Source organism: Candoia aspera, chromosome 5 (genome assembly GCF_035149785.1).
Source record: "Candoia aspera isolate rCanAsp1 chromosome 5, rCanAsp1.hap2, whole genome shotgun sequence".
Lineage (NCBI taxonomy): Eukaryota > Metazoa > Chordata > Lepidosauria > Squamata > Boidae > Candoia > Candoia aspera.
The window spans coordinates 59,099,964-59,211,911 of NC_086157.1; the positions used below are offsets into that span (position 1 = coordinate 59,099,964).

Consider the following 111,948-nt stretch of genomic DNA (forward strand, 5'->3'; position numbering starts at 1 on the left):
CGATCAGAGAGGTCACTGCCAGCCAGGAAATTCGGAAGCTCAAGCAAGGCAACAAGAGAGTGGGAATCTACATTGCTGATTTCAAGCTGTTAGCAGGAGATCTGGACTGGAATGAGAGTGCCTTGAAAGACCAATTCAAACAGGGGCTGGATGAAGAAATTAAAAATGAATTAGTGCTCCAGGGAATACCAGCTACCCTAGAAGGTTTATATCAGTTGTCTGTGGTCATAGATGCCAGGCTAGAAGAGCTCAGACAGATGCAGCTGGGGAGAGGCAGGGGCCTCAGGGCACTTCCAGGATTTCCAGCTCTCTCCGCAGCATCTCCTTACTCAGGACCAGAGGAGCTGATGCAGATCGGGGCAAGCAGGAGGCTTATTTCCGAGGCTGAGAGACAGAGAAGGAGAGAGAGAGAGCCCTCTGTTTCTACTGCGGAGTCCAGGGGCACATGGTGAGAGCTTGCCCAGAGAGAAGCCAAGCAAATTCCGTAAGAGCCCCAGGGCAAGCAGCTGAACCAAGAGCCACCTCTGCCTCTACTTCCAACCAGGGAAACACCATCAGTCTCCCTCCACAGAGCTCAGCAGGGAGACCATCAATCAATTAAGAAGGGCTCATTCCAAGGATTCCAGGCAATCCTTTTACTACTTACCAGTCATAATGCACGTAAACCCAGAGCACCAGGTCAAGCTAGAGGCCCTCGTGGATTCCGGAGCTTCCACCAATTTTATTGATGTACAGACTGTACAAGACTTCAACATCCTGACCATAGAATTGCCACATCCCATAGAAGTGGAGACCATTGACGGCCAGCCCCTCAAGGCAGGGCCGATTAGAAGGTTCACAGAACCTTTGCAACTAACAACAGGAGATCACACTGAGTGGATCCAACTTTATGTCACAGCATCACTTAATGTACCTATAGTCCTGGGCACACCTTGGCTGAAGATCCACAACCCATTGTTGAACTGGACTACGGGAGCAATCTCCTTCCCAGCTAAGGAATGCCAGCACCACAAGATTCAAGCCACTCTCCCTCTCTCCAGCAACCAACGAAGCCACGGAAGCAGGGGGGGGGTCCAGTTGCCAGCCAAGTATGCAGATTTTGCAGACATTTTCAGTGAACAAGAGGCCACAGCACTACCCCCCCATAGAGACTGTGATTGCACCATTGAGTTGATACCAGGAGCCAAGATTCCAGCAAGGAAACAATACCCCATGTCTCCCAAGGAATTAGCCACCTTAAAGGATTACTTGGATTCTAATCTCCAAAAGGGTTTCATCCGACCATCTACTTCCCCAGCATCTGCTCCTACCTTCTTTGTACCAAAGAAGCCTGACCCATTGGCACCGGCAAACCAGGAGACACCCATGAGAGTGGTACACAATTTCAGTTCCCTCAATAAACTCACAATAAATGAAAATTATCCCCTCCTGCTAATATCTGATCTGCTGGATCGCTTACAGAAAGCACACATTTTTACTAGGTTGGACCTCAGGAATGCGTACAATCTGACCCGGATGAAAGAGGGGCATGAATATCTGACTGCCTTCGATACCAGGTTTGGTAAATTTGAGTACCTTGTTTTGCCCTTTGGCTTGTCTAATGCAGGAGCAATATTTTCCCGATTTATGAATCAAATTTTCTCTGATTTACTAGATAAGTATCTAGTCATTTATCTAGATGACATATTAATATTCTCTGATGATGCTACAACTCATGTAACCCATGTACGTAATGTCTTACAAAAATTGAGAGAGAGCAAGCTGTTCGCCAAGCTAGAGAAGTGTCCCTTCGATTTAACTGAATTACATTTCCTGGGCTATAAAATATCAACAGAAGGCATATCCATGGATCCTTCTAAGGTCCAGGCAATTCTCTCTTGGCAACCCCCCCAAAATGTGAAAGAGGTACAAAGATTTCTAGGGTTTTGCAATTTTTACATGAGATTCATAAATAAATTTAGTGACAGGGCTAAACCCCTCACACAGCTTTTGAAGAAAGGATCAAAATTCATTTGGGAGGAGAGGGAGCAAGCAGCCTTCCAAGAATTTTAGCAACTCTTTGCATCCCAGCTGCTGTTAAGACACCCTGATCCCATGAAGCAATTCATAATGCATTCAGATGCTTCAGATATTGCCATTGGTGTGGTTTTATTGCAATATACAAACAAAACCGAGAATACATTGCTCCCTTGTGCATTTTTCTCCCGTATGCTCTCACCAGCAGAGAGAAACTATGATGTTTTTAACAAGGAGTTGCTAGCAATTAAAGCAGCATTTCAAGAGTGGAGGCACTGGCTAGAAGGTGCAACCTTTCCTGTGAAAGTTTGCACCGATCACAAGAATTTACAGCTTCTACAAAACACCAGATCCCTCATCCCATGCCAAATCAGATGGAGCCAGTTTTTCTCCCGTTTCAATTTTGTTATTTCTTATGTTCCCGGGGCGCAGAACTGTTTGGCAGATCTCCTGTCTCAATCCATTCAGGCAACCCCCGCTACTCACCAGGAGGTACAGGCTACTATATTACAACCTCACAACTTTCAGCAGTCTATGAGGGGGAACCAGACAGAGATTTTAGCAGCAGGCAGACAAGCAGCAGACCTATTTACAAGAGTCAGAGCTCAGCAGCAACAGGACCTGTATGCCAGGGCCAGGATGGATGACCTCCAGAGGGGCCAGGAAGACACTGCCTCCCCCTTTAATGTGGAGGCAGGAATCCTCTGGCATAGCGGGCGATTATACTTTCCCCCCTCATTGAGGGAAGAAGTACTGAGACTGTGCCATGACCATCAAACGGCAGGCCACAGAGGTGTTTTCAAAACACTCCATAGAGCTCTGAGAGACTACTGGTGGCCTAAGATGACTGCAGATGTAAAGGGTTACGTTGCTTCTTGTTATACCTGTAGACGAGCCAAGCCTCTCCCAGGGAAGCCCACAGGACTTTTGCAACCCCTACCCACCCCCAGTAGGCCTTGGGATACAATCTGCATGGATTTCATCACTGATTTACCCCCGGTCCAGGGGCTGACTTCCATACTAGTGTGGTGGACCTTTTCACTAAAATGGCACATTTTATTCCTTGCAAGGGCCTCCCATCTGCGCAAGCCACAGCGCAGTTGTTCATGGACCATGTTTTTAGGTATAGAGGCATGGTAAATCACTTGGTGAGTGACAGAGGCCCTCAGTTCACTTCCAGGTTCTGGAGGGCCCTTTTCCAGTCAGTAGGGGTCCAGATCCACCTATCATCATCGCATCATCCAGCTAGTAACGGGCTAGCTGGGAAAATTAACCAATGGTTACAGCAGTATCTCAGGTGTTACACCACTTATCAGCAAGACAATTGGCCAGCCCTGCTCCCCATGGCAGAATTTACTTATAACAACTCTGTGCAATCCTTGACCAAGATGTCTCCTTTCCAAGCACTCTACGGGGTTAACCCTTGGGTGTTGCCCACCTCCTCCCAGCAGGGAACTGTTCCAGCCGTGGCTGATTTTCTTAAAGAGCAACAAGCCACACAGGAGTTGTTAAAGGAGCAGCTGAACAGGGCAAAGAGTGCTTACAAGAGAGCTGCAGATGCTCACAGACAAGAGGGGCCAGCGATTGCGGTAGGAGACAAAGTGTGGCTCTCTACCAAGTTTTTGACCTCTACCAGGCCCTCCAAGAAGTTGGACTCTAAGTTTGTGGGCCCTTTCACTGTGGTACAGCAGATAAATCCAGTGGCTTATCACTTAAAGCTGCCAGCATCCATGAAAATCCATCCAGTCTTTCACAGAGTCTTGCTAGCCAAGGACCCTCCCCCAAGTACCTTACGATCGCAAATGCCCCCCCCCCACCTCCAGTAATTGTGGAGGGGGAGGAGGAATACGAAGTCGAGGAAATTCTGGACTCTAGGAGGAGGGGAAGGGGCATCCAATATTTAATACACTGGAAAGGGTACCCTGAGGAAGAGCGCACATGGGAGAATGCCAGAGATGTGCATGCACCAACGCTGGTTCATCGATTCCATCAGCTTTTTCCTCACAAACCCAAGCCTCGCACTCTACCAGAGATTCCTCACTTGGCTGAGCAAGCAGAGGAATCCCAAGCAGAGGAGTTCATAAGTTTGCACCCTCCACCCCCGCCTGAAGCCTTGAGACCAGAAACAGAGGAGGAGGAAGAGCCGCAGCCCTCCACCTCGGGCTTCCATTTCCCAAGGGGGAGGGGGGAAGAATCTTCTAATTATCTAGCTATTTTCCAGCAGCAGCCACCTGGGCCAGAAGCGTTATCAGACCTGGAGAGCAGCACTGATTCATCCTTGGAGTTTTCCTTTGAAGAATTTCCATCGTTGCCCAGTTCCCATGGGAGCTTAGAGGGGGAGATGCTCTTATGAGACCTCTGGAAGGGAGGGGGCTGAAATGGAATGTGAATCTGGAGGGGAGGGTGATGTCATGAGTACTGATGGCGAGCAGGAGGGGGGCCCTATCCAGGGGGGAAAACGCATGCATAGTACTGAGGAATTAAGCAGCCATTCAAAGAGACACAGATCAGACCCGCCTTAACTTTTGGGGTTTATCTGTCTGGGTTTTTCCCACGCTTCTTCAGTTTGTTAGGATTTTCTGTCTTATATAGCAGTAATAAACACTAGAGACCTATTCCTCATCTCAGCATGATTCCTGACTGTTAGGACAGTGACTGGCCCAAGGTCACCCACCCGGCTTTCATGCCTAAGGCAGGACTAGAACTCACAATCTCCTGGTTTCTAGCCTGTAGCCTTAACCACTAGATCAAACTGGCTAGTTAGTGTTAGTATAATATGGGGAACTCTATAATTCTCTCCTTCTATGTTGAATGTCTGAAATTTACTACTTGGAGTCAAAAAGGGTGTTTTATATTTTGACCTTTTTAAAATAATGTTTAGTTTTGTTTATTTCCTGTGAGACTAATCATCTATAACTCGAAAGAAAGAAAGAAAGAAAGAAAGAAAGAGGGAGGGAGGGAGGGAGGGAGGGAGGGTTGAATCCTCTAGTCACCATGCCTGTACATGATATATCCAGAAGTAGTAATATCAAAATTATTTCAACTTTTGCATTTTGATATTTTAGTTGTGAGAATGGTAGCATGTGAGACACACTGTAGAAGATTGATGGCAGCAGGAACTACTAAGTCGCTACTAAGTGCAGAGGTATGACCAGGGTGTGAAGACCCAGAGATCTTCTGGAAGATGAGGTTTAACTTGACATTTAACTTGTGGTTCTTAACACTGCTGCAGTGTGTTAGTTCAAAATACAATATATTAATTGAGAATCAGCCATGTTGTGAACCAAATCACCCTGGTTCTGAACTAAAGAGCTGTTGGCTAGAATTTTAACAGTGCAAGAGGTCAAAATGTTTACTTTCTATATTCTAAGAACTGTACTTTGTTTTCCTTCCACTTCTCCATAATGGAGACTTATAAAAAATTGAAAATGTAAATAACAGAGTTTTCCTGAAAAAAAAATTAAATTCCTTTCTATAACTAAGCTCTTCTTTAAATAATATTCACAAAATACAGAGATCTCATTTATTCTTATAGCAAAGAATAAGCATCTTCAGATATACAACACATATGGCTGAAAAAGCAGGTTATGTTTCAAGAATCCCGTCTCTTGCTTTAAATTATCTGAATCATAGTTTTGCTCCTATGCTAATTTAATGTGGTGAGCTGCACAGGAAAAATATGCCACTAAGTGTACGTGTTTTTGCTTTTTGGTGCTATTCCCACTTGTTACTCCCAGACTTCTATGACTTCTAGAGTCATCCAACCATAACTGTGTTGATACAACAGTAATGGGGGCCAAGCTTCATATTTCTTTGTACTTAGCACTTCAAATTCATTTTAGTTTTGAAACCTATTTTTTAAAATCTGCAGTATAGTATCCTATAGATAGAAAGCATAGAACCAAGAACAAATTAACTATCTTAATTGAAGACATTTATGAATGGCATGCCATTGCTTACATTCAGGGATGTGGTGTGACGTAGGCAGATATTAAGAAAGAATCTGTTACTCAACTCACTAATATAAGCATATCTGTATTATGTTCTCTTTTGTTAATGGTTACCATTAATGTGTAATTACCATGCTATGCCTAGAGAGCAAAGGTTTCAGTATCCACAGCAGAGGGTTGACAATTGTTTCATGCACTTTTCCCATTTCTCAGAATCAGTCTTGTCACACAGCAGGGGTGGCTAACTTATTATTCCTTTTGTGGCTGTCAGGTTTTCCTTGGATTATGATTGCTGAAAACTAATGCTATAGGTTCATGCCATTTTGAATTGGTAAATAGGTGGAAAACCCAGAATATGGTAGGCAAAAACTCTGATTTTGGCCCCAACCCCAGCCCCATCACATGTCCCAAGTCTTAGCCAGGAAAATCTTGTTTCTTCTACTCTGAATGTAACAGGTAGAAAATATAAAAAATGTAGAAGCAAGGCTCATCTCATGGAAGAAAGCTGCAGTGTCAGAACTCTGGATATTCAGAAGAGCGACAGAGGGAGGTGGAAGGACAGGAAAAAAAAGCCTACCAAAAAGAAGGGGTGAATGCACAGGTGTACAAAACATGTCCATGCATGCTCCCAACAAATGGGATATGCGGAGGAGTGACAGAGGGAGGTGGGAGGATGGAAATGTGATGGCTGGCTTCAAAACCATTCCAGCAAAGCAGCAGAAGCTTTAAGAGTTATAGGTAATCCACACCTTCAGTATCTTGTGGGTCATTCTGTCTACATAGAATTTATTTATTTATTAAACAAATTTATAAGGCCACCCAACTAACACACAGTGACTCCAGGAAGCTTATATACCACTTATAGTAGATCCACAGGGCTTCAGGCTTACAGATGATTCTTAATTAGTGGCTTGCTGGCTAGTGAGGACTTTTAAGTATTCTATAAACACAGCACTATTTTCTTACAATAAGAGGCAGGAAGTATAATTCAAGGGGAGAAGAAATGAGAGGTTTTGTTGTCCCTCAGCTGGTTTGGTGGGAGTTCTTAGCCAAGGACTTTAAGAAATAGATTCAAGCCCAGCATCCCAAAAGACCTAGAAGAACTGCAGCTAGTAAAATAAAATGAATAGGGAACATACAAATGTGAGGACTCTTTTATTTCTTTTTAGTGCTGCATTGCTCAGTTTGGTGTGATCTTATACCTGGTGCCATCCTCTGTCTAGCTCTTGCATAGAGATGGGGGGTACAGGAAGCAAATGACAAAATATGTCTCCTGATGCAAAACCTACAAATTTATGTACCTGTGTCAGAAGTTAAGAGGCAAGTATGTATGACAGTTTGTGTCATGCCTTCTCAACGGACATGTATCATTATTTTGACACAATCTCAGTCCGCTGCAGATAAATGTTTACTCAAAACATATGTTGAAATTACCTAAAAATAGGTTGACAACTGCCAGCTTTGATATGCAGATCTCAGCCTCAAGTAACCTTAGTGTAGTGGAAAACTGGAGTCACTGATTCAAAAACCTATGGGGGGAGAGGTGATTGCTTGTTGTGCCCCCTTCCCCAGTTTCCAAGAGAGAGGAGTATCACTCCATTCAAGAACAAGTGGTAGCAGCTCAAAACTCAGGTGGCTGGGGGCGGGGTTGAAATGAGATCCCTGGGAGGGTTCAGGCAGGCTGGTGTTGATACAGACAAACATAACTTCCACCCCTTCATTGTTTATATCCCTATTAAAGAAAAAGAAAGGGATGAAAGGGCGAGAAAACACCAGCTCTTCACTAAAGGCTGAGGGCAATGTCTGGCTTACCCATGATATTTCCATAATGCACATTGAATGTTAAAGGGTCCACTTTACCTGGAAATTGCCCAAAATTGAGTATATCAACATTGCATTTCTTATCTTCAGGTGCCCTCTAGTGTATATATAGAAACATGTAGAAATAGCAGAAATGATAATTCCTGAATCAAGATATGGCTACAACTGAATAAAGAAGCAACAATAACTTACAATTTAACAGAATAGTTACAGTGCAACACTATGCTTCCACAAGATCATATTAACACATTTGGCACTGAAATGCATTGGAATGAATTGAACATTTTGTTCTCAGATCTCTAAGATTCATAATAAAGATATATTAATTCACGTGCTTCCAATTATTTTGAAATGTATTGAAATATTTTGATTTCATCTAGTGTCCTCATTCTGTGCTTTTTAATAAATCCCTTTGGGTTGTTTCCCCATTAGCTTTGTTCCATGTCAGAACTTGTTACCTGGACATTATATACACACACACGTACACACACACACACACACAGACTATATACTGTATACTGTGTGTGTGTGTATATATATAAAACTTTTAAACAAGATAAAAACTAAAACAGACTAGTATAAAATCTATAGCTCCTGTAGAAGGAAATAGGAGGAGTCAATACTCTGATTTTTTTTTTTAAAGACATGTGTGGTACTAAATTTATGGCTTGCAGTCTATCTCTGCCAAATGATCCATTTCTAATGTCACCACTGGATGGAGGGAACGCTTAAAGTAAGGAAATGTCATAAAGAAGCATTAATCTTACATTTTAATAAATGACCCATTTGCCATGTTAAGCAATAATATGCATGCACATGGACACACACACAAATATATAAGACACTGTTATGGCCCAGGTCTGTCTCCAGCCTTAAGCAAAACACATGCTTCTTGTAGAAAGACATTTTTCATGTAAGCAAACCTGGGAACTAAATTTTGGGTGAGCTACTTAGGGATTAAGGAAAAAGAACCTGGGATGAATAAAATTATCATGTGAATGAAGCAACCCTAAGAAAGACAAGAAGAAACAAAGAAATGTAACTTTATATTACTAAAATTGGTAGCGTCCAACACAAAATGGCAGGTACAGCCCAAAGGTTTTCGTATAAATGATACTGAAAGTGAAGGTAGTTGGCTAGATGGTTCTTCAGATATTGCCCTCTAGTAGTTAATAAACTAAATGAGAGGTTAATCAATTACAGATAGTCCTCACTTACTGACCACTCATTCAGCTACTTTGAACTTATGACAGTGCTGTGAAAATAGAAACTTATGACCCATTCTCAACGTTGCAGCCCTTGTAGCATCTCCATGATCACATGATCACAATTTGGGTGCTTGGCAATTGGTGTACATTTACGATGTTGCAGCATCCTGCAGTCATGTGATCATATTTGTGACCTTCACTACCAGCTTCCAACAAGCAAACTCATTGGGGAAGCCAGCAGGAAGTTGCAAGTCATGGTCACATGACATTGCACTTAATGACCTGTGATGATTCATTTAATGACCACAACTGGAACTGATGGAAGTGACATTGTAATCAGCACGGTCACAGGATATCACGCTTAATGCCTGTGTTGTTTAGAGATGGCGTTGCCAGTCCCTATTGTGGTCAGTAAGTGAGGACTACCTGTAAATAGTTTAGATGACCCCAAGAGAAGAATGCACCGTGTCCATCCTCACACAACAGTTGTCTTTGCCAAAGAATACTTAGGCTACGTGTGTGTGTGTGTGTGTGTGTGTGTGTGTAGTATGATGAGTACATGACAAGAGAAAAGGCAAATATATGCACACAGTCCACACAATTATATACAATTTGCAGGGATACAGCAGTAGCCTCATAGCTGCATGTCCAGTTCAGCTAGCCAGGTGATCGCTTCTGGTGTTGCTTCGGGCAGATCTTTTAAGGAGCCAGGGAACGCACGTCATGGGCAGTCTTGCACAATGTGTTTAACAGTTTGCATATCGGCACCACAGTCACAACAAGGAGAATCTTTCCAGCCCCACTGATACAGAGCAGAAGCACTCTTTCCAGTATTGCATCTGATTCTATTCAATTTCATCCAGACAGAGCGAGGCAGGTAAAGCCAGGAGGTTTGGAAGAGGGATCACTAATGACCAAGCCGTTATGTGACAACTTGGACCATTCCTGTCTCCAGGCATTCTTAGGGTTGAACTGGATAGATGTTAGATGTACGGCTGTTTTCCAAGCTGGCCCAGGGCCGCAACTAGGGTCTGTGTCACCTGGGTCAAATATGGATTCTGCCCCCATTTTGGCACCCCCACAGCACTCATTTTGGCTCCCCCACAGCACTTATTTTGGCACCCCACCAGCGCGGCGCCTGGGGGACATGCCCCAGTTGCCCACTCCTAGTTGCGGCCCTGAGCTGGCCTACGAGATTTCAGTCTTGTGGTGGTCTGTTCAATATCCATTCAATATCAATTAGGCTAGGTATTACAGAATATTACACAATAGAGAAGAGGGTGCATGCACTCCCCAGTTCAGACTTTAAAAATTCCTTCAGGTTGCTAAATGTGTGGAGATAGATATAGATATAGATATAGATATAGATGTAGATGTAGATGTAGATGTAGATGTAGATGTAGATGTAGATGTAGATGTAGATGTAGATATAGATAGTGAAGCTATATCAATATTCAGTAACATGAAATAATTCAAACACAGCTGCATTTTAGGAAGCTTCAACTGTGAAATCACTTAAAAAACACTAGAATTAAATCTCTGCTATACAGGAACAGAATAGCAGGTTTTCTATGATTTAGTATGTCAATCAAGCCCCACATTTTGGAACAATAGTATAATTGCAATCATATCCATGTCTATTCATAAATTAGCTTCACTGATGTCAAAGAAACATGTGCCCTAAATGTCCAGAACTGGACAGATTTTAGGAACTAGTGAGGAGGTTGGTCCCAAGGATATGCTTACTTATCAGTAAAATTTACATAAAAGATGAACATTTACAAATCAGCTGTATAAGTCTATTGTCTTATAGAAGTATGATTCCCAGGTCACACTTCAACTTCCAGAAATTTCTACTAGCTTGGCCAAGTATTTAATCCCATTACAAATCTGGAAAATTAAGCTTGATAGGCTGGTTAATAATATATCTGTCAGCCCTTCAGCGAAGGGCAAGTCCAGAAACAGATCTGCAGGGATTCCAGGAATGTGACTTGACTGTTGCAGGATTTATTAACAGAATCTTGAAAGCCTGCCCAAAACCTTCACTGGTCCCCTTTTTAAGGACAAGAAGATCAAGGTGGGGTTCTTCTGAGTTTCTTTCTCACACTTTCTACTTTCCCAGGACTGACTGTTTTCTTCCATTTTCTTCTCAAGGCCAGGGCTAAATTCCTCTACAACATTCCAGCTATATCTCAAAGTAGGCTCATATGAGACACAAGCAGACTTCTAATCAATTTCTTATTCCATGTGACCAATATAAAATTTAAAACATTGGTCTACAACCTTTATAAACCTGTGGTCACCTTTGAAAATTTGAGAAATTGTCATGGGCACCACAGAAGTCATGTCACTTGTCCAAGAAGTTCTGTACAAATCAGAGATTAATCTGAGCCTCAAATATTACAATGCAGTTATCACAGAGCATAACTCATTACTACTTTTGAGGGCTGTGTCACAGATTTAAAGGTAAAAATATGCTTCAATCTGCACCTTAAATCTAACAAGTATTTTCCTGGAATTAGTGGCAGTACAATATGGATATTATGATATAAACAAGCTTAAGGAGGAAACATCAAGTCCTTACCTTACAAAGCAGAGAGGATTCACTGGTCATTAATTATGCCAAACAAAAAAAAAGAGATCTTTTCTGAAAAGTCTGTAAATTACAGTCACTGTTAAAAGATAAATTTAATTACCTGGGAGTTACTTTTCAATAATTTGCAATGTGAAAGGAACAAATTAAGGCATTAATAACTGGCCCACAAGACTGTAAATGTAATTTTGTGTTTTGTCAACAACACAGGTAATGCTCATGTATCTTCTGCCATAAATATATTTAAAGCTAAATCATTAGCTTCTTGCTTTACTGCTTGGAGATTTGTAATTCTAGAAGAGATACAATTTAAGGACAATGCTTTGTGTTCCCAGTCGGTCTCCAATTACCTTTTGCACTTGATGTCTGGCTTTACCTCCTTGGAGGTCTGTATGAAACTGTGCCATTGAAGATTCTGCTTAAATTGAGGGATCTCTTCTCCCTCTGATTCTTATAGGCAATTTTTCATTCTCCAGGAGTAAAGGCATAGAGTTGAATCTTAGATATTGTTTTCTCTGCTCAATTTTTGATCCCCCTTGGGATTAAGAGAGCCATTTGAGGGCTAATGCAATATGTTCTTGACTCTAGCCTCCAGAAAGATTGGTGTAAAAGCCCCAGTTATTATAACAGCGGTTTGCTCAATCTTTTATCCCAACCAATTACCTAACTAACATTATGTCTGTGTCATCCCAAGAGACAAATTCAATGCCTTATTATCCAGCATAGAGAAAAAAGATACAAACATTTGCCACTTCAAGATTGCCTATACCCATGTCCAGTTGGGAAAATCGAGTCAGATACACATATTTTATTGTGTTGATCATTTTATCTGACTTAGCACACTGATTTAATAATGCCCTTACTATCCAACAATTTTGTCAGGTCAAGCAAGAAAAACATACTCTTTCGATTAACTGACTCATTCCTGGAAATCTCTAGAAGGTGACTAACTTCTCTCTACCGCTATTGCTTTCAGCTTTCCGCATCGTTTAGCAATGCTACTTTTATACATACACACACCTGTATATATGCACAGATACATACACTGTGCTTCACAGAAAGGATAATTTAACCTAGTTGTTGTGAATAGCCAGTGGATATTCACCAGTCTGCCAGTCGACATGCCAGGCACCATATCTTTCAATATATAACTTCTCTTAGGCATGGACTTTAGCATGTATGGTCAGGAATTGCCCTCAACTGCTTCTCCCCTAAAAAGAGAAAAATATTTGTTCCTTTAAAAGACATAGGAAGAACTCTGGGGGAACAGAGCATGAATCTGCAGAACCTGCACTGGAAAAACAGATAGTGCATGCTATTTCCCCAGAAGCTCTGTTAAATGGCTGGAATGACCCCAAGAAGTTGGTGAAAATCCATGGAAAGAAAGCAAGGACACTGCTTCAAAATGCAGGTTATCTCTAACAAATGGGTTATCATTTTTTTCACAAGCTGCTTTAAGTTTCAAACACTTCTGTCATTTAGTTAAGACAAATGTGGATTAGTTCAGTCTTGCTGTCTCTTGTTCCTATTAGTCTACACAACTAGGGGATTTAGTGTAATTTTAAAATGCTTCATAAAATCTTTATTTTCTCTTTAGGAACTTTTTGCAAGCTGAAATCTAATCTGGAATCAGAGATCCTGTCTAGCTCACTTATTATAGCATGGAATACTGCATGTATTTTTGCACATCAGGTTTCATATAGTTTATCCTTGAAGGTTTCTTTTTAAATAAAGTTTGATTTTGTGTATCTCTTGCAAGATTAATTTATTTCCAAAAAAAGAAAGGAAGGGCTGAAACATCTAGCTGTACAACTCCATGCTACAGGACCAGAAGATTGCATTAAATTAATTATTTCATTTTTTCTTCATTCTTATTGTCAGTAGGCAACAGAGGTGGTAAAAGCCCAATCCCTTTCACACACTGGATTATGGGGACGACTCAAAGTTAGGTGACCCCTGAAATAAGGTAATGGCAGCAATAACTAACAAGCAATTACACCAAAGCAGAAAGGCAAGGTCTGAGGGTATAGACCTAGAGGTTTTCTTGGAGAATGGGCTCCACTCTCCACTCTCACTTCATGGGCCTACCCATGCTGTTGCAATAGCATATTGTCTTTGTAGTTCCACACAATCTTTTTCTTTTAATTGTGTGTAATGTAATGTGTTTGTTACTGTTCATTTTTATTTAGAAATCCAAGATATGGTGGAGCTTAGTCACAGGCATATGGATAGGATGACCATCATATTGTATTCATTTTATAAGACAATATCATGCAATTTTTCATCTTCCTTTAAGGAGAGTACATTGCTTGCCATAAAAATGTGACCTGTCACTTATTGTTGAGGAGTACTTGCTAAACAAGTAGTCATTGAAAAATATTAATAGTTAAAATATGTGACAGGCTTATAGCCGTATGACGAAACGGAAATATTGCTCAAAGTTTTGATCTATTCACCTTTCAAGTTCAGTCAACAAGGTCAACTTTCCATTTTCATATCAGAACAAAACAAAAAAAAACCTTTGTAAACTTTAAACCTATTTTTCTCTTGTGGCACTCCTGAAGGAACCAGGAAAGTAATGCTTCCTTGTTTATATGTGGCTAAGAAATTAATTAACTTTAAACCCCCCTGCAGAGTGAAAACAATTCTGGCTACTATAAACTTGGGCAGCAAAGATGTAATGCTTTGTTTTCTAATAAGAATGCATTTTGAAAGGTGGATCAGCACATATTATTTTGGCCTTTGGTTTTCAAGTTCACATTTTTTTCAGATAGCATGGGGATAAAGGGCTTTACAAGGGGAAAAAAACAGTAGAAGGAAGTAGTTGGTGCTTAATCCTCAGCCTATGTACCTTTGGACTATTCTTAACTCACTCAGATATACTTTAAAGTCCGTAGTCCACCAGGTAGGAAACAGAGGAAGGAAAATGGTTTAGGATACATTTGCAGTCACTTTTTGGCAAGTTTTAGTGGCAGGTGGTAGCTAATGATAGCAATGAGCTGTTTCTGTACAGTGCTACTTTATGTGACTTCCTTCATATTTTATTGGCTTTAGATGGTTGCAGATTGCTTGTTTTAAAGAAAAATTCTATATGTAGAGAGCCTAGAGCCTTTGAAATTGGCAGTATAGAAATTACTGTATAAATAAACAGATGTCTTTGAATTGTAGTGTCGGAGAACATTATTAAGAATATCTTGGACTGCAAGAACAACCTATATGTTCAATATGTGATAAAGTAAAGCCAGATGGCTCACTGGAAGGACTTTCAATGAAGCTACAGCTTAGATATTTTGGACACAAAACAGAAAGGCATGAGTCATTGAGGAAGACCCTGATCCTTGGAAAAATACGCCAACGGAAGATAAGAAGGCTAGATAATATCATCAATGACACAAGCAAGAGTTGCAAGAATTCAAAGCAGTTATTGACAGAAGTACTGGCAAAAAGATGTCCATCAGGTCATCAAGGTCAGATGTGACTGATTAGCAATAACCATAAATAAATGTATAAAAGGTGAAGTATATGGGGGTTGAGCTTGACACCTGTGGACCTGTGCATATTGAACTTTTTGGGCAGCAATACCAAAATAGTTTAAGGTTGTTTTCAGCCAGAATGTTGGTTTTCAATTGTGTCTCACATTTATACCTTGCTTCAGTCATACACAGACCCTCAGCAACTGACGACATTAAACAATAATAAAACATTGAAAATAAAGACCAACAGCCAAAAATAGACAAATCTACACCCCAAAAGGCATCTAACCCACAAATACCTTCTGGAAAAGCTCCATTTTAATAAGCTTCTGAAAGGCAACCAGAGTGGGGCCAAGCACACTTCTCACAAGAGGCCATTCCAGAAGGCCAGGCTAATGAAGGAAAAGCAATGCCGTGAGCCCCCAAGCTCCCCCACATGGGGAACAACCAGCTGCTCCCCCCAGCATGATCAAAGTGGTCAGGCTAATTCCAGTGGAGAGAATTTTGGGCTTGCTTCACCTTCTGGAATCCCATCAACATGCTGGCATTGTTAGGAACTTGTCTGTATGTATGCGGGCACATATGCATCATGTGTGCATGGGAGAGAGGGAGAGAGAGAGAACAGTTTATTCTTTTATATTTTTATGAAGAGGAAGAAGGATGTGTGTTTAGACAGGGATCTGAGATTATAAAATACAATGCCAATTGGCAAAGAGTACCTGTTAGCTGATAGTTCTCTGGGCTCAGCTATTAGCCAGGAGCACTAATTTCCTTGTGGCATTCTTTGAGCTCTGTTGTGTCACAAATATTTAAACGAGCTCATTCTCATGCTCTGATTTACAAACAGAACTTAATATAATCAAAACAGACCAGATCATCTCATATTTAGATTGAATTCAGAAGTTGGAAGGCAGAGAAGCTGGTCATGTGGAAATTCTGTGTGTCTTCAAACACATCCATTGGACTTACAAAAATAATAATAAAAACATAGAAATGAATGGAAGTCTTTAGTTTTCTGAAACAAATTTATTTATTTATTTATTTATTCAATTTTATTCAGATGACTTCTATGGCCTGTAATGACTCTAAGCAGCTCACCACAATCCATAAAGCACAGCACAAAAAGAAAACAAGCTCCAGGGTCTAATTTTTTTTTTTTCATTTCAAATCACGTTGTAATAAATTATTAGTGTTTCACCTTTGCCATTTCCAGCTTTTTGCTTATTAAGAGCATCAGACTGCCTTTTATTAGTTGATGACACATATAAACGTCAGTTTAATTTACCTTAAAATGTGCTTATTAATTATCTCAAATGCTTAAAACAGCTAAAGTAGCCACAGGAAAAAAGGTATGCTAAAACTATGTAACGAATTATTAAGGGTTTCGTTTTGAAGAGTTTACACTAGTACTTATTTCCCTTCTTAGCCACTAGCTCCTTAACATTTTGAACAGGCAGAGAGGAGTGTTTGCGCTACCACTCCCTGCTAGCATCAGAATGTTGGGAACAGCCATCCTAACACCCATAGTACAGCATGTTGGAGAGATCAACTTCAGCTCCTTTCTAAGTTTTCTATTTTGAAGGATATGGAAGGTTAGTTGTAGATGCCATTCCTTCTTGTCCTGGCCGGGTAGAGAAAAGAACAGCACACGCAATTCTCTCTTCACATGTAATTGTATGGAAAATACTTATTATGAGGAAGGTGGAAAGCCAGACCGCTTAGGAGAGGCATTCAGCACAACTTGTTGTACAGTTGTGCTGAAACTATGTATATCAGGAGTGAGAGCAGGCAATAAATTAAATGAGGGCATGCCATAGTTTTGGCAGTGGCTCATATATTTTACTCTGGCTTGTCTTGCCTTTACAGGAACATGAGTCCCTTGTGGAGATCCATTGTAAACCTATGATTCAGGTTCTCTGTATGAAGAAACTAGGATATGAAACACTCTTCCACCCTTTACTTCCTCAGTTGCACCTCTTCAGCTCTGATGTTAAATGCTATTTAGTATACGTGTCCACTTTCCTTTGTATCCTTTGATTTATATCAGCCTGGGGGAATGCTAACATTTCAGCTCTGCTTACACTGTAAATAAGGACACGTAGGAACTTGCTATCATTTTTATGTAACTGTAGCTCAAAAAGCAGGCCATGAAATGCAAACAGAACAACTGTTGATTTATTTTTGATGACGTCAACACTGTCCATTTACCCAACTGGTAAAAAGTTAAAGATGCTGGGTTTTCTTTGGAAGCAGAGATTACTGAACACATAGGTTAAATAAATATTACAATTAAAACTGTGTTTCATTCAATGTTGCTTGGGTTGCTAATAATACTAAGATCTAATGAGTTGCCTCACATATTCAGTAAGCCAAAAACTGACCTAAAACATAAACAACTGTCCTACATTATAGGTTATTATTATGTGTGAACCATTCGTTTTCATGGTTTCCTAATAGCTGCAGTTATTTGCAAGCATACAAGTTGAGTATAAGTGATATATAACTTAAGCATTTATAAAGACTGCCTATCTGTTTACCCACATTAGATGAACAAAGAGAGGTACAGTATGCCTTCATCCCAGATATGGCAGATAAAGTAATCCTCCCACTTCGCAATGTTTTATTGTCCTTCAGAGAAGTGAATGAAAGCCAGCACAATCAGGACCCCACTAGAGTGGGAGCAGAATTTACCAACATCCCAAATAAGTATGGTGCTGGGTGAGATTATTAACACTGGAACAAGGCGTGGGACAGCCAAAGAAGCTACAAAAGAGTGTCTTAATTGAAATGTTAATGAGAATTGACAATGAAGATATTGAAGTGGTGGATAGCTTCTGCCTTTTAGGATTAGCCATCAACAATAAAGGAACAAGCACTCAAGAAATATGCCACGGACTAGCACTTGAAAGAGCAACCATCAAGACCTAGGAAAAGATATTCAAATGCCAGGACATATCTATACCTACAAAGATCAGAATTCTGCAAGCCATGGTATACCATGTGCCACAGTATGAAAGCAAAAGTTGGACTTTAAAGAAGTCAGATAGGAAAAATATTGACACCTTTGAACTTTGGTGTTGGAGAAGAATCCTGAGAATACCTTGGACAGCCAAGAAACAAACTGATGGATCATTGAACAAATCAACACGGAGTTCTCACTTGAGGCACAGATGACCAGGCTTAAGTTATCCTGCTTTGAACACATTATAGAAAGACCTAGATCTCTGGAAAAGGCTCTAATGATGGGCAAGGTGGAAGGAAAGAGAATAAGAGGATAACCAGCAGCAAGAATTATAGTGGCAATGAATGCACCATTGGGGGACCTGAAAGACCAAGTTAGGAACAGATCATTATGGAGAAAATCTATCCATATGGTCACTAGGTGTCAAGAAATGACTTGATAATAATCAAGGACATACTGTAATCAATCAATTGAAATGTAGATATATGTTACAAAAAAAAGAAGTTGTACCTGCATTACTGTAATGTTTAATCCCTAAATTGTGTTCTTATGCAAGATTTTGACAGAAGGTACCAAACAGGAAATCTCTCAATGTTATGTTGATGTAGTTTGGCATTAACAATGCAGATCAGCACAGGAAAAAATCAAGCACAATGTAAATCTTTGAGAAAGACCCTTTTAAAACAATTGTGCTTTCAGCAATGATTTTAAAATATTGGCTGTCATGTCAAACCTAGTTAGATTTTATGTCTGTGTGGAGTCCTTGGTGCTTGGTGTTGTTTTTTTGCACACATTTCATTGCCAGGCTAGACAACATCCATGTCCATGCCATGCCATTGTGCTGAGGTTGTGCTGAGGCAGGGTTAAATTCAGAAACTTTTATCTTTCTATCCTTCCTATGTTTGCACCCTATTACTTATACACCGGGAAATCTAATTGTAGAAACAAATTTGTTCTTATATTCATAGTCCCACTCTATGATTCAGAAGAGCTTTTCCTAACCTGGAGCCTTCTAGATGGCCCCCATTGCTAGGAGGCCCTAGTCATTGTCTTAGCTGTTGTTTAAGACTTATATACTTCAGGGATTGCCATGGGTAAAAAAAAATCAAGAAAATATATATGGAAAAAGCATAATTGAAATTAAAGGGATCAGAAAGGGGTGCAGAAATGCATAAGTATAAAGACATTAATAAAGATCAACCTATCTTTGGGAATGGTCTTTGGAAATGTAATTGTTATTTTGGAATTTTTGCACTGCATTTTTTTCTCTGGCCTCACTATTTGCAATCCCACTCCAAATCATCTGATTAATATATAAAATCATCTAATAATGTTGACTGTTGCCCATGAAAGCTTTTGCCATATTAAAGCTAGTAAATGCTGAAAAGGTCTCACCTGATGTTTTATTAGTTTTATACCAGGGATGCATTGACTATTACTTGTCCATTTTGTTCTTAAATCTCTGGTGAATATAAACCCCTCCATAATTATTATGAGTTGCTGAGGAACCCAAACCCTCACTGGCAGAGTCTTCTCAATAGGATATGCTGCTGAGCTGAACAATAATAATCTTCTTCATTAAAATGTAAGAAAGTTCAGTAGAATATTGAAACTTATGATTGATCTTGGCACTGTTTCAGTGCAAATGAAAAGCAAACTGAGCAATATTTTCAGGCTTGTGCCTGTGATTTAGTCACAATTTGAGTTGACCCTGAAAGTGGTAGAGTTGTTGGCATCAAATATAAGAAAATTCCTTTACCTATTTTTTTTCTCTTAAAAGAATAGAGTGTGTTGGCTACTGCCTGCCATTTAAAACACTTTGATGTGAAAAACACATTTGCTGAACATCTACATTTTGTGTTGCTTACATAGAATTAAATCCAAAAACTATTAAAGCAGTACATTTAGTAGGCCAACATAATGTTTACAAAGCTATGTGCCAGCTTTTGAATTTGTAAAAGGTCTTCACTGAGCAAGAACATGTACACAGAAATAAGTAATTTTTAGTGTGTTCGGTGAAGTATGGTTCCTAATAAATATCTTTAGATTTGCAGCCCTAAAGACTAATCTCATCCATGTTTATTGAGAAATAAGTCCTGCAAAAACATAGATACATTTATTAAATGTCCAGTTCCCAAGAAAGTGAAAATAGGACTGCAGTTTTTCTTGTAAATGTCATTGAGTTTCATGGGGCTTATTTCCTACACAATGTGATCAAGTTTTGTTCCTGGTGGGGCTCAGTTCCATGCTAGTTCTCACTAGCTAAAAATCAAAGAAAAATGTAGAAAAATGGGAGATGTGTCACACATTTGAATAATAAAGCTTTAGTGCTTGTTTACTGCTAACCATCTATCAGCCTAATCTTTCCAGAGCATTAAGGCAACTGAGGTATACAAAGCATTTCTATGGACATCTACTGGGATATAATTCTTATGAAATGTTTTTTTCTTCTTTATTCATTTGTATACTGCCCTTCACCAACAGGTCAGTGGACAGTACATAATAAAATTTATAACTGTAGAATAAAAATAAGCATTAACCTGGACAAAAATATATAGCATGCTAAGGTATCAGGTGTGAGAGCCTTTCTTAGACAATTTTTTTTTAAAAGTGATTTGTTGCAGTTCAGTGCTTTGTTTGGAAGTCTGTTCTTCTGTTACCCGAACAGAAATATATGCTAAGGTTGTAGAAATCATCCCAAGTGGATAAACAGTGTTGAGGAATGATATCACCAAGGCTACCAAATGGGAATTTTATGACTAGCCACACTCACCATGGTAGCCATCTTGTGAAAGTGCCATAATATGGTTTCAACATTACAAATGTGACCATCAGTCCAAAAAGGTTGGGATTAGAGTTATTTCTTGCAGCCATCTATAAATCATCTGGAATTTTGCAGCCCAAATATGGAAGCCCTAGTTGGGAACATAGGCTCTTTGTTGTAATTTCATAAACTCTTCCCAAGCAATTAATTCATGTGTCTAAGTGTGATCAGTTCTTTCCTCATATCTTACCAGGAAAAGATATTGTATAATTTTGACAGACAGAAAGAAAGGGAACGGGAAAGGGAAAGGGAAGGGCACATTTCCAGAGGAGAAAGAGAATTAAGGAAGGCCATTTTCTTCCATCTCTGCCTTCAACAGGAAAAAAAAGGTGTTCATCCCTGATATATTGGGTAATCTCACTAGATAACATTTTTATGAAATACTTTGTGATGATGGATGGATAGATAGATGAGAGAGAGAGAGATGAGAGAAAGATTGTTTCAGATGATGGCAGTAGTTTATATCCACATGGGGAAACAAAAGTCTCTAATGCTCAAGCAAATGCCATACACTGCCTTGATACCCATGACATTAGATGTGGGGAAATAATTAGGGTGCTGCAACATCTACTGTCCCGAGTTGGGGATCTTTACCACATGACGACCAGCTCCCCCTTTGGATTCTGCTGTTTCTATGTGAGCACCATAAAGTACTGGATCATTTGAACTATTCTTTATACACAGCAGTAGTTTTGTAATTAAAATAAATATAAGGATGGTGAAATATGAGCTATACAGATGGTTCTAACAGCTTCTTATAGAAAATGTTTCAATGCAGAAGTGCTTTATTCTGGCTCAGATATTTCTAAATTCATGTTTTCCTTGACAGGATTTGTGTAATTTAGGCTCTCTAACATCTTTCTTTCTTTCTTAGAAAACGTCTCTATTATTTCACGAAGGAAAAAATAACAAGAAGATTTAGTTCCAACAAGTAGATTAATTGCCACCACACTGGATTTGACTCTTAGTGACTGCCACCACCTTGACTTGTCATTAATAAGAATGCCTACTTTTCCAAAAGAGTCCATAACCTCTTTGATTCACCCATCTTATCAACGGTCTTCTACTTTCCTCAGCCTTATGAAGTATAGTAATTTTCTTAGCTCTTTGTTCACTTGCATCACTTGCACACAGTTTGTCAGTTTCTGCTAGCTAATCATCACTTCAAGATTCAGCTTTCATTTGATTCAGGATGGACTGGTTCTTCTTGCAATCCACTGTACTCTTATTAATTATCTCCTGATCCACTATTCAAATGTATCTATCAAAGGTATGTATTTCTGAAACATAAATCAGTCAGGAAATCTTGCTATTACCTTTCTTTTATTAAGTCAGGTATTATTTATTGCTTGATTTAATTTATTTTATTGGTATTACCCAGTCCCAAAGGCTTTGGGGGGTGGTCAGGAATATCATCAAGCAACCTCCTCATAAATAAATAATAAACTCACCCAAAGTCGTTATATACAAAATCAGTGGCAGAGAAATTTGACAAATTTGACAAATAAATACATTAACAAAACTATACCCAAAGAGAATGTTACAAAAACATGCACCCATCAAATTCAAATCTAAAACCACAGCATGCCCTCCTCTTGCTTAATTGCTTACCTGAAACCAGAAGAGAACGAGTAGACTGGGTCTTCGTGGAGAGGGAATTCCAGAATATGGGAGTGGCATTTAAAAAATGCTGGTTTCCAAGGATCCGTCAGATGACATTCTCATATAAATTGGGATATGGAGGGAATTTACTTATTTAACCTAATCAGAAAATCAGATGAACAGGGATATGGAGCAAAAACATTTCCTTTTTGCTGCTCAAATTGCCACTGTATAGGCTCAAGCATGAGCTTTTACCTGAGACAGGTTTTCCTCCCGCAATGGTCTAGGCATCTCCTCTGCTGTTCCATCTTCCTGAGGTTCTCAATAAACCAAGGAGGTACAATGAATCTGCAAGAGGGGAGAAGCCACTCTGGTGCAATTCAGTGGCCTAGTTGCTCCTTTATTCCAATCAGTGAGTTTCAACTGAAAAGCCCATCAGATCCTTGGCAAATTCCTCAAGCATCCTCTGAAAACCCATTGGATCCATTGGGTACCTGGAGCAGATTGATCTAATAAATCCTGAGCCACTGCAGGGGAAGGGTCACACTGCAAAACTCCATAGCAATCAGAGAGTGATCTGTCCATGAAAAGGGCCAAACTCATTCCTCCCACTTTCAAATCACATTGTGTCCCAAGAGAAAAACCAGGTCTAGCATGTGATCTCTCAATATGTTGGGTCAGATGCATGGTGTCATGGGAGCCATGAATTCCTGAGCTGCTCCAGACCCATCACCCTTGGAAGACAGGTTGAAGTCTCTCAATGTCACCAGCTTGGGAACTCCACTGGCATCCCAGGAATTAGGTTGAGTGGCCCTTGCAGGATGCTGCTGTGCAACATGGGAAGTGGTACACCAGCAGCAAGCCTAACTGTCCCTTGGGCCTAACCTCACAAACATCTGGTTATCCACAGAGTAGCATTTCTTGATGCCACAGAATCTCACACAGGACAATCCCACCTCCAGGACTGCAGCTGATGCCAGCTCTAAAATTGGTGGGTAGATAATTAAAACAGTAACTCCCCTATCCTTCCCCACACAGGTTTGGTAATGCAAGCCAGGTCTTGCCTCTCATCCACAATTATATCTATCATTACAGATAGTCTTGGTATTTGATAGCAGCAGCCAAAACGTCAAAGCTCAAAGGATCTGGCATCCTGGCTCTTGGAATGAGGACTGAGACCTGGATGGGGATCAGTCAAAGATATTGAACCCTCCTTCCCCAAGTGCAACCTGTACTTATTATTAATAATTTACTATGATTTCTTATATTTTAATCCCATCTTTCTGATAGGAAGTCAAGACAAAATATGTAGTACCCTCATAACAACCTTGAAAAGTAAAATTGCTTGAGAAACTGACCCCAAATTACCCAAAGAGATTCATGGTTGAATGGAGATTTCAAAGTGGGTATCTCTAATCCTTTGTCTCAACACTCAACCACTTTATCGTATTAGTTCCAAGCAATTAAAAACCTAGTTTGTGTGAAATCACAAGTCCCAAGAGCATCTCCACTGCTGTAAGAAATGCTGGAAAAGTTGAATCTTCTCCTGTAGCAGAGAGCAGTCCTAACTGGACTACCTCTATCCTTGTGTCAGCCCTTTGAGGTAGGCCAGGTCAGGAATCAGATACCACAAAGACTATTGGAATTCTACCTTACTGTTGTAGGTTACAGCACAACCTGGAAGGCCTGCACCGTTTCCTTTTATCCTCCCTTATACCATGCAGAATCAAGGCAGAGTTATTTCAAATCTCTTTCTTTTGCTTACTTATTTTCTGGAGGTGAAATTTTGTTTACTGTCTCTTTTATTGGCTAGTGGCTTTTATCTGTCTCCCTTTACACTCTGTAACTGTTTAAAAAAAAACTGCATACCTGGGTGGGTTTAGATCATGGATGTTTCTACCTCAAATATAATTTCTCCCTTTGTGAGTAAATTGGCACTGACTATTGGATTAGGGTGAGTAAGAAATATAAGAAATTAATTTTCCATGAAAGAAAATACAGTCCTTAAGCCAGTCAAGCACTTGAAAGCTGGCTGGGTGACCTCAGGCCAGTCCCTCTCTCTCAGCCCAACTCACCTCATAGCGTTGTTGTTGTGGGGAAGGAGTATTAGGTATGTTCGTCACCTTGAGTTATTTATAAAAATAATAAAGGCAGGATATAAAATAAATAAAATAAAATAAAATAAGAAATTAACTCACCCTTCTTTTCCATGAAAGAAAATACAGTTCTTAAGCCAGTCAAGCACTTGATCTCTTCTTATGAATTCTAAGAGTGGAACAGAAATTAGAAAACAATAAGGTGAGAAAATGTTTTAACTTTCTCAGGTTTTCTTCATCACCACCCCAAAATGCTGTCACTGAGCCAGTTGAATCTGATGGCAGACCTGCCAACCATTGAATCTAGTATTTCTTTCTCTTCTCCTTTCCTCCCCCTCCAGTTAAGGAATTTTAGAAGAAAGGAAGCACCAACAATTAATATTTTATGAGATATAAACCTCCACTTTCCTTTCCTGTTCTTCATCCCAAGTAATTTATTTATTCATTCGTTCATTCATTCATCAAATTTGTCACAGCCCATCTCCTCCCACTGGAGGGATGCTCCAATGCTTTCCCATTTCTACCAGTGAAGCAGGGCTGTGCAGTCTGCCTGCTTCATTTCATTTCATCACAGGCAAATTGGCCAGTGCATGCTGTGGTGGCAATCCCTTATTTTCCAGTCACTGGCTGCTGCTCTCTGCTGCCATTTTGTCCTGGGTTGCTGGGGCCTTTCCCACGCAAAAACTGATTATGCTCTGAGCAAGCTATAGTAGTTCATCACACAGGACTGGTGAGTTGCTGGACTTCTCCATACACAGACGGGTGGAATCAGGAAATGGAGGAGTGGTTACAAAAAACCAAAAGGCCTTACTTCTTTCCCAAGCCCTGACTACCAGGATGATATTGACAAGGGTTCTGCTAGTTTCCCCTTTTTGCCTCTTGCAGGGATGGGTGATACTGCCTATAACTTTCTGCAAGGTCGGTAAATCTTTATCTAAAACAGGTGGGGTCGCATGAAAAATATTGTTAAATATAAAACATGCATCCTCACAACATGCCCCCTAGATGGAACACTATTGATGCTTCGTTTACTAGCATGTATAGGAGAGGAAAAGGTCTTCCAATTGGGGCTCTTTTAACACTGTCTGGACAGAACACTTGGTCAGCATCATTACCAATGCTGTAGAATTTTTTTTTATCCCACCTGTTATTTTTACAAATAACTCAAGGCGGAGAACATACCTAATACTCCTTCCTCCTCCTGTTTTCCCCACAGCCACCCCACCCCTGTGAGGTGAGTTGGAAATGACTGAATTTCAGGCAGCACTTTCTTTCTTGGTTTTATTTCCAACTGGGTTCAGCATAGGAAACAAGCAGATTAAGGCTGCTGCATGGATGAACCCTCCACTTACGTATTCTCCCACCTACTTCACAAGCTGCAACCGTCCATTACACATTAATAAGAAACAAGAACATATATGACAAATCCATCCCAACTTTGACAAAGCCTATTACTAGCTTGAATGAAGTCCATTCCAATAAAATGGGATCATGCAATCTTGAAAGGAAATCCTATATTCAGTGGGTTTACTTCATAGTAAATATGCTTTGGGAGAACCTCCAAGAACATTTATTCTCTGAGTAATGGAACTGAAATACTTTATGTTGATCAAAAGCCAGATTTACTTTGGCTATGATGTTTTAAATGACCTGTTAAACTGGATTTCCCCCTTATCATTTCCCACTGTGATGCAAGCCTAGTAGACTATATCAGTGACATCAGTCACTTTATTAAAGTTCCTGTACAGTAGGCTCAAATGACCGTTTGAGTCTTCATATACTGCCTTTGTACAACTGAAGCTTTTGTTCTAGTGGCCGCATTAGGAGTACAACAAAATGCATACAGTGAATTCATCTGAACAAAAGCAGTAATCTGAACTAGACTAGGTTTGGACTGAAAATAACTTATATGTAAGTTTTTAAAAAGAACAGATAGATTTGTAATTCAGTCAGGTATTCTTAAATCCTATAACTCCAAAAATCACAATCAACGCTTTTTTGTAAGAAAGTTTAATCACTTTACTCATTTCCTAAAGTGTGAACACTTTGTTGTTATGAATGTGTTTAATTGTACCACAGAACACATCTTTAGGAGTAAATGTTTGCTTTTCCTTTTAAATTATTGTGTTCATGTATGATTATGATCCACATTATAACCAGCTTCACACTGTATTATTGTTTTAACATAGTTTGTTAAATGTGCCATGGTAGCTCAATTCACACATTGCACAAAACTATAAACTATGGTTTGCAAATGAATGATGTCCAGTTTCACACAATAACCTAAATCACAAATAAGCAAAATACATTGTGGCTAAGCATGCTAGGTGAACCCAGGCTTTATGACTTAGTGCATAGATGGAAAACTGAGCTTGAGAGCCACACTTGGCCTCTAAATCATAACTTATGGGCCTCAGGACCTACTTTGATTACAAGCATTAAACGTTTCCTGAGGCAACAGCACACAAAAATTATACAGTAAGACTTAGAAAAGACATAGTTTAACTCTCTTCAGCAAGTCAAACTTCCCTTCCCAAAAATCCAGAACTCACCAAATCCTACCTTACTGAAGTGTGTCACAAACTCTATTCACTTTGCATCATTATCCAACGTATAGCAGCCTCCACTACTAGGTGTTAGGAGCAACCTCTGACTAGCAAACAATTGCTTACTCCTGGATTAGCACAGTTATCCATGGATAAGAGAGTTAAACATGGCATGCCATAGTCAGCCCCACTTGGTAGGAAATCAACGCCCAATAAATTACTTTTATTGAGATTGGCTATAATGACAGAATCTTGCAAGTCTGATTGTGCTGTACCTCCTCTTCCTTCTTATCCAGTGAATTAGGGAAGTGTCTACCTGATTCACTTCTGAATGTTATCTCACTATTCTAGACTTAAACAATGTTTCAGCCCCTTTTGCCTAAGTAATGGTTCCTACATACTTCCATGAAGACCATCTTGCTTACCCTCTACACCATGTAATATGAATGGTGAACCAAAGGCAACCATACTTTGCTGATTGTCATTTCTGTCTGATCTTTCCTGGTTTGTTTGTCTGTTGGTTTTGCTAGAAAAGCAACAGCCATGGCCCAGCTTTGCATGGAAGGGACAAGACTGAGCCTTTCTCACTTGCTTTTGTCCCTGTTTCACCAGTCACAAAAACATGGAGGTGAAAATAGAGCTGGAAGTAGGGGAGATGCCATGGCTGGAAATGATCCATTTTATTGCTGCTTCTGCCCCAACCAATATGTCTAAAGCAATGTTTCTCAACCTTGGCAACTTTAAGATGTGTGGACTTCATCTCCCAGAATTCCCCAGCCAGCATGCTGGCTAAGGAATTCTGGGAGATGAAGTCCACACATCTTAAAGTTGTCAAGGTTGAGAAACACTAGTCTAAAAGGTGGACTTGGAAGCCACACGCTCCATTTTCAGGTCTGGAAGATACACAGTGCTTTAGTTAAGGTAAGTCCTAGGTTAAAATCATAGTTACAGTGTGATACCTTAACCATAATTTTGAAGCCATTAGTGGACAGCTAGGACCACTGAATGGAGCAGAGCTTAATGCAGCAGAGAAGCTGCATACCGAAAAAGAATATTATCTTAAATAGCTTTAATGAGCATGTTAGAAAAATACAGGTTATTGATCTTACACACTCAGCCTTCCCAAGCATAAAGAATCATATGCTTAGACAAAGTGGGTTTAAAAGTAAAAAGAGTCTTACTGATTTTATTCTTGGTTCAGTTACATCGATCTTTGGTGGAAAAATGAAGGTTCTTTGTTTCTTCTGTTCCCTAAACTTAATGAATTCTTAGCCTCATAGCTGCTAAGAGCTGTGTGGAGAAAATGGAAAAAATTCTTCTTCAGGGCCCAAGCGTGTGGCCATAATGGGGGGATAATGCTGCCTCCTCAGTCGATGGAAGAAGGAAGAAGAGAGAGGGAAGAAGTGGGAGTGGCAACAAACAGCTTCCTTGCAAATAGAGAATTGCATCATGGAATCAACTCATCTATATGCTAATGAGGCATTATGATTTGTTACCATCTCCAACAAATTTAACCTATAGACATATGAACCAGGTCAGGAAATTATTTACAAATTAAGCTATAATTCTAGAACAACTGTTTGTGAATACAAATGCTCTGTGATAGGGAAAAGTGGCATATAAATACAATTGATAAATAAAATTTACATCTATAAGTGTAATACATCCCTATCATTACTTTTCATTGCCTTAATAGTTGAGTAAGTTTTTGGGACAAATCCAAACAGAGAGAGCACATGTCCTTGAAGATGTGAAAATAATAACCAGAGGGAGAGGTTAGTCATATATCATATACATTAGCATTTCTCATTACTCTTCTTTAGGATTATTGCAATATCTTTTAAAACATGTCTTCCTATATGTATGTATGTATGTATGTATGTATGTATGAACTTTTTTGAATAAAAGTGAATTTAATTCTGCAATCCTAGATAGAACATTTCTTTGAATTGTCAATCTAATCATATACAGAAGTAGGTTACACTAATCTGGATATGCTAAGCCATAATATGGTTTATTTTGCCTTAGTTTAATATGAAAACAGGCTAATGTGACTTGCTTGATAAACCATGGTTTAAAAAGCTAGGGTTAATTACAGTATATGTGTTCACTGGAATGCAATTTCTGATAATAATTAGAACTGCAACTTATATTTCAACATATTCAAGTTTAGAATGGCAAAATCTTATTACATTTCAAAAATGTATTATTCCTCTAAGTATAAACCAATTTTCAACTGTTCACTAATCAATTCGAATATAAATGGCTATTCTTTGTGTACCTGCAAACATAAGAATGAATCCCAAAGTATAATGAAATACTATAAAGTATTACTTATTTCTTATATAATTAATACATTAAATTTGGCTTCCTCTTTTACTTTTGTTGTTATCCCTCTGGTTTGTAATTTGACCAAGGAATTACTAATCTTAGAGTCCCTCCTCTTTTTTTTTACTCTATTTTCTTTAATAAGCTATAATACTAGAATTTGGAGCTATTCAACACAACTGATTGACAGGTGATTTGGGACAGATAAAATTCTATATGCAATAGATGATGTAGGAAATCCACCACTAAAATCAGACAGTGTAACATTAGTAAAGCACAATAATAAAAAACCAGAGCTATAATAAAATGAAAAACAATGAATTAAATGCCAATAGATGTAATAACAGTAACACTATACTTCAAAGAGAGACCCAGTTTGGTGTAGTGGTTAAAGCACCAGGCTAGAAACTGGGAGACCATGAGTTCTAGTCTTGCCTTAAGCACAAAGCCAGCTGGATGACCTTGGGCCAGTCACTCTCTCTCAACCCTAGGAGGTAGGCAATGGCAAATCACTTCCAAAATCTTGCCAAGAAAACTTCAGGCACTATCCAGGCAGTCACCAGGAGTCAATATTGACTCAAACACACACACGCACACACACACACCCTTCAAAGATCCTATGCAACATTTTTAATCACCTTCCAGAATGATGTCAGGGTAAGTGCCAGACAAATATCTGAGGAGAGGTTGTTACTCAAGTTGGAGGCCTCCATGGAAAAATAGCCATCTGCTTGAGAGTCTATGGGCATTCTAAGAATATAGTTCAGGGAGTTAATATAAATTTTAATATGAAAGGACAGAATAAACTACTTTGGATATTGAGCAGGACTGAAATGGTCCTGTAATTGATCATGTGGGGGTCACATCAAATAACCAGCCAGAAGACTGAAGTATTTTTGGATTGAAATCCCTTCACCATAAAGGAAATTATTGGTAAGAATCACCTTGGAAGACTTAAAGATCCGGGACTGCTCGTCTATGGGAATTTTTGAAGAATGTGGGAATCACTGCAAAAGCAAATTTGGATGGATTGGCGGGATATGGAGGCTAAAGTTAGTTGTCTTTTGTGACACCAAGACTCTGTTCCTTTATTTAAAAATTGGGGATGCAAAGCAGGTTGCAAGATGACTAAACTGATATTGGTGGAAAGAATTCTGGAAGATTAGTTTTGTTATTTGACTGAAACATTCCAGAGAGTCTTATGACATTTTAAACTTTAACATATATGACATAAACTTTCATTGTTCTTTCATGAAATTGAGCACATCATACCAGTCTATATGACTGGGGGGAAAGCCTCACCTGCTAGATTTCTTCAAGAAATTACAGAACATTTTCTTCTTTTAACTTCAAAGAGAATAAGGCTGTAGACTTATGCTTCAGTGATCAAAATGGATTTAATATATGAAGCAGAAAATCTCCCTGGCAGCAAAATAGAACTCCAGCAAATTAAATAACTAGCAGTTTTCTGTCCATAATCACATATATTTCAGGTCCTGAAAGGTGGTGTATTCTATTTAACATTACCCCTGTTTCTGAATTAAGATATAAAGGATTAGATGAAAGTTGTATTTAAAATACAAACACATTGGTTTATGATTTGCAGATTTCATTGCCTTATGGTCCTTTCAGCTACAGATGAGATTATACTTATGCTATCTCAGCCTGGCATTCTAGGCCACTTGACTCAAGCACGTTCACATTTCCTATAGAAATAAATGCAAAGTTAGTTATGTGCTTGTTTATTATTTTGAAGTTACGAAGTCATGAGAATATTGTGAATGACATCAAATGTGTGTCTCCTGTCCTTTCCATTTTTTCTTGGATATTTTTAAGGTGACCTCATCACTTCATCCAGTTCCTGTTTAGAAACAAGTGTATGAAGCCATTAACATCATCTTCCACACCCAGACATGTGAGAACATTAGGTGCATGTTCTGGTTTTGGTGATTTAAGCAATATCACTTTGATATATCTAATGTGAATCATACCTTACCAATTCTGCTAATTATTAATTGTTAACAAAATAAAAAAAAATGGCTTAAGTAACATCAGAAAGGATTTGGGGTTGTTGGGGCTTTTAAAAGTTTAATTAAGTATTAAGAATCCTTTTTTCCAATGCCTGTTACGGTACTGTCCAACCCAACCCTATTACATGTGTATTTGGAAATAAATTCCACAGATTTGCTAAGTATGTTCATTAGCAAACATGCATAGGATCCCTGGTTTCCTCTGAGGTTCCTTGGTCCTGCAGAACACATCACACTACTTAGAGAGAGCCAATGCCTCATCCACCACGTGTTGTTAAACTATAATCCTCAGCATTCTGCACCATTGCTTAAGTGGCCTTTGTTTACTGACAACTGTGGCTTAGCAATATCTGAAAGTTCATACATTTACTAGCTCTGACATAAATAAATATGCATACAAGGACAGAGTCAATGACAAGTAATATCTCCACACTGACTTTGCACAGGAAAATTTGAATCTAGTTATGTAAGCAATAACATGTTCTTTGAATTAAACTGATTGCCACTTAAAAACATTTATTTACTAAATTTTAGTTTTTCTTCCAGCAGCAGCAGCAGCAATAATTCTTTTCTGAATGTTTTACATGAACTGATAGGCATTGTCTGTGGCAGCAAAATGTAACATCTAGGGATTACAGTAAAACTAGTTTTATATTTAGGGATTACAGTATAACTACTGTACACAATTGTAGCACATATTTATTTATGTGGGATCTCCTAAGCTTCCTCTAATGGGTGTAAACTCAAGTCATCTGGGCTAGATTATGCCTGGGGTCATTGTAAAGCAAAGGCAAAAGTAATTTTTGATACTGTATAGAAAAAATAGCTGTACATGCACTTTATTTTATTTTATTTATTAAACTTCTTTCCCGCCCATCTTGTGTACGACTCTGGGCAGCTTACAAATAATAAAAATAGCAAATCACTAAAACAGTTCAATATAAACACATAAAATATAAAATATAAAATTCCAGATGGGAAGATCTTAACCTTGGCATCCTCACAGGGCAACCACCCCCATGAATAGCTGTCCCCCCTCCCATCCCAGGCCAGGTGCATAACCAAGTTTTTACTCCCTTCTGAAAGGCCAGGAGAGTGGGGGCCTGTTGTATCCCTGGGGGTAGCTTGATCCAAAGGGTGGGTGCTATGGCAGAGAAGGCCCTTCTCCTGGACCCTGCCAATTGGCAATCCCTCATGGACAGGGTCCGTAACATGCGCTCTCTGCATGACCGGGTGGGACGGGTCGATGTAATGGGGGTGAGGCGGTCCCTCAGGTAACTTGGACCCATGCCATGTAGGGCTTTAAAGGTGATAGCCAACACCTTGAATTGGACCCGAAAGCAAACCAGCACCCAATGCAGCTTGCGCAGCAATGGTGTTATATGTGCCCTTCTAGGGGCTCCTAAAACTGTTCGCATGGCAACATTTTGCACCAGCTGTAGCTTACGGATACTCTTCAAGGGTAGCCCCATATAGAGCACATTGCAGTAGTCTATGCAGGAGATGACCAGGGCATCACTGGGGGGATGGTGAACTTAATGGTAAAACAAAATTTTGGGCTAATCTGCCTTTCCTAGATACAAGTAGGTTGCTCATGCATATAGTTCTTTTTTCTGACATAAATAGGTAACCAAATCAGGGACTGATAGCTGCATGTTACATCCAAACAAAGAACTTTAGTTTGCAGTGCCTAGTAAGCCAAGATATCAAGCCAGGTGCAGAGACATCTGTTGCTTTGTGAATATTAGTCTATTTAGGAGCAATGAACCAGGATTCTAGTTCTGGACATAATATGCAGTTATAGTTTCCTAGTTCACTCACCTAGTTATGAAAGAGCAGAGTTAGGCTTTCATACATGAGGAAGCAGCTTATTTACAATAAGTTAGGATGAGGAAAGTATCCTTGCTAAACACATGTGACTATGAGTATTGTCTTCTTATTCAAAGATACTTCCTCAAAATTACTCTTTTCATATTTCATTGCACTTAAAATCTTCTTTGAACTGAGCTAAGGTCCTGCTCCTGGTGATTATAGGAACACATTTACATAGTTCTTTTTCTATCTTCTTCAACTTTCTACTTTAGGGATTTCCTAGTGGATTCTCATCCAAATAATAAGCAGATCTAACTTTTCTTAGCTTTTCAAAACAATTCAGAGTTGGGTAGATGTTGCCATCTGCTATTACTGTACTTGAGAAAGAGCTGAAAGTGCTTTTAAAGAAAACCCTTATGTTCCACCAGGTTATTTAACTACCTTCAGAAATGTTTTTCATTCATTCTTTATCTTCTGCCTTTCATCCAGAAGCTCAGGAGGGTCCATTCTGCCCTCCAGTTTGCCTCTCTGCCAAACAACCACCACATTGTTCAGTTGAGAGTCCAAGACTGACCCAAGTGAGATACATGGCTGAGTCTGCATTTGCTTTGCCATCTTCCAATCTTAGTCCAACATCTTGCCTGCTATATGTACCCTTGGCTATAGTGGCATTCTGCTTTGCAGAAACTGCATCAAACAGGGAAGTGATGACCTTAAAACATCCCAACATTTACTAATTAATAATTATACTTTAGCATAGGTTGGAATTAGACAGCAATGTGTCAAAGGTTGAACTTGCCTAGAAATCAAAACCATATTCTTCAATCTCAAAGACTTGGTTGCAGAATACAGGATCCTGAGTGCCATAAGGAAAAATTCTCTTTCTGACATGCATCTTTTTTCATTCATGCAACACACAACATACTAATCATGGTTAATGAAATCATGATTCAGTTAATTCAATTTTCTAGGTTTGCATGAATTATAAACCAACAATAATGGCTGAGTTCACACACCATGCTAAATTAATATGTGATCAGTTTGCAATTTAGTGTATTGTCTGGAAAACAGCTTCTTTACAAAGAAAGGTCCTTCTGTACGTGTTGGACCCTAATGCTTGGCAAGCACAGGTCTAAGGCAGTGTTTCTCAACCTTGGTGACTTCAAGATACTTCAACTCCCAGAATTCCTCAGGCAGCCTTGCTCTCTTCCCCTTGCTGGCTGGGGAATTCGGAGAGTCCACACATCCTGAAGCTGCCAAGGTTGAGAAACAATGGTCTAACGGAAGGAAATCTCCTTGATTTTGATCAATTGTGGAACAGGCAGGAAGTTAACAGGCTCTCCAGCATTTTGACTTCTTCAGCTTGTTGAATATCCACTAGTCACAAAGCTGGAAGACCTCAATATCAACTACAGCTTGTGAACTCCCACACAGCACCTTAAAAATTAGCTTTGTGGGTTACTGCTCCCTTTCATCAGTGGCATCATGAAAGCTGTATTCCCAGGACGTGCAGAGCCACTGAATAGCCTAGCATGGTGTTCAAACCCAGCCCCTGAGGCTGATTTATGGTTCAGCGTGAATTCGGGCAGATAGCCATGTTGCAAGAACACAGCTGATATGTTACATAGATCCCCACGGGAGGAATTATAAATTGTGGGGTCAGAGAGAAACAAATTAAAATGATATTTTGATGACTACTTTAGTAATGGAGACCATTCACAGAAGGTTGCCTATGATAACCAACTATTCCTGCACTAGTCAGCTGATTAACATACGTGATATAATAATTTTAAAAGCCTTCGTTTCTGCTCGGAGTTCCTGTCCTTGAGGCTCCGCAAAGACTACGCTTACTGGAAAGCAAGTCTACGAGTTGCTAGTTCCGGCGCGATGGTGGGTCTGTTTGCTCAGAAGTATGCCCTGCCTGCCTGCAGCGTTTACTTCCAGGTAAGGCGTGCGGTGGATTGCAGTTTTAAGCTCCGCCTCCACGACAGGAGTCCTCTGAATTTGCCCAGCGAGCGCTGCGCTCCTGGTGCCGTTGTCCTCTCCTTTTCTGCAGGTGATGAGTAATAGCAGGTTGGGCTCGCCTGGCAGTTTTAAGTGATAAAGGGGAGGGCCTTTTGCACAGCCGTGACACAAACGCTCCCGAAGCCCGAGCGGTACAACCTGGCATTATCTGGGTCCACTCAGAGCGACTCGTGGGGTTTTTCCTCGCACCTCCAGGAAGGGCGCTACTAGGTGCGAGTGGCGCCCAGCTAACGCGTTCGCCCCCCTGGACTGAGCGCGTGCGCGTTTGCCGGCGTCCGGCTGAGAGAGCGCGACTGGAGCCCGGGGCGCGCGGCGAAGGCGCTGAAGCCTCCGCGTCGCGTGTCCCGTGCTCTTAGGTGAGCCCTGGGCTGGGTTTGGTGAAGAGGATCTGCTTGGCTCGAGTGGCTGGGAGGGAGCCGGCGGTGGACTGGATGTTGCGCGCTGTTCTGTTCCTTCCCAGGTGTCCTCCTTCCCTTTTCTAGCCTTTTCTCTTCTAACGGAGAGCTAGGAATCCCAGGGAGTGCCGTCATTGGCCTCGCTTTCTGTTGTCCTTTGTGGCACACACACTCCCAGCCCGCAAACTACTCGTTCATAAAGACAATTGATGGTTTTGTCTACCCATTCGCTTCTAGCCAAAACTGTAGTGGACTTACCGAGAGATATGGATGGGTGGAATGAAGACAAACGCAGGTCGTTTTCTGATTTACTTAATTCAAGGAGGAAACTGCTAATTTCGTTTTTTATCCATGTAATTGAAACGATCCGCGTCCCTTCTCCTCTCTGCGTCGCAATAAAGCATTCAAGGACTCTGGCCCAAGCACCTGTTGTTTTTCTTTGAATTATTCGGAACCAGCTTTGCATTTAATACACAGTCTGTGTATGACAAGAGCTGAAAATGTACTATGGTGTTCCCCAGCATATATGGGATAGAGTGAACCATAGGGATTGTTACTAATCTGTTCAGATGTGAACTTCCTCTGTAATTTCCATTATTCAGTGTCTCCTTCTGAACATAATGTTGATCCCTGTATTCTTTCTGGGCATTTAGGGCAGCATACTGGTGACCCCCTAACCAGTACACTAACCACAGGATTTTGTTTCCACAACATACCAGGCTAAAATGTGGTTAAATTATTTCTGGCTCTGCATATTTCATGCAAGCCTACCTAGTGACTGGCTAAAGATGGATCAGGGTCCTTTGGGAGCATAGTTATTTGTGCCTGGGTTCCTTAGTCCTAGTTGGTGAACTGAACTATGCTGGCAGCCTGGCACTAGCATAGTTACCAACGGAAGAGAATATCTGTAGCTCAGGGTTGAACTGTGGAGTCCTTGGTGTTCTCTGAGCTTGGTTGTTTTCCTGCAGTAGTTTGTTACCTGACTAGGATAGTACTAGTACATCTATTGACTAGTACGTCTGCAGGAAAACAAACAAACGATCTCAAAGAACACCAAAGACTCTACTAGCATATTTGTTTTCTGGACATAATTTTATGTTTCTTCAAAATGTGCAAGTTTCATTCTATTCTCAAACTATTTTGCACTTAAATTGATTTTATTTCCCAGACACTAGTGGGATGCAGGTTAATACCCTGGATTTAAACTGCTGATTTTAAACAGTGATCTTTGAATCACAAAGGAAGTTAGGTTTTCAATACAAATATTGTTCGAATTTATATGCATATTATGATTTTCTTTTAGTGTCAGAATCCAGTTTGAATCCAGAACTGAATTTGAAGACTGCTCATAATATTGCTTGTAATTTTCCATTCTTATAAGTAAAGTCGTAACAGATTTTAAAATTACTTAAAGTATCCAAATCATGGATTTGATTGAACAAGAAATCTCTCTCCCTAATTTGTGGAAGTGGGGAATAGTCTCAGTGCTGAACTGTATGTTGGAGCCAAGTTTTGGAGGCTTTCAGGCTGTATTTCAGTATTTGGTCCAACTTCATTAATCAGCTGGTTCAAAGAGTGTTGAATAAGACCTTTAGTATGGTCAATAGAAAAATAAATCAGCAGGCAAGCCTCTGCTAAGATCTTTCACCTTTCGCTTACTTGTGCTTCTCTTAAATACTTAGACATTAGAGACAGATGAGCTTGCTGAAGAATTTACAGTTCTGCGTACGTCTATGTAATTTTTGAAAAATATGGGATAACATATCTGCTTTAAATGTCCCATGTTTGTGGACACTCTAATAAAGACAGCTGCCTCTCAGCAGAACTAGAGAGTGATGTATACTGTCTTACTGGCTCTTTTTCTGCTTTATTGTTTCTTCTTTTGTAGTACATCTGGCAATATACTAATTGAGAAGTCTCATTTGATAAAGAGAAGACCTGCCATTTAGGCTTGCCTAAACTGGGTGAAAGGGCTAGGGCGTTTTCATTAGCTTTGGAAAGTAAAGAGCCAAACTTGCCATTTCTAATCAAGTTGGAATTTTCATCTGTTTCTTGAATTACTGTTGTTTAAGTAGAGAATAAATCACATTTCTGTGCTTGTTCCAAAGTCTTCTAAATTTCTACAGCAGAGCAGCAGATTGAGATTGAGTAATTATGAACATACAGTACTAACAAATGCACTAAGTAGTGTTAGCAAAGCTATGAATTTTCTCCACTTCCCACGATCCCCATAAGGGTCAGTTACTTTATTTGGTTTAGTGTAAAGTGACGTTGGTATGTGAAGTACTTCTGCACCTGCTGTGTAAATGCAAATTTACTGGGAACAAATATCAGCTGTATGCTAGTTGAAAGATCTTATATCTGAGATAGTCAACCACTTTCATCCTATCTCCCTTTGAAGATAATTGTTAACACTGAACTGGCTTCAGGCATTTTCTGCTGTGGAAAAGGATTCTGGTCTAGTGGAGTTTATCTATAGATAAATGGGTAGAAAAAAACTATTTTCATTTTCCTATCCTGTCCCCAGTGTACTATTTCTAAAACTCACTCTGAAAGATAAAAAATCAGGAGGAGCCTGCTAGTACTGTTGCCCACAAATTTTTACTAAAAGGCCTCAAAGTTCACAAACTACAGCATACTTCAGCAGCAGCTGTAGTGTGAGCAGTGGTTCGCAGAAATGTAGGCCTTTTAAAAATGTGCTTGTCAGGAGATGGGCTACCAGACTCCTTCTGATTTTTTGACTATGGCTAACATGGCTCTTTTATTACAATGTCTTGTAATAATCTTCCAGAAAAAGGTTGGTGAGGTTTTCATGGGGAGAGGGAAACTGAACATGAGTGCAGGCCATTGTGAAGGCAGTTGAAATACATACTGGCCAAGGAGGAGGAAGTCCTGCATAAATCTACCATGTCATCTGGCTGTGCTGTATGAGTCTCTCCATGTAGTTCAGGAGTATGTATGAGTACAAGATCACTGTGGGTAGTTCAAGGAAAGCCTAACAGTGGTATTTTATATTTTTTAAAAGCCAAAAAATATGAAGACAAAAATAAAAATGATGTGCTGGTAACCCACAGAACAAAATTTTATTTCAAGGATTTTTCTGCTTTTCCTCCTGGGTAATGTACGGTGCTTCATGTAAAAACTATGTTCAGAATAATGTCTCCCAAAATTTAATAATACAGATAAATTGAAAAGCAAATTTCAGTTTGGATGTGTTTCCATGTAAGTGTACATAAAATTAAATCTCCAGTGTCAGTCCTAACTGACACCTGAGACTCAGTCTTAAGTATACTTTACATGGGAGTAGCCTACTGCTAAGCAAACATGGTTAAATTATATAGTATATACTCATTAGGAACGTGCAAGAGGGTAGAAGAGGCTAATCCATGTGCTCCAAGAATAATGGTTTGTGTTTCCAGAAGAATATCTTCTGAAGTGTCCTGAAAATGTTCAAATGCTGCCCACTTCCTCCAACCCCTGGATATTCAAATTGGCCCATTCTAGGAAAAAATGGACCATGAAAGCACCTTGTTTTCCATGTCCCTAGTACCTGCTTGCTGTAAGAGAAAGCTGTAAAACTTGGAATATGTTGGGTTCTGATGTTAGGCTGAGTGAGATGAGTATCTGGAGCAGCCATTAATAGGGAACAACACCAGAGCTGTGCATATATAATGTGTCCCAGCAGTTAAACTACTGCTTTCAGTTGTAGCTGGAAATACAATTTAACTGCCAATGCTGAAGCCAGATTTGACTGCTTGTCCAGTTGGGTCTGGCCTGGTTCTGAAATATACCTAATCAGAAGTTTCTGTCTGCCAGGAAAGGGAAGCAAAGGAAACTATAGATTGCATAGTATTGTGTTGTTTTTCTGAACCCATATGCTAGAATAGAGTAAAAGGGGAATATTCATAGGCCATATGTTCACGCTGGCAGGTGAATGACTCAAAACCAAGTCAGACTGCAAATTACTACTTTTTTTTTTAAGAGTATAACTCATCCCTATTGTTTAGGATATTTCCATATTTATGAAAGGAGGAGCTTTTTGTACATGTGTCTGTTGATTATCTAGAAGACAGCTGGACATGTTGCAAGCATGTCCCAAAGGCTTTGGAGGCAGAGCACTGAAGTGGGGGGTAGTACAGCTGCCTGTCCCTGACCACTTTGGCATAGCAGCTCCGAGGCCACTGGGGAGACTGCTGGACATGTCTGTGGCTCTGCAGCCAGCAGCCTTGTGGTGGAGCTGCCTCCAGAGCTTCAGTGTGGAACTGCTGTGGCCGTTTGGCTGGCAGCCCCACAGGAAAGCTGTCCATGCCATCACCACAAGGCTGCCATGATGTCTACACAGCTTTACCATGGGGCATCTTGCTGCAGTGTACCTGCACTGGTAGTCATCAGCTTACTCTGCCATGTGGCACAGATTTTAGTCTTAAACATGATTTTTTGCTGTAGCGGTAAAAGACCAAACATAAGAGTAGTCCCACCTCTGGAAACAAACACAATGAAAGGAGCTAGTAAAACTATTGCTTTACCTTTGTATTAGTTACCCTGAGTCTTTTCCTGCCTGCATGTGTTTGGGTTTAAGCCTGAGGTCTGAAGAGGCCTCATACCTCCTGGTGCAAAGCATATATTTGGGTACTAAACTGTAGAATCTGTTTTAAAATGTGAAAATGATTTCTGTATTGTTATTTAGCAGGAATGTGTGCTTTCCACTGTGCAGTGGGAAGCTGTACAGTCCAATGTAAACTGTTCCCCTCACCCAAAATGAAATATGTAGACAATAGTAAAGGAATGTAGAGACAAGTTTGAGAAAGGAATGGATGAGCCATTCAGGGAGAAAAAATGACAATTCAGGCATGAGAAAATGGGCAGAGAAAAACTTGGACAGGTTTTCAAGATACTGTTATTGTACCCTACAACAATAAATGAGGATTCCTGTAATCCTTATATCTGTTTCTTGACTTGATCTACTGGAAGGGCTGACAACAGTTTAACCAGTTTTATTAATCTGAGGCAGTGCTGATATATCAGAAATTCTTCAAAGGTAGCTTTGAATGCTGTAGTCTAACAGTTAGGATAGCACTACTGGAATTAGTGTGATAAAAGGGATTTATCTTCAAATGATATGCATGATCTGCCCAAATAGAATCTATTGCAGCATGTGGAGCCATGGAACACATGGTATTTGGCTCTGTTAGGATCTGACAAATAATAATAAATAATACTTATTTGTATTATTATAATTAGTTATTAATAACAAATAAATAATTATTATTTGCACATAAGCTGCATTTCGTAAAATGTAGGGGAAAATGCAGAGCATGGCTTTTTGAATTTTTTTACCAGCTGTGGCTGCAGGAGGAATCTGTGGTTTCTGTATATCAAAGTAATGTGTTGCCTCTCTGTCTGCTCTGTGCGTATGTGTGTGCTGGGAAGTACAGGGTGGACTGCATACTCTCAGCTCTGAGTCTTGTGACTGTGAGGGAGAAGGAGCGGGCTTCAAATGAAGGAATTGGTAGCATTCCAAGTCACTACCCACCTGCTCTCCCATAGAGCATGGCGAAGGGGGTTTGGGGGATTGTTTTCCCCCACAGCCCTTGATGGGATACAGCCACTTTTCAAACTTGATCTTTCGTTTGCTAGCTTCTCGTACCGTATCAAATTTGGCCCTGTCCTGTTGGATATTCGGGGAGTTACCCCGCTGATAGACAGATGGGAGAGTTCTGAGTCCCTTTGCATACTTTCTTTCCACTGTTCCTTTGAGTTAGAATTTTTTAAAGGAGAGGGGGAAAACTGCCTAAGGAAAAAAAGTACACTGAGGAAGGTTTACTAAGGAAAAACAGTATATTATGTTCAAAAATTACAGACCAGATCAGTAAATCTCTACCTGGAATTACCCTAGTTACTAACATTAGCCCTTGTAAACTGTATGGTCAGTGAACTTCATCACATGACTTTAAAATTACCTGATGTGTTTCTGAGTAATACTAGAGTTGTTATATTAGTACTGTATTTTGATTTTTCCTTCAGACATATGCTACTTGTATCAATCATTTCACTGGGCTGGTTTTGATTTCTACTTCCTTGTATGTTCTTAAAATTCCGGTTGTATAGTTAAAGCTGTAAATTACTGACCTGAATACATGTGCCTGACTCAAAAGAAAAATATCCAGAAAGATCTGGTTTTCAGCATGCAAATTATTTGTGAATTACCAGGACATAGTCTGTGAAGAGATGACAAAGACCCTTGGAAACTCCTACGACACCACTCTGAGTTCTGTGATTGAAGAAACTTGAGAAAAAAGTGTTCAAAATGATGTGGAAAATGCATTTATAAGAAAGGAAAAACTGCTAGACTTACAGAACATGATTATTATTTTCTAAGCATTCAGGGTGTTATGAAAGAGTAATACAATATATGGAATCATCTTATGCTTCATTAATGAAGGAATTATTGAGTTCACTGAGAATTACTATTGAGCAAATGGAGCACAACCTTGATAGTTGAATTTCAGTAGGATTTCAGTAGGATTAGTGGAACAAGCCAGGTATCCCATTGCAATTCTCCTCTTGGGTCCATTTGAAATCTTATATATGCTTATATTGAATAAATGCCACTGAATGCTGTAGCACTCCTGAATAAACATATTTAGCATGTCTGTATTAATCTGAATCAAACTTCTGGATTATTAGATGTGCTGTAAATTTGCAGAATATCACAGAAGCGATTAAGTTGCTCTGTAGTTGTTATTTAATTTTCAAAATACTGTACCAAGCAAGACTGAATTATATAACTCCTGTAAATCAGATATTCTGCTACAGGAGTGTAGGAGTAAATAAGCCACATTTCCCTGAATACTACTTATTTCCACAGCTGCACTAGCCCAACATAAGAACATAAGCAATGTCCTGCTCGATCAGACCCCTGGCCCATCTAGTCCAGCAGTCCGTTCTCACAGTGGCCAACCAACTACACAAGGAACCCCACTAGTCTCCCGGAGGATGGCCTTCAGGGACAGTCACTCTACCATCAAGGCTAGAAGCCATTGATCCCCATGATGTCCATGAATTGGTCCAACCCTTTTTTTTTTTAAGCCAGCCAAACTAGTACATCTTGTGGTAGTGAATTCCAAAGTTTAATTACATGCTATATAAAAAAAAATCTTTTTTTTCTATCCTGATTCTTCCAGGATTTGGGGAAGGGGAAAATGTATTTATTTATTTAAAAATTTGTGTAGCCACCCATATTATGTAGCATAACCATGGGCAGCTCACAAACAGAAACATCTTCTTGTCCATTTTATCCATGCCATGCATAATTTTGTACACCCCAATCATGTCCACTCTCATTTGCCTCCTTTCTAGGCTTAAAAGTCCCAAATGTTGCAACCTTTCCTTATAGGGAAGCTGCTCCAGCCCCCTGATTATCATAGTTGCCCTCCTTTGAACTTTCTCTAGCTCCACTATGTCCTTTTCAAGGTGCGATGACCAGAACTGCACATAATATTCCAAGTGCAGTCACACCACTGATTTATATAAGGGTATACGATATTGGCATCTGTTTTCAGTACCATTTCTTATTACCCTTAACATGCTCTTGACCTTTTTTATAGTGGATGCACACTGTGTCAACACCTTCATTGAACTGTTTACCGTTACTCCAAGATCTCTATCCTCATCAGTGCTAGTTTTGATCCCATTAGTTCGTATGACTAGTTAGGATTTTTGACACCAAGTGCATCACTATGCACTGGCTCACACTGAATGACATGTATTTTGACTCCCAGTCCCATAATGTGCAGAGAGCCCCTTTGGAGCTCTTCAGAGTCCCTTACTGTTTTTACCATTCTGACCAATTTAGTGTGCATCTGCACTGGTTATTCTACTAGTCATATACAATTCCAGATCATTCATAAATATGGCAAAAAGCTCTGGACCTAGGACAGAACCCGGGGGGACCTCAGTAATTACATCTCTCCATTGTGTGAGACATCCATTCACTCCTACTCTTTGTTTCCTGTTCCTTAGCTAGATGCTTATCTGCAAGAGAATCTGCCCTTTTATTTCATGGCCGTTAAGCTTACTGAGTGTCAGGCCCAGCCCAAGAACAACGAAGAGTCAGTCCATTCAAAGTTCAGTTCTTTATTTGCTCACACTGTATAGACAGAATCTTGCCAGACTAAAGCTACTCTAACTAACCTAAGGAGAAATGACCTGGGAGACTCGAGGGCGGGGCTATCCTGAACCTCTTCGTTTTCCCACCATTGCTTCCTGGACTGTGCCTCCTCTTACCTCCTCCACCTCCTTGGAATGTGCTCCCTCCTTCCTGAGAACCAGCGGCACCACCGAAATCCACCACATCACCCCCCCTTCCATAACACTGAGAAGCCTTTGGTGGGGGACTTTATCAAAGGATTTTTTCAAAATCTAAGTAGATGATGTCTGCTGGCTTGCCTTTATCCGTACGTTTATTAACACCCTAAAAAAACCTAGTAGATTAGTTAGACAGAACCTTCCCTTAGTTAAACCAAGTTGGGTATCCTTGTGCAAGGCCTGTGTCTTTAAAGTTTTAGTAATTTTATCTTTAATAGCAGTTTCTACTATCTTCCCTAGAACAGTTGTTAAGTTGACAGGTCTATAACTTCCTGGATCTCCCCATGAATCTTTTCTTTAAAATTGGAGTTACATTGGCCACCTTCCAGTCCTCAACTATAGAGGCTGAGTGTAGAGACAGGTTACATATTTTGGTCAGAAGGTCCACAATCTCAGCTTTAAGCCCCTTGCAGGATGCTATCAAGGCCTGGTTGTTGTTATTTATTCGTTCAGTTGCTTCTGACTCTTCGTGACTTCATGGACCAGCCCACGCCAGAACTTCTGTCGGTTGTCAACACCCCCAGTTCCCCCAGGGACGAGTCCATCACCTCTACAATATCATCCATCCACCTTGCCCTTGGTCGGCCCCTCTTCCTTTTGCCTTCCACTCTCCCTAGCATCAGCATCTTCTCCAGGGTGTCCTGTCTTCTCATTATGTGGCCAAAGTATTTCAGTTTTGCCTTTAATATCATTCCCTCAAGGGAGCAGTCTGGCTTTATTTCCTGGAGGATGGACTGGTTTGATCTTCTTGCAGTCCAAGGCACTCTCAGAATTTTCCTCCAACACCACAGTTCAAAAGCATTGATCTTCCTTCTCTCAGCCTTCCTTATGGTCCAGCTCTCGCAGCCATATGTTACTACAGGGAACACCATTGCTTTAACTATGCGGACCTTTGTTGTCAGTGTGATGTCTCTGCTCTTAACTATTTTATCGAGATTTGTCATTGCTCTTCTCCCAAGGATTAAATGTCTTCTGATTTCTTGACTGCAGTCAGCATCTGCAGTAATATTTGCACCTAGAAATACAAAGTCTTTCACTGCCTGTACGTTTACTCCCTCTATTTGCCAGTTATCAATCAAGCTGGTTGCCATAATCTTGGTTTTTTTGAGGTTTAGCTGCAAGCCAGCTTTTGCACTTTCTTCTTTCACCTTCATCATAAGGCTCCTCAGTTCCTCTTCGCTTTCAGCCATCAAAGTGGTATCATCTGCATATCTGAGATTGTTAATATTTCTTCCAGAGATTTTAACCCCAGCCTTGGATTCATCCAGCCCAGCATGTCGCATGATGTGTTCTGCGTACAAGTTGAATAGGTAGGGTGAGAGTATATAGCCCTGCCGTACTCCTTTCCTAATCTTAAACCAGTCCGTTCTGTGATCTGTTCTTACTGTTGCTACTTGGTCGTTATACAGATTCCTCAGGAGGCAGACTAGATGACTTGGTATGCCCATACCACTAAGAACTTGCCACAATTTGTTATGGTCCACACAGTAAAAGGCTTTAGAATAGTCAATAAAACAGAAATAGATGTTTTTCTGAAACTCCCTGGCTTTTTCCAGTATCCAGCGGATATTGGCAATTTGGTCCCTAGTTCCTCTGCCTTTTCTAAACCCAGCTTGTACATCTGGCAATTCTCGCTCCATGAATTGCTGAAGTCTCCCTTGCAGGATCTTGAGCATTACCTTACTGGCATGTGAAATGAGTGCCACTGTTCGATAGTTTGAACATTCTTTAGTGTTTCCCTTTTTTGGTAAGGGGATATAAGTTGATTTTTTCCAGTCTGATGGCCATTCTTGTGTTTTCCAAATTTGCTGGCATATAGCATACATTACCTTGACAGCATCATCTTGCAAGACTTTGAACAGTTCAGCTGGGATGTCGTCGTCTCCTGCTGCCTTGTTGTTAGCAATGCTTCTTAAGGCGCATTCAACCTCACTCTTCAGGATGTCTGGCTCTAGCTCACTGACCACACCGTCAAAGCTATCCCCGATATTGTTATCCTTCCTATACAGGTCTTCCGTATATTCTTGCTACCTTTTCTTGATCTCTTCTTCTGTTAGGTCCTTGCCATCTTTGTTTTTGATCATGCCCGTTTTTTCCTGGAATTTATCTCCGATGTTTCTAATTTTCTGGAAGAGGTCTCTTGTCCTTCCTATTCTATTGTCTTCTTCCACTTCTATGCATTGCTTGTTTAAAAATAATTCCTTATCTCTTCTGGCTAACTTCTGGAATTTTGCATTTAATTGGGCATATCTCTCCTTACTGCTGTTGCTTTTGCTTTCCTTCTTTCTTGGGCTACTTCTAGTGTCTCAGCAGACAGCCACTTTGCCTTCTTGATTTTCTCAAGGCCTGGAGACTTGTTTTTGTCCCATTTGTCAATAAGGCCTAGCACTTTTTCTCTATGTCACCACTTCATAACTTGATTTGGTCTTTTTTACCTAGAAGACAAGATCTCCCACTACACCCTTTCCTGTCTTTCTGATAGGATTTTCCTATAGGGTTTGTAAACAGAAATAACCATGCCCTACTGATTTTACCTAATTTCAGCCCTATACCAACACTAGTACACAGCATCTTCCCCTGTATTTTCTTGATTCCTTTGATTTCTGCCATGTTTCCTTGTTTCATTTGGCTTTGTTGAATAGTCATTAGAACCTCCTGCATTATCCTCTCCTGTTTCTTCCCTAAGCATTTTTTGTTTCTGAACCTGAGGTTCCTCAGCTCCCCCCACCCCACCCTCAGCTCTGGCTGGGAAGAAAAATGAGCCCAAAATATCCAGGGTTTGAGCCTTCAAACTTAGTCATTTCAAGATGGAGCTGTGGGTGGTATTTCTGAGTTGTAATATTGGGAAAACAGATGCCTTCTGATCGGTGCAGCATCAGAAATCATTAACTGTGGTTTGAGGTAGTTTTGGGCTGCTGCTTATTTGAAAATTGAAATATAGTGCCCCTTCAGGGTATCTACCTTGAGGAAATTGCTGTCCTTGGGGAATTCGCTGACAAAAAATAAGTAATAAGAATTATCACCCAGTTTGCCTAACTAAGTCAATGACAAAAATAAAAGCATCAACACAAATTTGGAAGCTACAAGAAAATACACTCACATTTCATTAACCACTAATAGGATTTATGCATTTTGGAATTTTAGTTGTGTAAATGAAGCAACATCAAGCTATATTTAGCTATTATAGATGAAACATTTAGAAGTTTCGAGATACACACAAATTAAGGAGGGCTCCCAGGGTTATTAAAGAACACTCATGCAGAAACCTCTTTGGCTGCATTTTGGGGCCATAATGTTGCTACTATTACCAGCTGTGTCTGTTTCTTATGTTGTTACATTTTTATTTTTATGGCCTCTGGTTAATATGTAGTTGGTTAATTATTTGTTTAGACTTTATTTAATAAACAGAAAATAAAAAAACAATAGCACAAAAAGTAAAAAAATATAGCAGCAAACAATGGCTAACTTTTACGTTTTATAATCACATTTTAGAAAACAAGTTTTGCCACATGTTGCACAGATAAGGTATAGGTGCTTCAACTGCTTCATGGAGAGCTACGCTAGTGAGTAAAAGCTGATAGGGCAGAAGAAGGGGCTTCCTTCAATTTTAGTGCATACCCTACAAGAGGAAATAGAGTGTTCACCCACCATCACTGCTCATTCCAATTACTCACAATATAAAATAGCCATTTCTGTATTTAGATTACAAAATAACAAAATACCTGAGTCTTGTGTCTGCTTTTCTGACCAATTTTTCCAAGGCCTCATTCTCCAGAATTAATTACACAGTTGCAAGTGTGTATGGTATTTAATTACGCAGCTGTTCTCGGAAGTATTCTCAGAACTTTTTTCCCACGGGGGTCTCTCCCAGGGAGGCTCACCTGCTTTCTCTTCTCTGATGCTAGTTAATGTTTCATTTTCTCCATTCTTTAAATTGCTCTTTGCTTTAAATCATTTTTATGTAACTGCTGCATTTCTATTTTACTGCAATTTAAACTTTTAATGTTTTAAGTTTTATTAGAAGCCAACCTAAAAGCTTAGTTATTGGGTGGTATACATACACCATAAGCAAAATAGTAAATGTTCCATGTTTTGCTTGATAATAGATATGAGTCTACTATGGGAATGAAATGTAATCCAGAGTTTGTTGTAGGCACTTGAGCTTTTATAGAAATAATAATTTTCCAGTGGCCACGTATTTGTTTACTTTTGTGTGATTCTGGAATGTGATGGATAGTCTCACTAAAGTAAGGACTCAATTATTTGAAATTTTATTTTGTAATAAAAACAAAAACAGAAAAACATTTTCTGTTTTCATAGGATTATAACAAACTTGCCATAATTCAGCTGCTGAAAATCAAGATGGCATCTAACTTGGTAAGTGAGCTGTCTCAAAAGTATGCTATTACAATATATGGTGGTTGGTAAAAGTGTTCCTATGAATGGGGAAAGGTTTTTCAAGTACTAGATAGTTACCATAGGAGGAATGTTGTGTTAGTCAGTGGTAGCCAAAAATGGAAGGAATCTGGTACTACTTTTTCAGGTTAACCCGTTTTATTAAAAGGCATAAACTTTTGCAAGCCACAGCTTGTGGACTTCTGGTTTTTAGATAGTTATATTTCACTATACTATTGCTGGGTTATAGAAGCTTTCACTTTCAGCTGCTGCCTATGTTATTTTCTATTTTTGTATTTTTGTTGTGGTTGTTTAGAGGCCAGCTCCGTATTATGAAAACTATGCCTACCGGTCAGAAAATGTTGCTCCTCCAAGATTTACCAGCGACTATAATGTGTATCTACCTCACGCACCTCCATATTACCCTTCATCGGTGCCTCATTATGTTCCAAGGGTTTCTACTCAACAGTCAGTTCCAGTGCCAGCAGTGCAGGCAAAATCTTCAGCAAAATGTACACCAAGTAAGTTTTGCTTCCCATTTATTTAAAAAAATGTTTTGATGCAAATTAGGCCAGTTTGGGTATGTTTTAAGAATACTTTGGTTGATGTTTATGTTTCAGACGTTTTTTATACAATGATGATCCTACTGTTACAATTGTACGAAGTAAGTAATCTATGAGTTTGGGGACCCTCACTTCTGATCGTCAAATCTCCCTGGCTAGGCAACAGATTCTGGGTGTCATAAAAAGACATTTAATAAATAATAAACATTTAAGTAATTCCCTTTATTTTACTGCTTAAAAGGAAAATAAATACTAGATTTTCCTTTTTAGGTTCTGAAGAGACCTGGGTGTGAGTTCTGTACACCTTGCTGTAGAGAATGTGCTTGCTGTTGGGGCTGAGCATATAGGAAAGTAATCTGAGCAAAGTATTTTTGGCTTATTCAATTTCTTTGATGCAAAAGAAAAAAAACGATATGAGTGGTGCTTTCCAGGAAACAAAAATTAGCAAGTTAGAGTTTATTTCTCCAATATAGCCTGGAGAACAGTCATTTCTTTTTTTAAAAATTTATTATTAATTTTTCAAGATATAATTAAGACACATAATGCAGAATATAAGACCTATAGAATTATTCCTGCACCGTTTTAGCTTTTCCAGAGAACAGTCATTTCTTATGCGGAATATTTCATGCAGAGGTTTCAATGGGAGCTGGCCAAGGACTAAACCAACAGTCTGTTCATAGCACTTTAATCTGCTCGTTTTAAAATGTCTCCCAGGAGGGCTCACAAAAAGATCAGTAAATGGACATCACTGTTTGTTGGAAAGAAGGCTCAGGTTTGTCAGGTTCATTAGAGATCAGCTAAAAGAATGCTGTGGTTCGTGTGACAAACGAGTCACTCTTGAGTGAGATAGGCAGTGGTGAAATTTGAAATATACTCACATACATAAATAAATAATATGGAAGCACAACTCAGGGAATCATTCAGAAGTTATATCAAGACATGTTCATATTCAGTTAATAATGGAAATTAACTCCATTATCAGAATAGAATAGAATAAACTTTTATTGTCATTCCACTATACACCAAGGTGCACATTAAAATGAAATTTCATTGTAAATGGCTCACAAAAAATAATTACTACAATATGTAATATACATTCTTTACCCATTCCTCTCCTCTAATCTTTATCCCTAATAAATATCAGTCCTATGCCCAGCATGTGTTCCCATGGAGTGAGAAGGGATTATTAAGAGTTCAGGAGTCCAATAGCCCAGGGGACAGAAGTGTTGCCTAATCTAGCTGTTCTGCATCAGATGCAGTGGAACCTTCTCCCAGAGGGTAGAAAGGAGAACAAGCCACAGTGAGAACAAGCCACAGTCTCTGACAATATTTTGGGCTCTGGAGAGAAAGCATGGATGTGCAATGTCCTGAATGAGAGGAAGTGAGATCCCAATTATCCTCTCTGCTGCCCTCACCACCCTCTGCAGACTTCCAATCCGAGGCACTGCAGCTTCCAAGCCAGATAGAAATACAGTTGGTCAATACACGCTCTAGAGTGCCTCTATAGAAAGGAAGGAGGACGAGAGGTGGAAGATGCGCTTTCCTCATCCAGTGCAGAAAATGCAGACGCTGCTGTGCCTGTTTTACTAAGGATGCAGTATTAAGAGACTCAGTCAAACTATTTGTTATCTGCATCCCCAGATACCTGATGCTACTAACTGACTCTACAGCTATGTCATTAATAAAGAGTGCATGGCTGAGCCAGTTCTTTCTAAAATCGATAATCTCCTTGGTTTTTTCAACATTTAGAACCAATCTCTTTATATTATACCAATCCACCAAACCCTTCCCCTCCTCCCTATAAGCCCAATCATTGATCATCCCTAGACCCACCACCGTATCATCTACATGCTTCACAACAGAGTTGGTGGTAAACCTGGCACAGCAGTCATGGGTCATCAGGGTAAACAGCAATGGGCTCAGGACATAAAAATGCATAAAAATAAAAATAACTAATATATAATATTCTTTCCCATTCCACTCCCCTAAACATTATCCATAATAATAATTATATAATAATAATAATATAACAATTATTATTATTATCCCTGATAATTATTTTCTTCTTTTTAAGGAGGAACAAGGATGTTTCAGCAATTTCCTTGTTCCTCTTTCATTAAGAAGCTGACTATGATTGGCAGATGATGGTGATGCTAAAAGAGACAGGTCTGTGTTCATCAAAATGTAGTTATAACTGCATATAACTCTTTGGATATGTGGAAACTGTAAATTATTAGTTGGAGATATTTAGGAAACATCATTGGAAACAGACTTCCTTTAAAATTACATGGGCATGTATTTTTTTTCCTCTTTTAACTGCAGGAACCAAAAAGGCATTGTGTCTCCTTCTATCAATTGCAATGCTACTAATAGGAGCTGGAATTTGTGTTTTTCTCATCTGGTATTTTGGTAAGAATTCATAAAAAAATTAATTAAGCATCATTTTGACATGTCTGTTCCAGTCATTAATTATGTCCTATTAAAATTAAGATTTGCTTAAATTGTATGCTGGTAGCTTTTCGTCTTTTATACTATCCTTCCTTCCTAGATTTTGAAGTTAGAAACAATTTAATTCTAATGGCACTATAATAGCACTTTTGGTGAAATTGTTTAACATAAAAAGTTAGTCTTTCCATTTCTGATAATAATTATCAATGTGTGGTTTAGAACCATTAAAATTTACATAAATTTTCAGGTGACTAGAAAACTTCTGTAACCTTCTAGTTTTATTGCTTTAAGATCTCGTCTAAAATCCAAAGGAGTTGGTAATACTTGACATCTTGATGAATGTGCCTAAGTTACTGTTTGTATAATAATCCTTAAAATAGAATATACATTTAAAATTGCGCCTTTGGGAGCTTATTTTTGTGATCTCATTATATTCCTGTATGTCTTCATAGTGACAGATAGTTGTTCTGGCTCCGAGATACAGTGTGGTACAACAAGAGTGTGTGTAACACCATCTCAGTGGTGTGATAGAAAACAAGACTGCCCTAATGGTGAAGATGAAACCCGTTGTGGTAAGAATGAATAATGACACTTTCTGACTTTGAAAATTTGCCTATAAATCTGCCCCCACTTTTTGTTGTTTATTCGTTTAGTCGCTTCCGACTCTTCGTGACTTCATGGACCAGCCCACGCCAGAGCTTCCTGTCGGTCGTCAACACCCCCAGCTCCCCCAGGGACAAGTCCGTCACCTCTAGAATATCATCCATCCACCTTGCCCTTGGTCGGCCCCTCTTCCTTTTGCCCTCCACTCTCCCTAGCATCAGCATCTTCTCCAGGGTGTCCTGTCTTCTCATTATGCGGCCAAAGTATTTCAGTTTTGCCTTTAATATCATTCCCTCAAGGGAGCAGTCTGGCTTTATTTCCTGGAGGATGGACTGGTTTGATCTTCTTGCAGTCCAAGGCACTCTCAGAATGTTCCTCCAACACCATAGTTCAAAAGCATTGATCTTCCTTCTCTCAGCCTTCCTTATGGTCCAGCTCTCGCAGCCATATGTTACTACGGGGAACACCATTGCTTTAACTATGCGGACCTTTGTTGTCAGTGTGATGTCTCTGCTCTTAACTATTTTATCGAGATTTGTCATTGCTCTTCTCCCAAGGATTAAGCGTCTTCTGATTTCCTGACTGCAGTCAGCATCTGCAGTAATCTTCGCACCTAGAAATACAAAGTCTTTCACTCTCTCTACGTTTTCTCCCTCTGTCTGCCTCTATCAATCAAGCTGGTTGCCATAATCTTGGTTTTTTTGAGGTTTAGCTGCAAGCTAGCTTTTGCACTTTCTTCTTTCACCTTCATCATAAGGCTCCTCAGTTCCTCTTCGCTTTCAGCCATCAAAGTGGTATCATCTGCATATCTGAGATTGTTAATGTTTCTTCCAGCGATTTTAACTCCAGCCTTGGATTCCTCAAGCCCAGCATGTTGCATGATGTGTTCTGCGTACAAGTTGAATAGGTAGGGTGAGAGTATACAGCCCTGCCGTACCCCTTTCCCAATCTTAAACCAGTCTGTTGTTCCGTGGTCTGTTCTTACTGTTGCTACTTGGTCGTTATACAGATTCCTCAGGAGGCAGACAAGATGACTTGGTATCCCCATACCACTAAGAACTTGCCACAATTTGTTATGGTCCACACAATCAAAGGCTTTAGAATAGTCAATAAAACAGAAATAGATGTTTTTCTGAAACTCCCTGGCTTTTTCCAGTATCCAGCGGATATTGGCAATTTGGTCCCTAGTTCCTCTGCCTTTTCTAAACCCAGCTTGTACATCTGGCAATTCTCGCTCCATGAATTGCTGAAGTTTCCCTTGCAGGATCTTGAGCATTACCTTACTGGCATGTGAAATGAGTGCCACTATTCGATAGTTTGAACATTCTTTAGTGTTTCCCTTTTTTGGTAAGGGGATATAAGTTGATTTTTTCCAGTCTGATGGCCATTCTTGTGTTTTCCAAATTTGCTGGCATATAGCATACATTACCTTCACAGCATCATCTTGCAAGATTTTGAACAGTTCAGCTGGGATGTCGTCGTCTCCTGCTGCCTTGTTGTTAGCAATGCTTCTTAAGGCGCATTCAACCTCACTCTTCAGGATGTCTGGCTCTAGCTCACTGACCATACCGTCAAAGCTATCCCCGATATTGTTATCCTTCCTATACAGGTCTTCCGTATATTCTTGCCACCTTTTCTTGATCTCTTCTTCTTCTGTTAGGTCCTTGTCATCTTTGTTTTTGATCATGCCCATTTTTGCCTGGAATTTACCTCCAATGTTTCTAATTTTCTGGAAGAGGTCTCTTGTCCTTCCTATTCTATTGTCTTCTTCCACTTCTATGCATTGCTTGTTTAAAAATAATTCCTTATCTCTTCTGGCTAACCTCTGGAATTTTGCCTTTAATTGGGCATATCTCCCCCTATCCCTCTTGCCTTTTGCTCTCCTTCTTTCTTGGGCTACTTCTAGTGTCTCAGCAGACAGCCATTTTGCCTTCTTGCTTTTCTCTTTCTTTGGGATGTATTTTGTTGCCGCCTCCTGAACAATGTTGTGAACTTCTGTCCAGAGTTCTTCCGGGACCCTATCTACTAAGTCCAGTCCCTTAAATCTATTCTTCACCTCCACTGCATATTCCTTCGGAATATTAGTGAGCTCATATCTAGCTGATCTGTGGGCCTTCCCTAATCTGTTTAGTCTGATCCTAAATTGTGCAGTAAGAAGTTCGTGATTGGAACTACAGTTAGCTCCAGGTCTTGTTTTTACCGACTGTATAGATGTCCGCCACCTTTGGCTGCAAAGGATGTAGTCAATCTGATTTCAGTGTTGTCCATCTGGGGAAGTCCATGTATAAAGCTGTCTCTTAGGTTGTTGGAAGAGAGTGTTTGTTATGCAGAGTGAGTTGTCTTGGCAAGATTCTATCAGCCTATGTCCTGCTTCGTTTTGTTCTCCCAGGCCATGCTTACCTGTAATTCCAGGTGTCATTTGACTGCCCACCTTAGCATTCCAGTCTCCCGTGATGAAAATAACACCTCTTTTAGGCATGTTGTCCAGTAGGTGCTGCAGATCCTCATAGAACTGCTCTACTTCAGCTTCTTCAGCATCTGTGGTTGGGGTGTATATTTGGATCACTGTGATGTTAGATGGCTTGCCCCAAATTCGAATTGAGATCATTCTATCATTTTTTGGATTGTATCCAAGCACTGCTTTAGCCATTTTACTATTAATTATGAAGGCTACTCCATTTCTTCTGTGGTCCTCTTGTCCACAGTAGTAGATCTGGTGGTCATTTGATGTGAAGTGGCCCCTTCCAGTCCATTTCAGTTCACTGACACCCAAAATGTCTATCTTTAATCTTGACATCTCACCAATAACCGCATCCAAATTTGCCCTGGCTCATAGATCTTACATTCCAGATTCCAATAGTGTGTTGATCCTTAGAACATCGGATTTGCCATTCACCACCAGCACCGTCGGCCACTAGCCGTCCTTTCAGCTTTGAGCTAGCTGCGTCATCACGTCTGAGGCTAGTTGAACTCATCCTCTGTTCCTCCCCAGTAGCATTTTGACCATCTTCTGACCTGGGGGTCTCATCTTCCGATGGTATACCGACATATCTCTGGTTGTACTGATCCATTTAGTTTTCACGGCAAGAATACTGGGGTGGATTGCCATTACCTTCCCCAGGGATCGCATTTAGTCTGACCTCTCTGTCATGACCTTCACGGGCCTTGGGTGGCCCTTCACGGTTTAGCTCATGGCATCATTGAGGTGATCAAGCTCCAGCACCACGACAAGGTAACGATCCTTTGCTGAAGGCCCCCACTTTAATCAGCCTAATTATAACTAGTGAGTTAATGCTGCAATCAACCTAATCTCATGGGTAGCAGCTATTGGTGTCTTTCAAGACACTTAGCAATAGTCTCACAACCTGATTCCTCACCCTAGACAGAATTTTTAGTTTTAAAAGGGTAAATATGAACACCTGATCAGCTAATTATCTCTAATGTCTGAATGAGAACTATCTGTATGTTTTTAAAACCAAAACCAAAATCCAATTGTTATTAGGTGCCCTTATCTACTATCAGCCACAAACAATGACATAGCCTCTGCATGCTCTGGTAACAACAGAAGCCTTTGTGAAACTCTCAGGACCATCAACAATGCCCTGAGCTTTGCCCAGTTAGCCTCTGGCAGCATTTTTCTTCTTTTTATGGAGGAACAAGGATGTGTCAGCAATTTCCTTGTTCCTCTTTCATTAAGGAGCTGAGTATGATTGGCAGATGGTGGTGATGCTAAAAGAGACAGGTCTGTGTTTGTCAAAACATAGTTGTAGCTGCATATAACTCTTTGGATGTGTGTATATCAGCTTCCTGTGTTCTAAAACTTTCAAAAACCTCAACATCATGGATATTGGTTTTCAATATCATTAACATATTTTTATTACTGTAGTTAGACTTTATGGACCTGAAAATCTCTTGGAAGTCTATTCATCTGAAAACAAAGATTGGTACTCTATATGCTATGATGATTGGAATGATAAATATGGAGAGACTGCTTGTGAAGACTTGGGATATAACTCGTAAGTAACATACTGAATTTTGTTCATTCTTTTGCAGTAATATACAGAGAATAAATTGCTAATAATTGAGAAATATATTGAGAAAATATTTAAATTCCTTAGCTGGATGCAATTAAAAGATTAATTAGCAGATGCATCTGTTCCTTGCCTCCCCCCCAACTTAAATTATTGTGTTGGTTTAGACTCTTGTTCATTGTCTTATTGCTTTAACCTCAAAGAGTCAAGGTCCTGTTAGTTTCATCCCATCCTTTAAGCCATGGCAAGTGGCAGAAATCCAAGAAGAATCTGGAACAAGAATTGTGGTACCAGTTGCCTCTATATTGGATACAGCTAAGGAGCAGAGAAAAAAATGTATCAGGGTAGGGCACTGGTAGCTGACATTGGGCCCCATACACTGACTTCTGTATGGTGAAATTTTGAAGGTGATTTTTGGGTAGAACTCCCTAACCATATTTGATACTATGAGTACTTTAGTCTAACCTGAAAGAGCTTACAAATTTATTTCCAGATATTGCAGAAAAAAAAGTAGTTTTGTTCAGTCATTGAGCAAAGTTTCTATACTCAAGTAGTGATGGTGCTGGCTGAAAGAATCAAAGTTTAGTTCTACTCAAAGTACATCAAATCTTTTAAGAACGTTTATAGTGTTGGATTCAAATGCTGCAAATAGAGATTTCTATCACTTTTGCTTATATTGAGGAAGTGTGATTCCAGAAGCATAATGCACAATTATCCCAAATACAGCCAAAACTCTTGTATAGTAGTTAAAGCCTAGGAAAAATGAACTATTAACAGCACAGTTAATCTAATTTCTGACTAAAGTTGAATCTCTTTTTCCTGAAATAGAAGATTGTTGGGATTTGACATACTTAACTGAATGTTATATTTTTGGCAGGAACACCTATTTCAACAGCAAGGCAATCCCAGTTACCACTGGATCTGCAAACATTTTGAGGATCAATACTAGTGCTGGGGACATAGACCTGTATAAGAAATTGTATAACAGGTGTGTTTTTGTATATATAGGTACATATATAAAAATGTTCTCTCCCCCTTTGATGGGTTCATTATGGGCACTCTGCCTCATAAAACACTTCACCTTGCAGGATTGTACTGCTCCACCTTGACACGGTGTAGCTCATTTGCCTTATAAAGAAAGACTTCTGCCCATTTACTAGGTATGCACCAAGGCCAGTGTGGCTAAGTGAAGTGGTAAGCTTGCTCCACTTTGCTGATTAGAAGCAGGGGCAGCTTTACAGAGGCATTTCAGAGGGGTGCTTTGCTTAGATCTGTTCTTGCGAAGTGCCCTTTGCAGATTTGCACAATGTGTGTATATGCACATATCCATTTTATGGGCATGAAAGAAAAAATGTGGTAGTCTGGAATATTGCTGCTAAGTATTAACATATCACAATGTTTCTGTTACAGTACTTTAGCCTTGCTAGAGCCCAAATAAAACTGCTGCTATGTGAAGACAGTTTTAAAATGTGGTACTTGCAATGAAAGACCCTTTTTTAATGTACAAAGATTCACTATATAATTTAGAGGTTTTCTAAGACCATTTGAAGATTAATTATTTATCCTAGTTCCAGCAATAACTGTGTGTACTTAAAAGTCCACTATTAAAGAAGTACTGACTATGAAAAGGGAACAGAAAAGAAGAGAGATTTGCAGGGAAATAAGATATCTAGAATTCCAAAATGGGAGTGGAGATAAATTCCTGTGAATGAAATCAATCCTGATGCCCTTTTTATGTTTACACCTATGATATTGGAATCCACATATACTGAATATCTGGACTCATGGAATAGGAGAGGAGTCTTTAAAATGCAAATCCATAGCTGGGCTGATTGGTTGCATTTCCATACAATTGATACCCTGCTAGGGAGGAATCTTTGGATTGGGTGGGAAAAATCCATAGATTTACAGCATCTACACTCACCTTTATTTATTAACTATATTTATACATTGTTTGGCATTATTTCAAATCTTGTATTATTACTTTCTGTATGTTTAAGTGTAGAATAAGATTACATGAAATGGTTCCCATCTGACTGAGGGCAAACATGAAAGGCCTACATGAATATATATTCAATATGTTCGTATATTCAAATTTTATTTGGTTTCTTTGTGTTACAGCAACTGGTGTCCGTCACAGCAAGTAGTAACTCTACGATGCATAAGTGAGTACTATAATAGTACTTAGATTTTTAAATTATATGTGTCTTATTTGGATAGTGTTCTGCCAAGTATCCAAGCAGTGATCAGGTGCTCAAACAGTTGGTTCTTTTAGACAATAAACACGTCTGTGGATAAAGAAACTTTAAGCTTTATTATAACTTAAGCAAACAGAGTTAAACAGTTTAGGCAGATTAAACAAAAGTATAAAAAGCATAGCATACAGAAAGAAATCATACATACCAAGCAAGTTGATACCCAATCCCTTTTATGTTGCCAGGAGCCTCCTGACCAAGGCAACAGGGACCCCCCAGGGTGGCAGTGTTTTACAGTACCCAGTACACTGGATCTGTACAGAAGCTCCCAAACTCCAAAACAATTCTAAGGGTTTTATCCAAGTCTGGCCCTCAAACCTCGGGACCATGTTCCATGGTTGCAGGCTATGAGACCTGACCTTGACTAGGAAGCTTCCCAAGGCCCCAAAACACCTGTCTTATGACATCATCCAAGAGCCTGGGAAGTTTTACAGATAAGCTAGTGCTTAACAAAACAATCTGGGGGGTTTCTCTTATCTCTCCCCCCACTCCAAACAAAAATATGTTCTGGAGGGTTGTTGCAGGAGTGGACTTACACACTTTCAGTCTTGTGGTTTTATCACCCCTCCTTGCCAAACAGAAGTAAAAACAAGCCAATTAAATATCAGCATAACTCAAAATAAACTCTAATCTTGTTTGTGGGAAGGAGAAAATCAACATACAGTATTTCACTTAGCTTCTTGAAATAACAATGGTCTTCCATGTATTTCCACTACAGATAGATGTTATTTTTGTTGTGACTAACTTGAAAAAAAATAATTTGTAGTGGTAAATTATACAGATTTGGATTGAAATTTAGGCAAAATGCATTCATACTAATTTACTTGGAGATTCTGGAGTTTCCTTTTTATAGTCTCAGTATGAAGCCATAGTTCCCTTGAATAAAGAACTACTAACTGTTTGTTGTTCTAGCCGCTTCGGAAATAAAGATACCTGCTTTTATCGTGAACTAAGATAGAAGGCAGTGATATGTTATCTGATTAAAGGCACTGTAATTGTATTTTTTAAAATGGGACAATCCATGTCCACTGTATTCTTCCAAAGAAAGACAGAATAAGAATATTGACATTTTTGTTGATACAAAATAGGCAGAGGGAAAGCAGGAATGAATATCTGGAACAACCCCTGAAGATCATTTTAACCTTTTTTATTAATTGTGTTTTACAAGGGTGTGGCACTTCAAATAGACCTATGAGTCCCCGAAATCGAATTGTGGGTGGAAGTGATGCACTGCTTGGAGAATGGCCGTGGCAAGTCAGCCTTCATTTCAGGGGGACTCATTTCTGTGGAGGGTCTATTATCACCCCTGAATGGATAGTTACAGCAGCTCATTGTGTAGAAGGGTAAGTTCTAAACAATTTCTTCCAGAACATTTTCTAAAAATTATTTTAACACTATCCTGCAAAAAAAAAAAAAGCATAATATAACTTGTAATTTTACACTTCTGTTGCAACTTCAGTTAATGGCATTAACGGCTGTTTTTATGGTTTTCAATTGAAATTGAAATTTCTTTATTATGGTCTTTGACCAGCATTACAAATAAAAGAAATTGCTACAGTAGGACAACACATTTCAATCAGTTTTACACAGTTGTATAACTCGGTAAATGCATTTGGCAGCTTGGAATGTGAATGAAGACTTAACATTCCTTAAAAATACTGAACATAAAATTTATTTGTAGGACCCTGGAATTTGGAAATAATTGGGGAGAGCAAAGCGCATCTCAGGATACCATATAAGGGATACTGTAAGAACATGTGGGGAAGAGTTTCTACCTCCCAGAGTCACAAGGGCAAAGTCTCTGACATCTACCCACTGATAGTGTGGAAGGGAGAGCATTAAAATGAGCTCCAGAAAAACCCAGTCTATATTTTACCCAGGGTAGATTGTATTAGATTGTATTACATTGCAGTAGAGGGCTTGCGTCACTCTAATATTTGACAATAAAATTCAGGAACAGTGGTGAGATCATTCTGATGAACAAGGTCCCTGATTTTTTGCCTTACCATTGATTTGGCCTCCACAAGAGTTAAATGGCCTATAAATTCAAGAGAAAGGCTGAGACTACATAATTCCTGCATGCAAGTTTGATACCAACAAGACTGGTAGTTGTCAGCAGGGATAACAGCCTGTAGGATCAAACATGATTCTGAGCTATGAAGTTAAAATCTTGTTCCAAGCCTGGGCCTTAATGCTTGGGACATTAACTTCAAGCCTCAAAACTGCATTAGGGACACATCTTGGAGAACCAAGCAAAATCCTAAGGAAGCTCAGTTGGAGGTTTCATTTGTCCTTAGGTTTGTAAATGGGTCAAGCTGGGTATCGTACAATAGTTGAGCAACTATTTTAGCCATAAACAATTCAGTTGCTGGTGGAATGTAATTTTTGCCTTCCTGTCTATAAAATTTGGTTATAGCTATAGCACTCCTTTGGGCAGTATAAGTGACAGAAATAACCTGAGGTTTAATTTTCTGGAAGCCTGAAAGACTATGCCCAAATGTTTAAAACATTTAACTTGCTCTAGTTCATCAGAATCAATTATTCACTTGTGCTTTTGTCGTTTATTATGTGGATTTATCATAATTAATGATTAATTGTTCCTCTTTATAGTAGGATGCCAGGTTTCTTACAGCCCACTTCATACCTACATAAGACAGGGAGAGAAGAACTGTAACATCCACATACAGTAAATTAGAATTGGGAGGTGGCTGTCATCTAGGTTGGAGGCATGGTGTTGACTTTTTGGAAAGTTTTAATCAGAGTATATATTAAAAAGCAATGGGGCTAAAATATATCCTTGTTTCATACCCTTTGATGTCTGGATGAAATTGTTTTTCAATTTTGAATGAAGGACATGTACATTACTTGCCTAATTCTACTGGAATAGAATGGATGGTATTTATTGAAAAATATCCATAAAATCATGTCATCCCTTTTGTTTAAATATTCCCTCTTGTTTTATGCTACTGTCTTCTTTCTTCTCTTCATGAGTTATACATATTCTTCAAAAGCTTTAATTTTTCAGGAAGTTCAGCATGATTCTTGGTTATCTATATTTCAAATTCTGACTTGGATATATTAGGTTCTTGATAGCCTGGCATTTGTTACTGATATGTAATATCAGGCAGTAATATGTTGTGCTGATTGCATAACTACTAGTCTGTATTTTGTTTTTTAGGACACGTTCTCATCCATTCTACTGGACGGTTTATGCTGGGATTCTGAGACAGTCAGAAATGATTCCTTCAAAGGGATTTAGAGTAGCCAGAATAATTTCTCATCCCAACTATGATTTAACTTCCAAAAATAATGATGTTGCTCTTATGAAGCTACAATCTCCTCTAAGTTTTAATGGTATGTACTTATTTACTTGATCAAAAAATATAAGCCTCACTATTAGAAGCTCAATTATGATATGTTAATCAACTTAGCCATTATATCAAATTGGTATAATTTTTTTTAATAAAGTATGTTGTATGACAAGTCACAATAACCTAAAATATGATTTTTTTTTCTGTTGTCCATGGTTAATGTTTATAACAGATTTTAGGCTGGATTAGATAGACCTGGTCTGATGAGCATGGAGTGTTACGATGGCATGTCCTATGATAATTCAGTTTGCACATGCTAGAAAATTATTAAAATTCTATATATAATCTTTATGTTCATGGAAAGAATAAACTTCTCTGTGCCCATCTTTTATGAGAAATATATAAATACTTCATTAGATGTTATTATATGGTATAAGAATACTTTCAAAAGTATTCTTGTGAAATTAATTTAGTGCTTTATCTAGTGCTTTAAAAAACAGCCAGGGTAAAATCTTGATAAAGCCTTAGATTTCACATTGACTTCAGATTACTTTCTGTAATAGTTGGTAACACTGAGAGTGTACCCTAATTATTTTTATAATTACTGGGATTACAACTTTTGAATATGTGTAACTGTTGTATAGGCACAGATACCTTATGGTGGGAGTGGAGCAGGCATATTTCTTCCATATTAATTTTAATTAATTGTATGCTCAAATACTTGTGAGCAGACATATCTACTGGTGCTTGTACAAAGTTGGGCTTGGTTTTCTGGTTCCCAACCTATAGTCAAAGAGTGACTATGTAAACTTGGCATTCAGTGATTTTAACCAGCAAGTCCATCCATGGGTCACTTGCTCAGTGCAAGAATCTCAGTTAAAGCATTCCCAACAGACAGCTCTTTAGCTTCTGCTTGAAATCTTAGATTTTAAGTAATGAACATTTTACAAACTGAATATGTAAGAATGGATGGTAGGAGGCCATGTTATGGAAGATCTTAATGCAGGGAAAGTGAAAGTTGTGAAGATTATAATAATGTCAAGCTAATTCAGGACTCACCAATAACATATTACTGTTGGGAGCCTGACCACTGGAAGGAAAAGAAAGCAAGTTCTTTGTTCAGCTTCTTTCCTTTCAGGTTGTATTCTAACCAAGAAAAATCAAGGTACTAGAAAGGAGGGCTCCCAAATTAAAAGCTTGATTTTAAAGCCAGGTTAATTGCTGGTTAAACATTTGTTATCTAGGAGTTGTTCCTTAATGAAAGTGCTGATCTGGCTTGTATTATGGAGACCTGTCTGAGAGAAGAGAATGGGATTGATCTTTCCTAGCTCTGTCCACCTGGCAACTCTGATGCAGTTGGAGGATGGGGAGATGATAACAGTCTACAGGAGTTCCATCTCACTGATCACAGCTTTGTCCAACAGTTTGTCAATTTTAGAATTTGTTGCTGCTTTGGGATGGCTGATTTTGGAATTCTGTTAGTATACTGTCCATACCACTGCCCAGCTGTCTCCTCCTGAACCAGCCAGGATGATTTCTGATGTGACAGAATTTCTTGTCTTGAGGGACTTTAGTGTATCCGAAAGGCCCAAGTCTGTCCTTGACAATCTTCAGGTTTAGAATAAGTTTCCTATCAAGTTCTGTTTTCTGTCATAGTTACTGGTTGACAACATGTCCTTGCTTCAAAGAATTTATAGGACCTGTTTGTTTGCCCAATGCTGGAATGATGTTTGAAACTGACCAACGGTGTTGGATATCTGGATGGGGAGCCAAATACCAAGGAGGTAAAATGAGTTTCCATTAAAACCTCATTTTTAATTATTACCAGTTTTTTAATGTTATAGAAATACTGTTTTATTTCCATTAAATAAAACCCTATTTACTAGACTTCCATGTTCTAGAAATCTTTGATATAGTTTAAGGCAGAGAGTTAGCTGAGGGCTGTAAGCATCATAAAATAGTGAAGACTCTATCCTGGGATATGTTATGGGGAAAATTTGCTGCTTTTACAAGAACTTAAGCTGCTTGTTCCTACAGATTTCATGCTTGATTCAGGTAAGTGGATGCGTACTAAGAATTAAATAACAATGTCTCTGAGCATATCTTAGCTTAGGAATTTGCAATCATTTCCAAAGCCAAGCTCATGAAACTTTCACACAATCCATCTGAAGTGTGTGTGTGTGTATTTTTTTTCACATGGGATGAGGGAAGAGGGGGAGGAAGAGTTAAGTTCTTAAAGTGGAAAAGTTTGGAATTGGTGATCCATTGTGAATCACATAGAAACTGAGAGATTTTTAACTACTGGCCCCCAACTTAAATTTTCCATATATATTTTTGTGAATGAGCCCAAATACATTGAACAACCCCTCCCCTGCATTTTTTTAAAAATGAAAAATTGGCTAAAAAGGACAATAATAAATGTACAGGGGGAATTAAACCCAGATAAGCCTTGCCCAGGAACTTTTCATAATTTTGGGTAATGCTGTGAGCAAATCTACTATTTGCCTTTCCACATGTAATTCTTGAGTCTTTCTCCAACTTTAGGTAACACTTCAAAAGAACTGAATGCAGCAGTTGTACCTCTGATAAACTCATCTATATGTAATGGAAGATATATCTATAATGGAATCGTTTTGCCTACCATGATATGTGCTGGCTACTTACAAGGAAAAGTGGATTCTTGTCAGGTAAGTTATGAAATGTGAAGCACTTTAATATTAGTGTGCAGAGGCATGTAGTGGGATACAAGATAAGACTGTTCGAAATAGGTGGAGTCAGTGATAAAAATGGATAGGCTACAATTCTTGTTCAGAACATTAGGGAAATTTAAAGAACAGCCCATGCAACAATTCCCTTATTGCTGTTCTCTGTTATCTCCGGGTGTCCTACACTTCCTGCTCCAGCCTCATGGACAATGATCAAACTGAGCTGAGGAAGCAAGGGGGCCTTAAGAGTTACAGCTTAATACAGTTAAGAGAAGGCTTGCTAAAGAAAAAAAGCAATATAATGGATACTGATATAAAACAGACTTCCTGCCATCTCTATAGCTTCCTGTCTGTATCTTGCTTTTTTATTGTAAATTATTTGGAGCTAAGACCATTTGCAGCATGACATTCAATGACATTCAATTTACAGTAGAAGTCTTTACCTGGAGGAGATTGCAGGCCCAGCGACCTCATATTAGAAACTTCCACCTGATACTGTGTTCTGCCTAATTTGTACAGATTAATCCCATCAATCATTTCTTGTTCATTCCATGACACCTTTGCTCTAAGTTAAGAGAGAGCCTTTCATTACACATACCTATTGTCCTAACTACCAGGAAACACACTGAGACAATGAACTGGTCTCTAATATTTATTACTAGTACTTAACAAGAATCCTAACAGACTGAAGAAGCGTGGGAAAAACCCAGACATATAACCCCCAAGGGTTAAGGTGGTCCCAATCTGTGTCTCTTTGAATGGCTGAACAGTTCCTCAGTGCTACGCATGCGCTTGACAGTCTGGGTGGGAGCCCCCTGCTCGCCATCCTTACTCATGACACCTATTCTCCTTTGAGAGATGCTTTGCATTGGTTAATTTGTTAATAAGTTGGAAATAGCTTTCAGATCTTTGTATACCTCCTCAGATGGGATATTTATTCTGTTCATGGAAGCAGAAATGCTACAATAAGTTTATGCCTTGTGTTTTGTTTTAGGGTGATAGTGGTGGTCCATTGGTAACCATGAAAAGTCTTTTGTGGTGGCTAGTGGGTGACACAAGTTGGGGAACAGGCTGTGCTACTCAATTTAAACCTGGAGTTTATGGTAACATTACTGTGTTCATAGAATGGATTTACCGAAATATGCAGGTAACTTTCTAATATTTTATAGAGTATATGACTTGCTTTTCATGGTTGTCAGATATTACATGAGAACTGGAAAATGTGCATCCACATATCTCAAAGTTGCTGTGGCGGAGAAACGCTGGTCTGGAAGAAGAGGCAATGCAGTTTGTGGAACTGCTTGCCTTGTCTATTAGTAGGCTGACCATACATCCCATTTTGAACAGGACAGTCCCATTTTTTAAACATTTCCTGACCCTCCCGTCATTTTAATATAAATGTCAATTTTGTCCTGTTTTTGAAAAGGAGGCTGACTTGGCAGTAGTTCTCAATCCAGGAAACCTAGAACGGGAACCGCAGGAACAGCTGATCAGCGGTGAGCAAGAGGACAAATTGCTGCCGCCAATAAGTACAGTGGAAGACGGTTGGAAAAGGGTGCCCAGCAGAAAAGAAGCCAGTTGGCTCTCAGGCCAAAATGGCGGAAATAAAATAAAATAAAAGGGTGTGCCAGAGAGGAACAGGTTGTCGGACAACCGTACACTAGACTCCTCCGTTCCTGTCCTCCTGTCCCAGCTCACCGCTGCAACTCTCCTGCGCTTCTCCAGCCTGCTGCGTCCTCCATTCCTGTCCTCCTGTCCCAGCTCACTGCCACCCTCAGCCCTCTGCTTCTCCAGCCTCCTGCCACCTCCGTTCCTGTCCTCCCGTCCCAGCTCGCCACCACCTTCCACCCTCCTGCAACCTCTCCACCCAACGCCACCCCTGCACCAGCCTCTATTTTAAACATAACTTAAAACCATTGCCACACCTCCCCCTCCTGCATCTTCCCAGCTTACTGTCAATAACTTTTTTTATCGTCTTTTTCGTGAATATGGAATATTACATAAGTTTAACCCCTCCCATTTTGCCATCCCAATGTCCCGTTTTTGTCTCAAGAAAATATGGTCAGTCTACCTATTAGCTCTCACTCCCAGTTTTCCTCTCCCTTGTTTTACTGATCTTGCTCATTATGGAGAGAGACTAAGAGAATTATCTGACAACTTTCCCTGGCCAGAAATTAGAGCTTGCTTTGGGTACTTAGATTTGGCTGCTCTTTCCAGGTTTGGTAACTCCCCATTCTGTTGTTGCATAATGACATGTCATGGTACCACTGTGTCCATAACTTATTCTTTAATTTATTGGGGGGGCGTGTGCAATAAATACTTACATATTAAACACGTAGAGAATGTCAGCATTTTCCTTCCATTCTAGAATTCAATTTGTCCATTTCTGTGACATGTAGATCTCCTAGCATGTGATTCTTTGACTTAATTTATCAAATAAAATTTGCAATGGACATTTACACCATCAAAAAGTAGACACAATTCCTAAGTAATGTTTTCGTTTCAATGTGGAGAAGGAAAGCTGTATACAGTAATAGAGAGCCAGTTCGGTGTAGTGATTAAGGAACCGGGCCAGAAACCGGGAGACCCTGAGTTCTAGTCCCGCCTTAGGCACAAAGCCAAGTGGGTGACCTTGGGCCAGTCACACACACTCAGCCCTAGGAAGGTGGCAATGGCAAACTGCTTCCAAAAAACCTTGCCAAGAAAACTGCAGGGAATTGTTCAGGCAGTTGCCAGGAGTCAAAGCTGACTCTAAGGTGCATATGCAAACACATAACACGCACACACACACAAATATAATACTCTTTTCTACTGCCTATGTTGATTTATGGTTTTCACGTCCTAGGAGTTTAAAATTACATATGACAGAAATGATGGCTCTGGGTTCATGTATCCAAGGGTGCAATACGTTCGTGTATCTGGGCATAAAAAACCCTTCATTTTGCTGGATGTTCATTAACATTATTTAGTTCCAATTGTCCCTTTGAATATGTCACCAATCTTGAAACTGACTACTTTTGGACAGGAATGTCTGAAAAATGTTTGTTCGTTTTTCTTAACAGGCAAACAGATGATATTGCTTCCTTTGAATCACTTCAATCAAGAGTGGATCAAATCCTTTTGTTGCTTGTAAATCCTTGGTTTTGCTTTTAAAAATGACTTTTGGGTCCTCAACACTTCAATGCAGATTGTAATTGGAATGTTTGCAAACTGGTTCCATTTGCACTGACCAGCTTCATATCAAGCAGTTGAAGTTACACAAGAGCCTGTTTTCTTGAATCTGGTGTTAACAGTCAGGTGGCAAACACATTTTTACCAGCTACTTGCTGGTTTCCTTTATTTCTGAAGATTCCCTACTAGTTGGCTTTCATTTTTAAGTTAAAAATCATGTTTGTAAACTACCAATTCTGTTTTTGCTTTTGAAATCAAATGCAGCATCTCAATGTTTTATAAGTGATATTTAATATTTAGGGTATTAATGTTGAATATCTCTGGGCTGCTGGATGGCCCAGTTTTTTAAACCAAGAAAGAACCACATGAACGTTTTGATACAGATGTGAAAGATGTTTCTTCTGATTGTTATTATGCATCTCTTTTATTCAGGTATTTATTACTTTTATTTTCCTATAGGTGATAATGATTCTGAAACTATACAATTTGAATAGAAATTACATATCTCCCCAAATATGTGGATAGATTCAAGATCAGTTTGGTATAGAAAATAGAAATATCTTGGACTTCCAGGTGCATATCATTGATGCAGAATGAACAAAATAAGTATTCTAAAATGTTTTAGTAATACTCCTTCTGGTCTGGCAGCTGGACATGTGCTAGATAGGTCCTCAGCTGTTGAATCTGAAAGCAATAAGTAAAAATTTTGCCTCTTTTCTAAGAAGAATAGAACGTTATTTTGTGAAGCATTACATACTGATTTGAATTTGTCAGTTCCAGATCTTTGGAACAGGGAAAAAAGGAAAACTTAACTGAGGAAAATAAAAATAATGATCTAATTATAACTACCTCATTTTGTAAAACAGTGACAAAATTGGGATGTGTTAGGAAAATGTTTTGGTCTGGTTTTTTTTCTAAAAAAAAAATCCTATTTTTGGTTTTAATAATGAGGGCAGAAGCAAAGATTTAAAATGTTAAAAATTGAATAGTATAATCAATCATTGGCATGTTAGGAAGATGCCAGGTTAGGAAAGGCTGCTATTGCAGCAGTAAAATCTTAATTCTATAAGTCCTATGATTTGGACATAACGAATTATGCTGCTATTGAAATGCACTTTTAAAAATACTGTATATCTTTTGGTGGGAAAATTCCAATTCAAGTTGTGGAAGTGCAATACTTTATACAGTGAAGTGCCATTGAAATGATTACTGAGAACATTAAATGTATTGCAATATAATGAAATCAATATAAATCATGCATAATTGTTAATCACTGCAATTTCAGTTAGTCAATATCTGAGTTTTTTAAGCTTCAAGAATGAAACACACCATTCCTCGTCTAGTATGCAAAGAACTTGAAAAATAAACATTTTATAAATGCAATGTTGTCTTTGTAGCTATTCTTTTTTCTTTCTTTCTTTTTGCTCAGTTTATCTGTTATAACACAGGTCTTCCCTGAAATGAGTGAGAATTGGGGCAGGGAAAGTGAATAAAGGTGAATAAACCAAAGATATACATACAGATTTCAGCATAGATTGAGCATTTTAAATGGTGTTGGAAGGAAGGGGGCAAAAATATGTTTCATCTCAGAAGAGTTGTCAGTTCTGCTCCTACGTCAGTGGTGACTTGCTGACACTAGTGACTTTACGCACTCTGCCTGCAAAGATACAAGGGTAGGAGTGATCTTGTGCCCTACGCTTCCACTGGCAAGTCACGCTTGCCCAGACTTGGGAATAGGAATACTATTTGGAAGGAGAGTGTGAAGAAATGAAGACTGAGTGAAATTAGCTAATTCTATTCCACTCGTTATTCTAAGCTTTCTGTGCTTTCTCCTATGTAATCTGTATGAAACTGGACAAACTTCTCCCTTCATGAAATGGAGAACATTAGGACACATTCCTAGTAGCCCCAGTTGATACACGGAGGCAGCCCTGTTTGCCTGATGACAAAGCAGTTTGATCGACAGTATCTTTGGGTAGTTCTGCTGAAACTGATAAGTGCACTAAAGGATTGATTGTATTGGAATGTTGAATCAAAAAGACTATGTGATTGTTGTTGAAACACATCCTGTTCCCCACTGGGAACAAAGGTTCCCTCATGGGGTGCAGAGCGGTAGGCGGCAGTATTGCAACCGAAACTCTCCCCACGACCAGAGTTCGATCCCAGTGGAAGCTGGATTCTCAGGTAGTTGGCTCAGGTTGAGTCAGCCTTCCATCCTTTCATGATCAGTAAAATGAGGACCCAGCTTGCTGGGGATGGTGACAACTAGGGAAGGCAATGCAAACCACCCCGCTATAGTCTGCCAAGAAAACGTCACGAAAGCGGCGTCCCCCCAAAGGGTCAGATGTGACTCGGTGCTTGCACAGGGGACCTTTCACCTTTCACACAAGACAGCCCAACAGTGCACCTGATAGAGATGCCTCAGTTGATAGAAACAGTTCTGGACCACAGCACTTACCAAAGATGATGTAAGAGTCTGGCTTAAAGTGACTCTCAGTTCTTACTCCTTGGATACTGTATTCCTGAAAATGACACTCCACTGACCTTTTGTGTTTATTTTCCAAGTTGCTTCCTCCTATCTAACACCAGCAATTGGGTCTTACTAAGGCTTATGAAGGCTTGGCTTATCAATGCTGAGCTGCAGACTTCATGGTCATCCAGGTGCAGATATCAGCACTGAGGCAGCACAAATGTAAACCCACAAAAACAGGGCTGGGTCTCACACTGTACCTGTGATGCCACAGCGCATGAGATGCAGTAAGATCTCCAATGGTGCATGTGAAAGGATGAAACCTTGTGGAACACCATAAAGGCAGGACCTAGGAGCTGAAGAAAAAGTGCCCATCATTACTAAGTGGATCCAATCCTCCAAACAGGGCCTGGACATCCAGTCCAACCAGGAACTGGAGCTTTCACATCAATAACCTGTTCCATTTTTTTATAAGCTGTTGGAGTGGAAAGAGATGGATATTACATCACATCCCCACGTACAGGGTTTTACACGACTTCCATCACCACCTTTGGAGGAGGAGAAAATTTCTCTATTTTTACAGTGCACAGTACATCTTGTAGAGTGTTTTCAGATATATTGACTAGCAGAAAGCAGTATGTGACCAGTGGAGTTTGTCAGATGTACATGAGCAGCCTCCTAGTAGTCAATATAACTGAAAACACCACACAGGATATACACTGTGTAAAAACAGACTTGTAAAACCCTGTACATGGGACATAATGTAATGTAACATCCATATCTCTCCACTCCAAGAGTTTAAGGAAAGTCTATTCTGACAGGTTTCTCTTGCAGCAAACCCTCGTAATAAAGGCGGGATAGAAAATAAAATATATTGTCTAAAAGTGGGTGGGCTTTGCTACAGAGAAGCAAGAACTGAAATAAAATAAATCAGATTACAAGCAAGGGAATAATTATTCTCTATACATTTCAATAAGCCTAGCACAAAATAGCCCTCTCCTTATCTTTAATCACTTGAGAGCAATGTTTAGACTCTGCTATCATTGCTGTTAGGAAATAAGTCTCAAACTTTCTGTTCTGTCTTTGAAGCTGGATTCATGGTTATTTTATCTGACATTTATATGTTTTTAATTGAGCTTTTAACTGTTTAATGCGTTGAGCATGTCATCTGCCTTTAAGAAGTCATTCATAAGGACCAATGGGATCAAACAGTGGTTAGTTAAATATGTAACCATTTTATCCATATTTTTGTGCATATTCGTGTTGCATCTTGTGGGAGACTTAGTTTTTTTTTTCTTCTATTGTTCCTTACTAGAGCCTTGTGTAGTGCATAGTCTGGCTAATTAACTGGTTGGGAACCCCATCTCTGTCATTTTGAGTTCTATTAAGAAAAACAAAGATGTTAAATAGTATAATCTGCAGAACTTTTACCTGTACATGTACTCCTTGGCAAGGAGTTAAGAAATGAACACATCTGGATATTGCTGATTGAGGGGTAAACCTATCCCAGGTGATCTGGGCTTTAAAAGGTCCGCTTTGGTTCCTTCCCTTGACACCAAAATTGCAGTTTGTTTGCTTGAAGAGGGCTGCTGAGACCTCAATGTTTAGTTGGCCTTGGATTCCATTCTTTGTTGCATTGTTGCAGTGTAAGACAGAGATCCATCCATTCTGTTGAACAGTGAGCAAGCTTAAATCCAAGCAAAGGCTGGGAAGACTATAACTTCCCATAATAACTAACCACTCCGTTTTGAAGACACACTGCTGTTTGCAACCTTTATTTGCTGAACGATCAGAATGTAAATCTTAAGGTGGGTGTGACTTACCCATCTTCCTTTTTTGCTCCCAAAGCATACAAATATTCACTATGGTAGCACAATTGAATTTATTGATTCAGTATATGCACAAAATGCCTGCAACTATTTCCTTGTAGGCACATGTGTGCACAGCTCATTTTCAAATGGGTCTTCTCCAGCTGGTGTTGTACAACTCCCTTGGGATTGCAGTGAAGGCCTGCTGGCAGATTCTGAACTCAGAATTCTGGAAGTTGCGGTCCTAACACATCAACCTCCCCTTGTCCTAAATTGTATTTCTACAATTTATTCTACAGTTTATTATGTTTATTCTACAGTTTATTCTATTGTATTTCTATGACAAGGGATGTACTGGCATATGTAAACAACAAATGATTGACAGTAAGTTCATACTTTCTCTTTTTTTTTTAATTGGAAAGTTATGCTCTGTCCAGCAGATGGCTAACAGTCATTTAAAAAATTAACACTCAACAGCACCCACAGGCGGTGGGAGGGGGAAAGACAGATTTAACTAGTGTTTAGAAAGTCTGAGAAAGATATTTAAACAATCTTTGCCCCTTCCCAAAAAATTAATACCACGTGATACCCTCTTTTGCAACATTCCACTAAAATGGCACTGCTATTTGAAAGGTCTAGCTACTAGTGATCACTTATTCATCTTTAGAGGGTACAGTACTTTAAGGTGGCCTTCTAGTGATATTAGTACAGAAGCAAAGACCATTTAGAGAATGTAGGTAGTTTCCCAGATTATAATGTACCCAACAATTTAACTGCCACTGTGAAGCCAGTTTAGGGATATCAGTATGCATTCCCTAAGGATGGTAGTAAAATATAGTCTACTTTTTTCTGAACAACTAAGAAATGCACATAATAGTCATCTAGAGTTTACAGGATCTGAACAATAACAGCAAGCCTATTTTGGACTCAATGAGTTTAGATTAATTGTATCTATAAATGTACAGATACAATTAATCTAATTTATTCTACATCATACACACACACAAACAAAACCCATTTAAGCCCCTACCTATGAACTTGGAATCCTTGGGAAAAAATGTAACTCCATCTAGAACAGGTTGAACAGCACTTTCTAGTTCAAATGAAATACCTAGGTTCATTTGACCTAAGTGGCTTTATCTCACACAGACTAGGTTTCAGCTTATTGGCCATCATTACTAAACCCACTGACTTAGGAAACTGTTGCCTCCTTTAAATCAATGCAAGTCCTCATTGACATCTCACTACAAGTCCAGGGCTATAGTTACACTACATGCACAGCAAGAATTTGCAGCAAGTGGGCATACTTAAAACTCCATTTTTACCCTACCTCCTGAGTCTGCAAACAGACTAGATCAGGGTTTCTCTGCCAGGGTTCCACAAGAGCTCAGTAGGGGTTCCCTGGGAGTTCACAATTTATTTAAAAAATTATTTCAAATTCAGGCAACTTCACATCAAACAGGCAAGTTTCATTCTTTATTTTTAGTTTAAGAACACTGTTAATGCATATATACAGGCCGACACATGAAACGAATATAATAGTTTTGTGACTTCTGGCCTATATCAGAGCCTGAATGTGCAGGGGTTCCCCGAGGCCTAAAAAATATTTCAAGATTCCCCCAGGGTCAAAAGATTGAGAGAGGCTGGACTAGTGTGTGTCAGAGCTTCATCCTGATTGATAGCAGTCTGTCATCATCATTTTTCATCAGGGAACACTTGGGAAAAAAGGGTCTACAAATACAGTTTTAAATAATTCCACCCACCAGCCCACACCCTTCATACCAGAAACTCATAGCTGGAACTGTAGAAGTGGAGGTGGGTTGTTTGTTTGTTTGTTTGTTTTAGGAATACTTTCCCATCCATCTTTGTCAAACAGACTTTAAAAGTACTTAAAGCCCACCCATCAGACTTCTCCTACAGAATGTAATTAGCTAAGCAAGACAAGAATGGAGAAAATGGGAGGGAAGGCAGAAGCCCACCATTCACTTTGTCCATACTCTCAGGCCAAATAACTGAAATTATCCAGTATAACTAGATAAGGCTCTATCTTAAATACTAATAAAGTGGAGTTCCCTGTAAGCTCCATTACTGTATACCCAAATCAAGAGGGAGGTGTGTGAGATTTTTGGAAGCAAGTAAGGCAAAGGTTGGCCACTCATTGTTCTTTTGCATAGAGCAAAGATGGAGAAGATTGCAAAAACTCAGTTAATTAAAGAACTGTAAAACATTTTTTCTTTCTTAAACCTGAAATTAATTTTATCTATTAAAAGCTTCTTACTGTACTGTACTATCTTTCTGGAAACTGTGCTTCATAACACATCCCCCTTTTACACTGGAAATGCTGCCAAATTGTCCTGAGCTTCAGTTAGATGCTGAATGCGATCTGTTAGCAACTGCCTATGTTCACCAGCATATTCATGCTCCTAGAGCAAACAGTTAACTTTTCTTTCTTTTGCAGTAATTATAGCATCCCTGCCTGCAGGCTATCTCCATATTTAGAATGTAGTACTGAATGACTAGAGGAATTTGACAAGAAAAACAGCTGCTGGCATTTTGGAATGAAAAGATCATATAAAATTCTTTGCAATTCCATCTCTGAGAGCAAAGAAATTAACAACAATGTACATCACTCTATCCCAACTTGGTACCCTCAAGATGTGTTGGGACTAGAGCTCTGAAAAATCATAGCCAACACTGGAAATCCCTACTACAGAGGATGGCATACAGCCATCAATCTATCATACTAGTGAAACCTATTACTTCTCACTAGTATTCTGTAAGGATCGGGTCTGAGGCTGAGGCTGAGGCTGAGGAAGGGGAAATCGAAACCTATGCTAGGCAAATTGGGGAAATTGAAACTCAGAGTGACTTAGCAGAGCAGGAAAGTTCTGAGCAGCCAACTGGTCAAAACCAAGAGCTGAATTCAAAGCCACCAAACAGTGTAAGGGAGAGGCGGGCTGAAAAGCGCGCCAAGCAAAAGGAAGCGTGATTGGCTCCAGAGCAGAAATGGTGTGAAGGGAACATGATAAAAAGGAGCCAGCATAAAGACTGGGTTGCCAGAGACAAATGTTCCACTGAGCTAACTGCTTCTGAAGGAGAAGAAAAGCCAGAACAGTTCTTGGAGCCCTGACCGGTTGCCGCTATAGAACCAGAACCTTCCCAGCCTTCCAAATCCTACCTTGATACCTCGCAGCAAAATCTAGCTGAGCCTTGCCTTGTTGCCTCACCATGAGATCCAGTCGAGTCTTGCTTTGCTGTCTTGCCAGGAAGTCCAGCCGCGTCGAGTCCTGTCGCCTTGTTCCAAAGCCCAGTCGAGCCTTGTCTTGCCGCTTCACCCAGAAGCCCAGTCGAGTCACGTCCTGCTGTCTTGCATCAAAGCCCAGTCAAGTCTTGTCTTGCAGCCATGCCCAGAAGCCCAGCCAAGTTGAGTCCTGCTATCTTGCCCTGAAGCCTAGCCGAGCCTAGCCTTGTCGCCTTGTTGCAATCCCTAGCTGAGTTTTGCCTTAAAGTCTTGCCTCATTCTCCAGCTGAGGTGGGGTTAGTCACCTTGCAGACATCTTCTTTCAAGTCCAATCCAGTTGCCTTGCCTCCATCGTCAGTTGAGTCCAGTCCAGTCGCCTTGCTGCCATCTTCAGTTGAGTCCAGTCACTTTGCAGCCATCTTCGGTCAAGTCCAGTCCAGTTGACTTCCCTCCATCAGCAGTCGAGCCCAGTCCAGTCGTATTGCAGCCACCTTCAGTCAAGTCCAATCCACTCACCTTGTCGCCAACTACGGATGAGTCCAGTCTAGTCACCTACCCATTTCCTGCCAAGTCAGGTCTTGCCTCCTTGCCATGTTCCTCAGTCGAGTCCTGCCTTGCAGCCTTGCCGCAAATTCCAGTAGAGTCCAGTTCGGCCGCCTCTTTATGTTCTCGAGCTGATTCTTGCTTCACAGTCTCTGCCTTTGCCCAGTTGGGCTTGAATTGAACTGAACTGTTATTCAAGGACCTTTACTAATTGTACATAGTTGTTGTAAATAAAGAATTCCATTTATTTGCCTCTGGTCGCCTCATAGTCTAACCAGAACATATTCTTGGGTCAAAACTGGAGATCAAAGTTGCTTACGATACTTTACTCTCAAAGAAAGGCTGCAGACAAAGACTACGTTTCACCTGCTCTCAGGTTACATTGCCGTCTTTATCAGCTGCCAACCTGTTTCATATATTGCTTGTAAGGCCTTAACTTCTAGTAACAGATATGTAAGTTAATTACACAAATTCTCTTTCTAGAATTTCAATCATATTTGTTTGAGGAGGATTCATGAGATTATGACCTGACTCAAACTAAATAGGCATTTGTAACTTTGTAAACTTTGTATTTAGACTTTTAAATGTAAAATTGAGACAGAACCAAATATGTGAATGGAAGTTTATGTTTTTTAACATAAGCAGAATAATCTGTACACTGAACCACTGAGGAAAAAATAGTGGAAGCTGATTAGAAATTCCAAACATTAACCTATCCACCTCTTCCCATCTTATATGAACTATTTGCAGATGGAAGTAGTTTGCGAAGAGCTTACAAAACATATGATGAAGTTTTTTGCTTCCTTCTCATCCAGTTTGAGCAGAATATGGCAAGAGACAGTAGACAGCTCACAATAATACAATCCCCCTACAACAAGGATGGAGGTACCCTATTTCCTTGTGAATAAAGTCTAGCTGTGTTAAATCTGGTGCCCTCTACTTGCGCTTAACTACAACTACCATTATCACAGCTAGAAGAACTCATTTTTCAGCACCCATCCGTGAAAAACAATCCTATCTGAAGGGCTCTAAAATAGTCCTTTGAAGGACAACAGAAATGATTGAAGACACATTGAAATATATCTTCAAACGATAAGCAATTTTTTTGATTGACGTGTCTTATTGAACAGCAGTAACTTCCATTGCCACAAGTTTGAGAAACTGTTTTGTGGTTGTGGTGACTTTGTACTTTGTGTTTTATCTATTTTTTTTTCCTTCACAGCAATTAATTTAGTACATCAACATTGCCCTAGCAGTACATTGCAAACTGAACTGAGAGTAGCTCCAGCTACCTCTACGTGTTTCTCTTTAATATTTTCAATACTGTACTGATACACAGATGTAATAATCTTTTCCAAAATACAGCAGAGTCACATCTAGCCATTCCATACAGAGATTCTGGACCTAAAAGCCCTGCATGCACTCTTATCGCAGCCATTAATCTTGAACTCCCTTATTAGATATGATGACATCTTTGCACATTTTCACATCCCTTCATGGTTGCCAGTTTATCCTGACTGTTGTCTCAATCTTAAGCTTAATTTTTCAGAAAGAATTTCTTTGATGCCATTTCTGTCAGTCTCTCTTTTATATAAAAAAACCAGTGTTAGGGGAAAGAAACATGAACATAGAGCAAAAAATAACAATGTGATAAAATTCTGATGCTTAGAGAGGATAAAGCGAAGTCAATGGTTTTAAGTTATGTTTAAAATAGAGCCATCGAAATAAAGATTGATTCTAGATCCAACCATTTAAAAAGAAATAATGAACAGAAGAAGCATGACAGAGGAAAATCCCCTTTGGAAATCACTAGAAGTATACAAAAAAATCAATTTATAGGGGAAAAACAAGTTTTATTTATAACATAATATTCAACAGTTCTAAGTATCTGAATGAAGATACTTTCTTACAATCTTTAGCTAATATTAAAATGGAAAACAATGATTAACTGAAGGAATAAGGGCAGGAGAATCAAATCCCAGAAAGGAATTACTATATTACTTGAAAGAACAATAATCCCAAATTTAATGCAGTCCTCCCACAAGAAAACATACTTAAGTGGGTAAAGATCTCTAAAAATAGGTTTCTAAAAACAATATTTATATAAGTGTTGAATTATCTCATCCTGAAAAATAATGAATATTTTAGCTGTTCTTTCATTTTTATTTTAAATATCATAACATGAAGTTATTTGCCAACATACAAAAATGTGTTCTACAAGTTTGTTTGTACATTTCTCAGGAGGATACTGTAAGGTAAAGCAAAGTGTTCACAAAAACTGTAATATTACTGGCTAGTAATCTCCTCTCAGCTTAGGAAGAAGGCAATGGCAAATGAATTCCAAAAATGTTGCCTAGAAAACTGCACAAATTTATCCATGTAGTAGGCAGGAGTCCATAAAAATTTCAAAATAATATGTTCAAATGTGTACTTAATTTTATAAATTCCAATAGTATATCATAGATTTACTAAGTATCTGGGTATTAAGAACAGTTTTATAGAATACCCATTTAGTGTTTCACAAATTTATGCAAGTGGTAATGTTGTTTCTTTGGCAATCATCTATATTGTGGATATTGTGGATCAGGCAGAATAATTCAGACAGGCTTAGAAAAGAAAACACAGAATCTCTCTTAAAATTCTCCAGAGGGGTGGGAGGACTCCAGCAAGGCAGCAATTGATGGCAACACCAAGTCCTTTCCCACCCTATTCTTATGTATTCAAAACTTCCTGCTTTTCTATTGTTAAAAAAAAAACCCTAAGTATGGTTTACACTTCATGCTCACATGAACAAAAACAGTTTTAAAAATAGACATTATAGTAGTAAAGCAGGATAAAAATTATATCAAACCAGAGGGCACAATAAAAGCAGCATCCTTTATTCCCTCATTAAACGTTCAGTAAAAAGGCTCCGACCTTCTGCCTCAAATACAAAAACATCTCAACCACTGAGCGAGGATGCTCTGTGACTCTAGAGCTTCATTAAAGAAAAGTCCTCTCCATGGTTGGCACTTAAAATTCCCTGGTTGCCACTTGCTGAGTGTTATTATTCTCAGGTTGCAGCTTTGGGCAGGGTGGGATGGCTGAGAGGAAGCGGCTCACTGAAGGCTGACCACCCAGAGTCGCTCTCTGAGTGAGACACTCAGGACCATCCTCAAGAACTCAATGGGACTGTGGAAGACAACACTGGAAGACAACTCAAGGCAGCTCACACAAGTGGCCATCAAGTGTGGCACATACCAAGGTGATGCACTGTCCCTGCTGCTGTTCTGCATGGGCTTGAACCGCCTCAGCCAGATTATCACTATACACACACACACACATACATATATACACATACACATACATACACATACATACAGTATATGTAATATATATATAACTAGAGGCAGCAGCAGAGCTTCTAGCCACTGAGCTGCTCAACCTACACACTCTAACTGTCACGTCCACAGACTTATCCTGGCCACAGAATTTGCAATTCCTGAATCTGTTTGGATTACTATTCCTCCTGATGCCTTTGCTTGAACACATGATGGGTTGAAAACAGGTGTGTATTCCCTACTTTCCAACTTCCCGCATTCAACTGGGAGGTTGGAAGGAAGGCCATATGGCATTCCCATTGAAGCAAGTACATCTCTGCTTCTGACTTCCCAGCTGAACATACGGAGGTTGGAGAAAGCAGGGAGCAGCTGCATACATGGATCTCTTGTCTACCTGCTTTCAAGGTCTAACACTTTCAACAAAATACAAAACATCATATAAAAAGCAGTGAAATGCTTAAAATAATACTACAACTCAGGATGGCTGGCTGAGGAGGTCACCTACCTCTTCCAGCAAATGGTTATTTAACTGACCCAGCTGATTTCCCACCTTTCCTCTAAAGCAGCCTCTCTCAGCCTTGACCCTGGAGGAACCCTTGAAATATTTTTCAGGCCTCGGGGAACCCCTGCACATTCAGGCTCAAATACAGGTGAGAAGTCACAAAATTATAATATTCATTTCATGTGTAGGCCTGCATATAAGCATGAGCAGTGTTCTTAAACTAAAAATAAAGAATGAAACTTACTTCTTTAATGTGAAGTTGCCCAGATTTGAAATAACTTTTAAAATAAATTGTGATCTCTCAGGGAACCCCTAGTGGCCTCTCGCAGAAGCCTAGGGTTCCATGGAACCCTGGTTGGTTGAAAAAGCCTGCTCTAAAGTGTTCAGGGTCTGACTCTACAAAACAGATGACTACTAGTCCACTTAACTCAGTAGTGTCTGAAGTGATTGGTTCTGAACTGCACACACAATAGCATCATGCCACTTAGGATTTGCACATTTGTATCATTTGCATAATTTACCACTTCACTAAACTTGGTCGATCTTGGCATAGAAATGAGCACAGAATATTTCTTTACTTTAGCAGTGAGTATACACAATACACTCTGACTTGCAGAATGTTTGTGATTGCAAAGCATATTGTAAATTCTCCAGTACGAGCGCAAGAATTTTAACATACTGTATTTTGTTACTTTTGTTCTCCTCAATGTGTCTTATCTTCCTTTGGTGGGGCTGATGAGATGAATGTAAAGGTTTCATTTTTCACTGGAATAAACACATTTCACGCAAGAAATTATTTAATTTCAGGTGGTATCTTTGCTGGGAGTGTGCTACAGGTCTTACTGGAGTGCTCATTAGAACAATTGAATTCAAATTTCCATGAATGATTGATCTGGAGAGTTCATGTTATTAGGTTTCTGAGCACATCTCTCAGATGTAATATCATGCAAAAATCTGGGACTTTGACACTGAATTCTGCTTAACGTTTTGTCCTGTATGAATTTCCATTACCAATCTGAAGACAATAACAAAGTTTGAATGTTGTTACATAAGTTGTGGCAATAATGAGATAATCAGAAATGCAAAGCAGACAAAGGGTTAGAGTGAAACTGCATGACACAAGCAACCTGAAGAAGGCACTGAAATCATTGAGAATTATGTTTTTGCCGGTCTACTGCAGTAATCAGATGTAGCATGAACTCCTGTATGTGTGTACTGATAGGTTCCACTGAAGTCAATAGGACTTCTTCTCAGAGTAGCAAGTAGAGAACCGTAGGCTGATGTACCACCTGAACCCTGCTGGTTTGCTTAGCCTACACTTTTTCCCAGGCTACATGCTAAAAATTTTAGATCCTGCAAATCAAGAAAATGTAGCAATGTATCATATAATGCTAGTCTCTCTTCACTGATTCTTCCCAATGGAGGATTTTGTTGAGAAAATACCATGGCTTTTTCTCTTATTCTTCAGGAGTTTTATACAGGGTTTTCATCTATTTCTAACGCGTACACATGGACTTGCCTTCAAGTCAGTTTTTGACTCCTGGCAATTGTCTGGACTAGTCCCTGCAGTTTTCTTGTCAAGGTTTTTCAGAAATGATTTGCTGTTGTCTCCTTCCAAGGGCTGAGAGTGACTGGCCCAAGGTCACCCAGATGGCTTCATGCCTAAGGTGGGACTAGAACTCTGTCTCCTGGTTTCTACCCTGATGCCTTAAATGCTAAACCAAACTGGCTCCCAATTTCTTACTTGTACATTTTCAGTAGTGAGTTAATATCTCTTTCTTATTAAAGTAGTATCTTTTAGAAAAAAGAAATCCTCATCTTATACCATTCCTTTATTAAATAAATGGAAACATTTAGTATCAGTCAAATTAGTGGTTAAAGATCCATAGATATGGGTAGCTGGTATCCAAGCCAACACAAACTTTGTCTTAAGTGTAATAAGCTGCCTCAGAGACATACCCAGAAGTGGCTGAATCATTGTTATGGAATCCATCTGTTAAAACTGTTTCCATTTATTATGAGATCCACCAATCTTTTGGTAGGTGGAAAATTAAGGGAAGCCATCTTAACTCACTAGAAAATATTGAGACTCCTTGTTATGGCATCTTTATTGAGGGAAAAGTCTCTAGAACTCTTCCAGACGAAACATATTAATAAAACAAGCCACATTATTCGATGAGATACAAAATCTGCAACTGAGCAAAATCTGCAACTGAGCAATGCTTTTATTAGGACTTAAAAGCTACAAAAGACTGTAAACTAGAGAACCAGTCTCTTTCCACAAATATCAGAGTCTCAATATTTTCTATCAATTAGACAAAAAACACTTACAAGATCATAATGCTTCATAAGAGTTATAAGCTCAAACTCACATTAGCTATGATGCAAAACATGTACATTGTAAATACAATGTAGAACCTGAAGCTTACTTAGAATCGGTTTAAGATGTTTTTGTAGAACATACAGTATTTTTTTTTCTTTCATTTAAAAACCAGACTACATATTGTGACAGTGTAAAGAGCCTTGTGGATAGATCTACCATGAAGGAATGAAAACGTATGGCCTTTTCCCACCTGCATCCAAACATGGTACACGCATGCCTCAGCAATGTGCTTTTACCCCATAACATTGCCTTCATCTAGTCCCAAGGCCACGAGCGAGTCAGGGCTAAATCATTCTTAGCTCTACCAGTGTTAAAGTAGCATTTTCTCCCAAGGTGTGTGACGTTATGCTTCACCAGTCATCACGTTAAGAGGTGAGCAGTAGCAGATTGGACCATGGAGATGCTAAATGACCCTTTCAGATAATATAGACAAACCCACTTCCCTCCAGTCTCAGGTCAGCCTTGTCTGCTGCCATTCTGTTACTCTGTCTCTAAAATAGTAGAACACAGTGGCTCATGAAATATCCATTTTCCAGAACTTGAAAAAAGTGAAATGGTTAATTAGCACAACAGATAATTTGCTAGGTTGGATTAATCTAATAGTTTATTTATTTAAACAACTTATATGGCCACCTACCTTACATAGTGATCCTAGATGGCTCACATTAAAACAGAATAAAATGAAATCAACTATTTCTACCAGACGCCGGACCAACCAGCTATCAACCTCCTGGCTTATCACCCTCCTAGCCCGATGCTTGGGGGAAGAGCCAGGTCTTCACAGCCTAAAAGGGTAGGGACCTTCTCAATCTCAAGGGATGCTGTTCCAAAGTTGCATAATGGAACAAATTCCCTCCCTCCCCACCCCCATATAATCTCCCAAACTTTATAGGCCACCTGTCATGAGTAAGGATGGCGAGCAGGGGGCTCCTTTCCAGACTGTTAAGCGCATGCGTAGCACTGAGGAATTGGTGAGCCATTCCAAGAGGCACAGATTGGGACCGCCTTAACCTGCAGGGTTTATATGGCTGGGTTTTTCCCACGCTTGTTCAGTTTGTTAGGATTGATGTCCTGACTCCCAGGAAACACTCTGAGACAGGGAACTGTTCTCTAATGTTTTATTGCTAATACATAACAGTAATCCTAACAAACTGAACAAGCGTGGGAAAAACCCAGCCATATAAACCCCACAGGTTAAGGCGGTCCCAATCTGTGCCTCTTGGAATGGCTCACCAATTCCTCAGTGCTACGCATGCGCTTAACAGTCTGGAAAGGAGCCCCCTGCTCGCCATCCTTACTCATGACACCACCCACAGGAAGGAGTGTAAAAATGATAGAGTGTCCTGAAGCTAGACCTACTCCTTTCCTACTACAGCCTTGCAACTGGGGGGGGGGGAGAGTTCTTTCTGATTTGAAACAGAAGGGCAGCAAAGCCAGAGAACTCAACTGATTGCTGCACATGCACAATCAGGAAAACATTACTTGAAGACAGAATAAGGGTTGGCAATGGGGACGGCAAACATCATGCTAGTATAGTACTAGTGGATTTTGATAGAGGGCATGTTGACTAAGCAGCAGGATAAGGTCCATAGTAACTGTCCAGTGATTTCTACTGTGCATTAAAGTGGCAAATACAAATTCTAATTCTCTTCAGTCTTGTTTTCTTTGCTAGTCATGGTTCTGAATGCATTATTTAAGACAAGCAGCATCACTAAATAATTTTACAAATATTAAACATAAGTTACAAATGCCCTTAATACATGTTTCTAAGAGAAGCAGAACTGCTACTGGAAGTAGAAGAGTTTTAACATAGAAATATTAACCATCCTGTTTAAATGGAGAATATTGCCAAAAGTGGTTGAGCTTCCTGAAGTCACTTGATCCTTTCTTTTAAATTATTCCTCATATTGACAACATCCTTTCTCTCATGAAGGAGAATTTCCAAACTATCTCTGTCTTACAAAAGCTGCATCCTTTTGTTCTGTAACCTCTCAGCAAAATCCTTGAATACGTATGTCTGTATGATCATGGGAATCTGAGTACCAAGATGGGTTTTTACACTCTGAAAGCAGAGTTAAGGAGAAAAAAAATGTAACAGGGTAATATAAATAGATTGAGACGCAGTGATATCCCATAACCTCTCCCTACCAATACGTCAAGGTTTGCACCAAAGCCTTGTCCCCTAAAGTTCTACCCCATCAGGAAATGAAAGTCAACTATTTCTGTTGGGAGATGCCTCCCCAAGATCCTGTCCCCATACTCGGCTCTTTATGTGCCACTGGACAGCTGAGGGGACAGCAGAGAGCAGGGAGTTATACTCAACTTTCTGGCAATGGTCTTGCAGGTGGACACTAAAATGCTTTGCTGTTTTGCAGTTTCAAAATTGCAAATATGGAATGGGCTTCCAAGATATCTGTGCTGAGTGGCAGATTAAGAGAGGAGTAAAGGAGAGCCCAGCAAACATTTATCAATCCTGTGCTACAGCTTTTAGAGACCCTGCAATTCTTTGCACATGGGCTGATGAAGTGAATAGAGCACCGAAAGATGCTGCAGCAAGCTCACCTGAATTGTTCTCACAAAATCATAGGATGGAAAGAACTGTAGATCTCCTTTTGGAACTCTGCCTGTGAGTGAACATTTCAGACATTTAAAGATTATTATATTTCCCCTCAGTTGTTTTTCGGTAGGATGAACATACCCAAATATCATTTCACTGTTCCTCACAGAGCTCCGTTTTGTGACGCCTCACCATATTGGCAGCCCCCTCTGACCTTGCTCTAATTTGTCACTGTCTTTTTTGAGGTGTGGTGCCTGGAGTAGAAGGGAAGAGTTATTTCCCGTGGTTCGGACACTCCACTCCCCAGATACACTCTGCTTTTTAGTATCTGGAAAAATTTTGGCTTAAGAACTTTGCTATCGATCTGGGTGGAAACCTGAAGAGAACATCGAAGCTGCAGACCTGAGCTGTTGCAGCACTCCACCGAGATCAGGAGGCCCCAAGAAGAGTGGCTCTGGGTTACTGCTACACTCTGTAAATATGTATGTATGTGTATGTATATGGCACACGTATGTATGTAGGTGTGCATGTGTATCTGCCAACGTATTTCTACAGCCACAGGCTAGCCATATGGTTCATATGGACCTGTTAAGCAGATATTGTACCAGCCCTATGCAGACATGTGTTAATGATCTGATCATGTGAATGGTGTGCCATAACTATATTTGTGGAGCTTTTACATTCTGGCCCATTTTAACCTGCAAAAGAAGGGCATTTTAATATAAATTAATAGACAAACAGTTTTTGTTCACTTCATTAACAATTTAACAATCAATATTGGGTGTTTGAGATCCATAGATATATCCTCAGGGAAGATGATATATTTTAAAAATTACTAAATTATGCCTGCTAATAAAAGAGACACATAAAAAGGATTTTAAAAATAGAGAGCTATCACTCACAAACTATGGAACTTACTTTGGAGTAGGCAGTCAAGTGGTAAAGCATTTCCTCCACTGAGCACCTTTCTGCAGTATTCTCATTATTTCCAGAACCAAATGGGTTTTTTCCTCTTACAACTTTTAAATCTCCACTATACATACTGTCCTGGCAGTATACCACTTTTTCCAGGTTAAACTGAGTGTGTATCATATTTTCTGCTTTCTCTTCTTGTGTGAGCTTTATATCTTCAATATTGCTCTGCATAACAAAAGAACATTTTTGCCTCATTTGTGTGATCGAGACAGTTATGTGGTGCCTTGGCTGTTGTATTATGGTTCTTCTATTTATTTATTTTTTGCTTGATTCATAGAGGTTTTATTATACAGTATGGCTTTTGTGGATCATTGTTAGCCACCCAGAGTTTATATGTATTCCTCCACCACCACCTTTTATTCAAATAAGGTAGACTTCCCCAGCACAATACTTTTCAGAAGGTATTCCCTTTGAATTACAAGAATTTCAGCCCTATCACTGAACGCTCATTTAAAGTGTACAGAGTTAGAGCACAGTTTGAGTTTACTAGAATTACAATTCAGGGACTTCCCCACATACCACAATGCAATTCTGATTGCAGTTCTACTCTAGCCTGAAAACAGAAAATAAATCTAACTGGAGTGCAGATAACTCAAGATGGTGAGCCAAATGACAATCTACAGGTCAAGTCACACCATCCATTATGTCATCAATACAATTAGCTCTGCTAGGATATGAACACAAATGTTTCATTCTCATTAGGCAGACATGCACACACACAACCAGATACCACATCTGAAGTGGACTGTGATCCATGAATTCCTCCAAAATAATGAATTTGTTCATTATAAAGTGTTTTGTTGTTTTCACCGCAAACTACATGGAAGTAGGGAATGTCTTCCAAAGGGAATTTTCAAGCCCTTTGGAAATTTATTACAAGTAGGGCTAATAATGCCATCTTTTACCTGAGCAGCTTTGCGGAGAGCACAATAACTATTGAAGTGTTGGACAGCAAGCTCAATAAATGTTTTCCGCACAAATTCTAAAAAAAAAAAAAAAGGGAAGAGCAATTTAATGATAGGAACAACTTTAAAAAAACCCTGCAGATGCAATTCTCAATCATAACCATACAACAACTGGACATTCAACACTTGGATATTGAGATTAAAGCCTTTACACCTCTACACACTGTACCTACATAAATATGTATGTTCAAATCAGGAGAAGTATGTGATATCAGGCAAGAAAGAAAGTTTACTTCCACATGAATTTCTACAGGCTTCTTTTTAAATCCAATGTACTGTATAAGGATGTGTGTGTTTCAGAGAGGGGGCCTGGAAAAATCTGAACAATTTTGTAAGGCTTAGTTCTTACATAAAATTGATTTATTACCTCTACACCTTACATTTTAAGTTAAAAATATGCGTGTGCCAGTGTCCCAACGTCATCACCAAGAACTGTCTATGTTAAGTTGTTGGAGAGACTGTATCTGGAACAAAGTCCTCCAGTGTACTTCAAAACTGAATGAGGTCTTGAACCTGTGTCTCACCAGTCCTAGGCCCAATCATGATTAAAACCAGCACCATAATGCCCTGACAAGCCTTTCTCACTCCTCCTGGTTGGTCCCACAACACTGGCCTAATTCCCAACTCACGAGTTCACAGAACTGAAAAATTCAGAGTGGGAAGGGATCCTGTCGGTCCTTACGTTCAACTCTTTTTCTCAGTGCAGGAATCTATCAGCGGAGAAACTGTCAAACTAACCAAAACAGGTTAAATTGCTTAGCATACATCTCCTTTTAATCCAATCTTGTTCTCCCTGATTTTTAACACAGAATGAATTCCCTCGGTCTCATATGTAATAGCTGTTATAGCTGGTTTTGTTAAAGCAGTGCAATATGGCATTGGGCTACATTAATAGAAGGACTGCACCTTAGACGGTAATGGGCTTTTTTGCTCATCATGCTGTTTATCTCCAACTCAGTCCAGTAAATCTTTCTCACACGTACTGCCATCAAGCTAGATCTTTCAGATCTTGTAGCTGAACATTTTCCCATTGGGTTTTCCCCTATATACAAGCCTGCCGATTTTGCCCTATAACTTTCTCTTCTATGGTGCTAATTGATCCCCCTAGCTAAGTATAACAACAGATTCGCTTTGTATCCATTCCATCCCCTGGTTCATTTGTAAGGATACTGAATAACAGTGGGATGAGAACAAAACTCTTGTGAGGTCTCATCCAGTTTTTCCCCCTAACATTCAACTGGAATCTGCTTGTCTGCCACTTAAATCCATAGGACAGTAACCAGCTCAGGACAGAATTAAACACACTACTGTAGGACTGGTATAGTTATAAATTATGCTGAATAAAGAGTTACGCTTTTGTAGAAAATAATAGAATACAACATCCAAAATTTTTTTAACACATACACTAGAGTCCAACTTAAGACCACCCCTAAATTATAGAGACTCAGTAGCCTGTAGCACTTAGGGAGTTTTCACCTGTTTTTCCTTTCCCTTTCAGGTGCACTTCTGAATTAATTAGGTTATCCTAAGGGCTGGGGGCTTTCTGCCTGACTGAGGCGGGCATGGGAAGGGGAATAGCTCTGTGGAACTACCTGTTCACTTTAGATGACTACTTTTAAAGAGAGGCTTCAGACATGGCCGGTGTTTATTTTCTAAAGACCCCAATGCTGCTTTTACTGAAAGCTTGAGGCGACCTGTTGCTCCATTAGAACCTAGACATGACTGGGGGAATTTGTGGTACATATTGTAGGTCCCATGGTTAGGGTTATCTTCTCCCCAAATATACCACATTTCAGTGGAACATTTTTAGCATTATGGGAAAAAGGAGTATTAGGAATGTTTGCTGCCTTGAGTTATTTATAAAAATAATAAAGGCGGCATAGAAAATAAATAAACAAGCAAGCAAGCAGCCATTCCATCAGTGCAGCAGGGAGACCTTTCATAGCCAACCTATCCCATACAACTGCCAACCCAAGAAGCACAAAGCCCTTCATAAAATTACACTCCCATATACGCTCTCCTAGCATCATCATATTCAGTAGGCCTTATTTATGCTGTATTTCTGTATTAAGCAATGCACATCAAAAACTGTGCATACTGTGCAAAATAGTCTTAAGAGTCATTCACAAAAGTACTTTATGTAAATGAAAGCATAAGAATTAGAACTTACCTGCAATTTCTTTCAACATTTCAATTGCTGGGGATTCTAGTTGCTCAATTTGTCCTCTTACAATGTTCTCAAAGGTTTTGTAATTGACAAACCCTGGAAGTTCTCTACCATGGTATATATGTTCAAATGTATAAATGTCTTTTTCCAATAAAACCTTCCTTACTGCAAAATATATATTTTTTTAATTTTACAAATTTCTGTATCACTCATATGAACAATTCTGGATCTAAATCTAAAACAGTGTAAAATATTGTCTCTAAATAATGCTCCTCAACATCCCACAAATGTAACCCAAACAGTCCAATCTATAAACAAGCAAAGCATATCCCACAGCAACTTCCCCATCACTACTGGATTATCATCAAATGCCACTGGAAAAAAAAAAGATTCCCTGCTGCTTTCTGGAACTCTAGTAGCAAAGGAACTAGGCATATCTCTTGGCCAACATCTTTGGATCTGGATGGGGTTGCACTGCCCCAGGCAGATCCAGTGTGGAACCCGGGGGTTCTCCTGGACTTACAACTCCTGCTTGAAGAGCAGGTGGCAGCCATGACCAGGGGAGCCTTTGCACAACTTCATGTTGTGCACTAGCTATGCACCTTCCTGGTTCGGAAAGCTCTTTTTGAGAACCCTGATAAAACTCCTTTTCATACGGTTGCATTAAGTGATAGCATTATAACCAAGGCAAGGGGAACTGAGTGGTTGCCTAACTACTGTGGAACAACAAATAGAAGAAAACCCCAGAGCAGGAGTTGAACTGCGTTCTAAGGAGGACACCTCCTGTCCACTGATTCCTCCTCTGGTTTCCATTATTACTTTGATGGGCCAACCTTCAAATGTACCTCTGCCACAGGCTGATGGCCCTCAAAATCATTTGGAGTCCAACCAGCAACCCAGCAAAAGAGAAGGCAGGCAGTGTGTCTTTTTTGATCCTGATGGAATTTTAGATAACATTACTTATGTGGAATGACTGGAAATACATGTGCTCCTTCCCAAGTACATATGAACTCTTTCCCTATATCCTCAAATGTCAAGTATGCAGCTCATTTTCGATTATTGTCTTGGAATATTGCTGGATGGAAAGCCAGAGTTTTGGATGGGGACCTGGTGGATTTTTTTATAAGTTTTGATCTTATAGCTTCAGGAGACCTGGTTGTCCCTGGATGAAGATCAGATCCATCTACCAGGCTTAAGCTCATGGTCTATTCCTGTGACTAAATTTAAGACCAAAGGGAGGGCTTCAGAAGGTTTGGCTATTTTAGCCAAGGCAGAGCTGGGCTGGCAAGCCCAGGAACTGATCCTCAGTGATGCTTCATCTTCTTACTTGCTAAATTTTCCTATGACTTTTTTGAATTGGTACTGTTGAATGTTTATTTTCCACCTCACTCCTCTCCTTACCATCCACTGATCATTTGAGCAAACTTGGAAATGACAATTGTAAAGCTAAAGGTAAAATGTCCAAAAGCTATTATAGTTTTGGTAGTTGATTTTAACGCCAGGGTGGGAGCTTCCCTACAAAATTTTCTGTTCCCCCTTGGCATTCTAGAAACCAAAAGAAAAAAAAGAAAATACTGCAGGATCACAACTGGTTTCTATGACTTATAACTGTAATTTACACATTTTGGGTGGTAGGGATTCTGGTTTTATATATTCTTTTACTTATTGTTCAGGTAATTCTAGTAGTGTTTTAGATTACATATGTGTTTCAAGAGACCAGCTTGAGATGTTTTCAGATATACAAGTTTTGGTAAGAGAAGACAGTGATCACCAGTCAACCTTAGTCTCTTTCTGAGGAAGATCTGATATTCAAAAAAAATTACCTCATAATAAGAGGTTCCTTGCAAATCTGAAATTGAGACAGGACAGAAAACTTAAATGGGCCAAAGCTGATACTGAACCATTATCCAGTTTTCTGGATTCCGTACAGCCCCAGACCTGGAGAAACTTATTTTTCATCTGTCCTTAGGCATAGATAGTATCTTGGATTGCTATGACGATTTAAGATGTTCACTGAGAAAATTTCTTACCGTCAATTGTCCATTGTGGAACAGACCAGTCAACTGGTTTGTTTATGCTTTCTTCCTCAAGAAAAAATGGAGAGCTCGAAGTCACCACACTCGGAGATGTCTCACCTTGGAAAACCAAATATGTTGAAAGCTAAGCATGATTATAAGAAACTGATAGCTTCTTAGAAAGCTTTCTATAGAGTCAAGTTATGGTCAGATTTGGAAGTCTGGGCAAAAGAATCAAATTCAGTCTTCTTCTGGAATGCTGTTTCAGGCATATTGAAAGAACGTAAATTTCATTTTGATATTCCCATTCCTGCCTCAGTGTGGGAGGATTTTTATTCTAATCTCTGTTTTAAATCTGATCAAGATTTTACGTATAAACAAACTTTGGAAAATCTTCCCACCTGGCCTCCTGTTTCTGTTTCAGAAATCAAATCTATTATCTGTTCATTAAAATCTAATAAGGCACCTGGTGAAGATTTTCTCTCCCCAAAACTATTTAAGACTTACATGGACTGGTGGGGTCCCTTGTTAACACGGTTATTTACCTTTATAGATAATACTGGCTGCATACCTGCAGGTTGGGAAGTTGCCATTATCGTCCCCTTACATTAAAAAGGGGACAGAGGTAATCCAACCAATTACAGATCTATAAGCCTTATTGGAATCATTGTTAAAATGTATGCAAAGCATTTGTTGAATAAAATTGAAGTTTGGGTCATGGAGAATAATCTCTTGGTGGAGGAACAAGCAGGATTTAGGCCAGAGTGTTCCACCATAGATAATTGCTTTATCTTAGAACATCTTGTATTAAAGCATTCAAAAATGGGTAAGAAACCGTTTATCATACTTATAGATCCAAGCGTGGCCTCTGACTCGATAAATAGAAACATCTTGTGGAAGAAACTGGCAGATCTAAATATGGAACCCAGACTCCTTTTTTTGGTTAAAGCTCTTTATTCTAATACGGAGGTGAAAATTTGCACTGGTGTAGATGGATCCCTAAGAGTATACCCACCAATGTCGGTGTTAGACAGGGTTGTGTCATAGCACCTATGCTCTTTAATTTTTATGTTCATGATTTACCAGGTTTTTTGCATGTGGCAAATACAGTGCACATATGCTCAAAATCTTTAATAGATTTATTAATATTTTACTGTATGTGGACAATATGGTCTTATTAGCCCATTCTCAAATTGTCCTGAGAAAATTGCTGCAAAAGCTAAGTTCCTATTGCACTCTCAACTCTCTAATTATCAATAAAAGTCAATCTAAAATGCTGATATTCAGTAAAAAAAAAATGTGAAATACAATTGCAAATAAATAGAGAATCCACTGAACAAGTAAATTCTTATATTTATTGTGACTTTCACTAATACTGGTTCGTGGATGAACCATTTTAGAAGGGGGGCAGCAAGGGCCGAAGCAAGCACCAAAAGGTTATATAAATTATTCTATCACAACAAATCAAGCACTTTGACACCTATCTTGAAAGTCTTTAGGGCCAAAATAATTCCGATGATGACTGATGAGCTGAATTATGGGGTTAAAATAAAGCTATCACATTTGAACAAATTCAAACTTGCTTTCTGAGGCACATTTTAGGAACTGATAGGAACATGCCTGCCCCAGCAGTCAGAGCAGAATTAGGCTTTTATTCCCTAAATAGTTATCTAAGGACTAAAGTTTTTACATATTGGCTGAAGATTCAAACAATGGGTCTCAACAGACTTCCTAGAATTTGCCTAACTGAACAGCTAAGTACGATAAAGCCTAATAGGTGGATTTTTTCAACTCTATGATGTTATTTCACGTTGTGGGTTCTCTATTCGGCACTTATTATCCAAGGCACCCCCAGCAAGGAAAATCTTTATGCAGGGAGTTATGGTTATAAGTGCCCAAACCGACTTGGAGCTTTTAGCCAAAAATAGATCTTTAAAGTGGTTGGCTATTAACAAAACAAATTTTCAACCTGAGAAATGCCTCTCTATGAGTCTTCCCCAATCTTTAAGAAGGGCTTTTTCCAGAATAAGATTTGAGTTGCTGGATTCAATGGGCAAATATGGATGCTTTCATAAGATCCCATACTATTAGAGAACCTGTGTTCGCCCGATATTGAAAATATTTCTCCTATCTTGTTTAACTGTCAGCTATATGCATCCATCAGGCTTAAATATTTATCTCCACTATTAGAAAGAACAGCATACTGGGACCCGGATTTCAGATTGTCTTATTTTATCCAGGGCACTAATATATATAATGTAAGAAGAATTGCTATGTTTATATTGAAGGCTGGAACTTTAAGATTCCAATATATTGAACAAATTGGGGTATCTTGTAAAGGTGATTCTCTCATCTGATTATTGTCTCTCTGTACTGTGATCACTTAAATATGTACTTTTTTATTATTATATCCTTTCCTATCACCTGATTATGCTTTCTTTATATTTTAATTTTATCTTGCTGTATTGGTAAGGTCAATAGACTAATCAATAAAATAAGTAAGAGATTAGACAGGATAAATTATAGAAAGAAAAGAGTTATGTTGTAACGATAGAGTAAAAGGTAAATTTATAATTGCACTTACAGTATAACCGCTGTAAAGAAGACCAGAAGCTATATCTTTGTATCTTTTTTCCTTCTTTTCTATTTTTCTTTTACTTTTTCCCTCTTTCTTTTCTTTCTTTCTTTCTTTCTTTCTTTCTTTCTTTCTTTCTTTCTTTCTTTCTTTCTCTCTTTCACTTTATATTAGTTTGTATTAGTTTTTATCTTCCTTTTTAAAAATATTTAATAAAAAATATATATATTTTAAAAAATATATTTTCTCACCCCTATGAGTGGTATGTGTCTTCCTCAACCTCAGGTCCTCTACCAGAGACCTGGAAATTTGAGGGAGGTGGGCTGAGAGAGAGTGACTGGCCCAAGGTCACCCAGCCGGCTTTCATGCCCAAAATGGGACTAGAACTCACAGACTCCTGGTTTCTAGCCCGTTGCCTTAACCACTAGACCAAACTGACTCTCTCTATATATATCTCCTCTCATACTTCAACAAACCTGCCTGTACATGTAGCAATAAAAGCATATCCAGAATTCAAGCTCATGATGCAAACACTCATGTTGAAATTAAGCACCTACCAACAGAAGAAAAATGTATAACTAAATCGAGTATCTACAATTTGGACAAAAAGAACTTTAAATTTGTTAATGAAATAACTCAGTTTGAAATAGAATTCTGTGCAAATAATGAACATGTTATTACAAAGATGTATAAGATGTTGTTACCAACGAACTCAGAAGATGAACAAGTTAAAGAATGTATGATTAAATGGGCTAAGAATTTTGGATATAACATTATGTTGGAGCAATGGGAGAACATGTGGAATAAAGGTTTGAATTTTACTTTGAATTATAACTTAAAAGAGAATTTTTATAAAATGATGTACTGTTGGTATTTAACTCCCGATAAGTTGTCAAAAATGTATAATGGGGTAACAAATGTCTGTTGGAAATGTTCTCTTGGCGAAGGAACTTTCTATCATCTTTGGTGGACTTGTGAGAAGGCTAAAAAAATTTGGGATCAAATATATGTTAATATTCAAAAGATCCTTAAAGGGGACTTACAAAAGAACCCAGAATGGTTTCTCTTGGGACTGATGGAGAAACAGCTCAAGAAACAGCATGGGACTTTGCTTTTATACATGATTACAGCAGCAAGACTTTTATATGCACAAAGATGGAAAGATTCACAAATCCCTACAGTGGAAGAATGGATGATTAAACTAATGGAATTGGCCCAAATCGCTAATAACAGGGTTGGTAAGAGAAAATACCATGTCTGGATTTGTTTCTACTTGGCAACCACTTTTAGACTATTTGCTTGTGTCTGAAAAAAATGAAGTTTGATTTTGGGTTTTGATGATTAATTGGTTTGATTTTATAGAAATAATGTTACTAAGGTTTAACTAATGCTAAGAGATTATATATGTATAAAATGCATTTATATCTCTACTGGAGAAGGTCAGAAGTCACTTTCTTTTTATGCTCTCTATCTAATTCTGCACTTTTATAGTTTTTCTTTTTTCTTTAGTTCTGTATTCTGTCTTATCTATACTCTATATTTTGTATTTTAACTATACTTTTAAAATCAATAAAGTTTTTTTTAAAAAGAGTTTACCTATAATTAGGTTATCAATTGTATTTTGCCATGTGTTAAATGACTTTCGTGTATATGAAATTTTTATTCTGTCATTTTGATCATTTATATCCTCTTCTCCATGCACAATTCTTGAGAGATCATTAAAATGCTTGATTTTCTGGAAAGAACAACAGAATTACATCATTTTAAAAATATGACTACCAGCTAAAATTGCATTACAAACAACATGTTCCAAAAGGACCGTTGCTCTCCAGGAAATGACTCCAGAGATCTTAAGTATAAGCCTGGGTACAAAGTTATGAGGGATTGGTCCTGAAGGAATCAGAACAGCTTGGGTAAATATTCATACTGGTATAATTTAGGTAGACTTGAGTCCAAGACAATATGCCAACTAGCTAAGGATCTGGGAATTATGTTTAAACCAAGTGATTAAGGGGGCAGCTACGATGACTATGAATAAAAAATTTTGGAGCATATAGACAATTTTCAGATATATTCTCACATACACAAAGCCAGATCAGTCAGTCCCAGCAAAACTTTACACAGGATGTTTAGAAGAATTACCAATGGGAATCGTAACACAAAATACTTGCAGTTCTCTACTTGGCTGGCTGGGGGTGTCTGCTGCTGAGAGGGGAGGGTGCACGAGGGGCCAGTGAGGCATGGCACAAGCACAGCAGGGCTGGGGGTGGCTGCTGCAGGGGGGTGCGTGAGGGGCTCACAAGAGGCCACATGGGACTGGGAGAAGGCCACAAGTGGCCTCAGGAAGAAGGCATTGCGCAGCCAGCAACTGCCTCGTGAAGGGCCATGCTAGATATGCCTCATCAGCAGTGGGAGGAAGATGGCAAAGGTCAACTGGGGTAGCCAGGGCTGGCAGAGTGTAGGGAAGCAGGGCTGTTAAGTGCCCAAATTTTGATCATGTGACCCTGGGGGCACTGCAACGGCTGTAAATTTGGGGACCCAGGTAAGTACCATTTGTTCAGCTCCTTTGTAACTTCAAATGGTCGCTGAACGAATGGTCATTAACCAAGGACTACCTGTATATAAAATTAATAAATAGTATGAAAATGGGTAGAAGCTGCCATTGCTTGTTTCACTCAAAAGGATAAGCTTACTGGCTTCTGGGTGAGTATCTTATCGTGGACTAGATGTCCCTGAGGGAGCAGGAATGGCATTGTGGTGGAGATCGATGGCCAGATGGTGAACTCTGGCCAGCGCAGTCTTTCCAGACAAGGAGAAATCGTGAGATCACCCACTTGAACTCTAGACAGCTGCTCCTCATGAGTAGACTGCAGGAACTCAGGTTTTTGTGGTTGACTCATGAGTCAACCAGCTGAGAGTCGAGGTATTTCAATCAAGTTCACAGCCATAATGCAGCCTATATGGACACAAGGTCTGCAAAAGGCTCCCTTTCTTAATTACTTTGGGGTGTAATCAATTTACAGCTAAAGAGAGATTTTCTGAGTGGCAGGATAAGAGAAATCTACTTGGTGATTCAACATTCTTTCTGGATTGAAAAAGGAAAAAAAAGGAGGGGGGGCTTCAAAGATGTAACAACTTTTAGCAAAAAGCTTTAAAAGGATTGGATGTAAGAAAGTTTAAAACGGATAAAGAGGGAAGCAATTTTCAAAGATTAATTTTTGGTGAAAGTGCTTTTGAATGAATTAGAAATAAAACAGACTGGAACTTCATGCGACTGTTATTTGTTTATATTGAAGAGTGCAGACAATTGGTGGATTTTACAAAATAAAAGATAAAGGTGGTATGAGCCAGTAGCTGACTGGAAACCCCCTATGGACTTTTTACATAAAACAGAAAAAAATGAGTTTATAATTTATAGTTTGGATGATTGTATAGGATAGATTACAGAAAGAAAATAGGTATGATGTAACTTTTAGAGAAACAGGTAAATTTATAATTGGACTTATAACTGCTATAAAGAAGATCAGAAGCTACTTCTTTGTATTTTTTTTCTTTTTCTATTTTTATTTTACTTTTTCTTTCTCTCTTGCACTTTTAACTCCGATTTCTTCCTTTTTATTTTTTCCTCATTAATCTATATTAGTTTCTATTAACTTTTACATTTGTTTTTAAAACTTTTAATAAAATTATGTACGTGTGTGGGTATGTAAAAGATAAACTTATTCAGTCAATTATTACTTTTCAGAGATTAACAATTTTTAATTCAATGACAGTATCAGTAAGTATATCTATGTCCTTATAAGCTTTGTTTTTTATGCATGTGCACACACAGAGACACATTTGTTATTTGAAATGGATTTAAAGATGTCTTTTTTACATACAATTTATGTCCAAGATTATGAAGTCATATTTTTATTTATTTAAATTCTTGCTTTCAGAAAGAAGTAATGCAAAAGTGTACAAAATAAAAAGGAGTAAATTCAGACATTTTGTGGTTCTTTAATTGCAGTTTGGTCTCATTTCCTTGCCCTCAGCTATCACCCAACCTGCTCAAATTCAACGTGAACCCTGCCCCCCAATTCCTATCACCCTTCAAACTTAAGAGCAAATCAAGAACAGAAAATACAGGTAGTCCTCAACTTACGACCATTTGTTTAGCGACCGTTCAAAGTTACGATGATGTTGAACCAGTGCCTAGAGTTATGGCCATTGCAGCACCCCTGCAGTCAAATGATCACGATCTGGGCACTTGGCAACTGGTTGCCAAGCACCCTGCAAATACATGATCGCCATTTGCAATCTTCTCTGCCGGTTTCCCCAGAAGTCAATGAGGAAGCCGGCAGGGAAGGTCACAGGTCAGTCTCCTAACGGCGCACCATCCCCAGCCCCTCTACAGTCGTGCCACGCTAGCCACTCACACACACTTGTGCACCCTCCCTGACCCGTGCAGCGCCTCTCACACCCCCATCCATCTTCCTGTGACATTCCAGCCAGCCTCTAACTCAGAAAACGAAACTCTTTCTGAGTCAGAAGGGGAAACAGAAACTTACTGGGCTGAAACTGGGAAAGCAAAACCCAGAGATGAGTCACCAGTGCGGGAAGAGTCACAGATGCTGATTGGTCAGTCTTCGGAGGAGAATTTGAATCCTCCAATCAGCACGTGCCAATGATGGGCAGAAAAGCACGTGAAGGAGAAGGCAGCCCGATTGTCTGCAGAAGGGAATAGGCACACAAAAGATCGGCATAAAAGGCAGATGCATGAAGAGCAAGCTGCTGGAGACAACCGATCCTTCCAGCTCGCACTTCCAGCAGAGGAGTCCTTATCCACGTCGGAGAATAACCAGAGAGAATTCAGTGCCAGTGTTTCTATCGGAGAGGACTTGGATCCTACATCCGCTGCCACCAAGGATCTTCTTCCTGCCAAACCCAGCAGCCTCAGTCTCGCATCCAGCTTCAGACCTCTGCGTCTTCCTTGTGCGTGTTCCAGGAGCACTTCCAGCCTTGCTTCAAGTTTCTAGCCGTGTCCAGAGTCTCCAATCCAGTCTCATCATGCTTCAAGTCCTCAGCCTTGCCTTGAATCTCCAGTTCAGCCTTGCCATGCTTCTAGCTCCTAGCCTTGTCTGAAGTCTCCAGTACAGCGTCATCACACCTTCCATCTCCAGCCTTGCCTTGGATCTCCAGCCCAGTCTAGTTGCGTTCCGGGTGCCCGACACTGTTCCAGAACGTCACACTTATCCTGTTGTGAACCAGGCTTGCACCTTGTCTAGAACCTGTGATCCAGTTCAGTCATGTTTCAAGTTCTTCACCTAGTCCAGAACTTCCAGTCAAGCCTTGTCGTGTGCCTTGCTTCCAGCCCAGCCAGGAATCTTCAGCCGAGTCCAGCCTTGCTTCGAGTTCTCTGCCTTGTTCCGAGCCTCCAGCCCAGAGTATCCAGCCTAGCCCAGTCCAGTCTTGCTGCTTTAGCCAAGTCTCATCCAGTGGGTCCAGTTCGGTCTCGCCCAGCTTCCCAGTGCCAGCCTAGTTCTAGTGGCATTCCAGATCACGGACATTCATGTCCAGTTTCAGCATTGCCTTGCGCTCTAGCTTCTCCCAGCCTTCCAGCCTCCGTCAGTGAATCCTGCTCTGCTGTTTTATTACAGCCTCTGCCTGCAACCTTGCCGGTTTTCTGGTTATTACCCAGTTGGTCTTGATCGGAACCAGCCTACCTCTTGACCATAAAGACTTATTTATTGTAAATAGTTATTTAATAGAGAGTGTTCTGATAATAACTCTGCCTGGCCACCTCATAGTCTGAACAGGACACTTCCCGACCCTCACTGGACTCCCATGCACCTTCTCCAACCCACACGGTGCCCCTTGCACACCCCCATGCACCCTTCCCAACCTGCGCCACACTCCCACACACCCTCCACGACCTGCACAGTGGCTCTTGCACACTCCTACTCACCCTTTCTGGCCTCGCTGCACCCTTGTGCACCCTCCCTCATGCAGCAGCAAGCACTTACCTGCCTGGCAGCCTGGGACTTGCAACTTCCTGTGGCTTCCCCACTGATTTTGGTTCTCTTGCCTAACAACCATGGGATTCAGTTAACAACGGCAACCGGGACTGCAGAGATTGCCATTGCTAACCAATGCAGTTGCGCTTTATGGCCACATCGCTTAAAGATGGAAATTCCCATCCCAACTGTATGCAATAGTCCCTCAGGACTACCTGTATGCAGGTATATCAGTCTGACCAACATAGTGGCAAGCTCCTCGTGATACAGTTGTTTATTTTGGCCATTTTATACACATAGCATAGCAGTAAGTGCCCAGAAACAATACTGACTCACAAGGATACAATTTGCTTCATGACCAGCTACAAACTCATGCCTGCTTTATTTTTCAATGTACTGTATAATTAATCTTACTTCCACAAAGAAAAGTGTCTTGTCCTCCAAAGATTCAGGAATACCTTGGCCATAATTCTTAAGTCTTTGACGTGCTTTCTGGAGTTTGTCTTTCACTTGCTGTTCTAAAACTGGCAGTGATCTCTGAAAAAAAACAAAACGTTAACAGTGAAATCCTATGGAATCCTATGTAAGCTTCAGAAATTTTAAATATTGTAGATTGACAGGACTGTTCATTGATCAATCTGACATTTGGCAGTAGTGCAGCCACCAATTTTAGCAGTAGCCAAGCAATGTAACAATATTCACAAAAAAGGCTGGTCCTGGGAATCTCTTCTAACAATATGAACCAGATGCATAAGGACAGGAATATGTATGCATATATAGCCAACATGTATTGTCTTAGGAGCGCAGCCATCTTGAGTGGGATGCCATCTTGTCCCCCGGATGCTTCATTCTCTCTATAAAGACAGGTTAATTGGGATTCTGATACATGCGTCTCAACGCAGCATAATCAGGATCATGGTGTGAAATTGCACATGTAGCATAATGGTATCTTTCATCTTCATCCTTAAATGAATTGACAGTTCCTTACCTGAATGTGCTCAATGAGCTCTTCTGTAAGCTTTTCTGCCAAAAGTGGGATGGTAGCTCTGCCTTCTTCCAAAAGAGCACTGGGGGAGGTCAGAGTGAATAAAATTCAAGTCTACTCAATAACGCTGAAGTTATCATTGATATCATCTCAGCTTTCCTCAGTGTGGTGCCTTCCAGATGGACTGGGACTAGTGTATATGCCCCGTACATAAGCTATGAGGTCAAATAATTTGGTTGTAATCTGAGACAAGGTGGGGAATAAGCATCATTCACTTCAGTAACTGGAAGTGCTAAGCACACAAGAGAAAAATATCTGAAGAGTCCAGTTCACACATGAAACTTCACTGGTCTTTAGTTTATATATAGATATATACATACACACACACCCAAACAGTGGTTGATGTGAAAAGGGGCACATTTTGCAAAACTATGCTCAGAAGTAGAACAAAATAATTGTTTAAAATCCTACCTGAAAAAGTTATGCCCTTCAAAAAACTCTCTCTCTTTCTTGATTGCATCAGCCAAGCTCAGATTATTAGTGAGGTCACTCTGCCTGTGACATTTAACAATCATGTATCCTTTTTTCAGAGGTACTTTTTGATTCTGGACAATACCAACTGTCTCATTCTCAGTTCCTTTGTCAACCAAATCAGGCTTGGTTAGGATGCCTATAAAATAGTTGATGGAAAATAAAGACATGCTTATTTACTTGAGAAAGGTTGGGACTAATGGGTTAGATTAATGGGTTAGATTAATGAAGGCTTCACTTCACCACATTCAGTCTGGAAAATTAGTCTGCCTAAAAGCTCTCACCACCAAGTAGCTCTCCACATTGCTAGGGTTGGGGAAGTGGGCTTCCAAGTTAGGAAACGTGTAGCTTTCAGACCAGCTTAACTCTGGTCCACTACATCTCTCATTTACAGAACCCAATTAAACAATGTGTCAAAAACATTATACTTGTTCATTGATTAATTGAGGGAGATGATCCAAAGCTACATATTTGTGTGTTTAATTGGGTTCTTTTTATCTAGTTTTAGGACTTGGGTGGAGAACAGATTACTTTTTACATCATATTTAGGCAGAAATATTAACAATTCAAAAGGGTTCACAAACTTTTAAGCACTACTGTAGTTTTTCCATCTAGAAATATCTATTATCCTTCAACTCAAAAGGTAAAATTTTGACTAATTCATTATTTTTTGTCAAATAGATTCCTAAATACTTGGCCTTCTTTGTAATAGTATTAAACACTGTTTCTTGAAACAAGTATTGCTTTTCTTCTTCTGCCAAGTTTTATGTTTGCATTTGGGGGTTTTCTTTATTAATTTGGTAGCCATATTGCCATATACATTCCTTTTGGTCTTCTGAGCTATTTGCATCCTTTTAAAACAACATTTTAAGATGATTGATTGATTGATGGGGAAATCTGTCAATATTATACATGTTAAAGTTATGTTGAATTGTACTCCAAAACATGGAGTTTGACTGTTTTTCAGGAAGTGTGGCTAGATTAAGCAATGTAAGCAAGATGACTTTGATGGAGCTAGGCAAAATCCGTTGCCAGGCAAATGAGTGATAAACCATATTTTAAGTCCACAATAGATAATACTGAAAAGCAGCAAAGATAGACGCCCAATTCACTGAACTGTAAAGAGTAGTAGGAGGTACAACATAATCAGACTTGTAAGATTCTGTTATTATAGCCACCCTCAATAAAAAGTAGTTTTAGCCTTCCTGTGCATGTGATTTCTTGGTCTGATCTACTTAGTAGGGCTGATGGGCATGAGGAACTACCAATAAATTTATTTTGGAAATTGGATGGATGTTAAGGATTGGATTGAGGACATGTGTAATTTAGGGTTAGGGTTAGGGTTCCTTTTATGAAGGGGCAATCTTTTTTTACTAATCATTAAATGATGCAATATGTGTTCCCTTGGTACAGATTTTATGATATTTTACAAATGCAGATTTATTTTCTTGTAATTCTCAAATTTTCATATTTTGTAACACTTGATGTATAGGTGATATGCTTAAATTAGTTGTAATTTTCTTTTTCATTTGCAATTGTTCATCATTAATTATTCTCTCTCTCACTGAGATTGGTCTTAGAAGTTTATTGTAAAGAAGAAATGCTTACACATAGTCATTCTAAAACCAAAGTTACGATTTTCTCAAAGGGACTGAGGCGTCATAAACATTGATGGCAGATAAAGTTACTACGGACCAAGTCTCATCTTTTAAATATCTCAGCATAGCATTACAATATGCTCAGATATCACATCTAAAGTCTTTAGACACAATATACTCCATATTATTAAGGGTGCTATTCCATGTACCCCACTGGATTTGAAATGCAGCACTTCACTCAGAAACTGGGTTGACTCATTTAGATTTTAGGGCCTATCTATGTGAGCTCTATTTCTGGCTCCAGCTACACTTTTTCAGTAATTCCCTGGCTACCACAATCCTTTTTAATAATTTCCCCCCTTCTTGAAAAGTCAGGATCCACAGTGATGTATGTCAAGGTAGTTTCTCAACAGGGTAATGGTCTCTTAGCCCTGGGGCTTCCAAGGGCAAAAGCTGTAAGCTAGTGGCAGGCATTTGACATACCTCTCTGGGCAGAGCAGGGCACATTAAGCCCCTGAAACTGACAGTGTACAAAGAGAAAGCATTGCATGTCAGCGACCTATTTGCTTGCACATCATACAGTAGAGCTTTTGCTTTAGCCTGCTTCAACGTCTTGCCTTCTGCAACAGTGGAAGGAAGGTATGTCCTATGATTAACTTGCATTCTTCAATTAACACCAGATAGAGAGGCTGCTTAAACAAGCTAGCTCTTCCTATTTACACTTGCGAGTGGTGAGATAACAAACTTTTTACTCTAACCACAGGTCACTTTAGCATCTGCCCATGTACAATGTCCAGCTGAGCACTGGGATGGCAGAGAACACAGGAGGCTCCTGATGGTGCTTCAGGCAAACCCAAGCCTTGCCTGGTCAGCAATAAAGGCCCAACCAAAGAGGCCTCGCCTGCTGCCAGGCCACACTTATCGATCCTCAAAACTCACGCAAAGTGTCACGTACACGCCTAGAAGCTTCCTGCCTAATTAAGACACATGAAAGCAGCCATATCTGCCTTTCGGTGAACATTTATATGAAGGGCAGATCCGTTAGGCAATAGAAGACATTGTTGGACGCTGCTGGTATTATATGTGCATGGTGTGGTGTGCGCTGGACCTGATACACAAATCCAGGCACAACTGGAGGAGGAATCTGCCGCTGTGGACTCAGCAGCATCAATCAGGACCTGAACGATCTGGAGAGTGGATTAGCTGGCGGAAAAGACTGCTGCATTAGGAAAGGACGTACCAGATGTCAGCTTGCTGGAACTCCAAGAACCTCAGGAAAGAGCTCTATTCCCTTTTTCTATTCTCTCTAGACTAAAAGCAAGCCTGAGAAGTCGCAGTACTGAAGCTATCTAATGGAATGAGCATATTGAAGTTGGGATAAGGACCAACTGTGTAAATTAGGGAGACAGTTAAGAAGCTGTAAAAAGCTCCATGCAGAAACGTCTCAAATTATTAGAATTAGAATTATTAGAAAAGTACATGAATTATTTACCCCAAAACACTGTAACAATAAACTTCACTGCATTTTAAACAACAGCATTCCATCTTCTCTTTCTCTCTCTCCATTTCTTTTTCTCCCCTTATCCTTCTCTCTCTCTCTCTCTCTCTCATAAAGCTTGATTAGGTTCTCTTTCTCAAAGCAAGGAAAGCTCTTAGGATTCTCTCTATGCAAATTGATATCCATTATTTGCTGTTTGGCTACTTGTTTAGCTTTGGTAATAAAGAGTGCAGGACTTGTAAGGAAAGCTAATATTTTTGTATTTTTGCCTGCAAAGTTTTCTCCCAAGCTGGGCAAAGTTTTCTCTCAAGCTATCTAATACTGTCAGTGGAGCTAAACCTTTGGGGAAGAAGATCAACTTAAGCTGGTAGATGATCTTCCTTTCCCAAAATTGTACATCTACTGCCAACAATGAAATCTAGAAGTTGGATTCCTTTTTTTAAAAAAAATAATTTTTATTAAGATTTTTAGAAAAAACAATAAAAGATAATAAAAGAACAAAAGGGGGAAAGGGTGCAAGAAAGCAAAAAAAGTAAAAAGACCCCCCCCTTTTAAAAAAGCAACTTCCTACCCTCATCATAACAAGTATAAATGGTTTCATAATCTCTTCACCTCCTCTGAAGAAATATAAAACTCTTCATCCCATAACCCACCTCTTAGTAATAGATAAATCAAATAGGTAACATCTTCTCCTTATCCAGTTACCAGCAAAGCATCTAAAATATTAACATTAATTAACATATATAATACTCAACATTCCACATCTCAACTCTTAGCCGTAAGCAAAACTCCATTTAAAAGGCATTAAAAGCGTCCCAATATCCTAATGTAAACAAACAAAACCTAAAGTTTAACAGGACAAAAAGAAACCATTTCTCCTTTAAAAAAGACAAACTCCAATCCACAACATTTCTCCCATTCCAAATACCAACAATTTCAGAGAAATACCACCCCAAATAACCTGTGCCATTCAAATAAGCATTCCATATCTCAACTCTAAAGTATAAAGAAATCCACATTTCACAAATATAAAGTAATCCCAGCGTCCTAAAATACAAAAGGCTAGAGTTTAACGTAACAAAAAGAGATACTTTCTTACTTTAAGTAAAGAAAAAAAAAGTTACAGAATATTTAATACTAAAAAATTAGGATACATAAAATAACTATAAAGTAAAAGGTTTAAACGCCATATAAGCAAATCCAGCAAACTACATTTTTCCGATCAAGATATCAGAAAATCCAAAAAAAACCCACCCAAAATAACAACATATCCCAATTATTCCAACTGCTCAGTGGGATTGTCATTTTTGTTTCCTTCTTAATTTTTAAAGCCTCATCCAATTTTCTCTTTATATCTGATGGCAAATTATTCAAAGTCCCATTCATGTTGATTTCAAGTGGAATTTGTTGCATATCTCGTTCTGTAACATTTGTTTTGGAGGCAGACTGTTCCCAAAAAGACACAACATAGCTGATGTAATTGATTAAAAGTCTCTACGCAGTTCCTGGTGGAGTTCCTCAAAGATATCTCTAAACGCCATTATAAGTTGTTTATTTTATTATGTCTCCAATATCAAAAACAATTTTCCTTTCCCACAAACATGCACGTATTCTTTAAAAATAATTTCAAAGTTAATGTTCTAAATCCAGTATTCCAACGTTTTCTGAACCCTTATTCTGATTAAAATTTCCTGTATCCAAAACCTTGGCTTGCTTTTTGCTGTTTATTTTAAATTCTTCAAACTTATAGAAATAAATCTCCGTTTTCTTATATTAAGGAATGAAGGCATTCACCTGGCTTTTGCAATCTTGTTACTTTGAAGGCATCTAACTTCTTTGAAGCAGCTGATAGGTTTTCGAAGGTAGTTAGCAAGGGAAGTGCATGAACTTAGTGTCCTTTGAAAAGGCTGTGTTTCAGGCTTGAGCAATTATGACAAATTCCCACATCTCCCGATTCCCCCCACTCCCACCTCCAGAAACCACTGTCTTGCAAGTCACTGGGGTAAGTCTCTCCATCCGCACACCTTCCCCAGCCCCACTGCACTTGCACCATGCTGGCCACACGCACACCCCTGCACACCCTCCCTGACCCTTGCCATGCCTCTTGCACACCCACTTCCAAACCCTCCCCGACCCACACCCTCTTCAATCCTCGCCAAGCCTCTTGCGCACCACCTTGCTCCCTCCCCCACCCAGCAGCAGCCACTTACCTGCCTGCCTGGGACTTGCAACTTTCTGCCAGCTTCCCCACTGACTTTGGTTGTGGGAAGCCGGCAGGAGGTTGCCTTGCCTAATGACCATGAGATTTGGTTAACTATGGCAACTAGGACTGCAGGGATTGCCATTGCTAAGCGATGCAGTCACACTTTATGACTGCATCGCTTAATGATGGAAATTCCAGTCCCAGCTGTCATTGTAAGTCGAGGACTACCTGTTCTCTCATGCCTGTTAAGCAAAATTTGCCTATGTATAACAGTGGTCTGAGAGGAGATGAAATATATACTCTCTTTCTATTCTCAATAAAAAATTTAAAGTAAGATCATGGAAATATAACACAATTCAAAATTTCTAACAGCAGCAAACATGATCAAGCCTTTAAATTAAAAGTCAAGGGGATTACAGTCAAATATCCAACACAACCAGAAACAGTGTTTTTTTGAGAAGTGAAGCCGCTGAAAACTACGAGAGTAGACTTTAATTCTACTTCTAGCCTTCACTGGAATTACAGAACTATTGTAAGCTAAAATTCTATATAGACTGATCATTTTAAGGCGGGAAAAACCCCTACATTGCCACTGAAAATTACCTCTCCTAACAGCAGCTTCCACCTCTGATGGGTCTTTCAGTTCCACCTCTGTACCTAGATACACAATTTTCCCTTTTCATTCCTTTGTATTATGTAGTTGTTTCAGCTTGAGCTCCAAGGGACATCTGGTAACAATCCCTGCAACGTTAAATCTTTTTTTGTTTTTGTTTTTAAAGATATTATCTATTTTATTAGATATTTAAGAACATAATCAATAAGAGAAGCAGAAAGAAAAATAGCTAGTAAATACTAAAGAGATGTACAAGATTGGATAAAAATTCAAAGAGCTCTGCATTTCAAAATACATTAGATCAATTTAAAACTTCAAATCATTATTAAAATCAAATCAGTATGTGATTATTAGCAATAACTACTAAAGTATGATTTATAAATCAGTTATGTGAATTAAAAAACCAAATTTAAAGATTACACTACTCTCTGCCTACTCTATTCTATCTGTATTAACAAATGAAACAAAAACTTAAGATGTAAAACCATACGTTAAAAGAAACCCAACTTTACATGTAGTACAAGCCAATATGAAGCGTTATAATGCACATATTATAAACTGAATTTGATCCTTTTTTCAAATGTTAGTTTTATGTCAATGCTTACTCTCACAACTATGCATGATTTCCAGTAAGAAGCATAAAGTATCCTGGTAACTGTTATCATATACAAAATATACTGACTGCACTTTGTAGGAATATGAGGTTCAGTAATATTTAACAGAAAAATAACTGGTTGGAAATTTAAAATTTGCTTCGTTCTATTATAGATCATCTTCCAGACTTGTTGGGCTTTATAGCATTGCCACCAAATACTAAAAAAATGATCCAGCCCAATTACTGGATTTCCATCAGTTTTTTGGATGGAAAATGAATGATCTATTTTAGCAATCAATACAATTGCTTAAATATCATGTACCAATATTCATTTTATTTTTCTTGGAGAAAGAATACGGATAATGCAAAAAAAAAAAAAAAGTTCCATCTATTCTGAATGCCACTCAGCTATGTGGTTAGGCGGTAACTGTCCTTAGGTACGATTGTGAAGGTTTTTTGGATACACACAGAAGCCATCCAGTCTGGAGAACTGGCACAAACTGATTTGGATTCAGTTGCAGATAATATGAGAATAATAAGTAGGAAAATAAGTAGAGAATAGTTGGGTTTATGTATTTTGACTAGAAATGTATAGAAGTCTCCTTTGGTCCTAGGCTCCTCAAGTGTATAAAGCTCACTAAGCACCTCCCAGAAACTTCATTCCAACTTAAAATGTGTCTAAGGCAGGTGGTTCTCCAAATGCACTACAAACCCCATCTCCCCCAGCTACAGTAATGGGAATTGCAGTCGAACACATCTGGATGGTACCAGTTGGAGAAGTCTGTCTGACATTCAAAGAAGGGGAAATTCTCACCACTGCCTCTAGGAAGGGCGACTCCAGACAAGGCCTCGAGAACTGAACTTTTCCCGGAGCTCTGATCAACAATCACAGCAATTGCCAGCAAGTCAAGTCCTTTTCCACCCCAAGGGCTCTCAGTGAATCAATGAGGTCAATACAGGGACAGACCTTCTCTTCATACTGGCTGCACAAATTATTTTCTGCTTCCTAGGGAAACAAAACAAAACAAACCACAAAGTTGTTTCCTAGACTAACACTGGAATTTACTCTTCCCTAATGTGGACATGTTGGATGAGCTGGAACTGTACTTCCTAGTCCTTGCCACGAAAGGAATTATTGATACAGGTAATAAATACATTGTTTAACGAACTGCAAGATTGCACCTTACAATTCGCTTTGCTTCATAAAAATAGCGCCTGTCAATTCAGTTGTTGTATAGGTTCCTCATGAAGACAACCAACAGCTTTGTGAAAAATGGGGTTGAACATGTGAATTCAGAAGTTGGCTCTGTATGTTTCATTCTAGAGCTGGTTCACATGTTGAGCTTCAGCATGGAATGAGAAATGTTAAGCACTGTTTAGGGATAGTTAAGCTGGTGACTCAAGAAAAGGTACAGGTAGTCCTCGCATACCGACTGCCTCATACAGCGACTGTCCAGTTACAAAGGTGGGAAAAAACCTTTTGGACTAATGGATTTATGACCATCACAGAGTCCAGTGGTCATCTGATCACTGTTTGGGCACTTTGCAACTGGCTTGCATTTACGACCATTGCAATTGATCGCCATTTCCAGCTTGTGACAAGCAGAGTTAATAGAGATGGCAGAAGTAAAATCGTTATGTATGAGAGTTGTTGTGAGAAATTTGACAAATAAATAAATAAATCATGAGTCATGGTCATGTGATTTCTCATTTAATGACCACTGCACTTTGCTTAATGATCAAACGGGAAATAAGGTCATAAGTCTGTCATGGTCACGTGGTTTTCCACTTATCGACCAAGTCAACCAGTCCCGGTTGTGGTTGCTAAGCATCAACTACCTGTATAGCTTTGCTGTCTTTTGTTTTTTAGGATTGTATATTTTTCCAAGTATGATTTTATATACAGTATACGTATACATACATACATGTAACTTAAAGTAGCATATATACCTAATGCTCCCACCTCCTATTTTCCCCACAACAACAACCCTGTGAGGTGGGTTGGGCTGAGAGAGGGTGACTGCCCCAAAGCCACTCAGCTGGCTTCATGCAACATATAATTTGGACAAATGGTATAGCAGTACCTTTTTGGCCATTTTGCTCTTTGGAGACTGGGTATCGTCCATTTTCCTCTTGGTAGTCATTGTAGTGCCTACACAGCAAAATACTTCGTGGAATAAAAACACTGTTAGCCCACAAAGATGCTGCCCTGTTTGGTGATAATATCAGTGAAATCCTTACCTGACCCTTAGGATTGTATGGTTTTGAGTTGTCCATTATTAACCGGTGGTATCACCGGGTAGTAATTATTTAGAAAGCAGGCTAGCAGAGTAAATACATAATCCGAACATTAAAAAAACATTGATATTTGTGCATAAATTGTGCATTGCTTCATAGTAAGAAAAAAAAAAAGTCTAGCGCTTAACTGTTATCTGGATAGCTTTAGAAACCGGGTCCTCTTGACTAAAAGCATCCTTGTTGAAGTGAGCAGCTACAAGCCAGCAACACGGGGTCTCAAGAAGCCCTGAAGACTATCTTTAGATTGCTAAAAGCCACCCCCAGCAATTGGTCCTCCAGACAGCCTCTGCTTCTTACACCCAGTCAAATGCCCTTTAACTGCAGACAGGCGTCCTCAGACTTGCAGTTCATAGGAAGTTACATGCTTATTTTCAAAGAGCTTGAATCCCTGCCTTCCTGCTAAATTAATTTTATTTACTCAAAGTCCACCTCTCCAACAGTTCATCTGCTGCTTTCGAGCTCTAGCAGAAATCCTTGCACGCTACAAACAGTTGACACACCTAACTAAGCTGTATCACTGCGACTTCTGATCCTCGGTTCTAGCTTAGCTTGTTCTGTGAAACCAAATATTGCGGTGTGTTAAGCAAACCATGATTTAATACGATATGTAACTTGCACACAAGTCCTTTCTTCAATCTGTGAAATCAGTGATGAGTTGGGATGTCAGTCTCATTCCTGATGCTAGAAGGATCTCTGCGCTCCTCGGGGGGAAGAAACAGCAACTTCAAGACACACACACACACCCCGCTATTCAAACATTTCAGGCCATGTCATGTCAGGCCCCTTCCCTTCCCCCCAAACCAGCCGGGATCATTCGGGTCCTCTGGCAGCGTGATCCAATCCCCTCCACTGAAACGAACCAGACTCACGCCAGGAAAGGTCCTGCAACTGGAAAGCCCCTTAGTGCACACTGTGTGTACCTTCTTAGCTTGGAGTTGGAGTTGAGCTGGAAGTACAGGAGAAAGCGAGGCTTTCTGGCGCAGTTCGTGCACAGATTGCGGGATTGGCAGCACAGCACTGACTTCACCTCTTTAGTCTCTTGGTGACATGAAATCAAAACTTTCTGCGGAAACAAAAGAAATAGGCAACGCCGAGAGCTTTCCGCTTCCTGGAAAGTGGTGCGCTCGCTCCCTTCGAGAGCAACTTTCGTTTCTGATACCTGACTGCTAATTTGAATCATTGCCTGAGACCTTGTGGGGAAGGAAACAAACGAAACCGAAATTTCACCATTTTGGCATTATGGTGGTTAGGAACAGATGTCTATCCTGCATGATTTGCAATGCGCAACCATTACAGATAATCCTCAATCACCAACTGCTCGTTCAGCAACCGTTCAAAGTTATGATGGCACTGAAAAAGTAGGTTTACAACTGGTCCTTGAACTTGCAGCTGTCGCAGTGTCTCTGCCATCGTGTGATCGCCATTCAGGGGCTTCGCAACCAGTGCACATTTATGATCATGGTGTGCTACGGTCACATGATCACCAAGCTTCACTGATGGCTTCCCACAAAGTCAATGGGAAGCTGGCAGTACATTGCAAGTCACAGTCATGGGATATTGTGGTCAGTGACCAGCCATGTTTTGCTTAATGACTACAGTGGAATTGACATTGTAAGTCCAGCATGTTCATGTGACATTTCAGTTAATGATCATATCGCTTAGCTGCAATTGGGAGTTGCCAATCCCAATTGCAGTCATTAAGTGAAGACTATTTGTATTCCACTGTTTTATTTATTTTCTATCCCGCCTTTATTATTTTTATAAATAACTCAAGATGGTGAACATACTCCATACTCCCTCCTCTTATTTTCCCCACAACGACAACCCTGTGAGGTGAGTGGGGCTGAGAGAGAGTGACTGGCCCAAGGTCACCCAGCCGGCTTTCATGCCTAAGGCGGGACTGGAACTCTGAGTCTCCTGGTTTCTAGCCTGTTGCCTTAACCACTAGACCAAACTGGCTCACTGTTGCCAGTTCTGACTTTCTGAACGGAAATTCTGGCAAGAACTGGCATAAAGGGTGAACTAATTGTAGGCAGTCAAGCTTGTCCCAATTCAACAGCCTACAATCTGCTCAAATGACCTGTTTTCTTGTGTGTTCTACAACCCATCTGTGACCAATGCAGCTATTTCTGCTGTGTAAGGAGCCCAACTCTACTGGGCTAGAGATTCATATCTGTTGGCATTTTTTTTCTGTTCTTGGCTACCATGGTAATTAAGTACTTCCTTAAGTATCGGCCGGGTGAAGAGGTCAAATTTAATTTCCTCAGTTTAGGTGTTAATAGTTGCATTGCCTGAGGGGGAGGCAGCTTGCAGGACTTATGTTTAGTTTTTAGCCTTGCAGCTGAGTAAGTAGCTCAGTTCTTTCTGAGCATGTGTGTGAATGCACAAGCCTGTAAATATGTTTTTGTGCTTTCTGTAAATTTATTTTTATAGAAATGCCTGGTGTTTGATTTTTCTGATCTCTCTGGGCCAAATGCTTTCCAGCACTCTGCAAGAATATCTTCTCAGATAGTTGAATGTCCAAATCCCACCAAGCAGAAGGATACCACAAAGGTCCTGAGGCATTCTGACCCCACATGC

The 111,948-nt window shown here is 39.4% G+C and overlaps 2 protein-coding genes across 2 annotated transcripts; one reads left to right on the forward strand and one right to left on the reverse strand.

Annotated features, from left to right (window-relative positions):
• The first annotated feature begins 35,380 nt into the window (after positions 1-35,380).
• TMPRSS2 (transmembrane serine protease 2) lies at positions 35,381-68,913 on the forward strand. The gene is made up of 14 exons (XM_063305332.1): positions 35,381-35,642; positions 48,369-48,425; positions 48,760-48,964; positions 51,329-51,415; positions 51,907-52,026; positions 55,944-56,073; positions 56,966-57,076; positions 58,210-58,253; positions 59,512-59,686; positions 61,522-61,697; positions 63,343-63,438; positions 64,199-64,341; positions 65,354-65,506; positions 67,422-68,913. Exons 2-14 carry the CDS (start codon positions 48,411-48,413, stop codon positions 67,431-67,433), a joined length of 1,467 nt encoding a protein of 488 aa, XP_063161402.1. The 5' UTR covers positions 35,381-35,642; positions 48,369-48,410; the 3' UTR covers positions 67,434-68,913.
• Positions 68,914-83,420: 14,507 nt separating this feature from the next.
• Positions 83,421-109,214, reverse strand: LOC134498545 (interferon-induced GTP-binding protein Mx1-like). The gene is given in 13 exon segments (XM_063304699.1): positions 83,421-83,859; positions 85,273-85,494; positions 86,235-86,311; positions 88,465-88,626; positions 90,492-90,596; positions 94,648-94,786; positions 99,462-99,584; positions 100,036-100,114; positions 100,504-100,734; positions 106,261-106,603; positions 107,885-107,977; positions 107,980-108,076; positions 109,155-109,214. Coding segments are annotated over 13 exon segments (1,962 nt in total). The 3' UTR covers positions 83,421-83,628.
• Between the last annotated feature and the right edge of the window lie 2,734 nt (positions 109,215-111,948).

Excerpts from the sequence above, each read along its gene's own strand:
- TMPRSS2 (XM_063305332.1), top strand. Across the intron at positions 51,416-51,906 it reads TTTTCTCATCTGGTATTTTG|TGACAGATAGTTGTTCTGGC; the intron begins GTAAGAATTCAT and ends ATGTCTTCATAG. Across the intron at positions 58,254-59,511 it reads AGTAACTCTACGATGCATAA|GGTGTGGCACTTCAAATAGA; the intron begins GTGAGTACTATA and ends GTGTTTTACAAG.